The sequence below is a fragment of the Lepus europaeus genome, chromosome X, assembly GCF_033115175.1.
Source record: "Lepus europaeus isolate LE1 chromosome X, mLepTim1.pri, whole genome shotgun sequence".
Classification (NCBI taxonomy): Eukaryota; Metazoa; Chordata; class Mammalia; order Lagomorpha; family Leporidae; genus Lepus; species Lepus europaeus.
In genome coordinates, this window is record NC_084850.1 from 19799926 (window position 1) to 19944104 (window position 144179).

A 144179-nucleotide genomic window follows, 5' to 3' on the forward strand; every position below is an offset into this window, starting at 1 on the left:
AAGGATGACTCCACCTTGAACGGGCAAGTGCTTCAGGCCAAGTGAGATTTTCCTTGTGTATGGGTAAAAAAAAAAAAAAAAAACAATCTGCAACCTTGAAGGGCTCCCCTGCACCCGCCGCACCCAGCCCTTAGTGTGGAGAGATGAATGCCAATAAGACCTAACAGTGTCATGATTGGTTCTGCAACTCTTTAAGAAAGTCTGTTCACAATGGGGGCCCTGGCTCCTTGTAGCAACCTGTTCCCCTTCCAGTGTACCCCTGGGCCTACTGGGGCTTTCTTTGTGTAGTGTCCGAAAGACTAGAAAACTCGTGATGTAAGCGCACACGAGGAGGTATCGCTTGCACGCTCCTTGAACCGCTAAAGCTGGAACTTTATTGCGCTGCCAGGTAGATGTCATAAAAGGACAGAAATTTCACACGGCCACACAGGTCGCTGATTGGCTGGCGCCCAGGATGCTGCAACAGAAAGGACCGAACGTAGGAGAGGGCTTCTTCAGAACCGGGAGTGGGCGCCCAGTGGATGCGACGAAGCGGTGCCTGAACAGCCGCGCCGCCAATACTGATGGTCCGAAGTGGGCGGGGCGGCCCCTCCGGGCCTGGCCCGCCGCTCCACCCCTCTCCACCGCCCCGCCCCATCCCACCCCGCCGCCTCTCCCTACCGCTCCGCCCCGTCCCGCCCCGCCTCTCCGCCCCGCCGCCCCGTCGCGTCCCGCCCAACCTCCCCTACCTATTGCTCCGCCGCCGCTACCCACCGCCCCGCCCCGCCCCACCTCCCAGCCCAGACTCCCCGCTGCCCCGGCCACTGCCCCCGCCGCTGTCCCTGCGGAGGCCGCGCCAGCGCCTGCGCAGTTCGGTCAGAGGGGCACCAGCAGTTCCAGCCCGGGTCCGGGTGATGGCGGCCCGCCCCAGCGCCAGTGGCGGCGCCTGCGGTGGCACATCTTTAAGGGGGCTCCGAGAACAAATGGGTGAGCGGGCTGGCGGCTCGGACCCGTGCGGGGGGCGGAGTTCCCGTGGCCGACTCATTGGAGCTGGGCGACAGGCGCCAGAAAACTTTCCTCCTGCGTCCCCTCGCGCTGTCCGGTCCTACCCTCAGCCCCACTGGAGCCTCCTGGTATCGGACTGGAATGGGGAGTCCTGGGCCGGGCGCGGCGGGGGGAAACGGTCACCCAGCGCCACCAACGACCGAAGTCCCGCTGCTCGTGGCAAAAGCCATGCGGGCGATGCGCGAGGGAACTAACGGGCGCTATGGGCGCAGGGACGGGACAGGGAGCTTCGAACCCCGGACCCCGCGAACGGACTGCCTGTCGTTCGGAGCAGCGAAAGCCCATGCAACAGTCGCATGGGCCTCTCCGCTGCAGGCACCCGCCGGGAGGGACCCCGCGCGCCGGCGCCGCCTTCGCGGCCAGGGCAGTCGTTCGAGGCACGGAAAGTTTGAGTTTTTCCCAACCCTGGGCGTTCTCAGCCTCTCGGTCAAGGTCCAAGGAGGAAGTCGCTGGGGAAGGGGTGGGGGGGGGAGGTTGAAAGTTGCATTGAAAGTTGGGATGAAACTTGGCTCTCTGCATCTCCTGATTTGCATGCTGTAGCCCGTGATTTCAACAAGATGTCACTTTTCATGGGACATTTTGCAGTCCCTAGGCTGAATGGAAAGTGTCAGCCATTCAGAGTGCTTGCTCCTCAACGGGTCCCATCTGCAATAAGCTTTTTACAGCCCCCAAACCTCTAATCTTCCAAAGAAAATTGGGCACCATAGTGCTTAAAACGGGAGCCTGCTCTGCTACCTGAGCAAGACAGTATTTCTTGCTTGTGGGTGGTTGGTTGCTTGTAGCTGCCTTTCAGGTTAGTTCCCCCACTATGACCGAGAATCAAACGGTTTTATTGATATTTGTTGAAATCCTTAGGGCCTTTATGCACTTACGATTAAAATGTTTAGATTGATTGAGATTGAAAAGCGATGTGTTACTGAAGAACACTTTAAATCTTCTCTCCGCAGAACGTCAGAAGCAAATACACTTTCTTCATTCCATAAGGAGAAAGCAATGTTGCTTCTAGCTCTAGCTCACAAGTCGCCAGGAGATTTTGCAGTGAATTGTATTGCTTATTGATGCCTGAAGTTCTCTGACATTGCTTTATTTCAGTAATTTAAATTAAGCATTTATCTGTTGAATGTTGGAAAGGATTTTTAAATCATACAGGGAGCAGTTGCTTGAATTCACAGCATTTCTAGCCAGAAACTTAATAACCAGACCCAAAAAAGCTTACACCCTTGCTGCCTATTTCATATTAGAAATGAAAAACATTGCATGGTCTCACCATATTCCCCAAGGGTCAAGGAGACCATGCAATGTTTTTGCTCAAAGGTCAATTTTGTCTCCTGCTGGGAGCCTGGCTGCAAGAGTTAAAATGGTATCCTGAACAAATAACTTACCTAGCTGATTAGTACAGCCGCCATAAATTTATATATGTATAAATGAATTATTACATATAACTATATGTATGCATTCATTGAATTATGGTCAATGTGCATAGCACTATGCTAAGGCTAAAATATACTTATTTTGACAAAACACATGTTCATATGAAATGTTTTTAGACAGAAGTGTTTTCCAATTAACTTTATTTGACTAATTCAACCCATTAGCATATGAAACTCAGCCACTGATTTGTGACTTTTCCTTTCTTGTTTGTCTAAATTCACAAGTAACTTCTTAGTTTAGAGTAAATTATTCAAATACTATTTTCTACAAATGCAAAGAAAGCTACTAAGATTGCAAATCAAATTATCATAGAATTTTAGAGCTGGAGAAACAGTAAGGTTTCTTAGTCCAGTGGCCAGAGGCGCACCTAGAAAACTCTGGGCAGCTTCTATCATTTGAATGTGTACTTGAATGGCAAACTCTGTTTTTCCAAATAGCCATTCTGTTGTAGATCGCTTTAATTGTGAGAAATTTGTGCCAAATTTTTATCCTCTCCAAGACATGCTGTCTTCATTTGGTCTTGAGGATCTGCTATTTTTCTCAGCACTGAGACTTTGTCTCTGTTTTAGGCAAAAAATCTGTGAATCTGCTTTACTTTGTGGTTCCCAGATTGCAGATTTCTTTCTTTTCCTATTTTTTTTTACTTAATTAATGCTACTTTCAGTAGGCTTTCTAAACAGGAAAACGGTCTGTGCATAAGCAGTGCTACAAGGGACTTCATTTTCTTGTGCTTACATAAGAAATATTGCAAGTGGGAAGTCCAAGGAACATTTTAACTTACAGAGTGTATTGAAGAATTTTTAATACACTCATGCTCAAATTCAGAAGATAATTGTGGTCTACAAAATCACCAGTATATGAGTAGATTATTACAAAAGCTGAGAATAGTCTTTAAATTTAGCTATGTCCTAGGTTATCAGAGCTGTTAGGGCCTTGGGATTAAAAAACTCATTTTTTCATCTTTTAAAATGGTGATCCCTATCATAGCAACTGTGATGTCACTTTCAAGGTTACCACTAAGATAACTCCCAGACAGCTTTCCTCATTGGCAGCTAGCGTGTCAAAGTCCATTCATTTCATTTGTGCAAGGACAACAGCTCTATTCCCTTGCTTATTTTATCTACCCATCTTCAACTGTTATGTTTTTTCTATAGAAACCAGATTTGCATGCAGTATCATAGGAACATATTTCCTGTGCTTTTAGACTAGGGTAAGACAGAGGTATTATTCAGGTTTTCCATACTCTTCCCTGAATTTGGGGACCTTTCAGATACAGCCATACATGGCATTAAAGGTTCAGGGGTCTCCTATAATGACTCATGTGTGTATCATGCTGGAGTTTTCATTTTTCTTACTTTCCTTCCAATCATACCCCCCTAATCTTATACTTGACTGTTAGTGAACTTGATCACTTTTCCATCTGCTCACAGAAAACTTATGTTAGTACCTTGTCTGATTTCTATTTGTTTGCCTGACATACTTGTGTCTAGAATGTTATTATTTCTTAGAAATTCCTTCTTCTAGACATGGATTCTCGCTTCACTTTAACTGTGGATCAGAATAGAACTTTTAACAACTACAGATGCCTGGGCATCAAACCAAAAACTGAGGGAGAGGGAGCATTGCTGTTTCTTTTTGAGTGACTCCAGTGTACAACTAGGGATGTAAGCCCCAATCTAGACTATTTATAAATGTTCTCCTTAATATTGGGCTCAATCTCTGAGGATCTCTTTACTAACACATTGCCTCCAGATTCAGATCAATACATTCTTCACCTTTGATTTTCTAAATTCCCAATTTATGGTGAAACTGATTTTTTCCAATTCCTTGCCAGCTCAGCTTTACTAATGTAGTATAATGTGCAGTATCTTAGACATTTTTGAAAGCTGTTCATCATGGGCTCTTGCTCATCCCCAAGCTTGGGCTAGCACTGCCACTATCAACTCTGGTTATCTTTGAATCCACAAATACCCAGCACCTGCATGGGAATCATTTTTATCTCTTTATGAAAGTACCGTTGAACATCATAAATATCAAATACATCTTTGTGGTGGACCCAGATTACTCAGTCAAGATTTTACCATATTGAGGCCATCCCCATGTTTGTCATCAGAGATGTAAATAGCTGTAGCTTGCCAGCTCCTTTGTTAGCTATTTGTCTTCTTAATATCTAATCCCTTTCCCTTGTCACCCTGTATTTCAGTTGCTGTAGCACAAGCAATTGCTGACGAAAGACGAAATCAAAATCGATTTACTCCTGTTGCATCCCAACATTCAAATCTAAGGTCATCATTTAAACCAGGTATAATTTCTACAATGATTTGATAGATGTCAGAGTGTCCTATCTTTAAAATTCGATAACTTATTGATGTTTAACTATATTCATTTTCTTTTAGTAATAGACGGTTCTGTACTCAAAAATGACACGAAACAAAAATTGGTAAAAGAACGCAGAGAAGAAAAGAGAAGACAAGAAGATGGTATATTTAGACATTTTTAAAATCAAATGGGATGGATTTTATGTTCATGTTATATATTTCCAAAGTGGTTTTACTTACTTTTTCTAATATGTTCGTATGGTAGATTATACTTTTTATACTAGTATTAGATTAGATTAAACCTATGTCTTAGACCCCATTTAATCCACTTGCCAAGCCAGGCAAAGGAGGCTCATGAGAAACCTTCAACTCATTGGTTTCATTTGAGAAAGAATAATTTCTTAGAGCTTTAATTTTCTGAAAACTCATTTATGAAAATTTCTTTAGCATTTGTGAAAATAGGTAGAAAATGATTCCAAAAATGAAAATAAACTGCTAATAATCTGAACATGGATAAGGTGTCATGTCACTGATTATTATGATTCTAAAGTATGACCTTGTATAAATTAGGCTGGAAATAATCTTTCTTCAAGTTGAGAGTACACTTTTCAACTAATGTATCTTTCTTCTTTTATCTCCTAAGTCCCCTTACAAAATGAGCACTCTATTCAAATGCAATACAAGTTATCCGTTTGAAGCAGGAGAGGTGGAGAGAGCTTACTTTCTCTGGGAGAGTGTTTTATGACTGCATGCACTCTCTCTATATTGGAAAATGTTATGGTATTCTGGAACATACAGGCCATTAATGTGCAACCAGCGTGTTTAATGTGATCTGTATAGATGAGCACTTTGGAAGAAGTTTCTGAGTAGAAGGAAACAAAACATTTTGGCTGTGTGTTTTATAAGCTCATATCTTAATGCACAACATATTTATCAGATAGGGCTTGGCTTCAGCTCAAGCCAACAAAAGTATCACATAACAGAAAATATTTTTTTTTCTGAATTTGGAATGCTGGTTTGGACAGGACGAGGATCATCTGGCTTAGGTAATCCAGTTCTCTAAATGAACACACAGTGAAAAATGGTTCTCTAGTGGCCACCTCTACTCACTTCTATAATAAATCTTTCATTACTAGCACAGGTTATGTAGTGTGAAGAGAGAGAATAAGGTCTGTTGACTTTTTTCCTTCTATCTATGTGTAATGTGGAAAACTTAAATATTCACCCTGAGAATGTGTGTGAAATATTTCAGCCAACAAGGAAACACAACTACTCGAAAAAGAAAGGAAGGCCAGGCTTCAGTATGAAAAGCAGATAGAAGAGAGACAACGTAAACTGAAAGAACAGAAAGACCGAGATGAGAGAAGGAGGATATCTGCGGAAGAAAAAAGGAAGCAGAAACTGGCAGAAGAACAGGTATGCAGTTTCATGGCCTATCCAGCAGGTGTCACAGTGTATTGCCTGGCTTGGAAATATGTTTTTTCCTAGCCCTTCTCTGCCTTGACTAGTGCTGTGGGAAGGGAACCCATCCTAGCTCTATTTCTCCTTTTCTTCATCTTCCTGTCAGCATTAGAGGCTCTGGCCCCACCCTGTTAAGAGAGCAAGAACTGAGACCCCCACACAAGCATCAGGAAGGAGGAGCCCTGCAGGTCAGGGGCAGAGTACAGTGCACCTCCAGGACCTGGTATCTGTGGCTTGGAGTTTGCTCCAAGGGCTGTCTCTACTACCAAAAAGCCATTACTGCTAAGGCACAGCCTACAGAATAAAAGCAGATCCCACCATGCCACCATCTGACCCTCCCTGATACACCTCCATGTGACCCACTGCTCACGGAGCCACTCAGTTGTCTCTGCACACTTGCTCTCCGGGCCATGCTCCCTGGCTCCCTCTGGTGGACACTGCCACTCTGCCTTGCCTGACCCTGCCCTTCTGTTCCTCATGTTTCCCTCTCCAGATTGGGCCATCCTCACCAAGGTGTATCCTGCTTTTTTTTTTTAAGATTTTATTTATTTATTTGAGAGGTAGCGTTACAGACAGAGACAAGACAGAGAGGTCTTCCATCTGCTGGTTCACTCCCCAAATGGCCGTAATGGCCGGAGCTGCACCCATCCGAATCCAGGAGCCAGGAGCTTCTTCCGGGTCTCCCACGTGAGTGCAGGGACCCAAGCACTTGGGCCATCCTCTACTGCTTTCCCAGGCCATAGCAGAGAGCTGGATCAGAAGTGGAGCAGCCAGGACTTGAACCGGCGCCCATATGGGATGCCAGCGCCACAGGCAGAGAATTAACCTAGTGTGCCATGGAGCCGGCCCCATGTCTCCTGCTTTGTGACGCTTCTGCTCTCCTCTCTTTCTGGGATGTTCTTTGATGTTGGTCAGGGGCTTTGTCTTGCCCTCTTTTCCCCCCATCGCTCTGTGTGCCACATTTTTCTCTCATAGGTCACTCTCTTTCCTGCTGGTATTTTCTGTCTCTTCATTCCTGTGACTGTCAAGTGTCCCTACATGAGGCTTAGTCTGTCTGTGCTTCTCTGACATTGGCCTGTCTCCACCACAGGCAGCCCACTTTTCTTTCTGCTTTCTTTGTCTCAACTACTCTCTGGTTTTTCCCCATTTCGCACTATCTGCCTGTCATTCTCTCAGCAAGTATGTATTTTTGTCTGCCTCTCTTGTTGTCTATTGCTCTAATTTTTCTATTTCTTTTCTTCTCCTTTCTTCTTTGGTCCCACAGCTCCCCGTGAAGGCTCTTCTCTTTGTGTTGTCTGCACTGCACACTTGTCCCCCTTCCTCACATGCCCACTTGCCATGGCCCTGGCCCTGCATCCCATCTGGAGAGTATCCTTATTCTAGCACCCATGGCATGTTCGTTCCCCATGCATGCTTTGCCACCTCTCTCTTTCTCTTTCTGAACCTCTTCCTGCACCTGTATGTCCTTGGTGTGTTTCATGTGCCAGTATTTGGTAAACTCTCATTCAGAATTGCAGTCACTTTCCATCGTCCTCTGTGAAACACCCGATTTACTTCTCTGTGGTGGAGTCTATGGCAGAGAAGAAGATGAGACAGAGCATAAACTCAGTAAAGGCAGTTCAAGAACCAAAGAACACAAAGTAGAATACTGCGTGCAGAGGAGTAAAGTGAGAGAGGGTTCCTGGAGGAGAGTCCCAGGAACTGAGAGAGAGAGGAGAGAGAGAGAACACCATCTTGGAGAAAGAGGAAGCTGAGTGGGCAAACAGGAGAGAATGCATATGAATGACCCTGAAGACAGACACAGAAGTCAGAGGCATGGTGGGAGAAGGGGCAGAAAGACAAGGAGAAAGGGCCAAGGAGAACCAACTCCATGGGTATAATGTGGGTGTAAAAATGTATATTTCCAGCAAGCAGAAAAGATCCCCCAACCTAGTGGCGCTGAGGAGTGGCAAGTGTGGAAATAGCAGGAAAGAACCCGTATGAATCAGAAATATTTTAGTAAGACAAGTTAATCTTTGGCTTTAGTCTATTGTAGTTTTAAGTCATTTAGAAAAGCCTTCAATTAGAAAATTTAATTTTCAACCATTTCTATTAGATATGTTTTCTTACATTTATCCTACCATGTTTACCTTTGCCCTCGGAGAAATGGTGAACACATTATAAGGATGATGTTGCTATGAAACGGTTGTTGTCAGGGAAGAATAGAAAACCTCTGGTCTTGCAGTTGATTTGCCTGCCAAGTATAGTCCGTGGTATGTGGCAGTGCAGGCAGGAGAAATAAGAAAATAACTCATTTCTAGAAGTGGAGTTGTTTTGCCACAGTGTGGCTTTTAATTTGTAGAGTTGTTCTTCTGACCAGCTTAAACTGAAGTTGAGATCAAGTCAGAGATACTGGTTACCATTTTTGATATTTTATTTGTTAACACCAGAATTTAATCTCTTTATACATGCGGGTATAGTAGATGACACTGGTGTAGATTTCTCTTACACTTGTGTTGATTTTTTCCCCTGCCTCATTTTATAAAAAAAAAAGTGACCTTAAAAATACATTCCACACCAGATGCTAAAAATGATTGAGGGAATCAAGCAGAGGAAGAGTAATGTAGGCAACTAATGAAGCATCAGGTGTGATTAGCATACCCCAAAGTATATTACTCTGTACAGTTGCTAGAAACAGACTACAAGTTTGTCTCTAAATTTCCCAATCATAAAAGCAAAGAGGAAAGCCCGATCAGTTCTGCAGAGCAGAGTCCATAAAATAAAGAGTGAATCAAGAGAAGCACTGATACTGCTTGATACCTAAGCCGTGTCTCCAATTATTTTAAACTTTTACCTGATATGAGAAATGTTTACCTGATATTCACATTTGATAGTAAGATTGTTTTATAAACTACAGATCTAAATTGTATTAACTGTTATGATGGATATAGAAAAATGTGTTGGCATTTATTTTAAATAGGCCAAGTTTAAAGCTGTTGTTCATCGCACTTTGGAACGGAGTAGTCGTGTTGGCCGTCAACAAAAGAGGTGGTCATGGGAAAGCTCTTTCCCCCTGGACTGTGACAGCAAATGCGGTAATTAATTCCTTTGTCAATTTTAAGCTCATTAATGTGCATGTTTCAATATTGGCTATCAGTAGAAGGCTGCATTTACAACAAAGTTTTAATCTTTTTAAACAAAAATGCTATGTAAACACCAACTTTCTATCTACATTTTCCATATGCCAGTGCAAAAGAGACAAGTAAAACTTTATATTTTATTTAACTTAGTAATATGCCCAGAACCTTATTTCAATTTAGTATCAGCATAAAGTGAAGTTACTAAGCTTTACACAGTTTACCCCATACATAAAAAAGAAATTAAGTCTGTCTCTTTTGCTGATTCACTATAAATTTTCCTCTATGTGGACAAAATTCTACACCATTTTCATAAAACATAAGTTAGATTTATGGGTTTAGAAGGAATGACAGACAATGAACCTCATTCACCTAATGAATGCATATGCCTGCTGGGTATTGCTACATCATGAACATTTGTCTTAGCCAATAAGGATGTCTTCTTGAAATATGATTGCAATAAATACTATAAATTTCTCAGTCAATAAATGGTCTATATCTACTGAAACCCTAGAATATAACTGTTCTGTTTTCAGTAGACAAATCCCCATGTCATTTACAGGTCTTCAGAACTCTATTGGCCTGAGCAAATAGCTATTTCATATATTCTAGTGAATTGCAATGTAATGAAACCAGTTCTTTCTACATGTTTTTACACTACCACTACTTTAGATTGTGGAACAATAACACAGTTCTTCACATTTTTAATTTTTTATAATAAATTTTAATATAATCACAGATCATTAAAACTATGTCAGATAAGCAACATATTATTTTACAGAGATGATGACTATTATTTTGCATTTTTGTCAATATAAATTGTTATTTTGTATTTTTTTATTGTTCACGTTAGGTGAGATTGTTGGGCTCAGGTAACTCACACTGAAGCATATTTTGGCCAAAAGACATTGTCTTTTTAAGTGGCCTAATAATTTATTTTATGTTAAAATAAATTCATATTCTAGGTAACTTATTAATGAGATTGTGTTTTCTAGGGACTGGTTAGACTACTCCTGCCATTCAATGTCCATTAAATATCATGATTATTACCTCATTTAAGAAAAATAATAGGTATTTCCATAAGTTTGTGGGAAATGGAATCAAATGACAAATATATTTTGGTACAAAAATTTGAAATTGATAATACACATTTTCCATGAACTCTTTGAAATCCCTTTGTATGCCTAGATTTCAAATTTATTTTATGCCAAACAAACTCACTTTTTAATTCCATTTTTCTATGAACTTTTTGAAGTACCCCCATATATTGGACTATGCAGGGTTATCTGCTTTACCTGTTTGTTTTAAATGAAATGAAGTTATGTACTATGGATGTTTCAAAGCCCTGTTTGTTCCTAGTGTTTCCCCTTCTAATTAGTATCCCTTACTTTAAAAAAAATCTATACCCAAGTGTCTGGCAATGAACATTACTGGTTTCTAGCACATGCTGTATCTCACTCATAATTGCAAGAGAAAAAAATAGGAATAACCTTGGCAGGACACAGAACAAACAAATTCCACGTAATTCCCTCAAACTTAGCTATTAAAAAAGACAAAGACATATTACTTTTGTGACTTGTGAATTGAAAAAGGCATAATTATAGTTTGAATTAAATTTTTAGCGTAAATAGATACCATGACATTTTTTGAGCAATGCTGATTTCTATTAAGTTCCAGTACAGCAAAGAATCTGGATACTGTTTAAAGTATACGTAATTGTCACAAGGGTTAACCTAGTGGAGAAGTTTGCATTTTTATATGAGACTGTATTATACTTTCAAATATGTTGAAAAGGACTGTGGAGGAAAAAAGGAATTTTATTTTGTTCAAATTCACATTATGTTGTTTGAATTTTTAGAACTCTTATAATATCAATGGTGAGCTTGAAAGGTCTTCTATTTTGTTGTCCATCTAGGTGCATCATGTTTTTCTTGGAATGGTCTAAGAAAAGTTGATCCACTCACCCCCACCCTCAATATGCTTTTCCAAAGCACTTTCATGTACAGCCTGGGTTGATTCATAGATTAATATAGTGAGATTTTCTCTAGCACCTTGCTTGTCATATGATAAAGTTAATTCATTATTTACCAACTAAATCCTTTAGAAAAATTAGATCATATCAACTGCAACCTCATGTTTATTTACTTTCATTTTAATGTAGCTTATTGTTCCACAAGCAGTGCTATGTTTTACTATCTCCTTGCTTTGATAAATTACCAAAGGTTTGTTCCATGGGCATTTTCTACATATTTAATACAAGAAGCAACACTAGTATACTTTCACTAATATATACACTTGCCATATTAAAGAAACCTGTAAAAAAAAGGGACAGGTGATGACTTTCAACATATTAATTGGTTGAAATTGTACCAAAGGAGCAGTTTCAAGTAACGTTTTAAATGATTTCTTTACTAGTTTTTATTGCAAGAAGGTATGTGTGGAAGATACTTTGTGAAATAACTTGCTTAAAGGTACAGTATGGTGCACACTCTGAAGTGGTAAATATTGTAATTAATGATTTCAGAAAATCTCTTTAAATTGAACTGAAACCTGTTAAATCCAGAGAGATCACTATTTCAAATTCAAATGAAGTTCAAAATCTTGCCTGTAATACTTCAAATAAGTGTTTTAAATCTTGGTTGATTTTAAAAGTCTATTTTTCTTCCACTTATTGCTGATACAATAACTGTTCGTGCTATTTTGTCATTTCTTGCAGTATGTCAGTGAAGAATATGTAACCTAATCAATCACATGGTTGAATCAATTACATCTCTATGGTTCCTGCTGCTCAACCACTTTACCAATCCAAGAAAGTTTCAATGACACTATATTGTCCATATGTGCTTCAATTTACAAGTCCCCAAAAGAGAAATTCTTTGTTTTTAAAAATTTATTCATTTATTGTTTGAAAGGCAGTTACAGAGAAAGAGAGAGAGAGAGAGAGAGAATCTTCCACTCGCTGGTTTGCTCCTCAAATGGACACAATGGCCAGCGCTGGGTCATGCTGAAGCCTGGAACCAGGAGCTTCATCTGGGATTCTCTCATGGATGCAGGGACCCAAGCACTTGGGCCATCTTCTACTGCTTTCCCATGTGCTTTGGGGAGCTGGATTGGAAGTGGAGCAGCCAGGGCTTGAACTAGCGCCCATATAGAATGCTGGTGTCACAGGCAGTGGCTTAAGCTGCTATGCCACAACTCCTGCCCCTGAGAAATTATTTTAAAGCATACATCCCCCAGTCTTCTGAGCTAGAATATTTCCAGTAAAATGGAAAAGTGTCCACATAAAGCAGGTTATTTTCTTTTATGAATAACTTGGTTGCTTAAATTGTGACATCTGTACCAAATGTTATACTAACTTTTGTCTAAAAAATACTAGTTAACAAATAAAAGATAAATTACTGTTAATACTATGCATCATGAGATGTGTGTCTAAAATTAAAAGTGATGTATTTGTAATCTGAGATCTTTCATGTTTTCAGATAGCATGAGACATTTTTCCTCTTAATTGTTACCACTTTATAAATAACTTTAAAGTTTATCTCAGATAATTTAAAGAACAAACTAGTTTTATGTTTGGGGATGTAGAATCTCTGCATAATATTAAAAATTAAATGAACTTGTAAGCAAGGGTAGAGAAGATCAAAAAATTGCAAACAAGAATGATTCACTCTTGAAGTAATATATTGAAGTAGTTTTGGAAAGATAATGTTTCTTTGCACTTGATCTCTAGGTATAACAAAAAATAAGAGAAGCTCATCTCTAAGTAGAAAAGATAAACTGCATTCATTTGGTGACAGAAGACAATCAGAGAATGAGCCAGGTGGGTAGCTGTTTCTAAGTAAAAAACTCAAGCAGTGTTTAAATGCAGGTATGTGTGTGTCAATATTGAGTTGCTTGAAAAGTTATTTCTCTTTTTTGAAAGATGTATTTATTCATTTGAAAGGCAGACTTTTGGGGGTCGGGAGGGGAAAGAGAGAGAGATCTTCCATCTACTGGTTCATCCCCTAAATGGCCACAACAGCTGGGGCTGGGCCAAATCAAAGCTGGCCCAGTCTCCCACCCATTGGCAGGGGCTCAGCCGTCTGGGCCATCTTCTGCTGCTTCCCCAGGCACACTAGCAGGGAGCTGGATCAAAAGTGGAGTAGCTGCTGGGGCCAGTGCTGTGGCGCAGCAGGTTAACGCCCTGGCCTGAAGCGCCGGCATCCCATATGGGTGCCGGTTCAAGACCCGGCTGCTTCACTTTCAATCCCGCTCTCTTCTGTAGCCTTGGAAAGCAGTAGAAGATGGTCCAAGTCCTTGGGCCCCTGCACCCATGTGGGAGACCCGGAGGAGGTTCCTGGCTTCTGGTTTCAGATCAGTGCAGCTCTGACCATTGAGGCCAGCTGGGGAGTGGACCAGCAGATGGAAGACCTCTCTCTCTCTTTCTCTCAGCCTCTCCTCTCTCTGTGTAACTCTGACTTTCAAATAAATAAATAAATCTTTAAAAAAAAAAGAAGAAGTGGAGTAGCTGGGACTCAAACCTGTGGTCACATGGGATACTGGTGTCGCAGGCAGCAGCTAAACCTGTTGTGCCACAACTCTGTCTCTAAAAAGTCATTTCTTAAATTGGAAGCCAAAATCTCCATTCTACAACACAGTGATGTGTGCTGGTGCCATGCTTATTTGGCTGAAACCAGAAAAGTCCATCTTTAAGTGAGGTACATTGATTCCTGCAGTAGTAGATCACAAAGTGTTAGTCTTGGTAGGTTCCGACTGGAAGACTCGATTCCCTTCAAGCATTTCAGCAGTTTTGCACTTAGAAGTTATAAATTTCTATCCATGCTTTGGGTTTCAGAGCTTTGCTCTCTTGCCTGATAGCACTAACCCATATAAATCCTTTGTGCATGTTTTCACTACTGGATTGTTGCTCATAAAATTTTGTGATTACTAGTAAAGAGCTGATTTTTAAAATGAGTTTCTTTTTAACACCTTTTCCCCTACCTTCAACATTACCCTTCCACAATCATGCTCTTACAGACTGTAAGCCTCTCCACTTCATTGATTGTGGCACTATCCTAATAGAGGAGCGTGTGCTATTGTCACAGGAATCTATATGAACATAAAGATTTATTAGAGCCAGGTATTTACAACAGAATCCAGTTTTAACACAAGTTCAGCCAGTGCTTTGGAGCTTTAGGCAATGAAGCAGACCATTATGATTGTCAGCGGCATGCATCTACAGGAATCCTGTAAAAGTTATTTGGTCCTGTACAACTTTTTTCTCTGAGGTTCTCCAGAGAGATGCCATCCAGAGGGGAATGGTTCTCATAAATATGCTACCTGGAGTGCTTTCTTGGAGTTATTGTGCTGTGCTGTGGCCTCTCCTTCTTGATTCAGCTCATCTCTTCCTCTCTATTCAGATCAGATGGCAGTGTTCAATCCCTTTGTGTTGTTGCATATTTCATAGCTTCTAACATCGTAATCTGGGCAATGGGTTATTTATAGAATGAGATAGATAACTTTTGTGTTGGTTGTTAAAATTAAAACTCTGTGGATTTTTAAAGTATAGAAAAATTTCACTAATATCGAGAGAAAGTTTCCTACTCCACTTACCATTTTTTTCCCTAAATTATAGAAGAATGCCATTGTACCACTATTCAGCTTTTATTTAGGGCCTCGAAGATGATTAGTAAAAGAAAAGAAGCCTTCAGGATTGGGACTTGTTCGTTTAGAATTCACATCCAGCCTCAGACATGCATGTGCATCACAAGATGTCCCTGATAAGGGGAAGCTCTCTTTTGCAGGATATATTTCACCCCATGTGATTTCTTTTTCTGTCAATATTTGTATGATTAGAAAAAATGAAGCAAAATATTATCACCAACTTTCTTTTAGCACAGCTTTCTTTCTTCTGCTTCTGATTCCTGACTGTGTTTATGCCCAGTTCCATGTGTATCACAGTGTTTCCTGTGAGTCTCCCTCACCTTCATTGTATTAGAAGACATTTCTACTCACTTTCATTTTAGTTTTATACATCACTACCATCAAAACTCATTGTCTTACATTTCTATAGCTAATAATTACTATAGTTCCCAAAGCACAACCTGTTGGCATTACAGCTATGTAGGTAAAATGCTTTCTCCACCAAAATCAGGGACTAAGAACAGTTCAGTCAAAATGTTATTCACAAGAGGTCAATTTTTGGTCACTTGTGCTATTTTAATTATTTGATAAGATCGTATGAAAAGTTGCCACCCATACTTTAAGATGAAGTGGCAAATAAAGTTACCAAATCTTAAGAAAGCCACAACCAAATACCTTTCTTAAAATGTTTATTTTGTAAGCAATAAATAGTGTTGAAAAATTTTACATGTAGCCCCCTGTTATCCCAATGCCCATGAATAACTTAATGTTTCTCATTGCCTTTATGTATTTTTTCACAGAATGAAATAATCTGCTTTTATTCAATGTGTACTATTTTCTGGTCCAAAAAATGGCGTGTTTTTTCTCTTAACAACTACCTTAGAGTAGTCCAGATTTTCTGTCGAATATTTGGAGTATATTTTCAATTGTTTTAGCATTATAAGCAATGTTATAATTAACAATCTTATACATATATTTTAATGTATTAACCTGACTTTCCCCTCTAAGGACAGACCTAGAAGTGGACTGACTAGAAGAAAGAGTGTGTACTTTTAATTTTTTTATTTATCCCAGAAACCTTTTACTTCAGGTATACAAACTTCATGCATTTCATAAATACAATTTTAGGAACATAGTGTTAGTAATTCTTTCCACCATACCCACCTCTACTCCCACCCTTCTTCCTTCTCTCTCTCCTATTCCCATTTTTATTTTTTACTAAAATCTATTTTCAATTAACTATATACAGAAGATTAACTCTATACTAAGTAAAGAGTTCAACAAATAGTATGAAAAAAAACCTGTTTCTCAACAGTTTTTTTATTTCTGTTTTGATTTCTTCTATGACCTGCTGTTCATTCAGGAGCATGTTGTTCAGCCTCCATGTGTTTGCATGTGCTCTAGAGATTCCGGAGTTGCTGATTTCCAGCTTTATCCCGTTGTGGTCTGAGAAGATGCATGGCATGATTTCTATTGTTTTGAATTTGCTGAGGTTTGCTTTATGGCCTGGCCTGTGGTCTATCCTAGAGAAAGTTCCATGCTCTGGTGCGAAGAATGTGTATTCTGGGGCTGGCACTGTGGCTCACTTGGCTAATCCTCTACCTGTGGCTCCGGCATCCCATATGGGCATTAGGTTCTAGTCCCAGTTGCTCCTCTTCCAGGCCAGCTCTCTGCTGAGGCCCGGGAAGGCAGTGGAGGATGGCCCAAGTGCTTGGGCCCCTGCACCCACATGGGAGACCAGGAGGAAGCACCTGGCTCCTGGCTCCTGGCTCCTGGCTTCGGATTGACGTAGCACGCCGGCTGTAGCGGCCATCTTGGGGGTGAACCAATGGAAAAGGAAGACCTTTCTCTCTGTCTCTCTCTCTCTCTCACTGTCTAACTCTATCTGTCAAATAAATTTAAAAAAAAGAATGTGTATTCTGCAACTGTAGGATGAAAAGTTCTGTAGATATCTGTTAGGTGCATTTGGTCTATAGTGTCAATTAACTCTGCTGTTTCCTTGTTGATTTTCTGTCTGGTTGATCAGTCCATTGCTGAAAATGGGGTATTGAAGTCCCCCTTTGCTATTGTATTGGAGTCTAAGTCTCCCTTTAGATCCCTTAACATATCTTTTAAATGGCCAGGTGCCCTGTAATTAGGTGCATATACATTTACAATAGTTATATCTTCCTGTTGAATTAATCCCTTAATCATTACATATTGTCCTTGTTTGTCTCTTTTGACAGTTTTTGTGTTAAAGTCTATTTTATCTGATATTAAGATGGCTACACCAGGTCTTTTTTGTTTCTTTAGCACGTAATATCTTTTTCCATCCTTTCACTTTCAGTCTGTGTGTATCTTTGTTGGTGAGATGTGTTTCTTTGTAGGCAGCAAATAGATGTTTTGGTTTTTTTTTCCATTCAGCCAGTCTGGAGTTGAGGCCATTTACATTCAAGGTGACTATTGATAAGTAAGGACTTGGCTGTGCCATTTTTCCATAAATATTCCTGTTGTTTACTTTGGATTTCCTTTGTATTTTTACTGCAAGATTTTCTGCCTTCACCTTCTTTCATAGTGATGACCATGTTTCAGTGTTTCTGTGTGTGGCACATCCCTAAGCACCTTCTGTAAGGCTGGACAGGTGGTAACAAATTTTTTCAATTTCTGTTTGTTATGGAAGGTCTTTATTTCACCTTCATTCATAAGTGAGAGCTTTGCAGGGCACAGTATTCTGGATTGACAGGTATTTTTTCTCTTTTGACTTGGATTATGTCTCTCCATTCTGTCCTAGCCTTTAGGGTTTCTGATAAGTCAGCTGTGGGTCTAATTGGAGATCTTCTGAAAGTAATCTGGTGTTTCTCTCATGCACATTTTAGAATCTTTTCTTTATGTTTTACTGTGAAAAGTTTGACTACTATGTGTTGTGGTGAAGATCTTTTCAGGTCACATGTATTAGGAGTTCTGTGTCCCTACTGTACTTAGACATCCTTTTCTTTCTCAAAACTAGGGAAATTTTCTGTAATCATTTCACTAAAAAGACCTTCTAATCCATTCTTGCTTTCCATGCCTTCAGGAACTCCTAAGACCCATATGTTGAGTCATTTGATAGTATCCTGTTGATCTCCAATACTGTTTTTAGTTTTCTAATTTATTTTTCTTTTTGATATGACTATAAAATATCCAGAGATTTGTCTTCTAATTTGGATATTCTTTCTTCTGCCTCATAGATTCTGTTGTAAAGGCTTTCCACCACATTTTTTATTCTATTGAATTCTTCGTTTCCTGTACTTCATTTTGACTTCTGTTTAAAATCTCCATTTCATGAGAAAAATTTTCTTTCATGTCATGTATGGATTTCTTTAGATTATGGATTTTTTTCTGACTACTTCTAAGTAATCCTATGATCAATTTTTTGAATTCTGTTTCTGGCATTTCTTCAATTTCTTCATTTTCACATTCTAGTATTGGCATGTTGTTGTGTTCTTTGGGAGCATCATGTTGTCTTCATTATTTTTGTTTCTTGAATTACTGCAATTATTCTTAGGCATTTGTGGAGATACTTGTTGGTTTATTTTTTCTCCTGTGATTGCTTTTATCTTTGGACTATGGCTCTGTGGATTAGTAAAGTGTCTGCTCTTTCAGTGAATACCCTGAGGTGTGTGCTGGGGGTGGCCAGGGAGCTCTGTTCAGGTCTCCAGGGTGAGGGGACTATTCAAGGTGACACCCAAATTGGGTGTGGTAAATATCCTCTTTATTTATTTATTTATTTATTTGAAAGTCAAAGTTACAGAGAGAAAGAGAGAGGGAGAGAAAGAGAGAGAGAAAGGTGTTTTCCATCCACCTGTTCATTCCCCAATTGGCTGCAACGGCCAGAGCTGCGCCAATCCAAAGCCAAGAGCCAGGAGCTTCTTCTGGGTCTCTCATGGGGGTGCAGGGGCCCAAACACTTGGGCTATCTTCTGCTTTCCCAGGTCATACCAGAGAGCTGAATCGGAAATGGAAAGCTGGGATTCGAACCGGTGCCCATATGAGATGTCGGCTCTGCAGGCGGTGGCTTTACCTGCTACGCCACAGTGCTAGCCCCTAAATATCCTCTTTTTATTTTTTTTTAATTTATTTTTTAAGGAATACAAATTTTATAAGTACAACTTTAGGAATATAGTCATTCTTCCAACCATACCTGCCCTCATATCCACACTCCCACCTCTCCTCCCTCTCCCCTTCCCAGTCCCATTCTCCATTAAGATTCATTTTAAATTAAATTTTTACACAGAAGACCAACTCTACACTAAGTAAATATTTCAACAATTTGCACAAACACCAAAAAAAAAAAAACTGAGAACAAGTTTTACAGTTAACTCTCATAATACAATGAATTGAGGACAGAGGTCCTGTATGGGGAGTTAGTGCACAGTGACTCCTGTTGTTGATTTAACAATTAATACTTTTATGCATGACATCAGTGACCTCCCAAGGTTCCTGAAATGAGCTGCCTAGGCGATGGAAGCCTTTTGAATCCACAAATTCCATCAGTATTTGGATAAGGCCATAAGCAAAGTGGAAGTTCTCTCCTCCCTTTAGAGAAAAGTTTTTGTTCAGTTCTGTTGGTATAGTTTCATGCTCACCTGCTCTCCTCCAAGGAGACTAATGCCTGGGTGCTAGCCCCAGTGGGTATACCATTCATCTGTGTTGCCACAAGAACCACACAAAGGATCTGTGCAGTCCTCAGTGTGAGCACAAATCCCTCAGCAATGACCCTCGCCAGGGAATCAGGGAGTCCCAAGCATGTGGAGCCGTCCACAGTGAATGCCCAAAGACCCAGCCACATCCCATGTTCTCCCATGCAGCCACAGTGTTTTCACAGTCCCAGCACAAAAGGCTCCCAAAGTTATGAGCACTCAGCCCCCTGACAGTTCTCCCAGCCAGACTCAGGCTGATTTTTGGGTACACAGACACAAGCAGGCACAGCTATTGTATATTCCCTAAATGATGACCACCCACTCTCAGCTAGTTACAGGACACAAGTGCCGGGGCTGGTGCCGGGGCTCACTTGATTAATCCTCCGCCTGTGGCGCTGGCATCCCATATGGGCGCCGGATTCTAGTCCCGGCTGCTCCTCTTTCAGTCCAGCTCTCTGCTGTGGCCCGGGAAGGCCATGGAGGATGGCCCAAGTGCTTGGGCCCTGCACCCGCATGGGAGACCAGGAAGAAACACCTGGCTCCTGGCTTCAGATCAGCGCAGTGCCGGCTGTAGCAGCCATTTGGGGAGTGAACCAACGGAAGGAAGACCTTTCTCTCTGTCTTTCACTGTCTATAACTCTACCTGTAAAAAAAAAAAAGAAAGAAAGAAACATGCCCCCTTTTTTCCTTCTAGGTTGGCAGGTACACTGTCCCCCACAGGGCTCCAAGCCTGACTCATGCCAGGCTCTTCCCACAGCTTTATCACCAGTGGCTTGGGCTGTTGCAGTCTGGTCTCACTTCACTCTCCAAAGCTGGTGCTGAGGCTCTTGGCTGCTGGGGGGCTGAGCTGTGTCTGTGTTCATGCTGTGTATCCACAACCTCCACATATATCCATAGTGTCCCTCTAATTTGCATGGAGTTTCCTCTGTTGTTTTTTTCTCTAACTCTTCCCTGAGATTGTATTTTCTCCACGTTTTTTAACTATCTTCTAGACTAGAGCAGTAACTCCCTCCCTATTCTTCCATCTTGGTGCCTCTCCAAGTGTGTACTCTTTAAGTGGCTTTTGATACATATTACCAAGATGCCACCCAGGGGACATATGCAAATCTGCACATCTACCACAGTGTATGAAACTGTTTGACTCCAAAGATTAGAATTATAATTTCCTCCATCTTAGCTGAAACACCCAGTATTATCATTCTTGCCCATTTCCCAGACATAAAATAGATAAACTTAGATTGTCAAATCTTTGAGGAATCTTGGAGAACCAACCTAGTCTGATTACTGACATTTCAGTTTTTAATATGTGTGAGAAAATGTTATTTCTTCCATTCTATTCTGAAAAAATCTAATATGGAGGGTATGGAGGGTCTTATGTTATCACTGCAATGGTAAGATCTCTATTTCTGGCAGAGGTATTCAGATTTTTACTTTTTTTTTAACCTACAATCATTTATTGATAATCTCTCTTGATTGTGACCCAAGTTAGTGGATAATACAAGAGGTTTACCCATGACTCAGATGTTTGTACGTCTGACATTAGAAGTCCATCCATTCATCCTAACACATATAGATTTCCCTTCAGGCCCAGAACCCTTCTGGACTCCATCCCATCCCTTCCCTCTAAGACACAGCAGATGAATCACTTATTGCTTCGCCTCTGTTGATTATTTACTCCCCTCATATTTGTTTCCCTGATTAAAACATCTTTGACTGGGGCCGGTGTTGTGGCATCTGACACTGGCATCCCATATGGGCACTGGTTCAAGACCCGGCTGCTCCACTTCTGATACAGCTTTCTGCTAATGTGCCAAGGAAAACAGCAAAAGATGGTCCAAGTGCTTGGGCTCCTGCACCCACATGGGAGACTTGCAAGAAGTTCCAGACTGCTGGCTTTGACTGGCACAGCCCTAGCCATTGTGGCTATTTGGAGAAACAGCGGACGGAAGACCTCTTTCTCTCTGTATCTCTCTCTCTCTCTCTCTCTCTCTCTCTCTCTCTCTCTCTAACTCTGCATTTCAAATCAATAAAAAAAAAATCTTAAAATATCTTTGCCCTGGTGGGTTCCAGTTGCCAAAGCATCTGGGACTGGTATGTCAGCTGCCTCAACTTTTGTTTTTTTTAAAGATTTATTTATTTATCTGAAAGAGTTACACAGAGAGAGAAAGAGATGCAGAGAGACAGAGAGAGAGAGAGAGGTCTTCCATCTGCTGGTTCACTGCCCAGGTGGCTGCAATGGCTGGGGCTGTGCCAATCCAAAGCCAGGAGCCAGGAGCTTCCTCCACATGGGTGCAGGGGTGCAAGGACTTGGGCCATCTTCTACTGCTTTCCCAGGCCATAGCAAGGAGCTGGATAGGAAGTGGAGCAGCCAGGTCTCGAAGCAGTGCCTATATGGGATGCTGGCACTGCAGGCAGTGGCTTTACCCACTGTACCACAGCGCCAGCCCCAAGCGCCTCAACCTTAACCGAGGCCTCAGTTCAACTTGATCCAATCCCAGCTATGATCGTTTTGTTTCAGTGTTGAAGATTATTTTTCATAAAAATAACCCTGACATATAGAGTGATTAAAATAGAAATAGCTTATTACCAACATCAGCTTCAGAGAAACAGCTTGCTTTCATCTGAAGTAGACTATCGCTTTCACATCTACTCTGTTGTTGGCGTAACTTCTGAAGTGCTAGATTTCTCCTGGGTCTGTGATCTGTGTCACTAAGTACTTGCTATGTGTGTAATGCCTGTGCTTTCCTAACAAACAGCCTCTCTTTTCTCTGGTTCTCTTCTTACGTTGTGTACCTGGCATGTTTCTGCCTTGTCAGATTACTCACTTTATGGAATTTCCCTCCCTGTCCTTACTCATTTACAGGCACCAGCACTACTGTATTCCGATATGTACACGTGCCCTTGCGTAGATACAGCAGTGATGAACTGAAGCCGGTTTTCCTGCCTCCTAAGACGGTAGTGAAGACACCATCTCAGACTGTACTGGAAGTAACAGCTCAGGAGAAAGTAGAAACATCTGCCCAGGTGAGCGTGGACGCACCCCCTGAGGCCAGCGCAGAAGCACCTGCCCAGGCAAATACAGAAGCGCCCCCTAAGGCGAGTGCAGAGGAGCCCCCCAAGGCACACACGGAAGCCCCGCCCAAGGTGATCATGAAAGTGCTCTCCAGGGCAAGAGAGGAAGCGCCTCCCGAGGTGAGCGTGGATGCCTCTCCCATGGTAAGCGTGCAAACAACCCCCCTGCTGAGCATGGACGTATCCCCCATGGTGAGCGGGGATACCTCTGCTGAGGTGAGCGTGGAATCATCCCCTGAGGTGAGCGTGGAAACCCCCCCTGAGGCGAGTGTGGAAGTGTCACCAGAGGAGAGCGGGGAAGCAGCCCCTGAGGCGAGTGTGGAAGTGCCCCCCAAGGCAGCCCCTGAGGTGAGTGTGGAAGCATCTTGTAAGCGAAAGTGAGAGCTCCGGAGGTTTGTCAAGTGCCTTTTATTGACATATTTTCCTGTAAAATTTGCATATCACCATTGTATCGATTTCACAGCATAACTGACTTACTACTAGTATTTTGCTATAATAAATTATAAATATTATACTAAATACTAAAATTAATCAAATGAGACAACTAACTTAAACTAACTATTCATAATTCTCTCACATTTGTTTCCCCTGAAAGCTAGAATATTAATTTTTAGTAGAAGGGAGAAGATACAACAGTTTATATATCAATAAACAGTATCCATAAGTTCTGTTCCTATAAACAAAACATTTTTGAGATGTTCCAAACCCTTAGGATTTAGATGCAGAATTAAGTTGTGAAGTAAAAGAGTTCTTTTAGATTAATTATTTCTGTGCCCTACTTGAATTGTGTAATATAACTTGTTAGTCTAGAAGCAAATTCCAAATTCTCAGTTTAAGAAGCCATAGTTGGCCTTTATACAGAGTAATTTTTGTTCTTCAAAAGCCAGCTGCAGTAAAGTTATTGCTGATAATTTCTTGTCTTATTGCATTGATCTGTTCAGAATCTAGTCAAGGACATACTGGCCTCATACCCTCTTGCCAAGAAGTTCCCATCATCACTCCCACCATGTCCTAGGTGGTCATCATCTGTACTGGGCTACCGACTCCCATTTTCTCAACATGCTAAGTAAGTAGCTGATTTGTAGCTGTTCCTGATAGGTGTCTACCAGGACAAATTTTATGTCAGGTTTCCATAACTAAAGTATGCAAGATAACTTAAAGGAAAAACCCTTTAAAGTGGATTTACTTTTGTCTCTAATGTCTAATTCCAAGATTATGATATTATCTCATAGTATCAAGACCTGACATTTCACGAAATGTACACTAAAAATTAATTAGCACACATTTGTTACTTTTTCTTGGCAGGCAAAGCCATAAGACCAGCCCCCTGTCACCTTCACCGTTCATGTCAAAACAGTCAGCACAGAGTTCTCTGTTCTATAAAATGACACCGGACCAACGTGCCCTATTTTCACAAAGTGCATTAGGTTCTTTCCCAAAGAAAAGAGAAACTGCTTCCAAAACAATAAGAAAATGTGAGGCTGTGAGCCAAAGGCATATGATGTCTGAAGGTAAGCTCTTTCACTAAGGGGTTTGCTTTAGCAACGCAGAGTATCTTGAGGTAAGTTTGGGAATGCTCATGTTCATTGTATTCTCCCATTGATTAGGGGATGATTTTCTTTGGAAGGAAATGTAGCCAGTTCCTGGCTCAGGGGAACACATCTCTGGCTGCTTGTCCTTGTTGCCCTACCCCTTTGTTTTAAAAAATCCATGTTTACAGCTGCTGTTAAATATTGGGGGGCCAGTGTTGTGGTGTAGCTGCTAAAGGCACCACCTGCAATGCTGTCATCCCATATGGGTGCCTGTTTGAGGCTTGACTGCTCCACTTTCAATCCAGCTTCCTGCTAATGCACTTGGGAAAGCAGTGGAAGATGGCCCAAGTGTTTGGGCCCCTGCACCCATGTGGGAGACCTGAATGAAGCTCCAGGCTCCTGGCGTCAGTCTGGCCCAGCCCTGGCCATTGTAGCCATTGTAGCCATTTGGGGAGTGAACCAATGGATGGAAGAACAATTCTCTCTCTCTCTCTCTCTTGCCCTCTGTCTCTGTAACTCTGCCTTTCAAATAAATAAATAACTCTTTTTTTAAAATATATATATATATATTGGATGGAAGGGTTGCTCCAAATGATCCCTAGGGGCCTGCCCAACTCCAATAATGGGTCATTTAGGGAGAGAGCACATCCCAGCCATGTGTGGATGAGCAAGTTTTCCTCCGAAGATGTAGGTCAATTTCCAGACATGGACCATAACATGTGGTACACCTTGCTTTGTGTGGTTGTAGGTTCCTGAAAGTGCCTTGTTGCTATTCCACCTGGCACAGGCAAGCTCCATGCCCATAGACATTACTTAATTCCAAACACACTAGGGAGCTGTTTCTTTTTAAGGCATCCCACAGTGAATTCTTTGTGACAGAAAGAATCTCTTATTATAAATTATTAATTCTTGAGCTATCTTAGAATTCTCACTTCCTGTATAGTTTGTTTGCAATAAAGTTCACTAAATAGACTAAAATATTATAATCTCTCTCCATGTAGTCACCTTGTTTTACTAATAGACTTGTTTTCCTTTGTTATCTACTGTTAGCCACTTTATGATCAACTAAGTGTATATACTGCTCTCAGAGTTCAGCTGAAGAGTAATTATATAGTAGAAATGATGCATAAATCTCAAAATGTATGGCAGATATATTTTTGTTTAGTCAAATATTTAAAAATTTTGCCCTTCATTTGGACCAGGCCTAAGCTTGTCTTCCCCAGTGTTCAGGATATCTTAATCTTGTACCATACAGTCAGTTGAGTCAGTTATCTCCTAACAACTAAAGCTAAAGCAGAATTGCATTCTTTTGTTTTTAAACAAATAGTTTTTTTTAAAAAAAATGCTAATTCTGGTGCTGGGAGATGTGTCACTGGGGTGGGTTTTGAACAAATCACCCAGAGTTTGCTTTCAGTTTATAAATTTAGGTCTGTGCACATGCTGCTGCCCACTTCGTTAAATGTTTTGGGTTGCATTGTATTTCTTTATTAGGCTGAAGGGCAGTTAGTTGCCTACGCTAATGGCTTGGCACATTTATTTTAACCAGAGTCTGGTATTAAAAGCACACCAGGGACTATGAGTGCTGAGGAGGCTACAAAAATATTGACAGAAAGACGCCGTCTTGCTCGTGAACAAAAACTCAAAGATGAAGAAAGACTACAAAAAGATACAGAACCAAGGTGAGCACAAAATCATCTTTCCCATGCTGTACACTTTGGAGCCTAGATTTGGAAAGTCAAAACTCTTACTCTCTCATTACAACTTGTCAAGGAGCAACTGTCTTTTTCTTCAGTGAGGATCAGAAATGCCTCACTGCCTTCTAAGCAAGTAAAGAGTGGGTAGGAAGCATTTCTGACCCCTATAACCGGAAGAGCACAGAGGACCCTGGTGTGTGCATCAATGGTGCAATCCTTGTTAGTCCCATACATTGCATGTCATTAAGACGTGGTAGAAGAAGGCATAAAGAGACCAGCCTCATGTTCAGGGGCTTTTCATTCATGGATGGCAACCCTCTTCTTTATTTTTAAAAGCTTGTAACTTCAGGATTCACAAACCTGGTGATTAAACTTCCTCATGTGTAACTTTGGGTGCTTTCCAATGACCTTTGTGACACCTGAATCTCATCAGGCCAGTGAGTCATTGCTAAAGGATTTCCTATGGTATTTGTTAAGATATCATTGCAAATTTGCTGTGGGCAGCAAATTGCATGCACAGTTGCATGCATTTGGACCTGAGTGAAATTTTTCTTGCTCCTGCATCTTGAGGTTAATTTGATATTGGGTCCTTTAATGTAAGCCTTCTCTGTCCATGGCCTTCAAGGAATAACTACAGTACTGACTTTGTGTGCAAGTATTAAGCGTTCTTTGAAATAGTCACATAGTTTCCATATAGATGGGCTGAGGGAAGGGAGGAAAGGGGAAATTGTGACTGGCAAGAAACTATATATAACCTGAAGAAGTCTGTTCATCACTTCCTGTAAACAGAGCTGGCTTAGTGTTTGAGAGCACTGAATACTTGAGCACCACCAGACCCTCCTCTAAATGACACTGGGTATGAGTTTGTGTCAGTAAGGCCTGTTAAAGGGTCTCCTGTCTCTAAAACAGTGAAGGAGTGATTATATCTATCGTGTATGCGTGCATGTGTATGTGTGATTTTTGTTAAATGCAAAGTAGTCCACTACTTGATTCAAATATTATTCTACTCCCTTTCCCCATTTAAAAAGGTTAAACTGTTTAAATATTGTATAGTAAAAACGTAAAAAAATCAGTTATTCTGATGTGAATGTCAGTTGTATTACAATACACAGGCTGTTTCACTATAAAAGCTCAGGTACTATACTACCAACTCTGTATGGTGTCAACCAAGACATTTACTAACAGTTATTTAAATACTCTCAGTACCGTTAGAAAAGCAAAAGACATAACAAAGAAAATAGTTGAAGACCAAGCACAAGAAGTCTCAAAGACTGATGATGAGAATCTGCAACAGGAGCTTGAAAAGAAAAAAGCATCTGCACACCAAAAATATCAGGAGACTCTGCCACAGGTTTGCTGGTTTGCTGCTTAATCAGGGGATAAGAACCAGGTTATAAAATTTAGTTGGAACCCAAATCAGAAAATCTGTGTTTTGAGGAAAAAAGTAAACAGATGCACTGTTCTCTGGCCACATTTTTACATCACAGTCTCACCATTGCCCACCATCACTGCTGGTCACTTCAGCCACCAAGGGCAAAATCCCAAAATATTCTCCAAGGGAAAGCAAAAAGCAGAACACAGCAAATTAGATTAACAGTCACTTAGTTTGGAATCCAACTTGCTTGCACAGATCAAAGGTCCCAGGTCAGCTTTCCCCATCTTGCATCCCATGGTGCCCCACACACAACACTCACACCTGCTCTTCACAACCCCCATGAACAGATGAGGACATAAACCCTTATGAATACCTCTAAAAGCTTAAAATCCTCGAATTCAACAATAAAATGCCTCCCCCATCTAAATCCCGATCAATGGGGAAGTAAATCTCCTAAGTGAGCTCTGCCTATACTCACTGTGAGTTATGACCATAGCACAATTTATGTTCCCTTCGCAAAATCAGTTGCATGTTCCATTAATGTAGGCACCTGCATTCCTCAGGAGAGTGCCTTTAAGAATCTTTTCACGGATCTGGCACCATGGCATACTGGGTAAAGCTGCTACCTGCAGCGCCAACATCCCATATGGGTACCCAGCTGCTCTACTGCCAATCCAGCTCCCTGCTGATGCACCTGGGAAAGCAGTGGAAAATGGCCCAAGGGCTTGGGCTCCTGCATGCATGTGGGAGACCTGAAAGAAGCTCCTGGCTCCTGGCTTCGGCCTGCCCCAGCCCTAGCCATTGCGGCCATTTGGGAAGTGAACCAGAAGTTGGAAGATCTCTCCTGTCTCTGCCTCTTTCTATGCCTTTCCCTCTCTGTAACTCTGCCTTTCAAATATTAAAAAAAATCCTCTCAGTGTTTTTGAGATGTAGGATTTTATCTCCTTTTGCTATGTTAGTTAGTGCCATAGTCACTTAAAGACTTTTTTTAAAAAAAATTTTATTTATTTTATTTATTTGAGAGCTAGAGTTACAGACAGTGAGAGGGAGAAACAGAGATAGAGGTCTCCATCTGCTGGTTCACTCCCCAAATGGCCGCAACAGCTGGAGCTGTGCCAATCCAAAGCCAGGAACCAGGAGCTTCCTCCAGTCTCCCACGCAGGTGCAGGGGTCCAAGCACTTGGACCATCTTCCACAGCTTTCCCAGACCATAGCAGAGAGCTGGATCGGAAGAGGAGCAGCCAGGACCAGAACCGGTGTCCATATGGGATGCCAGCACTTCAGGCAGAGGCTTAACCTACTGTGCCATGGTGCTGGCCCCTCACTTAAAGACTTTTAAAGTAAGGTGGTCCTGATATTCATAATGATAACCTTGAAATCCTAAGCCTTCCAGATATCATCTAGCCTAGTTTTGTGCATTCCAAGTAATGAAAACTGCTAATCAGTGAATTGGTCATATACATAGGGACCCTTAATAAAAGGTTACATTGTTTTGTTGTTCTAGATAACATAATACTGTGTCACTTTTTCAACTAGTGTTCTCTGATGTCACTCAGCTATACTGAGATTAAACTATTTTCATGCAAATTTTCTAGAATGGGGCAATCAGAATAAAAGCTCAAGAAGAAGATGACAGTCGTAAAAAGGAACATGAAAGAATTATGTTGCAAAACTTACAAGAAAGACTAGAGAGAAAAAAGGTACTCGCTCTCTGTTTTATGAGGTTTGACTTTTGTTTAAAACAATGTTGGGCACGTTATATTCCAGTATGCTTGGGGAAATCACAAATTCAGTAGATGCCAGCCCCTAGTGGTTTCCCCACTGCACTCTCTTCTTCCTTGGCCAAGGAGCTGACCTCTCCTGCGTACAGGGGCTTTTTTCTTCCTGACCATACTCTTCCCGAACGGACCCTTAGTGGGCATCACAGCAAATGTCTCCATACATCAGACCCCTAGAAGCAAAGCTCCTTTTGTGGGCAGAAGTATTCCGGTCCTGGGAGGGGTTGCTGGGAGGTAGAGTGTTTTCTAAACTGAGCTGAAAATGGCAGCAGCTTCTTGGGAAGAAGCAGAAAGTGCAGGCGTCTCTGAGAAACCAAGTTGCTTTGCAAAGTGGGGCCACACACATTGCACAGCTCACCTGGCTCATCTGGGGGCCTGAGTGCAGACTGAGGCAGCAGGAGGCTCTTCTATCAGTAGGGCCGTTACTGTGAGCAGGCCAGAGAGTGCTGCCCTCCTCACCTCTGGAAAAAGCAGCATGTGCAATTGGGGACAGTTCTTACCCCTTGCCAGGACACAGCCCTCCTCTGCCTCCTGTCTTTTCATTTTAGGCAGTATGGCTTCCCTGAGGTGCATCATTTTCACTAACATCGGCTTCAGGGATGGTCTATTGGACTAGAACTGTGTTTGGCCTCTAATTGGTTTGCAGTAATTTGTGCTTAGTCTAAGTAATGGATTTCCACATCTGTGAAATTAGGATTAAGACGATGTTGTTTCCATATTTTTGTTATCATAAGAAAAACGGCTGTCATCGTCCCAAGCATTTTCTAGCAGAAAGGGGGAACTGAATAGGGACCCCACCCACCCAAGGCTTTTTGCTGGTAAAATCTGTGGTTTTGGGAGCAACTGCTGACATTGTCTACCTGTGTGAAATGGAGGGAATGAACTCTGCAGGATTGCTGTTTGGTTTTTAACTCGTTTTCATGCTTGCATTTTTGTTTGTCCTTTAAATAGAGAATTGAGGAAATAATGAAGCGGACACGAAAGACAGATGCGAGTACCTCAAAGGTAATGTGTGTACTCTTGCCAGCAGTCTTGCACAATTCCTGTCGCTTCACAGTCTTGCCAGCTGTTGCATTTTGACCGATCTGTTCTCGAAAAGGTTGAGCAGGTTTTCCTATCTTTCTTCTTAAGCTTGCTTGTTTTCTCTTGGGCAAAATACTTCTTTCAGTCTTTGACCCAAAATTTTGGTCAGCTTGCCTTTTTCTTACTTGAAGTTCTTTCACTGTTCTAGCTATCACTTCGTTTTTGATTCTGTGTCATAGACATCTGCTCCGAGCCTATGACTTGTGTTTTTGTATCTTCTGCTGGATTGGAGCACCTGACTTCACTGATGTTGAAGTTAGCAATATTTTCTGATGACTAAGGAGGTCAGGCGCCTTCGCACTTGCTTACTGGCCATTTGGCCAGCTGCTCTGGTGAAGTGCCTTTTCCTAGTTTACCACCTGCCTTTTTCTCACTGATGTGTAGGGGTTTTTCCCCTCTCTGCTTAGGAGGCCTATGGATGTATGTACTGAAGGTATCTTCGCTCACACTGTAGTATGCCTCACTCTCTTAATGTCTTTTGTTGAGCCAGAGTTCTCCATTTTGACAAGCTCAAATTCACCAGCCCCCCTTTGTTTTGTCCCTATGACAAGTGCCTTTTGTGCCTGTTTCATGACCCTTTGCTTGCCCCAGTGCTGGGTCTTCTGACAGAGCATGTGCATTCAAGGCCTTTGTCCTCCGAATTCTGTGTGCTCTTGACATGCTCTGCTCCCCAGCTACCCTGTGCTGCCTAGCTAGTGTCCCAGGTGTGCTCATTCCTATCATTAAGCAGCATGAGAATTTAGAAGTGTCCGTTTTGAAAAGTGCTGGGGGTCACTCTGCTACAGTTCCTAGGGCCAGTTAAAGGGGTGAACTTTTCTTTAACTTTCAGTTGAAATGAGAAAAGTTAGCTGCCAATCCAGCTTGAAGTTACACTTCTTTGAAATTCCAGACCAGAATGATAGAGATATGATTACGGTTTTCTTTTTTGCTCACAGGCTGCAGAAGCATCTGGCAATGATACATATGAGGAGGACGAAGCTGACGATGAGGACACAACGGCAAGTGAAAGTGAAAAGGATTCCTTGGATTCGCTGTTTCCACCAGGTTTGCTTGCTCCCAGTGGTTCTGTTAGTCACCATGCAGGAGCCATGCTGTCTCCATTCATGTAGAGAAGTTCCTCTGCTTCTGTGCTGTGTGGCTTTGGTCTGGTCACCAAACCCCTCTGTGCTGCTTTCCCATATGACACAGTGGAAGCTAATGTCTTCTTCCTAGGGAAGGCATGAGATTTCAGTGAGATCAATGTGTGCATTGCTAAGAATCATGCTAGCTGCAGTTGCTAAGAGACTATAAGTGGCAGCTCTTTCTCAGTTGACTATAAGGATTGCTGGCATTTCACAACGCAGGGCCTCTTAAGTCATCAATGATTGACCACAGGTGGAAATCTTTCTACTTCATTAAGAAAAACTGAAATGATGTCACAATGTGGGTGCCCTCTGAAACATATCACTGACTCCCTTATGAGTGGGAACCACTTAAGCACAGCAGTGGTTGGCATTTGAGAAAACACCATGTTTATCCTGCAAATGGATACTGAACAGCTCAATCAGGTGCTCTAGCAGGTACTGGGGAAGCCAGGGTGGAAAGCCATGGCCCTCAGCTTCTAGGAGCCACAACTGCAGGGAGGCAGATGTAGGAGCAAACACTGCCACAGGATAACTTGGTTCAAAGAAGTTTGGTCCAAATGCAATGAGAACAGCAACAGGAGCCCCTGGGTCAACCTCAGGGCACAGAGAAAAGCTGAAGTTAGCAGGCAGGAGCAGCTCGATGAGTAATTGGGGAGAGGGTGACAAGCATGGAACAGTCCTGCCCTCTGACCCATCAGGCTTTTCAGGCAATGGTAACACCGTCATGCTTAGAGTGTGTTTGCAGGACAGTGGCCCAGGCCATGGCTTGGGAACATGAAGCCACAGGGGGCGCTGAGTCGGCTGCCCCACAGTGCTGCTGCCAGACCAGCCTTTACCCTCCCCCAACTTGTCAGGCTCACAGCCTCTGCTTTTCCATGTATTTCTGGTTGAAAGTCCAACTTGAATTCTGTTCCTTTTCCCCCTTTCGCCATTCTAAATGGCCAAGGTACATCTAACAAGCTCAGAATGGCTTTCAGAAAGCCGAAGAAAATGCCTCAACAGCTGGTGTTTTTGAAAGACAGTCCTGAACCAATCTATAAAGAAACAAACATATCTATTAATGGTGATATCGGCAGTGTCATACCAAAAAGCAAGAAAGACCACTTAACTCAAGGAAAAAGCTATAGGTGAGTCACTCAGCATGCTGACCCAACTACACTTGCTGGGATTATGATTGGCCTTTGTAGAGTGCTGAATGATATTACCCATTGAGCTCTTGGTTTGTCTGTACCAAGCACTGTGTCAAGCGCTTGATCTAACAGAAACAAATGAATCCTCACAGCAGCCTTGCTAGGTAAGAAGCATCATGTCCATTTTTACAGAGAAACTGTAGTACAGAGGCCAAGGGCCTTGTTTGCCCAGTATCCTGCTCTTCAGTGGCAGAGCCCAAATTCAAACCCAGATGCATCTGACTCCAAACTGTGCTTTTGTTCAGACTGGTTAATATCTCATAAACCAGGGGAGGGGATGCTTATTGAGTGAGTACGGTATCCCAGGCATTTTACATTGCCTGTTTTAATTCTCCTGGAAACACTGAACTTGACAGTAATGTGCTCATCTTACATAAGTGCAAGCAGGGCCCAAGGTTACCTTGGGAGAGCAGGAAGAGAGTCTTGGAAGTCACTCTCCTCCCGCCCCCCGGAGGGCTGCCTGAAAAGACATCAACCTGCAAGGCCCATGGGAAAAACAGGTCTGCTGAGCGGCTCAGTGGTGGTGTGGAAAGAACATGAGAGCTGCAAAATTTGCTCCGCTTCTCTAACTGCACCCTACTCAGTGTCTTTGAGCAGCTTGAAGGAGGGAGACAGACCCCCCAGAGCCCTGCATGTTAGCGCTTCCTAGTCCCTGGTGCTCTCATGGCACCCTTAGGCCTTCTAGAATATAATTTGAAACCCAGTGTGTCCTGTGATCTCTAAGGTTCCTTCCAGCCTTCCCCTTCTCTCATACAAATGTTCATTTGCTTCCACGGCATTTCTTAGAAGTGAATTCAAAGATAAAGCTTCTTTTATGACTGAACCTTGGTCTTGGAATAATCAGAACTCTAACCAAAATGTCTTTTGTTTTTCCAGACCATCCAAAAAAAGAGCATCCACACATAGAGCAAAAACTGGGAAAGCACATGAAACCAACACCACCTCCAGATCCACTCCATGCCTGAAACCCAACCAAGAACCGGTCTGCAGCACTGTTGTTGACCTAAGTCACAACACCAAATCACCTGTCACAAATATCCCTCCTAAGAGCCACCAACAAAATGCAATGGGTTCCACAACACCTGCCCAAAGTCACGAAGCACCTTCTGACGAGAAGAAAGGAAGCAAACCTGATTCTTCAGGTCATTCTGGTAAGGCTTCCTCCCACCTTCACTTTGATTGAAGGGCAATTGACCTTGAACCCTCCCTTCCTGCAGTCTGTTCCGTGGACAGCCTTTGCACCATGTAACTTTGGAGCAGAGGGGGAAAGCAGTGGCAGATGTATAGGGGTGATGTAAGAGTCTCATTAAGTTAGTTTTGCTCATGTTTATGGCCTGCATTTCCTGTCAGACATAAAAAGTTCTTTTCAAGACCCAGATTCCCTGAGCTCCTGCTCTGCAGGCTGCTTGCCCAGCACACAGATATTCTTGTAGAGCACAGAGATTAGAGTGGTGTTTGGAATTGCTCTTTCAACTTGGGTTTCCAAAAACCAAAAGGCTTTCGTTTTTCTTTCCTTGAGAACTTCTCTTTGAAACTAAGAGAGGTACCTAACACCCATTTCAGAGTTGAGAAAGAGGGAGACATTTGTGAGGAAGGTGGCCTAGGGTCTCGGGCCCACCCTGAAGGGAGGCCAGGGTCATGAGACTACGGGTATGTTCTCTACTAATCTTTCTTTTCTTTTCCTTTCTCATCAGATGTGTAAGCTTCGTTGGACCTGGGAAGTGAATCTTCCACCTCTCTTAGCTCAACTCCCAAGCCTGTTTCCCCAAATTTCTGCTCAGGAGTTAAATCTGGCAAAGCAAATGAACATTAAAAAAAAATCCAAAGGTTGCCTTGATATATAACTCCAAAGATATTCCTATCATCTCTTGTGTACAAGCAAGAGTCTTAAGGAAAGTGTTGTTTTTATTTTCATTGAGAAATCACCAGTGCCTTTCATTCTTGTATTTGCTTACCAGCACATGTGCTGTCATGAATGTATCTCAAAGCTGCTTGCATAAAATGGTAACTGCCAACTTTCTACAGAATCTTCCTTAGGGAAGGATTCTCTTTGAGTATATATTGGATATCATAACATAATATTTCTTCTGTGTAACAGTGACATTAATTTTAACAACTAAAAGCTCAATCTGATCTGGTAGAAAACATAAAGGATTATGTGGATTGCTCCCAAGAGCCATGCCAGATTTCTAATATACAAATATCAAAGATTACAAAATAGCACCAAGCATATTTTACCATGATATATGTATGTTTCTAACTCTGTCATTGTTGGTGCCAGGCATTGATGCCCCCAGAGGCCAGGAGCGCTAGAAAGCAGAGTCTTGGAACAGTCAACATCTCTCCTGTTCTTGTCAGTATTTCTTTTCGCAGTACCTAATGGGGTATCTCTGCCAAAATGGGTGTTACTTAGATAGCAGACAGCTTTGCTGTTGTCCCGTGGAGCATGTTTAACTCTTCTAAATGTTCAGTTTTGTAATCTTCTGTGTGTAGTCACCAGTTGTGTCCTTCATTATCTACTCAGGCTTATCTGTAACCAAAATAGACTTGCCTTTCTCTAGGCACTGGCTGAAGGTGAGTACAGGAGTGGTGCTATTCCCCAGTACCTGTGACACACATAGGTACCCACATGTAGACACACACGCACACACACACACACGATATATATAATTCCATAAAAAAGTGGATGCAAATTAATTGTCCTAATGCATTTTTGATGTTGAATTTTGAAGAGTTTGGATCAGGCCAGTGTTCCTTTTGGCCACCAGTTTTAAATTAGTAAAGGAGAGAATTGTTCTTGGTGATTCCCTTCTTTCTGACTCAGAGACTTGTATCTTTGTTACAGGTAGAGCAAGGTGTCTTAGCTCTAAAAACTGTTTTATGTACTAGCTCTTGTTCAAATGGAGGGCAGAAACAATCATACTAACAAATGAGTTTCTGATATTTTTCTACACAAATCTTACATATTGGAATACTCGGTTACAGCTCCCTATTAAGTTGTGCTATATGAAATAAACTTTGCAGATAAAAGCAAGTTTTCATGATTACTAGCAAAGAAAATGTACTGGTGATATCAAGGTAACACCTATGGTTAAGCAAGCTCTGAACACAAGCAACCAGCAGGCTCAGTAAATAATCATCAGATGCTCTGAGTCCCCTCTTTCTCAAGCTGGTGAGTTGGCAGTTCTACTCCTGGCACACTAGATGTGAGTTTTCTGTTAATCCTGGTTCCTCTTACTTGTGATGTTTCTGACTGATTGTTAAAGGCTGTCATTAAAGTATCTTTGTTGTGGAAAGTGTCAGCTAGTCTAAAAGGCACCATTTTGGCCATTTTAAAGTACAGTTCAGAAGATTGAGTAGCCATCCCCATTGTCTGGTTCCATAGCATTATCATCACATTGAAAAGAAACCCAGTTCCCCAGCCCCTAACCTTTTAAAAATGTATTTATTATTTTTTACTATTTGAGAGACAGAGACAGGGATAGCCCCTATCCATGCACTGGTTCATTCAAGACAGATCTCCCATCTACTGGGTTATTCCCCAAATGCCCGCAACAGCTTGGACTGAACCAGGCCAAAACCAGGACTCAGGAACTCAGCCTAGCAGGCATCCACTCACTTTGAGCCATCGTTGTTGCCTCCCAGAGTCTGCATTGGTGAGAAGCTGGAGTCAGGAGGCAGAGCTGGGAATCAAACCCAGGCGCTCCAACGTGGAACTTGCGGAGTGGGTGCTACCGTTCTCATAAGCATGAGACCCCAAAGATTCAAGTGAAACTAAGACCTGGCTGTGTCAAAAACCATGCTTCTATGATTGGAAACTAGGAGCTGGCATTGTGGTTCAGTGGGTTAAGTCTCAGCCTATGATGCCAGCATCCCATATGGGTGCTGCTTTGAGTCCTGACAGCTCCAGTTCCCATTCAGCTCCTTAATGCACCTGGGGAAGTCAGAAGATTGCCCAAGTTCTTTGGGGCCCTGCCAGCCACGTGGGAGACCCAGACAAGATTTCCAGGCCCCTGGCTTCAGCCTGGCCTTGCCCATGCCATTGCGGCCTTTTAGGGAGTGAACCAGCAGATAGAAGACCTCTCTTTCTGTAATTCTGCCTTTCAAATAAATGCATAAACTTCTTTAAAAAAAAAAAAGATTGGAAACTAAACATTTATAGGCCGATGACTGTGTTTTTTTTTTTTTCATGAAGAGATGTGCATATAAAAGAACACACTAATTGCCTGAACACACAAAGACTTTAAAAGCAAGTACCAGGGCAAGTGTTGTGGCACAGTGGGTTAAACCGCTGATGGCATCCTCTATGAGTGCTGTTTGAGTCCTAGCTGTGCCATTTATTTTTTTCTTCTTCTTCTTTCAAAATATCTCTTTTTAAAAAAAAAGATTTATTTATTTATTTGAAAGAGTTACACAGAGAGAAAAGGAGAGAGAGAGAGAGAGAGAGGTCTTCCATCCGCTGGTTCAGTTCCCAATTGGCCACAATGGCCGGAGCTGTGCCTATCCAAAGCCGGGAGCCAGGAGCTTCTTCCGGGTCTCCCACATGGGTGCAGGGACCCAAGTACTTGAGCCGTCTTCTGCTTTCCCAGGCCACAGCAGAGAGCTAGTTCGGAAATGGAGCAGCTGGGTCTTGAACCGGCACCCATATGGGATGCCAGCACTGCAGGTGGCAGCTTTACCCACTACACCACAGTGCCAGCCCCAAAATATCTCTTTTAAAAAAAGATCTATTTATTCTAAAGGCTGAGTACAGAGAGAGAGAGAAGGAGAGACACAGAGAGGGAAATCTCCCATCCACTGGTTCACTCCCCAAATGGCCACAACGGCATGGGCTGGGCCAGGCCAAAGCCAGGAGACAGCAGATTCATCCAGGTCTCCCATGTGGGTTCAGGGGCCCAAGCACATGAGTCATCTTCTTCCACTTTCCCTGGTGCATTAGCAGTGAGCAGTTTCGGAAGTGGAGCAGTCAGGACTCGATCCAGTGCTCACATGGGATGCCACCATTGCAGGCAGTGGCTTAACCCATTTGCACCACAGTGTCAGCCCCAGCTGCTCTGTTTCTGATTCAGCATCCTACTAATGTGCCTTAGAAAGCAGCAGAGGCTCCCCTGCCACCCATATGGGAGATCTAGATGGAGTTCCTGCCTCCTGGGTACAGCCTGACCCAGCCGTGTCCTTTACAGCCATTTGGGTGGTGAACCAGCAGATGGAAGATCAATCTCTCTTCCACCCTCTTCTTCTCCATCTGTCACTCTTTCAAATAAATTTTTTTTCAGAAGCAACACAAGGTTTCAAAGGGCTAGGGGAGGAGCAGGCATTTAGCCTAGCAGTTAACCCACATCAGATGACTGAGTTCAATTCCCACCTCCAGTATCTGACTCTAGCTTCCCACCAGGAGGTAACAGTGATGGTTCAAGTGATTAGATTCCTGCCACCCATTGAGCATTCCAAAGTATTCTATATACTCTGGACATACTCTGCTCATGTTAGTCATACCACCTCCGTATGCCTCATCTCCAGAAAGTCTTCACTACCAAGGCTAGCACCACATGCTGTGGTTCCATCTACTGGAGCTGTTACAGCAGGAGGTTCCTGTTTACAACTCAAGGTGACAGACACTGACCTAGCCTTCCCCTTCTTCCGGGACATGCTTGTCCCCTCATGTCTCCCTTCCTCTTTGGATAGCCTTTCAGTGTTCTCTCCCCTGAGGCACAGACCCTTGGCCACTACCAGTAGCTACTGCAGATTATCATGTTTCCTATGACTGTCATCAGGGACACTGAGTTAACAGTGCTAGGAAGCTGTTAACAGCTTCAATCACTAGAAACCACAATGCAGTGGGAAGTGCCATGAAAATGCTAGACAGGATCCTGAAGATTTGAATCCTAAACAAGAGGGCTGCTAGCTTGCTATGCATGACTTTGCAAGTCTCCCCTCTCTGAGCCCTGTTCCTATCTGGCAAGTGTGGGGCTGTACTACAGCCTCCACCGGCCCTATCAGTTCCACAATGGCACTGCAGTCTGCACTCACATTGTGGCTGCAGCCAGAAGATTAAGAGGCATGAAACAGCAGGCAGTGCTGTGGTCAATTCCCTATGTCACTGCCCAGCAGCCTCATTACCTTCTGTCTCCCTCCCCAGGCAGTCTAGTTAGTTTTCCAAGTGGGCCCTAGCCACTCATCTAATTCCAGCTCATGCAAGTTGTTCAAATCGTAGTTAGGTTCCCACCTGTGATAGACCAGGCACTTTAGAGGCATCATTCTATGGGTGTTGGTTTCTCCCTAGAACACTGTGATTTATGAAGACTGGTATCAGCTCCAGGCCACACAACTGGAAAGAGTCAGAGCTGGAATTCAGACCCAAGCCTGGCCCTTCAACCTGATGCCCGACTCTGCTTGGGGAGTGGAAATAGTGTCCAGTGGCTGGTCGAGTAGGCCTGAGACACTGGAGCAGTGTCATTGGTGCTGGGGCTAAAACCACTGTTGAGCACTTGTATTGTGTGCCAGCTACCCCACTAAGCACTTATATGATCATGTCATCTGTGTGTGGGTCTACAAGGCAGGAACTTCAAGTCTCATTTTATAGGTGAGGAACCAAGCTCAAAGAGGCTACAGTAACTTGCCCACCCTCTCTTACTAGCATAGAAGAGCATAGGCTTGAGGCCAAAGCACTCAAGTCAGGGCAGCCAGGATTTGAGCCCCAGGCAGTCTTGTTCCAGAACCCCCTCTGTTGAGCCAAAGTCATTATGTTCTTGAGATGCTGGTCTCTATCCTTACGAGGGAGAAAATGTCTGCTGACAATTTGCTAACTGGAAATGCCCCTGCATTCCCCCTGAGCCTTATGGCTGGCCCTCTTAAAACCATGTATTCAATCAACACAAGTGCTTCCTAAACATGGAACTCTTATGTGGTATTTTCCTCAGTGATGCACCCTTTCTATGACAACACAGTGTCACAAGGGGTGGGCTGGAGGTGTGCCAGGGTGTGATGTCAAGCAAGCTCTCTCAACTCTCATTCTCTCATCTGAAATACAGGGACAGCAGTGCCAGCGTTGGCTGTGAAGATGAGAACTAGTGTGTGTGAGACGCAAAGGCAGGCATCAGGATGCGAGTATGGAGCCAGAGGGGGGCCAGGGACTTGGAGGCAGGTAGTGCAGCTTTTCCTCAGCACAGCTCTGGCCAGCAGCTCGCGTTAGCAGGCCAAATGGGATAAAAGGGCCAAGGGGTAACGGGCATGATGTGTGAATAGAACGGTTGAAGTGCTAGAGCACAGGACCTAGGGAGATGAGGAGGGATGCGAGGGTGGGAAGCGGCTGAGACGGAATTCCAGCACTCAGCAGCTGGAGGTCACAGAAGTCTTGCTGTGGCAGGGAGGAGTCCGAGCTCTGGGAAGGGAAGACCTGTCTGTAAGCTGACAAGGCCCAGGGCTTGGCCAAAGTGCTGTGAGCAGAGATGGAGGGCCCAGGGAGCGGCTGGGCCAGGTGCTGAGGGCCTCCTCATCCCAGGCCTGAGCCCTCTTGGCGCCTCTCCTTGCTGTGGTCTCAGGAACACAGAGGGAAGCTGCTCTCAACTCCCTAATTCACCTCTGTGGTCCCTGGGCCTCAGATAGCTAGATCCACTCTCTTCGTTGGTTTAAGGCTTTTCGGGCTAATTCCTCCAGGGAAACACACAAGAGGATGATCCACAATCTGAAACACCCCCGATCCCATTTCTTGCCAAGAAGCTGTGACTTAATTCTTAGCTGGCTAATGTTAGCTCCAAAGGGGTCCTGCGCTTTGCTCTCATTACCCTGTGCATGGGGCCCATCAAAGCCAACATCCCCTCCTCCCTCCCATGCCTTTAGCTGAAAGGCATCGGTGGAAGCCTTACAGGGCCTCCAGTGGAAGGAGAGTTTGCCAGTCTCCTATCACACTGGGCTTCCTGTGCCATCCAGAAATGACCACATGGGTGTGACTGAGGTGGGTGACCCCCGCTCATGAGCCTCAGAGGTTAAACATTGCTGCTGGTGTAAGGCCTTGAGCTAGAAGCAGTGGCAGTTGGGGAGCCGCGATGCCAGACCAGCCTCCCCCTCCACCCGTGCCACCCCAGCCCTCAGCCCTAATTGAAGGGCAAGGGCACAAATGGGTAGTCTCCCCACAAGTTCCCCCACAAGGAGGAACACGGGCCTGCTCAAGGCCATGCGATGGCAGTTGAGGGGGTGGCCATGTTCAGCGTGGATCCTGCACACTCTAGAGGGCATGAGGGGAAGGAAAACGGCCCAAGCAGATAGGCACCAGAACGACTTCTCTTCTGAGGAGAGGAGATTCCCTCCCTGCTCTCCGGCAGCCCGGCCAGGAAAGTTCATGTTTTTGTAAGGGGGCGTGAAAATCTGGGAGATGCAGGTGGGTTCAGAGTACTTTCAGGGTCTTGTTTTTTCCCATTGGATCACAGAAATGTTCTAGTTGTGTTCAGTTGATTAGCCCTATGTTGCATGCAATGGCACTGAGGTGAGAAGATCCTCGTGAACTATGGAGAAGTGGCATTGTGGTGTGTGGGTCAAAAACCTCACCTTCTAGCCATTGCCCTGGACGGGACTAAAGGACAGGAGGCGAGTTAATCATATGCTGCTTTATTTGTCAGGATACACGGAAAACATTAAATGATAACAGCCAATGACAGAATGGCGCGATGAGGCATCAGCTTCTCTACACACTCCTACGAGAATGTGAATACGCATTGTCGTTACATGTTTATTTCTGATATTGTCTCATTACACTATGTAAGATAGAATGTGGAATACAGTAAGGAGGCGATCCTGCATTCAGGGAAGCGGTAGGTGGAAATCCGGTTCCGCCCGTGAGGACGCTGGCCTCTCCACTCCCCCAGAGATCCAGCTAAGCTCTTGAGGAAAAGTCCTAGGAATCACAAAAGCAGGGACTTTGCAGTCCTCTTTAACACACGGACAAAGAGCAGACAACTAGTATGTTACAAGGGAATCAAACGCATCACATCCATATTACACCCATGTTGACATCAGTTGTGGCGCCTGCTCAGCTACCCCGCCTGCACCACCTTGGCGCTTACTTTTGTAGGGTGAATGTCAAAGCTGCAGGAGCGCATGAAGGGGCTAAGATATTTTTCATGCAACTTTTCAAACCCATACTCTAGTTTGCTATCCATTAAAATGAAAAAAAAATTAGTTAAAAAAACTGAAAAGGGCAGCAGGGTTAGTATTGTTAAGCTTCCAGACGTATTCAGCGTCACGGCGCTGCTCTGAAACAGGCTCGTTTTCTCAGATCTACCTGCACCTCCCAAATCACCTGCACATCCCAGGCTTTAAAGTAGGAACGCTCAGCAAGCATTGCCCCCGTGGGCCAAAGGTTAGTGTAGGGGGAAACGGTCAGTTGGGAATTACAGCTAAGTTCAATTGTTAAATGTTCTGGAAATTCATATTTGTCATCTGAAAGCACAAAAGAACAGAAAGGGAGGTGAGAGTTTTGCTGAGGAAGTGAAACCATGCATTTCAGCTAGTTCTCTTTCTGCTCCCGTCAGAGGGTGAGCAGTGAGTTGGAGCAGCTGCTGCAACTCTGCCATGTCAGGTCGCGTGACTCCCGGGGGGTGCCCGGCTGAGCCCGGACAGGCATCTCCACAGGGGCTTTAGCGCGTATGCTTCTTGCTTACATCACTAAGCGGCTAAATGGTTATTAGCACTGTTCTGCTCTATGATAAACATGCAGAAGAGTCAATCTAGCTAACGTGTTTTCTAATGGCAGCTGGCGCGAAATGAACTTTGCTGCACCGTTTGCTTCTTGCTAAATCCTAGTGTGATCACGATGTGCCTTTATTGGAGAAACACTACTGTAAAATGGCAGAAAAGACAGAAGGAGCAACTTCAAACAGGTAGAAGGCCACTCTTCCCCTATTGATGGTGTAGGGCAGAGTGCAAGGACAGAAAGAACATGATTCAACTTCCATTTTACAGCACAGGAGCCCCTGGCAAGTTACAGCTTTTTGGCACAGTCGGGGCAGTACACTTGCTCCTGGTGAAAGACAAAGCGCTTGTTGGCCAGATTCACGGAGCATTTTTTGCAGTGGAAGCAGTAGTCGTGCCAGGATTGTCCTTCATAGGCCACCACACTGGCGCCTTTACCAAACCCTGTGGAAAAACAAAAGAGAACAAGAGAGACAGCTGCATGAATCAAGGTGAGGAAGCCGCGACTGTGAGAGATAAAAGGACGACTTGCCCCCGTCGCAGAGCCGCAAGCACACAGAGCCAGTGTCTGCCCAGCTCCCAGCAACCGCCCCCCCAACTCCACCGCGCGCCGTCCCCCATGCCGCCACACCGCCACTGTCCCCCGCGCCGCCACTGTCCCCCATGCCGCCGCCGCAACCCTGCTACGGCTCCCCAGGACCTGAGAAGATGCCGGAGCTCAGCCAAAGGCTTCCCTGATTTAAAAAACCCACGTTCCCACGCCACCACTATCGCCCTAAGTCGCGCACGGACCTCCCAGCATAACCAGTTTCTTTGATTTAGGTCAGGGCCATGGCATCAAAGTGGCCACCAGGAGGCAAACTTGGGCTGTTTGTAGGGTGTGCACTTACCGGGCCTCGAGGAGCTGCTAAGCTTCGATTTTTTCTATAAAGAACCACCACCCACGAGGGACAAGTCCTCTCTCCACCCGGATGCCTGCCCCGGAGGTTGGCGCTGGGAAACAGGGTGAGAGGCAAGCGTTTCCCGTGGCACACTGGGGGCTTCCTAGCTTTAGAGACTGGGTGGCTCACTCTTGACACAGTCCTTTTCCCTGAGGATGGCAAAAGTCTTCTCAAATGTACATTTCAAGGCTCCCCGGGGGAGATGGGAACATTGGAGGCAGGGGAAAGGGCCCAGGGCACGTGGATCGCGGCCGCGAGATGAGGAATGAAGTGATTAGCTTTGTTTCTGATCGCACAAACAAAAAAAATAAAAAAAAAAAAAACCCTGCCAACAGGCACCCCTGAGCTAGCCCTTCAGCTATGGGGTGTTAGAATCCCAGGTTATGGCTCCCCAGCCTGGCCCTCCCCCTCCCCCCTCCTCCAACCCTTACTCCTCCCCTTCTCTCCCCCCACTCCCTCTCCTCAAAAGTCTCCTCCCCCTGAACCCACCCTTCCGAATCCTCCACTCCCAACCAGCAATCCTCCCCATCCCACCTCCAATCTTCCCCCACCCCCACCCCCACCCCCACACAGTGCACTGCCTGCCTGTGGCCCAATGGGTCTCAGGCTTGTGAATTCGCGGCCTTGTTAGTTAGTCAGCAGTAGTTGGGAAGTGTTCTGTATTGCGAAGGCTAACTTGGCTTGATGGGAGATCCAAACTATTTGGGGGCCTTTGGGACCACAATGACAGGGGGAGAAGGGCATTCTGTGGGGCCTTTGTGGATGAAACCGACGACATAGGAAAATGAGAGATGGTTACCATGCGCAAAACCTAGCCTGGCAGACTTAGCAAGGACTCTTTAAGCCTACCAGTGATGGGGTTCTTGCATCCAGCACACTTCTTGGCCACAAAGTTCTTGTAGCAATCCACGCAGTAATACTGGTCCTCCACAGCGGTGAAACGCTGCCCAGCCAGCTTCTTAGAGCAGGTAACACACACAAAGCAATCGGCATGCCAGGGCTGATCCTGGTAAGTGATTCCTCCAGATGTGATGGCCTAGACCAGGGAGTGTAGCACCGGATTCAGATTCAACAACCTTTCTGTTGAATGCCTACTATGTGCCAGGCACTGTGCTGGGCGCTTTGGTAGACAGTATCTCATTTAATCGCCACAACAGCCATGGGAGGCGGGGGCTATTATTATCCCCGAGTTACAGATGAAGACACTGAGGCCTGCAGGAGAGCCCCTTTGCGAGGTCACACAGCAACTGAGCGGTAGAGGCAAGCCTCTGGAGCCAGGTTGTGTGGCTCAGAGTTCTGTGCAAACCGCCAGCGCCAGCTCAGTGAGGGTGCACCCTCACGGCCCGACTGGGCCATGACACTTTGTAATCCCCACAGTCTCCTCATCTGTGAAACGAGACTAATAATAATTCCTACGTCACAGGGCTGTCGTGAAGATGGAATGGGATAGTGTGTGTGCAAGTGCTCTGCAAACTGTCAGACACTTCTCGAAACAAGTCAGCAAAGAACTCCCTGGAAAACGTACCTTGTTGCACTTCACGCAATGCTTCGCAAACTTGGTCTCGTGGCAAGTCACGCAGTAGAAGTCCTCCCCTTTAGGGAAGAAACTTCCAGTCCCGATGACTTGCTTGCAGTTGCTGCAGGTGAAGCAGTCCTTGTGCCAGATGGTCCCCTTGTACTCCACGTTTTGATCTCCTGCAGGGGGAAACAACCAGATAGCCCCACTGACAGGCTCTGCAGGGGGCTGCATCCACTCAGCTCCCCCTCCCCCAGCCCTCCAGAGGTGAGGGGATGCAGGCCCTGCAATCAGTGGCCTCCTGCCCCCCAAGTCACCTACCCAGGTGCTACTTGCGCTACTGCCAACCCAGGATTCTGTCGCGGGCGGGGCCCCTCAGTGTTTTAGGACAAGATGGCTGACTCCCAGTTCCCCCACCTCTACAACCCTGTGTGGACGCAGAGATTCCATGGGGAGCTGCCTGACCCACAATCACGTCCTGACCAAGCCGCATGCTCTGATCCCTTGCTACACCCAAATGAGAAAGTGCTACCTACTTTTCACTTCCTTCTCTTGCCACAGGCTGTTCTCGCCAGTGTTCCTTAGTCTCCGAGTGTGTGCGTGTGTGCGAGCATATATGTGTACGCATACATATGGGCATGTATATGTGTACATATATATGCTAGAACCTCAAAGCAGCTCACAGCAAACGTTAGCCCCACTGTGACAAGTCATCCCGCAACACGTCTGCCCACAGGGCCTCCTCCCTGGCAGCCCGGAGTGGAACGGGAACAGTACCTGCCACGATGGCCTTGAAACAGCCCTTGCACTTGGGGGAGTCCTCACGAGTGGCGCACTTGTTGCAGTAAATCTTGTTGTCCTTGGCCACAAAGGTCTCACTGGCCAAGGAGTGAAGGCACTTGGCACAGCGGAAGCAGGTGTCATGCCAGTATCGGTTCTTATAGTGCACCTCCTGGAAACCAAGAGGAACAAGGCAGACCACTGTGAGCATGGCCGGGGTCCCTGGCAGTGGCTGACTGCCTCGGGGCTGACTCTTGAGATCACATAGTCCTTTATAACTGGGAGTAGCCCGAGGTGGCTGTGCTACGTTCTTCTAGTCCCAGCACCCCGCACCCCCACCCTGCAGAACAGCACACAAAGGCTTGAGCAATGGAAAGGGCTGCCACAAGGCCTCAAGATGGCTGCAGTGACAAGAACTAATGACAGGCAGCTGCTGTCCCACTTGCACGGAAAGCCCAGCCTGTCCTGACTGCATGTGAGGACAACCGTTACCTTGGAGTCCGCACCGATGGGCTTGCGGCATTCTGCACAGGTGTTGGCACAGAACTTGTCAAAGCACTTCAGGCAGCAGTGGTGGCCATCCTTCTGCACGTACTTCTTCCCCTGCAAAGGGTCCCTGCAGTAGTGGCAGTCAAACTTCTCGGCCATGGTGCCTACCTTGTAGCTCGAGGGACCTGTGGGAGCAAGTGAGCAGAACAAATGACCTCCAGAAATGCTGGGGCACTCTGCCGCCTGGATTCCCAGAGGCGGCTGGGCAATGCTGTGTGTGAGGCTAACAAGTCCATGGAGTATGGGGACCAGGGCCCACTTTCCCCTAGAGCCCAGCTGGCCACCAGGTGCTAAGGCAACAGTCACTTCCTTATGACTTGTGAGAAGGACAGTGCCTCCAAAGTCCAGTTCCCCAAGGCCCAGAGGCCAATGGCTAGTGACTCCCTGGGGAGAGAGCAGAAATCCCTGCTTGGATCCACCACTGTGCTATTTCACAAGGGGGCACAGAGGGCGACAAAGAGATTATCTCTTGGTGTTGGCTGGACCACGGAAACACCAGACACAGATTCTGGGAGGTGCAGTCACCGTGAGCAGCGACATGAACGAGTGGAGTGTGATGGAGCAGGCCAGAAAGGAACAATTCAGTTTCCACAGAGGAAAGGCACTGGGCAGAGGTCAAAATGGCAGTGGGAAAGCGAGCCAGGCATGCCATCTGCACCAAGCAGCTCCCCAGCAGACATACTCCAGTGCTGGCAGCCTGGAAGAGGAGGCAGACACTGTGAGGGCTGCCCACCATGATCCCGCGCGCGCGTGTGTGTGTGTGTGTGTAATGTTGGGGGAGGGTTGTTAACTTCTAATGGCTTCCCTTTTCTCCTATCTACAAAAGTCTAGTCATCCAAACAAAAACTTACAGCTGAGTGTACTGTGCCAGGCACACAGGCAATCCTAATTTGTAAAGATGTTTGAATTCACTTAAAATCTGGCAGAAAAGTCTTTAATTCCAGAATGGTCTCTAAAGAGTTCTGTCCAGGAGAGTTTACTGACTTTATAAACATGGCATTCTGGGCTGACACTGGCAAGTTCCACAATTGCAAGATAGTTGCCACCGTGATAGGAGCTTTTGTGACATACTAAAATCAAATCCGTCTTGGATCCACTAGATGAGTATCCATCTATTTTATTCACCGAAGTGTTACCCTATGAGATATTTCCTGTTTTTTTTTTTTTAAAAAAAAACTGCAATTTTAAGGTATCTTTTGGGGAAAAATGACTTTTTGAAAAAGAGTTAAGCTGACTATTCCATGAATCCCTTCCAACTGCTTCCAACTCCCACTCCCCAGCCCGCCCGCCCCACACTGTGACGCCAGACACTGGGTCTGCGCAGCCCTGCCTAGGCCGTCAAGTCACTTCCTACAGAATCCTGCCAGCACCAAGGTACCAAGCCTGAGTTTCTGTGAGCTCTTAACTTCTTTAAACATATGCTATTTTGTTCCTTTTCTGCTGAAAAAGAAATTCACACGGGTAAACACACACCAGTTATTTCATTTGTACAGGACAAGAACTGAGACTAGTTCCTCCGACTATCCACAAACAGGGTTCCCGTGCCAGCAAACATCGAGAGTATAATTTAGAGAGAAAGGGAAAAGAAGGGAGCAGTTGCCGGGTACTCACCGCAGCTCAGAGCCTTCCACCAGCTGAACAGCCCCAAACTCCTGCTGTGGGTTCCATTCCCAGGTTTTTTTATACAAACACATGTTCAAGTTGTTTGGATCCTGTTGCCATAGGCAACCAAATAGCAGAGAGTGAGCTAAGGAAACCACACCCTGTGTCTCCAAACCCGCCTGGGCGCAGGCTGTTGAACTCTCACTCAGACCCTGGTCAGTCTCGGCAGCCAGCCACCAAGCAAAGGAAATCAGGCCACGGAACAAGGGCAGCACTGCTCCAAGCCCTGGCGCCTTCTGCCCCATGCTGACACACGCACCGACCCCTTCATCCCCACGGAGCAGGCAAGGGCACCAAGTGAGTGGCACTCTTTGGCAAAGACCACTGCTGAGGACAGTTGGCTCAGAGCCGAGACTCAGCAAGAGCACAGGCTGGTTCACGCTTGTACTTTTCCCCTAAAAAGAACACAGGGATGTTCTCTTAGGCAACAAAAAGGGGACAAATGTGACCCCAGGGCCTCTCGCATTGAGCTACTTTCGGAAGACAGCCTTTCAATTGCCTTTAGCTTCCACGTCTACAGACAAAAACACCCGTCACGGTGACAGCATGTGGAAAATCACTCTCCTTACTTCATTCCTGCTGGTCTTTCCTGTGTCACATAGAGTTCTTGGTTTCTCTGTGCCATAGTGAAGCCGTACTGTCAACAAAGATATGCTTTCTTGTTAAGAGCTGAGAAACCAATAATATCGAGTCAGAGTAAATGCCAGGAAATTATGAGTGGCTCCTAAATGCCATCTGGCAGGAAAACAGAATTGTAAGATTAGATAGTACTGGCTTCCTGCTTGGCCAGTAGCCATTGGTGGGTTTAGCCTTACAGAGACTATATACTCTTGAACCATATTTGGAAGTCCCACACTCTCCCATACTGAGGTCTAACCTGCCAAATCTTTCTCACGTCAGAAACACATACTCTGAGAACTGCATGTTATAGTACCAATGCCAAGTCCTTCACTGCTTACCTTTACAGTTCTAGAGCATGAGTCACTCTCATCTAGATAATGGAATAACCCGTGGCTCACCAATGAACATGGAAGTAGCAAAGTGTGTTAAAGTGCTAGTCAATGAAGCTGCTCACCACTGTATCGTTCCTCTAGCACAAAGTCTTAAAACAAGCATAAGTAAAATTAAATCAATCAACAAACCCAAAGTTACTGCTAATAAGAATCCTGGGGCAGGTATTTAGCCTAGCATGTTGAGACACATATCAGAGTGCCTGGGTTTGAGTCTCAGCTCTGCTCCTGACTCCAGCATTGTGTCAATGCAGATCCTGAGTGGCTGTGGTGATATTCAAGTGACTAGGTTCCTGCCATGCGCACTGGAGACTTAGATTGGGTCCTTGGCTCTAGGCCTCCACCTGGTCCAGCCACCCAGTCTTTGTAGGCATTTGGGGAGTGAATCAGTACATGAGAGACACTCCCCACCCCCATCTTTCAAATATATAAAAACTTAAAATAAAAAAGAATACTGTTTATGAAGACTTCAAAATGTTCATGGAAATAGCACTAAAATATGTTTATTTTGGTGCCAAATAGTTTTGGAATCTATGCACATTTCTTTCATAATACACATTTTCCATGAAGTTTATGAAGATCCCTTATATGAACAGATTTCAAAAACGGTTTGCACCAAAACAAAGTCCTTTTTAAATTCCATTTTCCACTAACATCTTGAAGTACCCGCATAGATACGCAAACAGATGCCAAAGGCCATATTCTGTTAGAATTGATTTTGACAGTTGACATAAGTCATTTTTATGTGTGTGGAAACACTCATTAATCAAGATAAAATAGGCATTTCTAGGAATGTTGGCCTTATTGCCTAACAAGTCAAAAGGCGAGAAATTCTCAAAGTGTGTTAACGATGCATATGTCAAATTCATGAACTTTAGTACTTTTTTGCAATAAATCGAATTAAGTGGAACTTTGGGCAACCCGAATTAGCTCAACTCGTGTTCTTCTAACCTTGTGATTATTTGGTACAGAACTATTTCAAATCTTTATATCACATGTTTAGGAAGAAGTTGTAGTGATATATCCTTACTGAGATAGTTATCATACCAAAACTTGACAGAAAACATGGATGATGTGTACAAGATAAAATTATTTTGCTATTACTTATCTTCAAATAAGCTAATGACTAAGAAGCCAGCTTGTACACGGCAATGGTGAGAGAGAGGTTCCTAAAAGATTGCAAATGTCCCAAGTGTTGGGCTCCACCAGACTGAGCCACAGTTCAACTTGGACTTCAGAAGGAGAGAAAAGCTTGCACTTACTCTTTTCCTTTGTTAGAAATGAGCTGACAATAGAGAAAACTGAAGATGGCATTTTATCTCTTCTTTGGAGGTCTCTTTAATCTTACTGAATTACATGTGTTTACATGTTTATCTCAAGGGATAATTTATTCATCCCTTGTAGTTTCTGAGTACATGAAATGTGAAACCTTTTAACCTTCCAAAAATTCCAGATATGTCTGTCTTGACCTATTGTTATCTGGGCAAGAGTGTGTTGCTTATAATCAAATGAAACATTTGCTAAATATAATTACAATGACATGTTTGTCATAAGCTTTCTGGCTAATTTTACCATCTCAATATGGCCCTTATATGTATACAGTTTCTCAGTCAGAGAAAATTCTGTCACTACACTAGAATCCCTTGGTAAAGAATCCACAGTCTTGTGTACAGGAGTCACACAGTACAAGCACCTGCTGCTTGGCAGATGGAGATAAGTCTCCACCACTAAGCTCCCACATCTTCGGGATGTGGATAATCACTTACAATGTATCCTGAGTCTTGATTTTGTCCATGTGAAGCTTCTTTCAGGGCAACCCTGATTCTCTTTCTGTGAGGACTTCTCTCTTTCATGGACCTATTCTTTTCTGCCTTCATGGAGCTAACACAGTACAAATGCTATTTCCTGATTTTTATTTATTATTTTAGCTTATATTAAATTTATGAGAGAGAGAGGGAGACAGAGAGAGAGAGAGACAGAGAGAGAGATTCCATTTTTCCATCTGCTGGTTCATTTACCAAATGGCCACAACAGCTGGGCCTCTGAAGCCCGAAGAAATAGAGCACCCAGCAGTCAAAAAAGCGCCCATATGGGACATCAGCATTGCAGGCAGTGGCTTAACCTACTGTGCCACAACCCAAGCCCCTATTTCTTGATTTTTTAAAATTGTCCCCCATGACCCTAAGATGCTGAAGTCTAATTTACACCTTAGGGTCACATAAGCTGTCCCTTGGTTTTAAAAGAAAATTTCATGATAAAATAAATTTAATTTAAGAAGTTTTAGAAGCTTAGTTAGAATGCAGTTAGAGATGTGGCTGAGTGATCACATTTTAGAGATTATTAATAGATAGTAGGCCTGATTTTCTATGTCTGCTTCAAAAGACACATCATTCTTCACTTAATAAACAAGCTTCCTCTTTCAGAAAAATTCCTGAACTACATCCAACAGGCTAAGAGGTACCTAAACAAACCTCAATATCTCAATAAAAAGTTCAGGCTTGCAATTGAATTATGTGCATATACAAGTGATATAACATTTTACAACTTTTGTTTGCTTTTTATTTTCTACTATAAACCTCTCATTAGAGAAGATTTAATTTGTACTTAATAAGTCTTGTGTTTTATACGTATTTTCTCATGTACTTCTTGCTAATATTCATTCTTTCCTCATGCCTAAGTAGCTCAAAAATGAGAATGTTTAAGGAGAAAGCAAATATTTTGATGAGGTAGCATGTTTGTAAGGACGTGTTTTTGCCAAGTGGTCTCATGTAGTGTAAACAATGAACACCAACCCAAATGGAAAACAGTTTCAGTTATTTCTGGCCTGCTAATTGCAAAGTCCGACATACCAGTACAGCAGTGACTCCACATACAAATGTTGGCTTCTAACGAAAGCGTATATTGCTTTCCTGAGAATATTCAACACATGGAGTGAAGCCTTTAGCTGATGAATAGGCCACTTGTGCAGCAAACATGCCAATGCACCTGGAGGTGTCGTCAGACATTTGGGAATAAATACCTAAATAGCTGCAATGTGATGGAGCTCATGAGTCATGGCTAAGAAGTAGTTGTTCACAGAATCCCATAGAAAAAGCATAAAGTGTTTTTTCCCTTCAAAACAGAACATGCCCAGAATGATTCAATGTTATTAGCAACTTTGCTGGTATGCAGCATTTAGGAAAAAAAATCAGTTCCTTTTGGGTCACTGATGTATAGATAACACTGTTTTTAGATTATATTTAGTATCAGGAAGGTTGGGTATAGATTATTAAATGAAATATTATATGTCACAATTTCTATTAGGGCAGATTCTCTGACACCATTTTGCCCATATACAAACCTTTTCTTAATGTTGCTCAAAATTGTGCAGCATGTCCTGTCTTTCCTATAGGAAAAGGTGCTTCCGACCTGACAGCAACAGAATATATGTTTTTAATTTCTCCAGTTGTGGTGAAGCAGTAGGAATTTGTTGGTCATTAGAAGTGCAAAACATTCAGTTTCATCCTCAACTCAACCTCCTGACTCCTGAAGTCAATCCAGTTTGATCATTCTCCTCTCATCCCATCCTCTCTCAGTTTCCATCCCTGCACTGAGAAAAGACTGAAGGGTATATGGAACCTCCTGTGGCAGGGCTGCTGAAGAGGTTAATGGCCCTATAAGACGGCAAATGAGCTTATTTCCCTCCACACTCCCATCCTGGCCCGTGACTTGAAAGGCCAAAGGATAAAGAAATTGAAGCTACACCAGTCTGCAGACTGAAAGTGTTCAATGTCAAAGGTATAATGTTCGCCCTTGAAATGTCCTCTTAGTAGGTAGGTGGTCGTTAAAAATAGATTCCTATCCAATGATCCTAGCCTCTTTTTGTGCATGTGAAGTCCATTTCAGGGCAACACTGATTTTCTGCTGATGAAAACTTCTCTTTTATTGATCTAGGAAGCTAATACAATACAAAATGCTGTTTCTTGATTTTAAAAATCATCTAAAAGGTATAAATAATTGGTCTAACCTAACTGTAGCTGTAGCATCCAGATTCATATAAACAAAAATAACAGGATTTTGTGCAACTTAAAATTCAAGGTTGGGCATGCTATAAAATATATCTCCTTTTAAATGTATCTTCCCATTCTGTCACTTAGTAAAGAAAATGTGGAGTCACTCTACCAGTGAACAAGCATTCAAGGTCCATTAGGACAACTGGTACAGCTGACTAGTCTGCCCACGTCCAGAAAATGTGTATGCTGGCCGATAAACCATAATTCCAGGCATGCAGTAACATGTCGGAAAAATGGCTGCTCTGGGTTGGGAGAAAATAAGCAGACAGCTTTTGAACAGTTGCATATGGGAAGACGCTGCACATGGATTCATTAAAGTAAGGCATTCCATTGTAGCACATTTGCTTTGTAACACCAAAAGAGAAATTTCCAATGTTGGAATATCGACAGGCAATTACAAGTGTTCAAAAATAATTTTCCCCAAAAAACCACCACCAATAAATGCTTTGTCCCTTAATCTAAAAGCTGGGAGATACAACAAAGTGTCTGTTTTCCTCCCAACTGTTACTTCACCGGCTCCAAGAAACGGAGCCGTTACTTAGGCAGTGTCCAACAGAGCAACAGCCACATTCCTGGCTTCGGGAGAGGCAAGCAGTAGGCTGACTTCAAAGAACTGGGCTTCTGTCCTCCCTAATCCATGGGTTTCTTGTCTATGGCCAAAATGATTCCTTTAAGTCAGCTTACAAAACAGAGCAAGACTTAAGATCACGACTGTAGGGGGTCCAAAATTCAGATCCATTTCGGATGAGAACAATTAATAACATAATTGTTCTATCAAAAAGATCCTATGTGTTTCTTCGTGAAGTTTAAAAACACTGTTCAGAGATATGGAAGATGTGGCAAGTCACTACAGACTTTCTTAGTTACAAATATTTCTTTCCCGCTCCATATTCGATTTACCTTTTCTAAACACCTTAAAATAGATTTAAAACACTATCAGGAAGAAGAAATGTATTTTATAAAAATAACCAAAAAATTCTAAGCAAAAAAAAAAAAAAAACCTCTTTCCTCACATAACCTCTTTTCATTTCATAGGATGTCCTGAAAAATGTAAAGCACAGTAACATTTGTGTGTGTATACACACACACACATACATACAAACACACATATAAGAAGTAAATCAAACTGCTCATTTTACTGGAGTGAGAATTATCTTTCATCTTGGAAATAGCATAAGAGGACAAGGATAAAAACAGACAACCATGACATATTTACTATTTAGCCATGACTAAAATAATTTAATTAAAAATTTGTATTTTAGCCTAGTGACAGATTCATCGCCCTAACAAAATTGTGCTCAATATGAGATAACAGAACATGAAGCTTTTTACCTGAGTGTCGATGGGAAGCCATGGCTTAGAGACCAAGTTCAGGAGCAGCACCTAGACAAGTCTTCCCTCAACCCCAGCTGATAAGGCTGTGGCTCATTTGTGAACATACATTTAAGGGGAAGCGGCTAACACAAAAATAACCGAGAGCAGATGTCCCACCCCTCCCCAGAGATCACAACCTTAATCCCACTAGAAAATTCTTAACCATTTTAGGTGATCCAAGGGAGAAGAATAGGACCCAGTAAAAATACCAAGCGCTACATATAAATACCTGCAGGGCTACTCAGCATCCAAATTAGCTCCAGAGCTAGAGAGGCCACATAGAAAGTCATCCTTGTACCGGAATAAAATTTGGACTCAGTGCTGGAATAGCTTAACGCTGAGCCAACCTTATTAATCCACTTTATATGCTTCAAGAGTTTGCATTTGGCCCTATAAATAATACATTTTTGTGCTGTTAATGATAAAAGTAACTGTCAGAGATACAATTACATTACCAGTGTAATCAAATGGAATTAGTAGTGATTAAGGCATTATAGATGCTTAACTCTATGTCCTCCTTGGCATGTACCACAGATGAGCAGACTACTGAAAAGGGGAGCAATTCTAGCCATCCCATCTCCCTAGCATCACACAGACCAGAACAGGATGCAGAGACACAGATGCATATCCACACTACATATGCACAAGTGCTTTGCCCCACAAACTAAATCTCTTGCTTTCCGCCCCTCAAGAATGATAAAAGTAAAAACATGAAGGCATCAACTAAACATGCTGTAACAGCTCTCTGTTATAGGACTGGAGACTGGCAATCAGAAATGAGCTTGAGAAAAAGCATGCAAGTCCCTCCAGGACCCCCTGCCCTTCTCTGGCCTTACCCCTCACCTCTCTCCCACCTGGCTGTGCCCTGTCCCCTCCTCAGCACAAAACCTCTCACAGTTGCTTCTCAACCCCTTCAACTCTTTTCTCTAAGACAGTTGATCAGTGAAGTCTCCTTTGACTACCCTACTTCAAACTGCAATCATGCCATCCCCAAAACAGACTCCTACTCTTCTTCCAAATTTGTTGCTTCCCATAGTACACAGACCCTTCTACCATGGCAGGCATCACTTGAATTTCTCTCACTAGTCTGTTTCTCCTTTGTGCTTCATGAGGGCAGGGATTTGGGAGTTCTAGCACCTTGAATTCTGCCCAGGCCCCAGGAGGCCTTCACAAACTATTTGTCAAAAGGATGAATTAAAAGAAATTAAAAATGTCAGTCAAGCCCCCCAAAATAAGATTGCACCTAGAATCCTGAAAGTGACTTTGACCACTGAACTTCAAAAAGGCAGCTGACTCTCACTCTGGGACAGGTCTTGGGCTTAGTATCTTTATAGTCACTTGTTTTGTCAAAAGTGCATATTACCACCCCAGGCTCTATACACCCATCTCCCCTACCAGGCTAAGAGCTGGAGCAGGGCTTTGCCTGTCGTCATATTCCTACAGCACACAGTAGGTAAACAGATAAATGAATGAACAAGGTTTCCAATTCTGTGTTCTTCCAAGCTTTAAGGAAAAGTTTCTCTGAAAGATCACCGAAAATTGCCAGTAACTCATGGTTAGCTAGAGAATGGAGTAAAATAAAAGCCAGGACGTTACAGCAAATGCATTAGCTGGGGTGAGGCATCTGGCATAGCAATTCAAAGGCTACTAAAGATGCTCACAACCTAGGGCCAGCATTGTGGTGTAGCAGGTAAAGTTGTGCCTTGAAATGCCAGTATCTCCACTTCTGATCCCGCTGCCTGTTAATGGCCTGGAAAAAGCAGTGGAAAAATAGTGGAAAATGGTCCACATGCTTGGACCCTGGCTACCCACATGGGAGACCTGGAAGAAGCTACTGGCTCCTCTCTCCTGGCTTCAGCATGGCCCAGTCCCAGCTGTTGTGGCTATCTGGGGAGTGAACAACTGATTGGAAGCTACCATTCTCTCTCTCTCCCTCTCTCTTTCACTCACTCTCACTCTCTCTAACTCTTTCAAATAAATGAATAAATCTTTTTAAAAAATCATACCCACATCCCACATATCAGAGGGGTTCAATACTCAGATCCAGCTCCTGACTCTAGATTCCATTAATGTGGACTCTCTCTGCCTCTTAAAATATTTTTTTTAAAAAACTAATATTTCTTTTAAGCAAATAAGCCTGGGAAAACAAGGGCTGTGGCAATGGTCTCCCATCACACCTTTCTAGTCTCTTTCCTATCCTAGTGCAATAAATGACAGATTGATCAGTTTTAATGATACTGCATCCTTAAAATATAATTAAACTTTTCACCTGGGAAAATACTCTTATTTCATTAGATGCTTAAACTTCAAAAACCATAGAAAGTTTTATATTTTAGTGTGGTATATTTTCATGTAGAGTCCATATGTTCTAAGTGTCTGAATAAAAAGCTTACTCTGCCAAATGCTTTCCTTTGTGACGTCAGTTCCGGTTTCAAGCTGTACAATGAGAGGTGTATCTTTTAGCAAGCTTAGACATACTTTTCTGTGTTTTATCCTTTTGAAAAGCAACAACTAGGGACTGGTGTTGTGGTGCAGTGTGTTAAGCTGTTGCCTGCAATGTCGGCATCCCATATGGGGCAGCAGTTCAGGTCCTGGCTGCTACACTTCCCAATTCAGATCCCTGCTAATGCACCTGGGAAAGCGGAGGAAAATGGCCCAAGTGCTTGGACTCCTGCCACCCACATGGGAGACCCGGTTGCAGTTCCAGGTGCCTGGCTTCAGCCTAGCCTAGCCCTGGTCATTGCAGCCATTTGGAGAGTGAACCAGTGGGTGTGTACTCTCTCTGTAATTCTACTTTTCAAATAAATAAATAAATAAATAAATCTGAAAAAAGGCAACAACCCAATACAGATTCACAAAGTTAACAAATAAACATAAATCTATTTTGCCTGAAATACTAGAAAAATACAAAGACGAGAAAATTACTTTCTGACCATTAATGAATCAGTCAACTATGACAAGCCAGTCTGAATTGGGATATGGGTCCAACAACTGCACTTACCCCAGCTGCAACTTACATCAACCAAGCAACTCTGCCTTCCTACAAACTCCATGCATGATCACTGCTCTGACACCTGTCCCCACTACTGATGTCCTCCAGTCACAATACCCAGCCATTTCACAAGCACAGAAGAGAAAAGGCTCTTTCCAATGTGAAAAACAATTTCTCAGAACAGTCAGTAACTTCTTCCTGTCTTTTATCCATGGCTCAGAAAGCTTGATGGGTGTTTAGCAGATCCCAAACACTCACTAGGTTAATTGGGGTCTGAGCCAGTCTTGTTACACATCAACGGTATGATGTTTAATAAAATCCTGAATGATCACTATACTGTTTACAAAGTGCCTTAAAATACGATCAGTGGAGTTGGCTGGCATTTGGTCAACAACTCTCTCTAGTGTCGGAAGGCCACGTTTCAGAACTTCTAGTCTCTCAGGCACTAGCAAAATCAGGATGATTTTTCAGTGAGTGCTAGGCATCAAAACCTCTAAGCTCCCTCTTGCATGTAATCCTCTGAGAACCATTTACTTCAGAGTTTATCTAAACATCCTTGTCTTCCAACATTGTGCAGATGTACTACAGCCTACCTGTAGATTAATGCCACCCTATGCATTCATTTATTTTTGTATGACAAACACTAACTGAACAGGTGTTCTACTATGTGGTGCAAGATATATTGTGGGTTACAAAGAATAAAATGGAGTCCCAGTTTACTACCAAGTATGCAAAAATAAATATATAAATGATTGCCATGCATAGCAGAGCATGAGGAAAGTAGTAGAAGACAGATATAGCAGGCCGGCGCTGCGGCTCAACAGGCTAATCCTCCGCCTTGCAGCGCCGGCACACCGGGTTCTAGTCCCGGTCGGGGCACCGATTCTGTCCCGGTTGCCCCTCTTCCAGGCCAGCTCTCTGCTGTGGCCAGGGAGTGCAGTGGAGGATGGCCCAAGTGCTTGGGCCCTGCACCCCATGGGAGACCAGGAGAAGCACCTGGCTCCTGCCATCGGATCAGCGCAGTGCACCGGCCGCAGCGCGCCTACCGCGGCGGCCATTGGAGGGTGAACCAACGGCAAAAGGAAGACTTTTCTCTCTGTCTCTCTCTCACTGCCACTCTGCCTGTCCAAAAAAAAAATGGAGAGGACAGATATAGTATTATCAAGATGTTTTTAAAGATTTATTTATTTGAAAGGCAGAGGTGCAGAGAGAAAAGTATCATGGAGGGAGGGAGGGGGAGAGGGAGGGAGAGAGAGAGAGAGAGAGAGAGAGAGAGAGAGAGAGAGAGAGATCTTACATCTGTTGGTTTAGTCTCCAAACAACCACAACAGCCAGGGCTAGGCCAGGCTGAAGCCAAGAGCCTGGAATTCCATCTGGGAGTCCCATGTGGGAAGCAAGGCCCCAAGTACTTGAGCCATCTTTTGCTGCTTTCCCTGGCACATTGGAAAGCATTAGAAGTGGAACAGCCAGGACTCAAACCTGCACCCACATGGGATGCCAGCATCACAGCTGCACCACAATGTCAGCCCTAGTGTTATCAAGATTTTTCACAGGAAGAGATCACATCAGGTTTGGGGATCAGGAAAGACTTGATGGATGGCATGGCATTTGACTTGTTGCTGAGGAATGGTTAAGACTGTAACATGCAGGCTGGCGCCACGGCTCACTAGGCTAATCCTCCGCCTGTGGCGCCAGTACCCTGGGTTCTAGTCCCGGTTGGGGCGCTGGATTCTGTCCCGGTTGCCCCTCTTCCAGTCCAGCTCTCCTCTGTGGCCCAGGTAGGGCAGTAGAGGATGGCCCAAGTGATTGGACCCTGCACCCGCATGGGAGACCAGGAAGAAGCACCTGGCTCCTGGCTTTGGATCCGTGCAGCGCTCTGGCCATAGCGGCCATTTGGGGGGTGAACCAACGGAAGGACCTTTCTTTCTGTCTCTCTCCCTGTCTAGCTCTGCCTGTCATAAAAGGAAAAAAGAAACAGGTGCCACGGCTCACTTGCCTAATCCTCCGCCTGCAGTGCCAGCACCCTGGGTTCTAGTCCCAATTGGGGCGCCGGATTCTGTCCCAGTTGCTCCTCTTCCAGTCCAGCTCTCTGCTGTGGCCCGGGAAGGCAGTGGAGGATGTCCCAATTGCTTGGGCTCTGCACCCGCATGGGAGACCAGGAGGAAGCACCTGGCTCCTGGCTTTGGATCGGCGCAGCACGCCAGCCTTAGCGGCCATTTGGGGGGGGTGAACCAACGGAAAAGGAAGACCTTTCTCTCTGTCTCTGTCTAACTCTGCCTGTCAAAAAAAAAAAAAAAAAAACAGACTGTAACATGCAGGGAAAGAGGAACATTCCAAGGAAAAAGCATACTGTGATCAAATGTATAAGAAAAATTCAAGGCTTGCTCCAGAAGCAGGATGGAGATGGGGGTGGGCTGGGAGGTGACAAAACCATAGGATAAGAAAGTGATGGGAGGCAAAGCTAGAGACAGGAAATTCAGAGCACAGAAGGGTGCAAGGGAAGAGTGATGATATCAGATTGATGCAAGCACTGATGAGGTTAGATCTCAGAGGAAGGGAGTCTGGAGGCAGGGCGGTAGCCTACACGGGCACTACAGATGAGATGTTAGGAAGGACTGAAGGAACAAGAGGTGGTGGCAATGGGCCTCTAGGAAAGATGAAATGGAAAGGGCACTGTGAGGCAGGATTGAAAGGGTTGGTTAGCTGTAAATGAGTGGAAGGAGTAAAGGATCCCTCTGAAATTCAGATTGTGGTTGAAAGGGAAAATAATGGGAAATTGGGAAGGTAGAGCTGGTATGCGGGAAGGGGGTTCCTTCATTTTGGACTTTCCAATGAGATTCTTCAGCAATGTCAATAATGAACTCCTTTTAATACAGGGGTAGGGAATCTTGCTTCTGCCAAGGGCCATTTCAATATCTGCAACACCATTCATGGGCTATACAACATTATCAACCTAAAAATTGGCCTGCTACAGAGTTACTGAATTTCGAGTTCCGCCTCAGCAGGGCTAGACCAAATGATTTAGTGGGTCTTATAAGTGGTCAGATGTTCCCACCTCAGCGTTAATGGGATGCAAGTTATTAATAGAAAGACCAGTAAGATGACAATAGAATACTGTTGGAGGGAATTCTTGCACTGCAATCTAATCCTAGGTGTTTCAACTCAGAAACACCACTGGCAGGATCACACTTTTAAAGCTCAAAGTGGTAGGGCTGGCACTGTGGTGTACCTGGTAAAGTCGTTGTTTGCAATGCCAGCATCCCATATTGGATGCCGGTTCATGACCTCGCTGCTCTATTTCTGATCCAAATCCCAGCTAATGGCCTGGGAAAAGCAGCGGAAGGTGGCCCAAGTGTCTGGGCCCCTGCCACCCATGTGAGAGACCCAGATGAAGCTCCTGGCTTTGGCTTGGTCCAGCGCTTTCTGTTGCAGTCTTTTGGGTAGTGAACCAGCAGATGGAAGCGCTCTCTCTCTCTCTCTCTCTCTCTGTCTCTCTCTGTAACTCTGATTTTCAAAATAAACCAATCTTTCAAAAAAAGGCTCAAAGTGGGCCAACTAAAGAGTCAAACATAGCATCTGCTTCATCTTAATTTTTTGACATTCTTTTTTTCATGCTTACTACTACTAAATTAATACACTGCAAGCATTTTCCTCAATAAAGTCTTATCAGGCTACTAGTTCCTCTGCCAACAATTTCTCCTGAGTGACTCCAACTGCAAGATTAAGGCATCTAGTCATGCCCTATGATATGATGTGATTCAACGTTGAGCTCTTCGAAGTATTTCTTGTCCTATGTACTCCTGCCAGAAAAACCCCAGTACAGACAGCTTCAGTCATCTCATGTTCCTGTCAATCTTTAAGGTGGGAGAGTACTTTTTCCTACTGACAAGTCCAATTGTGCAAAGTCACTGCTTAAATGTCATAATTCATGTCATACCCACCAAAGACTAAAATGAAGGAGCACCCTCAGAATCACATGAGGGGTGAGTTCATTAGGCAAGGTGCAAATGAAAGCAAATCCTGAATTGTGCCTGCCTAAAAGAATCTCTGAATCTCAAAGAAAAGGAAAGTGTGGCTATGAAAAGAGGAAGAGCTATTACAAGTGCGATACAATGCATGCAGTGAGACATTCTGCAAACAGCAAAGCACCTTGAAAATGCTCGTTAAGTCCACTGAAGGCCTGTTCATTTCACAACTGACCAGGGCTTAGGAGGTTTCCCTCAAGGACTGAGACATTTAAACATGTGCCATGGCCTCTGTCGTTTGATTTTTGGAAAACACCACCCCATGATTGGTAATCTTTTTTTTAAGGTCTATTTATTTATTTGAAAGTCAGAGTTACACAGAGAGAGGCAGAGAGGCAGAGAGGCAGAGAGAGAGAGAGAGAGAGAGAGAGAGAGAGAGAGAGAGAGGTCTTCCATCCACCAGTTCACTACTCAAATGGCCACAGTGGCCGGAGCTGAGCCTATCTAAAGCCAGGTGTCAGGAGCTTCCTCTGGGTCTCCCATGCAGGTACAGCGGCCCAAGGACTTGGGTCATCCCCCACTGCTTTCCCAGGCCATATCAGAGAGCCGGATCAGAAGTGGAGCAGCCAGGACTCAAACCAGTGCCCATATGGAATGCCGGCACTGCAGGCAGCAGCTTTACCCGCTACACCACAGTGCCGGGCCCCGTAACCTTTTTAAATCTCCCCTGTCCTCAAAGTCTGCCCTTTCCTGTGTTTTTTAATACACTCTCATAAAGAGGTAGGTACTATCCCAATCACATCCTAAAGACATTTTTCGGGGCCTCTAATAAGAAATCACTATCAGGATGACTCTGAACAAATAGGACTTTCAAAACAATGTATTATGATGATCTCAGATTTAAAAAATGGAGGTGACATTTGAAAGAGAAGTTAAGAGAAAAGCAAAAGAAGAAAATAAATAGAAACCAGAATTAATTAAATATATAATATGAATACAAATACAGAATCTCAAATGAAGGGAAGATGAATGCTTCGTGAAACCAAGAAGCTGGTAGGGACAAATCTTTGTCATACTTTAGGTGTTAAAATTCTCTTCCAGTCTATTTCTACCACCCACTTGTGATATATCTGTTTTATTTCCATGTTGCCATGTGCCATGACTCAAAACACCCTTTCAACTCTGCTAAGTCCTGGCATTCACCAAGCCCACCTGTTAGGGACATTTCAAGCTTCCATTAGATGCTTGAAGGCTAAACATTCCACGAGCCTACTCTGTAATTTACTCAGCTGATTAATATCCATAATAGGAAAGAAGAACGAATCAAATGCACTTCAGTCCATATCTTTATTCCTACTGCTGATGACTAAGACCACTTGCCTTGCCCAGAGACGTTACCATAATTTTTCCTAATTCTTAGCATGAAATATCAAGAATGTAACATATAATCTGTTTTCATGTACCAAAGGGCTCTAATTGATGCATTACTTTATTACTCAGTGGTGTTTTCAAACCCGAAACAGGGTAATGCTAGAATTCAAGGCAAAGGTTGGAAAAACTTATGAGTGGTTGTGTGGGTTTGGTCAGTAGAACATCTGAAACTAACATGGAGCACACAAGTGGGAGTATGAGCATGGCAGGTGAAAGACACCAAGCAGTGACCTGGGTGTCACTAAAGAAGTCCACATTTTGTTAGACAATAGAGTTTTGATGGCAGGAGCAATCTGGATTTCTGGAGAACTGAAAAAGCAAATAGAGTTAAGAGCTTGGTTAGCTCTCATCTGCCAAGCTCTCCTAAGGACTGCTATTTGTCTGCTTGAGCAGTGTCTCAATCTGGATTCCAAGTAAGAGTAACCAGAGAGGGACCAAGGAGGGTGGTAGCCCACAGTGATTAGTGTCTGGCAAAGCAAACATAAGTAAATTTCTGTGGCAAGAACTCAGCTACTGTACCATGTCTTCTGTGAACAGTCATTGCTAGGACCAGAGTGATCCTTGGCTGTTGGTGTGTGATCTGTTAGATTACTAGCCCAACAGTAGTTTGTCTTCCCTGTTAGTCAATCTGCACTGAGTGAGGACAAAGTATAGCTTCCTCTAAAAGCTCTATGTCCACCTTCATACAAATTGCCTAATGACAGAGTTGGAAATGATCTTCAATACCATCTACATCAACCAACTCATTTGAACATGGGAAAACTGAAGCCCAGAGATGGGGAGATGACTTGATTCCCTGAGTTAACAGCAGCTCCAGATCTAGAATGTGGTTGTCTGCACTTGCATTATGAAGGCATCATCCCTGGCATCCTATCAAGCTGTTTCCAGCAAGGAGTCCTTACTCATTATAAAGCAAAACCTGGGGATATGGTTTGTAGTAAATGGGGTTCACAGTCCCTTGACTTTGGCAGTTACCAGCAGAGGCAAATTTGTGTCACAGACCCTGAGACTAAGGGATAGCTAGGTGACTTGTAGATGAAAACACTTTGTAGTTTCTCCTATGCTATTGCAAAGAGTATAGTCAAAGAGACCAACCATACACTTGGGCCAAGATCACTGGGAAGCAGTAGTTAATGTAAAGCTAAGAGACGAGGTCAAGGTTGAATGGAGGAGCAGATCTACCTAAAACAGCTGACTCTCAAGGAACAAAATGAGTGATTTCAATGTTCTTGAAGTCAAGCAGTATGTCCACCATGCAAAGCAGCAAGCACATGACAGAGAATGACAGGAACATGAAGTCCAGCAAACAAAATGCAATGGGAGTCTGAGACAAGAACAGCAGAAACCACTGCAGGACAGGCACTTGGAAAGATTATACTACATTTGCCTCAAATCCCAACCCTTCTTATGAATTTTCAAGCAGTGTGATAATCAAAGAGAACAACTATGTCAAGTATGTGCCCAGTGGAAGTAAAACCAGATTGCACAAGATAGAGAAAACAAAGAGTGATGGTAATTATTTTATTTCTGTCAATGAAATATAGAGAAAATGGATCAGAATGGATCATATACGTTTTTGACGGCTTCCATGAAAGAAAGTCAAGGTTTAATTTTCTGATTGGTTGACCATTAATACTGTTAGTTCCAACACAAATAATATGGAATTTTGTCCTGACTTTAAATGAGTGTGTCTATTTTAAAGTTGCATGAGAACATAGTGTAGTGGCTAAGAACAAGAGTGTCAATTTGTTGGGTCAACAACAGGAGTCACTGTGCACATGCCCCTCATGTGGGATCTCTGTCCTTAATGTGCTGTACATTGTGATTTAATGCTATAACTAGTACTCAAACAGTATGTTTCACTTTGTGTTTCTATGTGGGTGCAAACTGTTGAAATCTTTACTTAATATATACTAAATTGATCTTCTGTATATAAAGAGAATTGAAAATGAATCTTGATGTGAATGGAAGGGGAGAGGGAGTGGGAGAGGGGAGGGTTGCGGGTGGGAGGGAAGTTATGGGAGGGGGAAGCAATTGTAATCCATAAGCTGTACATTGGAAATTTATATTCATTAAATAAAAGTTTAAAAAAAAGGAAGTAGGATGTTGAAAAAGAGACGCAGCCTCCACCACTTTCTGGAAGTATGGCATTGAAGACTTTTCCTAAACTTCCCTGTGATTCAATTTGCTCATGTGCAAAATGAGGATAATAATGGTGCCTATATAATAGGGTCACTGTGAGAAATAGAGCAGTAAATATTGTAACACTTTGAACAGTGGCTGACACACAGTAAGTACTATATATTATTAGTTATTCAACTACTCTCTAAAAATAAGCTTCCCCAAGCAGCACATTCCTGCAAGCAGACGTTATCCTCCAGTTTATCAATCCACAGGGGAAAAGAGATAAGAACTTAAGATCTTGACCAAGAGCCTAGCTGTAAGGACCATGGGCCTGAGAACCGTTAGAGTGCCAGAGACAAAAATCTCAAAGCCCTAGGGACTCTCTGAGCTTAAGTTGGTCTGAAAGAGCAACAGTGGAAGGAGGCTCCCTGTATCCATCAAGCAGCTCCAGTTAGAATGCAGATTAGTTTTGTATTAGGTGAGTTAATACTGAATGAATGCCACAGCCACGGACCTGAAAGATCTATTTTGCTAGGCCACTCACAGGATGGACTTAGCAGCTGCTTGTGCTGAGACATAGCTTGGGAAAGTATAGCAACCCCTTGAGGGTTCAGATACAGCAGAACCAAAGTAGGCACTGTCCATCCCAGTCTTCAAAGATACACTGTGGTCAACCCCCCAGGTTAAAACAAGTAGAGTTGGGAAGACTGTCAGAAAACTGTCATCTGACCAAACTGTGAACAGGCCAGCTGCTATAATGTCAGTTGTCCTGCTGGATCTAGAACCTCTGAGCACTTAGTGATTATCAGAGAAGTTGTATTGCCAGATGCACAACTTTCACCCCAGAGCCCCATAGTTAATCCCCTCCCATCAGGAAGGACTCCTCAGACCATGAGAGTCAGCTCACCCCAACCTCTTCTCCTAGTGGAAAAACCTGGGGAAGGCCTGCAGCCACAATTCTATCAAAATTCGTAATTTAGTTATTTTCCTCTACAAAGTGAAAAGAGTACTGAAGTTCTTTGGCATTATCAGTGACAACATGTAACACAACTTGGAATGGAGATAGTTCCTAGGTGGAAACGTGTAAGAAAGTTTTTCTTGGTTTTATGTTTAGTGACTCAAACTTTTTGTGTTCATGAGTTCATCAAGTTTTTAAATTTTATTTATTGATATAATCTACACACCACAAAATTCACCCTTTCTAAGTCGACAATTCATTATTTTTTTAGCATATTCAAAAGGTTAGGCAACCATCACCACCATCTAATTCTAGAACACCACCCACAAAAGCCTGGACAGACCTCTTAGCACTCTTGCCCCCTCTCCCAACCTCAGGAACCCACTACTCCAGTTTGTGTCTCTAAGGATTTTTTTTCTTCTGGACATTCCATATCAATGGAAGAATATAATATATGACCTTCTGTGGCTGGTTTCTTTCACTTTCCAGACTGTTTGCAACGGTCATCTGAGTTGCAGCATGTATTCAGTACTTGACTCCTCCTTATTATGACTGAATAACATATCATAGTATAGACACACTGCATATTGTTCATCCAGTCATCAGCTGACAAGACATTTGGGTTTCTACTTTTTTAGCTACTATGAATAATGTTGCTGTGAACATTCCTTTTTGCACAGATTTACTTTGGTTTTGAATATATATTTTTTAAAAAGTACATAGGAGGGGGCCGGCACTGTGGTGTAGTGGGTAAAGCCACTGCCAGAAGCACCAGAATCTCATATGGGAGACCCGGATGTTACACTTCCTATCCAGCTCTCTGCTATGACCTGGGAACACAGCAGAAAATGAGCCAAGTCCTTGGGCCCCTGCACCCATGTGGGAGACCTGGGAGAAGCTCCTGGCTCATGGCTTCAGCTTGGCCCAGCCCTGGTCATTGTAGCCATTTGGGGAGTGAACCAGCAGATGGAAGACCTCCCCTTCCCCTCCCCCCCTCCTCTCCTCTCGTCTCCTCTCCTCTCTTCTTTCCTCGTCTCTCCTTCTCCTCTCTTTCCCTCCCCTCCCCTCTCCTCTTGTATTCTCTCCTCCTCTCTTTTCTCTTCCCTTCTCTCTTTCTCTTCTCCTCTCCTCTCCTCTTCTCCTCTCCTTTTCTCTCTCGCTCTCTCTCTCTCTCTCTCTCTCTCGCTAGCTCTGCCTTTCAAATAAAAAATAAATCTCTTTAAAACAGTATATAAGGCCGGTGCTGTGGCTCACTTGGCTAATTCTCTGCCTGCGGTGCCAGCACCCCAGGTTCTAGTCCTGGTCGGGGCGCCGGATTCTGTCCAGGTTGCTCCTCTTCCAGTCCAGCTCTCTGCTGTGGCCCGGGAGGCCAGTGGAGGATGGCCCAAGTGCTTGGGCCCCTGCACCTGCATGGGAGACTGGGAGGAAGCACCTGGCTCCTGGCTTCAGATCAGCACAGCGCCGGCTGTGGTGGCCACTGGGGTAGTGAACCAATGGAAGGAAGACCTTTCCCCCTGTTTCTCTCTCACTGTCTGTAACTCTCTCTCTGTCTCTCTCTGTCTAACTCTGCCTTACCAAAAGCAAAATAAAACATACAGTACATAAGCATCTATAGTGAAGATTTCTCTGTCCCTGCTTCTCCCGACATCTAGTCCCCATCTTCACTGATAACTGATAATATCAGTGTTATCTTTGTGTTTCCAGAGATACTGGGCATATAAAAAGTATGTAGCTATATAAATTTTTTATTTTTAAAAACATAAATGATGTACACTAATGATGTGCACTATAATACTCTTCTGCAGCTTGCTTTTCCTATTTATTCAATATTCTTAGAGAACCATCCACATCAGCACTTAAAAAGCTTTCTTTTTTTAACACATACACAGCATTCAACTGTGTCAACATAACACAATTTACTTAATCCATTGCTTATTGAAAGACACTTGTTTCCAGTCTAGTTACTTGAAACAGGGTTAAAACATGTAAGCATTTAAAAGATGAAATGAAGCAACTATAAAAAGTACTAAGTTTAATCAGTTTGCCTTCCTCTGATACACTATAGGAAACAACAGTTTTGATTTACAAAGAAATGGAAAAAATAAAAAAGATCCCAAGTGGACCAAGCAGCATCCACCAAAGCTTACTGAAATGGCAGGTTATTTGTGTTCATACAGAGAAAATGCCATCTGGAAATCCCATGCCAACTAGGCTTCAGTTGCGCTCAGCTAATAAGCCACCCAGAGAAGTGGATTTTGAAAATAATTTTTAATATTTTTAACTGACACAGAAAAACTGTGCATAGTTATGGGGTATCATGTGATGTTTCAATACATGTATACATTGCATAATCTCCAATCAAAGTAAACATATCTATCTTCTGAAACACTTAAGAGTTATTTGTGGTGAAAACATTCAAAAGTCCTTCTAGTATATTTTTAGAGAAATATACAGTGCATTATCACAATCTATAGGCACCCTACAAGTTGGGCAAGAAATTCTAGGTTGATATGAGTAAAAAGTTCTGGAAGTGGATTTTCTGATTCCAGGTCTAGTACTCTTTGCACTAAACCACAATGCCTTGCCAATAAATTTTTAAAAACGAAAAAACATAAGCTTATTACAAAATGTTTACAATGACAACATCCACAACATATATGCTCACATAATCACCATGACAGACTCATGGCAATGCAGGATCTAACCCTCCAAATTAAGGAAACACCTTAATGTTCCATCAACAAGTCTTTAGGCTGAAAAGCTATCAAGTACATATGGTATTTGACTTTCAAATGTTCATGTTGTCTTCTCTATCTATTTTAAAAAACGAAAGGTGGCTTCTCAGCTGGGGATTATAATGGAGCAACCTGAGCTGGGCACAAGCCCTTCTGGACTATTAGACTGGCACCATGTCATCAATGCATACCACCAGGGAAGTGCACAGCTCTGAGTCACAGATCTGACCTTAAAACTGCATGCTGGGAGAGCAAAACACCATCCTCCTGTGTTATATAAATCTGTCACAGATTTTTCAACTATATCTGTCTCCGAGTTTTAAATTAAACCTGTAATTGTCTCTTCTTTAAAGCAGAAGAGTAGCTCAATGTCTATAGCCTCAAAGATTATTCTTTTCTAAAACGGACACTTATTCTTCAAAGGTCACATAACTAACTGAAGCCAGAAGAACAGTGTTCTATGGCTGTTTGTCACTAAGTTACCAACTTAGATTGTACTTCTCTGTTTCTATAGACAAAGGAGAGAAAGAAATGTCACCAGCACATGATTCCAATTTCACAGGGCACTTTAAACAAATTCACTCTGGATTTCAGAGAAGGGGTTGATGTTTATAAATCAGCTATGATCATACATACAAACCACTTTAAAAGTGTGTATACTAGCTATTTTTGTTAGGTATTAAAACGGAGATCTCCAGTCACAGTGCTATAGCCAATCGGGAGTACATTAAGACTACAAAACCTTATTAACCTTTAAACTGTCTACTCATTTAATATCACAAGTAAGTGTTAAATGCGTATATAAATTAACATATCTGACCAGGAAATTAACAGAGAAGAGATTAATTTAGGAGCTGTAACACAGGATATTTAATTTTTTTAAATTTATTTGACAGGTAGAGTTATAGACAGTGAGAGAGAGAGACAGAGAGAAAGGTCTTCCTTCCGTTGGTTCACTCCCCTAATGGCTGCTACAACTGGCGCTGCACCTATCTGAAGCCAGGAGCCAGGTGCTTCTTCCTGGTCTCCCATGCGGGTGCAGGGGCCCAAGCACTTGGGCCATCCTCCACGGCCTTCCCGGGCCACAGCAGAGAGCTGGACTGGAAGAGGAGCAACCGGGACTAGAACCCGACGCCCATATGGGATGCAGGCGCTGCAGGTGGAGGATTAACCAAGTGAGCCATGGCGCCGGCCCCATGATATTTAATTCTGAAATACTTTCAGAAGGTTCAAAGTTCATTAAAACTTAATAAAATTTAGATAACAGTTAAAAATTAGATAACAGTTTAAAAGTCACATTAATTTTAAGCTCTCATTTAATGAAAAGAACAGTCAATTTTTTGGTTGACTTTATTGTGTTACAACTCAAGCCATTACACTCAGAATAAAAGAATCCCAGATATAATCTCTGCCTCTATTGAGTTACTAGTCACTCTTCTTTTTCTTCCTCATGTATGAAATGGGAATGCTAATACCTGCCCTGCTTTTCTCACAGAATTGTTTTAAGAACAAAGTTGAATAATATGTTTACAAGCACTGTTATCTATCAAAAATAATATAAAATTATATAGTTATAAAAGAAAATTACATCTACGTAAATCTTCCTTTGTACCTAAGTAGGTGATGTGTTCTGATTTTCACGTGCACCTAATTTTTCACATGACTCATACAATTTTCACAATAAGCACACACACAATTATCAGACATTATAAAGTCTAGTGACATATCATTGGAAAAAAACTGGCAGACTTCATGATACAGCTTCTATTTAGCCCAAACTTCTAAGGATATAGGATTTAGAAAACAGTAATGTGGATATTTTAGCTTTTATTAAGAGTCTAGCAATTTAATTTTCTTATATTTCGTTAATATTTAATTCTTTGCAAAGATACAAGGAGCTCTGGGCGCAAATGTACACCAAGCAAGCGCCACATAATCGTGCTTCTTTGCTTTGATCTAAAAATCAAAAGCATACTCCTCTGCATAGTTCTACAGGGTATTTTTAGTTGATATAAGTAACTGACATGGTTGATCATTCTTTACAGAGAAAATAATTTGGAAAACCTTCTGCAAAATAAAAAATTAAGGTTACCACTTTTATCCAGAAAAAAATTAAATATGAAACATTTTTTATATCTGTTGTTGAAAGGGCTGGAGCTTTAGTAACAACTTGAAGGAGTGAGTTAATCCTTTTGTCACACAGCCAGGACAGGGTTTATTTTCCTACTGTTATGATGGTAACTTAGAACACACAGGACAACAATATCAAATATCAATTCCCTCCAGAGTTGTAACTTTCTAAATGTAGTAATTAGTAATTTGTCAAGATTATCATTCGGCATACAAATACGCTCTATGTAGTAATTTGAACTTCTGTGCCGCCTTCTATATCAAGTCCTCAATACTATCAAATATAAACCAGGTACTATTTTCATGAACTAAGACTACAGGTGTTACAGATGGATAAACTGATACATTTAAAAGATTAACTGTCTTGTCTTAAGGGGGGGGGGGGGCGAGGTCAGACTAAGAATAGAAGTTCAAGTAGTGTCACCTGTCCTAAGCATAAATCTAGAAACTGTTTCACCTTCCAACTAGCCATAAGAACATCATGTAATCGATTTTATGTATTTTAAATATGCTTTACAGTATGATAATTAACCTTCCAGATTTGTGAAAACATCATTTGTTTGAGAGTAGTACCGTGATATGAACTATAAAATATGAAGTATCCATACACAACTCTTTTCAAATACAATTAACTTCTTTTTTTTTTTTTTTTTTTTTTTTTTTTGGACAGGCAGAGTGGATAGTGAGAGAGAGAGACAGAGAGAAAGGTCTTCCTTTGCCGTTGGTTCACCCTCCAATGGCCGCCGCGGCCGGCGCACTGCGGCTGGCGCACCGCGCTGATTCGAAGGCAGAAGCCAGGTGCTTCTCCTGGTCTCCCATGGGGTGCAGGGCCCAAGCACTTGGGACATCCTACACTGCACTCCCCGGGCCATAGCAGAGAGCTGGCCTGGAAGAGGGGCAACCGGGACAGAATCCGGTGCCCCGACCAGGACTAGAACCCAGGGTGCTGGTGCAGCAGGCGGAGGATTAGCCAAGTGAGCCACGGCACCAGCCACAATTAAATTCTATGTGAAAGCTTAATGTTCATGTCCAAGTATACAATAAAGCAATTAATATAAAAAAGAATTCATAAACCTGAGCTATAGCAGAATCCAGAGTTTGAAACTTAACTCTTACACTGTATACAGTAAATCAGTTTTATTCTTGGTGATTAGAAAACAATCACAGGACAAGTCAGTCACATTCTGAGATCAAAGAGGCAAGTCAGTGGTGAAGGAATCAGAAACTTTGCAACCTAATAGTCTCTTCCAAGACCAAAGTCCATGTTATTCCATCAACCCACCAAGTTTTTATGGGTTCTAAAATCCCATCTAGTGGGACTGGTAAATTATTTCACAGTTCTCTATAAATATATTTTAAAACTCACACTCTGATACATTTAAAATAAGAATGGTTTTCAAAAAGTGCATGGAATTGCATACTATGATAAAACTATGTGAGAGTTTCCCTTTTATTGCACCAAAATAAACCTATATTTTAACATCATTTTTCCATGAACTTTTTAAGATTTATTGATTTGAAAGTCAGCATTACTGAGAGAGAGGAGAGGGAGGGAGAGAGGGAGGGAGGGAGGGAGGGAGAGAGAGAGAGAGAGAGAGTTCCATCCACTGGTTTACTTCCCAAATGACCACAATGGCTAGGGGCTGGGCCAGGCTGAAATCAGGAGTCAGGAGCCTTATCCAGGTCTCCCACTAGGGTGAAAGGAATCCAAGTACTTGGGTCATCTTCCACTGCTTTCCAAGGCCATTAGCAGGGAGCTGAATCAGAAGCGGCAGCTGGAACTCAAACCGGTACCCATATGGGATGCCAGCTTCCCAGCTGGCAGTTTTACCCGCTATGCCACAATGTCATCCCCTTTCCATGAAGTTCTGATGTCCTCTCATATATCTAATCTCCAAGTTCCACATCCACATCCCTCACCTAATCCCTGCCCTAAATATTTTTCTGTTCTTTTTGTTCCTATACATTCCATTTTCTTGGACTTTCCAGAGATTGGGAACATTGCAAAGATCTGTTTCTACCCAAGTAACAGCAGCTGGAACTGACATGGAAAGAACATGCTCCGCTCCTAATGAGTGGGAAAAACTGCTTTTAAGGGATCCCCTGCCAGCTAAACCAAAGGTGCTAGTGAAGACTTCCAGAAGGAAATATACCCAGCCAACCCCCTGGGCCAAAGGACAGTGTTTGGACACAATTCTGGGGATTGAGAATGAAAGGAACAACACAGCTTTGCAGAAATGTAGGGAATGTTTCCACATAAATAGGGTCAAAGGTCATTCACTAGAACCTTTCATCTTCATCCCATTCTCCCTGAATTGTAACAAAAGTGGGATTTTTTTTAATAATTTGCACTTATCACATTGACACGGATGTTTGACATTAGAGCCAGCATATATCAATTCAATTCACTGCTCCTCTGTCTTCCAAATGCAATAGATTTTGTGGGAATAATCAATACTTGATGTTTATAACAATTTTTTTGCAGCATGGTAAGGTTTATTTAGAAAGTGAGAATAACACATAAGTACATGAGGACTTCATTTAGGGAGAGTGGACCAGGAAATGTAAAAAGGGGAATTTCATACCCTGCTCTGCTCATCCTGGGTCCATGAGGTAAGGAGAGGGAAAAGAGAGAATGCCTCTCCCCTCCCCCAGGCTTCTTATGAGCTTCGAAAAGGGGAACGGCTACATAGTACTGCCTCCTGGTCCCAGGTAAGAGGAGGTATAACACTTTAAAAAAAAAGACTTATTTTTTATTCATTTGATCCTCTTGCATCTCTCCATAAGAAGTGTTAGGTTAGCCAGCTTCTGTCTCTGATTAAAGTAAAATTTACAAGTGTACCCCATCCTTATTTGGGGATCAGTAATGTCTGGGTTACATAAAAGTTCATATTTTAAAATACACCAGTATTTTTTTTCCAGTTCCATGCCAGAATTCCAGAAAACCTGTTATTTTTAAAATAACTCTTAAATTTTTTCCCAGTAAAACTGGGCTGTTTGTTTTACATCTTCTTTCACAGTATTCTATGCCAATTTAGACATATTTGTGCAATGTTCAAAAAGCCAGACATCAAGTTTCTGAAACCCTGTAGGTCTTCAAAAAGTTCTTGAAAATGCATATTATGAAAAAACTAGGAGCCGGTGTTGTGGCATAGCTGGTTAAGCTGCCTCCTGCAATGTCAACATCCTATGTCAGCACCGGTTAGTGTCCTGGCTGCCCCACTTCTGATCCAGTTTCCTACAAACGAGAATGGGAAAGCAGCAGAGCATGGCCCAAGTGCTTGGGCCCATGTACACACATAGGAGACCCAGATGAAACTCTTGGCTCCTGGCTTCAGCCTGGCTCAGTTTCGGCCATTGTGGCCACTTGAGGTGTGAACCAGCAGACGGAAGATCGATCTCCGTCGTGTGCTGTCTCTTCTTCTCCCTCTCTAACTATGACTTTCAAATAAGATAAATAAATCCTTAGAAAAAAAAACTAGGCATAGATTTCAAATTTTTTGCACCAAAAAACCTTTTAATTCTTTCCGTGAACTTGTTAAAATACCCTTTTATGAAGTTAACTAGTAAGGAAATCCAAAAATAAGATTAAATGATAGAGAGCAGAGTGGAGAGATGTGATAAAACAAGGAGAGTAAGATATTAATGGTAGACTCTACATGAGCGTTATACAGGTGGCTGCTGCGAACTTATTTCCACTTTGAAAATCGTCTTAGTAAAATGTTAGAGAAAAACTAAATTATAGATATGTTAAAATCATTAAAAATCAACTGTAGCTACACAGAAGCAGGTACTAGTGGTACTGGTTTTCAAAAGGTATTTCAGATGATGAGCACAGAGTGTGGTACAATCTGAAAGGAATGAATGCAAGTGAGTACAACAGCCTGAAATGAAAGAAACCTGCCACACCCACATTAAGGTTTTCTAGGCACAAAGAAATCCTGAAAATCTCAAACTGAATTCCAATACATACACTTCCAGAGTTATGTTGAGCAGTTTGGACCATGGGCACAGAGCAACCCTTTTGAAGGTTCCCTAATGCATTCACACAACCCCATCTGAGGGATGACACTGTAGCCAGCCTCTAGCTTCTCACCCATCTCTCTCCTTCTATGGTAGTTTCAAGTTTAAAGCATATACTCATCTGTCTTCAGATTCCTAAAGGTACTAGAAAAAAAAAGTCTAAATATAACAGATGGATAAGAGCTCATGGTAACTGGAGACCAAACTGTAACTTCAGCTCTCCCAGACCAGCGCCTTAACACCCATGGCTTTAGTGTAGCCCTTTTGTCTTTATTCCCTCAATAGAAATATTACTCTGACTTTGATGAATGACAGATAAGTGTTATTCAAAATTTTATTTTAGGTTGACATTAACAACCTTTACTTCCTTTAAAGTCAATCAGTAAGTATTCTCCAGGATGTTAAACTTTACTGTAAAACCGTTGAGTGTGTCTGTTGTTTTTTTCCTTTTTGAAAATTGTTCAATGTATTTTTTAAAAATCTAATTAAACATATTGATGAAACCTCTAAAACATTTTTATGAATTTCTAGGATGTCAAGGGAAGGAAAATAAGGTGAAAACCATTAGACTAGAAGGAGTCTATTTGTATTCTCAATGTTTATTAAATCAATGACATTTAGATATTATAAACTGCTACAAAACCCTCTCTAGACTTCATATCACATTGGTAACTTACTAATTCTGAATATACCCTCCCTCTCCCACACACACATACACTAACTCACTCCACGCATATCTCACTATTATAGGACCTAACTCCAATTTTTTGCCCCACTATTCACAACATCAATTCTCCAGTTTCATTCCTATAAACAAACTGATTTCTAGGTCAACCTTATAAGTTTCAACAACATGATCATGTACTATAGCATGGAAACAGTCAGCAATATCAACAAAGGTGCATCAAAATGTTTGTGGAAAAATAAAATTAAAACATACATTTATTTTGGTGCAAAAAACTGGAAATTTGTGCACTTTTTTCCATAATATGTATTTCCAAGAACTTTCTGAAGTACCTTCATATGTGTTTGTATACTTGCTGGTAGTTAGAAACAAACCTGGACTCCCCAGAGTCTGAAAACTGACCATATTTCCCATTCAAGTTAATTGCTTCTTCTTAGCAACCACCTAAATAAATGTTAGGATGTCAACAAATCTGATAGCAACTCTAAGAATGTCAAAATTGAAGCTACATAATGATATGCATGCTGAAGTGTTTGGAGGTGATATGTATGTATAGATGCCTGCAGCTTACTTCAAAATGCACCAAAAAAATTAAGACACTAGATGGATGGATGGATATGTGATAAGGAAAGTACAGTTAACTGTTCAATTGTAGAATCTAGGTGGTAGAATGAATATTCATTGTGTAATTTCACCTCATAATACAATTTTGTGAAGGAAAACAATGTCATACGATAATGAAGGAGAAGGGACTATTCTATTCAAGCATATACAAACCAATGGTATCAGGAATATAAGTATTAGAGGAACATGGAACCAAGGGAAGATCTCAAGGAAGTGGGGGCACAGAAGAGGAAATATCCAGATTCTTGATCCCTAGGAAACTGGAAATTCCTTGAGAGGAGATACAATTTCAGACAGTAATCCCAATCAAACCGTTTACTCTTTGTGCCTTAACTGTGCTATAAGAAAAATGGAAAATGCCCTTCAGAGGACCAAAAGAGGCAGGCCAAGATTCTGTCTACAAAGACTGACAGTAGAGAGGGCAGAGCTGGGAACCTAACGGATAGGCTATAAATATTACAGCACACTGTTTTCAAGTTTAGACCTGTCAAATGAGCCCCATCCAACTCAGCGTCTGAATCACTTGAGGGAGCAAAACACACTATGGATCATGAATCTTCTGGCCCACAAGTGTATGCTGACAACTACGTATCTAACTTCTCATCATCATCCACAGGAAGAGCTCTACTGATTCTGGGAAGTAAATACATGGAAATCCTGAAATAAATTATAAATTTGGAGCTCTGAAGAATGTATAGAAATGGTCATATCACATACACACATCACATGGTGGAAGAGATGTCTGCAGATTCACAAAGATCACTAATTGTCACCAAATTGTCTATGGACCATTGTTTTTATATGCAGATGAAGAATGGCTAAAGCAACTAATTGTCCACTAATTGGATATCCTTCAGTGAGAAATATTCTACAAAGGGTGAAGCCTATCTGGTCTATAGGAAAGGAGAATGAGGCTACCACATTTTTTATGTATTTCATCTCTTTATTTCAACTGATTTGCCTCTCAGTACTATTTAACCAAAATTGAAATATTAACAATGAAAGAAATAATGAAATACATAAATTGTAACTATTATTAGCACAGTTCTCAACATTGAGCTTTCAACATGTGATGTAAGGTTGACTTGATAATAATCATGATGACAATAATGATAATGATGATTAAAAATGTTATACATTCTCAAGTGCCATTAGGAGCTTCAGGCCTTAACACTGAGGTTTCTGTAAAAGCTCTGACCTTGGATAAGCTTATCATACTAACCATAATAAAATTCATGTGATTTAGCTATGACCTTAATCTAATAAATTTTCTAAGTTCATGGTCATAAAGACATGTAGGTCAAGCTACATGAAATTAAGAGCAAATTAAGAAGAAATTAAGAGAAATTAAGGAACATCCAATATTCCTTTCACCAATACAGATCTCTTACAAATGGGCATCTGTTGTTGGCTTAAGTCTTTGTTCTATTAACAGAAGAGCTGACCATGGACAAATCTATTCTGAGAGAAGATGAAAAGACTTTCAAATAGATAAATTATCCATGAGTAAAGTAACACAGTGTATGTTAGCTTTAAATAATGTGTTCTGACTTGATTTTGAATAAATAATTAAATTTCCTAAAACTAGGAGGGAAGTGTTTGGTGCAGTTAAGATGCTGCTTGGGACATTCACTTCCCATACTAGAGTGCTTGAGTTTGAATCCCTGCGCGCTCTCTCTCTCTCTCTCTCTCTCTCTCTCTCTCTCTCTCTGTAACTCTGCCTTTCAAATGAATAAAATAAATCTTTTTTTAAAAGGAGTCATTTGAGCCAACTGAAGTTCAAAATGGTTTGACCCTAGCTACCTTAAAGATCAGATATCTATGTCTTCATTTACCATCCATAGATTTGGTGGAACACCAGGTTTCAATTTCAGTGTCCAAAACTGATTTCTGCCATGGGAATCCTGGTCAAACCCAACCTTTATTGCACACTTCTGTGACGCAGTTTAATGCACTTGAACTCTGAAATACATCTGAACATTTACATGCATGCAAATTTAAAAGACTATAATGGATAGTGGAGACATTCTTAAAAATAAAAAAGTCCCATTGGTTTAATATCCTTACAAAAGGTTCTCTTACATAAAGCTCTCACACACAGTTCATTCACATGAACTCAACAATACTTCATTTCACTGAAAAAATTATTTCCTTGGGTTATCAGGGACATTATGTGTGTATGTATCAAATGACTTCCTAGCTTCATTAACAATTGTCATGTGTATTCTGATCAAGGACTGCATAAGAAGCAAAGACTGTTGAGATTTCACTTTTGAGGGTCCAGTTAGGAGCACTTTTCTAAGTGAGGCAGTTTGTCTCATGAAGTGAAAATAAATTCCTTCTAAATCAGAGGCTGGGAAAAGTTAGGGGATGTTACAAGAGGTCAGAATTAAGTCCATTAAATCCCAAACCCAGATTTAGTCGCCATAGAGACAAGGGAGATAAATAAACCAGTAACCTTAACAAATGGGCTGCACCTTTGCCAGACATATCTCTGACTTACCATTATTTTTACTTAAGTATCTTTCAGTCCAAACACAACTGACTCTGAAGACTACAAAACCAAACAGAACTGGGCCCAAAAGAAATATGAACGCTCATTCAAGCAAAGGGCAAGCGAAAGAAGTCAAGAGCTACCCCCCTTAGCAATGTGCTCTCAGTTCCCCTTGAAAAACGATTGCAACATGAGGCGCAGAGGCAATGACATATGGGGAAAATATGTGGTGCCAAAGCCAGAGGAAACCATGTCAAAAAAGAAAAACAGACATGAAGCAACTGACCTAATTAAATGGAAAAAAAGTACTTAGAGCAGGGAGACAAGTATATCTGAAACAGGGAGTACAGCAGAAGAGGAGGGGGCCACTGGAAGAAGGCTCACAACTGTAATGGGAGTTTTTGTGGCTTGTCTAGATGAGATGGCCATCACTCCTGAATTACAGCTCTACTGAGAGTTTCCTTAAGTGTACAATATATCTTTAGACACGAAGATTCATTCCCTGACTGGCACTACCACATATCAGCTAAAAGCTCTAAAACAAATAGTTGTACTTTCTTCATGTGGGACACCAAGATGCCTCTCTACCAACCACGAAACAACTGAAGAGATATGGGAGCTCAGGATGATGGAACAAAACAAACAAGATGGAATTATATCATGAGGACTCCATGTTTTGGTGCCAGGAAGAAGACCTCATATTTCATAGTGATTTATTAAGCACCTACTGTATGAGAAATGGGCATATGCTGCTTGCAATATGGAGTTAATTGAAGTCAGTAGAGTGGAAGAGTCTCAGCCTCTAAGTGAGCATGGGGAAATAAACCTACAAACCACAATACCATAACATGAACAAAACCTCAAATAACGTGATACTTAGATTTGTCCAAACATCTTCCTGTTCTTCTGTACATGTACAGCTCTCTTTGCATGGTTATGATCAGTATCCATACAATTTTGCATCCTGTATTTTCTAGTAAGGCTATACTACACAAATTCTTTCATATTGCTGTGCCAGTGTCAATGCTGTAGTTGTTAACGTTTATGAAATTCCACTTCATAGATGTACCACAATCTACTTAATAAAAAAGTATGTCGAATAAATGAACTATTTCACTAATGTCACACAACTTAAATTCTTTCTAATTCTTGCATCCCTCCAAGAAACATTGTGGTATCTATTAACATATGACTTTTTTTCTTAGAATAATTTGCTCCTTAGACCACAGAATATCAAAAATAGTATCACTGGATCAAAAGTTAGCAACCTTTGTGACTTTCCCCATTATTGACAAATAGCATTCTGAAAGATTCTGTACCAATTTACAAGGCTACTTACAAGTACATATCCCTTTCAAGGTAATCATAGAAGTATTGAGTTTTCTTTATGTTTTTGTTGACAGAATAAGTGAAAAGCATACTTTACTGATGTATGCATATGCTTGTCTTTGTATACCAATAAGGCCGAACATTATTACATGCATTTATTTACTTTGTGATAGAACTCAGACATCTTTTAACCCATCTATCTATTGGAAGATTCATTCAGCCAAGAGTTGTGAAGCACCTACCATGTGCCAGGCCTATGCTTTGTGTATAAAACAAATTAATCATCTTGTCATATATGCTACAAATTTTTCCTGGTGGGTTCTCTTTTTCATTTTACTTATACTTTTTCTTGCTATATGTTGTAAATACTTGAATCTGTCTATCTCTTCCTTTCTCTTTCTATAATTTCATAGTTTAAAAGTTATCATATATCCAGATTTAATAATTGTTTTATTTTCTTTGGTCTTATTCCAAAATTTTCTAAGAGCCCCATAAATATATTTTCTATAAGTATAAAATGAAAAGCTCTATTTCCTACTTCATGATTTTTGAGCTTTAATATATCATGTTTTTTACTAGAAACAATTTAATACAAAACTTTAAATAGAAGTTCAATTTCTCTTTTATGTGTGCTATGTTGTATTAAAAAAATGTTTTTTACTTACCTTGGTGCAACTAAAATTAAACCCAGGTTTGTAAGGAAAGATTCAACCCAAATAGCCTGGTCAAGATCTTCTATTTCTCAGGCCACAGAAAGACAGAGGGTTCTAGAACAATCTGGAGGATTCCATACCTGTTGATGCTCCTCTTGACTAGGTACCATCTGTAGGGAACTCGCCTCCTCTGAAATGTTAATCTTTAATTCTTTTAATGCACCCTGCCAAAATGAACTTCACCCAAAACCATGCACCTGGAAGCTAGCAAGCTGGTATTTTGAGAGAAAGGATGACCTTAAGTTTGCAACCTCAACTTTACCTAGATCTGGAGTGGAAAACTCATATTCTTGTAAGAATAAAACATTTTGATCACAGCAACTGATCTTTTACCCTAGTGTCACAGAGACAGCAGCATGCTCCACCTAATGAAACAGTGGCTATTTGGCTTCTAGTGTAGCCAAACAGGAATTCAGGCTCAACAGTGTTGGATCTTCTGATATTTCAAGAGAAGCTTAAAAATTTGGATTCTTTAAAATGTGAAATCTCCCCATTTTGAAATGCTGGCAATTCACATAAAATTTGAAAGAACACTTTTGTGTTCCAGATAGCAGCCCACCAGTTTGAGACAATGGCTGCAGACTGACGATATCCAAACTCTTTAAGCCTGTGTAACCCATCTGTGTTGATTTTCCTCTCACTCCTCATTTACCAGGAAAGGGCACATCAACATAAATGGCATAAATCGAATCACTATGACTACTGTCTATTAAAATATTGTGTTCTTTGAATATTAAAAACCTGCAAAATCAATAATAAGAATGACCATATGTCACTGATAAAAATATTTGCTAGATGTGAAACATGTGTTTAATTAATTAACAATATTGTCACTAATATGTTATAAACACAGAGTATTCACATTTTGCTCAGGTCATACACGTGACCAGAATTATGCTGTGTTCAAGTTTGTGTTCCAAATAATTCATAAACTAAAAGGTAGCCAGATGGAATAACTTTAAATTTTTTAATTATAAAGTTAACCTATTATAAATGCTATTTTAAACTTGAAACAGGATCATTATCATGTTTAAAAAATCCTCCTATGGAAACTCAAAGTCCATTTTCCCAAACTGCTCAATTACTCCAAACAAACTTCTAAAAAAGTAGAGTGTGAAACACACAGCTGACATTTGTTTTCATTTGGGGACATTTGGGTCCTAGGCACAGCTGCATCCCCAGCAATTATCACATACTTTATTATTGGCACATGTTTATTTGGAGGTGGCCAAAGTCATAGGCTAAAAGAGCACAATACAGATGAGAAGTTTATGTTGTAACCCTGGATCTGTACTGTACTGTGCTCTTTTAGCCTATGACTTAGGGCAATGCCAAAACAAAAACTAAAATAATTTTCAGTTTCCCCATCTGCGAAAGAGAAAACAATTCAGGGACACCCTACACTGGAGGAATGAAGAGCAGACCCAAAAGATTTCATTTTCACTTCGCTCACCATGAAATTCTTGGCCTGGCACACATACGGCTGGGTGAATGAAGGAATAAAAAACCAGAAGAGAGAACACAAGATGCTACTGCATAATCACATATATTTCCATCACGGTGAAACAACAGATTCTATTTAATTGACTCACCTGAGAAACTCATTGTTTTAAAAGAAAACCCAAGGACACCAAGTTTGGGTCACAATAATGATGTCATTGTAGTATTCTTGATATTGCAAAATCACTTCAAAAATGTGGGTTTTTTTTTAATCAATTAAAATATTCCATTTAGGGACAGGCACTGTGGTGCAGCAGGTTAATCTGCCACTTGTAACACCAGCATCCCATACCACAGTGCTAGTTCATGTTCTGACTGCTCCACTTCTGACCCAGCTCCCTGCTAATGTGCTTCAGAAAGCAGCAGAAGGTTGCTCAAGTAATTGGGTCCTTGCCACCTATGTGAGACAAAACTCAGATGGAGTTCTGGCTTCTGGATTCAGAATGGCCCAACCTGGGCTGACTGTTGTGGCCATTTAGAGAGTGAACCAGCAGCAAATGGAGGCAGGCTCTCTCTCTCTCTCTCTCTCTCTCTCTCTCTCTCTCTCTGTGTGTGTATGTGTGTGTCATTGTGCCTTTCAAATAGGAAAGTGAATAACTATTTAACAAAAATTACATGTTAAGAACACAGAATTGTACACACAGTTTCTACTGAGGTTTCCTACTGATGGAGTTTGTCAAAGTTGCAGGTTGCTATGGGATTACTAAGGGCAAAAAACACATGTGAATTGCCGAGTTTCACCTAGCTGGCATTCCCAACTAATTTGATGGAAGCGACATTTTTCCCTTTCTCCTAACTTCTGAAACTATCTAGTCTTTATCTCTGTAGAAAAACTTTAAAAAAGGAACTGTAGGAGGGCACAGCACTAAAATCTCTGCTCTTGACATAGAGCACAGTGCTTTCAAATTGCCCTAGGATTACTCAGAGATGGGTAACAGAGTCACAGTCTCCTACTTGAGCAAAAACAGTTCTGCTTTGGTTTTCTCTATTGGGGTTAGAGCTAAGATTTTTTTGTTTTAGAAGATATGTTTGTATCACTTTTTCTAAGTTTGAAAACAGCCATCTTATGGATGAGGCTATGAAGGACAGGTATAGCAGGGTACAGACCTGAAGACGAAGATTCCATCTCTGGCAGCTGAGGGGAACTGCTGGTCATTTTATCCTCAGACAAGTTTAAAATCTTGGAAGGACTTCCGACTACAGCCATATTGGTGAAATGGGTAAAATTCAGAAATTCAGATTAAACATTTCTAAACTTTGTCCTTTTTTAGTCTTTAATGTACTTAGGTATTTGAATGAAAATATATATTTAGTATATATATATGGTTGAACATATATATTAACATATTAACATATATATATGGTTGAGTATCCCTAATCCAAAAATATGAAGGTCAAAATGCTCCCAAATCCAAAACTGTTTGGTGCTACCATGATGCCATAAGTGAAGAATTGCAAACCCACCCTCATGTGATGGATCACAGTCAAAACATAGACACAGCAATGGCATTTAAGCTAAGATCCACGTTAAGATGCCTGTGACCCACAGAGAAACACCTGGGTTCAACACCCAGCTCCAATTCCTGACTCAATATTCCTAGTAATATGGACCCTGGCAGGAAGCAGTGATGGCTCAAGTAATTGGATTCTTTTACCTATTTGGAAGACTTCGATTGAGTTCCTAGCTCCCACTTTTGTACACAGCCCAGCTCTGGTCATTGAGGGAATTTGGGGAGTGAACTAGAGGATTATTGGATGAGATCTCTGTACATGTCTCCCTGTCTTGCTCCTTTCTCTCTCAAAAATATTTTTTAAAAACTGAGGGACACTACAAATATTATATAAAAGTACCTTCAGGGTATGTATATAAGGTATATATGAAACATAAATGAGTTCCATATTTACACTTGGGTTCCATCCTTAAGATATATCATTATATATATGCAAAGATTCCAAAATAAAAAAATTCTGAAATCCAAAACACTTCTGGTCTTGAGCATTTCTGGCTAGGGAGAGTCAACTGATATTCTGCAAACTATGGATTTTGAGTAGGTAGATGTAACAAAGGCAACTTGAACCACTCAGTGAGTAACTACCCTGAGATATACTTAGCTACACTGAATGTGTTACTGTAGATAAGGGTGTAACTGTATGTAATGTGTTACTGTAGGTAACATGGAATTGTAGGCAAGGGGGGACAGGGGAGTAGAGAAGACAAAATGCAAAAACCTTCTGATGAAGGAAACTGGAAATCTTGACTGGCATAGTGCTGGCAAATACCACATCTTCTTTTGTAAATTCACACACTGGGGCATAAAAGAAGAGTGACCATTCGTGCACTATGCCTGGATGAGTGGATGAGCCACCTTTTAGATGCTCTCCTTTCATTATTTTCAAACGTGACAGTCCCTTCTCTCAAAGAGAGAAATGAGGAAGCCTAGGCCATCACAGAGTATAAATAAGGCACTCTGGGTAAACAAAGAGGGCCATATGCCTATCCGATATATGGTACATGAAAGGTCTCATCACACCACTCTGGACTTGAGGGCAAATGAGAAAAATCTTTGCTGGCACATATTAATGTAACCCAACAGAAACAGTCTTTGGTGTTTCTAGCAGCAAATTTTTAGTGGCAGTCTTGCGCCTTGGCTCCTTCCACCCCGAGCACAAAGACTCCTGATGGCTCATGCAGTCAGCCCATCCTTCTGCCAGTTGTCTGCAAAAGTCTCCTCTCTCCCATCCCACCGTTTGTTCCATGTAGCTTTCCTGCTCCCTACTGTTCATGCTGATACATGAGCAGATCTTTATTTTCCAAGCGTACCTTCTAGCAGTTGTTATGCCTGGCACACTCACCTTTCATGTCCCCAAGTTCAAAGCAAATGAGATTTTTTTTTCCCCTTGAGAAGGCATTCCCCAGAGAGCTAATATTTAGGGTAAGCAGTAGTCAATTACAATGAACTCCCTTAAACCTCCTGTACAAATAAAGCTCTTTGTGTAATGCCACCTCTAACACCACAAATTGGAAGATTGGAGTTCAGTGTAAGAATTTCTTGCAATCAATAAAGTTCACCTCACACTGGATGTGTGAAAAATACGATGTCTTCAGCAGGGCTAGATGCAGTTGACAATAACGTCCAATGTGCCTAATTAGGGAAAAAATGAGAATCAAGAAGGAAAGTTAGAAAGAAAAAAAAAGTTAACTGCATTTGAAATGGCTCATGGTAACACATCCTACTTAGTATTTACAACCCTTAGAGTTAAAGGAAAACTGCCAAGATGTTCTGCATATTTCTCCAAACGTCTGTTTATCATATAACATTAGCACTGGCAGTGAATCTGGCTCCCTCATTATCAAGCTGTATTAGCTCAAACACTCAGCATTGTTACGGGAGTGAGCTCATGGCCTATTTCAGTTTTAAATTAACATTTGGCAATCACCCGGGTAATCAAAACAAATGACTCAGTCGTTTAGAATAGATTTATTAGTTGAGCCTTTTTTCCCCCTTTAACATCTTTAGAATATTTTGCCACAGGAGGGCTCTGATCCAGCCAGAATGTAGAGCACAAGTCACCAGAGGAATATTTAGTGTTGTTGCCATGGAAACGAGGTGCCAGTGTGACTGCTGAAGTTATCGTCAACCAACAACAGGATTATGATGCAGGCTGGTGGGCAGGCTCATCCCAGTGTGGATGGTCTGCAGCACTGGCAAACAGGTGTGCCCAGTGCTGTTCTCCCATCCCTGACACAAACACAGTCTGCCACCACTTGCCACATCCCACAGGCCTGTTCACAGAACCACAAAACCCCTCCATCTCCCCCTTCTCATATTCAGGAAGGACTGGCTGGGGCAAAGGATAACTGTGATTATTGTACCTATTCCAAAAGTGTGAAATCCTGAAACTCACCAAACATGCTTTTAGATCAACTGTGAAATGTACATGAGCAAACGAAATCTGAGGAAAAGACTTCTCCCTGAGAGGCAGACCCCCAACTGTTTTGTCACTGCTCTGTCCTCACACCTTAAAGCTCTCAAGAAGTATTGATGGAAATAAGGCAAATATAAACCAAATATAACAACCAGGCTTGTAACTACCTTCTCCCCCTGTCAACAACCTTCTCCAGACTAGCAATCGAACAAGTAGTGGTTAGATTTTTAAACGTACTTGGAAATATACAGAAATCTAGTTAGTTCAATAGGCTAATGGGTTCCTCTGTTTAGAGATCTTAGTGACAAGTGTCACAGTTGAAGACAACTCTTCCAAACTTAAAACAGACAAATGTGTTGGCTATCTGAACAGGGTTCTTGTTTGCAAGGTCATAAGCTCAGGAGAAGGCAAAGTTGTGCCAGCGGTGAAGAGCAAGTATCCCAAAGTGGATATTTGAAAGAGACTCACTTCAAAGAACACCTTGTAGTCTTCTTCCCACCTATATTTAAGTGCAGACAATATTTTCATATTCTACCATATAAATATAGTACAGACAATATTTTCATATTCTACCATATCACAATTTGTTTCATATTAGGACCTGGTTTGTCCTACGGGACTTTAGGTTTCTTGGTGGCAGAGACAAAAATCTCATTTCTTTTCAATCTCCCAATGCTTAGTACAGTATGTATACACAAAGGATTTACTTACTCTCACCACCCGCACTCCACTCTTATGGAACTTACTGTTTCTAGAAGGTGTCACACACTTTCATGAAGCTGCAGCTGGAACGCAGCACTGCACAGATGTTCACAGCAGGGGAGTCAGAGTCAGACTGCCTGCCTTCAACCGCTGGCTCTGCCTCTTATTACCTGCACAAACCTTCTGAGCATCATAATGCTACCTATCTCACAGAGGTAAAGAGGTACAGACGTGTCAAGCACTTGGCAGTGCCTTGCCATGAAATGTACTTACTCAGTGAATATCAGATATATAATTATTACTACTATAACAGGCAAAGAATCAAAACGTTATCAAACTCAGAAAATGACGTCATAGGCTGCCCAAAATGCTTAGCACCAAATATGTCCGCCCCTCTTTTGACTCAACCCCAATTTGAACTTCAAACTACTCCATTTTACTCATTCTTCTGAAATTGATTTTTCCTAGAGATGGATACCATTTGTACTGGGCTCTACTTTTCGCTCTAGCTGCTCCTCAGCTTCAGAAGTTCTGCCTGCTGGGGAAGGGGCAGTGAAACTGTCTTCTGGCGGCCAGTCCAGAACCTTGGCCATCCCTTTCAGAAGCGCTTGTACTCATGTTCCCTGATGCCCTCCAGAGGGCAGAAGAGGGAAAGGCCCAAAGCACTCACAATGGGCTCCAACTCAGGCCTGCTAGAGCACTCTTCCCTTCATAATTCTCGCTTTCACTGGCCCAAAAAAAGTCACAGTGAAACATGAACTCCACTTGTACCTCTGTTTCACATTATTGTCTATGCTACGGTGTGTGCCCCACTGAACTGTGGTTGGGTTTGTGAGGATGAAGACACTCAACGGCAGTTGTGTCTGACTATGTACTTTTTAATCGGCAGCATATATCCGTCGCCCTGACCAGACATAATAGGCAATATTGTGCAAATCAAAGGATAAGAACAGCATCTAGCCACACTGGGCAACATGTGATGACAGCAAAATACTCCAAAATAAAACCCCAGTACTTGAGGGTTGATCATGCTTTAAAATAAATCATATTAATATTACACACCCTGACAGAATAAATAAGTGAAATTAGACAAACCATTTGTATTATTCCAGAAGAATCCAGTAGCTACTTTTTAATGATATTTAATATACACAATCACTCTCCTCGGGTTTAACAATGCTGACCCTATCCCTACTGGCAGCCAAGTTTTAAATGATCCTCAGACCACCAATCGATTGGGTGAATTCTGTGGAAAAATAAAATCCAGAGACACTGGCTGCTTGAATGAACTTAAAAGACAAGTTGAATCAATCAAAATGGATGATCTCCACAGATCCATTGTCTCCTGTAAATTCTCTGACTCTTATCACCATGGTAACTGTCCCTTAATGACATCCTTCACAATATTCTCTCCCACCTAAGTTATCAAGGAGTGATGAACCCCAAACATTGTAATTAGATGCACATATGGCAGACCTCTCACTTGTCCTACTTTTATTCAAATACTTGCATTACTATGGGAGTTAGAAATATTGGTATATACATAATCTAAAGCACATTTTAAATATTACCATAACATTTATTAATAAACACAACTGAGATGGCCACTGGCTCATTTCCCTTAACAGGCTGTTAATCAGGAAAATTATTTATTGACACAAAGAGTTGAGATGGGGCCAGCATTGTGGAGTACTAGGCTAAGCCTCCACCAAACGCCAGCATCCAAAATGGGTGCTGATTTGAGTCCAGGCTACTCTACTTCTGATCTAGCTCTCTGTTATGGCCTGGGAAAGCAGTAGAAGATGGCCCAAGTCCTTGGGCCCCTGCACACACATGGGAGACCTGGAAGAAGCTCCTGGCTCCTGGCTTCGGATCCGCCCAGCTCTGACCATTTCAGCCATTTGCGGAGTGAACCAGTAGACGGAGGACCTCTCTCTCTGTCTCTCCCTCTTTCTGTTTGTAACTCTCAAATAAATTAATTAATTAAAAAAAGAGTTGAGATGAAACATGCCTCATTTTGAATATTTACAACATAAGCAAGATGTGCAACATAATCAGATATATAACAGCATTAATTTAACAAATAAAAACTGAAAGAATATTACTAGTTATAGAAATATAATAAAGTCACTAAGATAATTAAGATTTAATATGGGGGCCAGCATTGTGGTGTAGTGCATTAAGCTGCCATCTGCAATGCCAGCATCCCAGATGGGTGTCAGTTCGAGTCCTGGCTGCTCCACTTCTGATCTAACTCTCTGCTAATGCTCCTGGGAGAGGAACAGAAGATGGCCCAAATGGTTGGGCCCATGCAACCCACATGGGAGACCCAAATGAAGCTGTTAGCTCTTGGCTTCAGGCTTGGCCCAGCCCTGGCCATTGCAGCCATTTGGGGAGGGAATCAGCGAATGGGAGATCTCTCTCTCTCTCTTTCTCTCTCTCTCCCTCTGTCTCTCTGCGAATCCTGCATTTCAAATAAAATAAAATAAAACTTTTTTTTTTCAAAAAGATTTAGTCTGGGAGATCATTTCTTCAACAAAAGTTTCCACATTTATTTTATATGATAAAATTACAATATTCTTCACAATTTGGAAAAACATAGGATTTATTCTTATCTGGGAAAATATAGGTAAGATATTTTGAAAGGCACCTTGTAGATCTACTACACATTAAGGCTGTGATTAGTCTAGATTTTCCCACAGGCTTTTGCAGCTCCTTGAGAAAACTAGAAAGTACACAGATTTGCCAAAAGTGTTAGGATAGTGAGCCATTTTTAACTCTGCGTTGGAGTATGTGTAACTCCTTAAAATATTGAATCTGCTTTTATAGTTTTTTTAAAAAAAGATTTATTTTACTTTATTTTAAAGGCACAGAGTTATGGGGGCATAGGGGAGAGGGAGAGAGAGAGAGAGAGAGAGAGAGACTCTTCCATATGCTGATCATTCCCCAAGTAGCTGCAATGGCCAGGGCTGGGCCATGCTGAAGTCAGGAGACAGGAGCTTCCTCCAAGTCTCCCACGTGGGTAGCAGGGGGCCAAGCACATGGGCCATCTTCGGCTGCTTTCCCAGGAGCATTAGCAGGGAGCTGAGAAGTAGAGCATCCAGGACTCAAACCAGCATCCATATGGGATGTCCGCATTGCAGGTGGTGGCTTAACTAGCAACACCATAACGCCAGATTCGGATTTTCAAACTGATAAATTAAAAGGAGTCTTTGCTTTTGGACGTGCCACAACCAATAAACTAACAAAAGGTGGAAGGATTAGCAGTGTAGTCTAACATGCCCCAAATAAATACCAAGGATCTGTTTCCATGGGTAATTTCTGAATGCACGCTTAAATAATTTTTTGGTCATAAAAGGGGAATAAGAAAAATATATTTGTTATTTGGTTAATAAGTTAACCAGTTAAGATACAGGTTAAGACTCCCAAATCCTATGTCAGAATGCGTAGACTCAATACTCAGCTCCACTGCTGAGTCAAGTTTTCTACCAACACATACCGTAGGAGGCAGCAGTGATGGCTCCAGTGATTGGGTTCCTGCCACCCACATTAGAGAACTGGATTGAGCTCCTGGTTCCTACACTTGATCTTAGCCAAAAGGCCAAGAAGCAATGAGTTCCTGGTTCCTGACTTCTGACATTGGCTTTGTCCTCAGCCATAGCCATTACAGGCATCTGGGGAGTGAACCATTGAAGGAAAAGCTCGCTCTCTCTCTCTCTCTCTCTCTATCTCTCTCTGACTTTCCAATTAAAAAACATTATAGAGGAAATGAAAATTATCAGGCATTAGGAACAAAAGGAAACAAAGCAAGAACACAAACCAAATGGCAAAATCCAGAGAGAAAAATAGGGCGGCAGATATTTGCCAAAGTCAAAAGGTAAAATCTTGAAATTCTTGTCCTTTGCTCTAATGTTCAATGATATTTTTGTTTTGTTTTAAATATGGAGATTAATGTCCTTTCAATGACTATCACAACAGCAATCAAACAAAACAAAAAATAAAATGAAAATTCACTTAATTGATTGATGGGCTTGAATTAGTCACTGCCAAGTTTAAAACTTTCCCAGGTCTCCAAGCATTCTTTTGTTAACAAAAACAGCATTTTCCCCCGAAGTAAGGGCCATGGGTAGCTTTTAGGTGAGTATAAATCTGTACTTTTATATAAGTTGTTGTGTACCCACAAATTAGAACTCCTAAAGCATAGCAATGAGGGACAAAGGAAGGTACAGATTCATAAATGACATTTCTGATACACACATCTAGAGAACACTGGCTTTCCCAGGAGTCTGAGAGGGATTCCTGAACCAAAGACATTCTACGACTGCTGTTCTCCCACAGCCATCACAAATCCCTGCCCATTCTTCCTGCAAAAGAGCTTTCACACTTTTCAATCTTATAATCTCATATCTCCAGGGCTAACTTGGCCCAATATCATCTCATACCTAGGCTACTTCATGAGATTTTTTGATTATGGATATGCCCCCTACTTCAAACAGCTGTCAGAATAATCTCTGAAATGCATCACCTCAAATGGGTCACTTCCTTTCCCCCAATACTTAGGTCATTGTTCTCTTTTTTAAAAAAGGATTTATGCATTTGAAAGACAGAGTGACACAGAGAGAGAGACACAGACATACCACTCATCCAATGGTTCACTCCCCAAATGCCAGCAACAGCCTGGGCTGGGCTAGGCCACAACCAAGAGCCAAGAACACTACTCAGGTCTCACACATGGGTGGAAGGGGCCCAAGTACTTCAGCCATCATTTGCTGCCTGCAAAGTGCATTAGCAGAGAACTGGATCAGAAGCAGAGGTGGCACTTATTCCCAGGCACTCTGAAATGTGCTATGGGTGTCCCAAGCAGCAGCAGCTTAACCCACTACATCACAATGCCTACCCCAGCTCATTGTAATCTAAAAGACACATCTTTTAGCATGAAATTCAAAGTCTTCCAATGGGATTCCATCCCACTTTTCATCTTCCTTTATATATACACTCAGCTCTGGCTTTGGCTGACTCTGAAATTCATCACCACTAGAGAATTATAGGTGATTTGGCTCATGCCACTTTTCCCTAAAAAAGGATTTTCAAAACTGGCTGCACCTGGGGAGTCAGAGCAACTAGTGATGGCTGGATGCCTACTTTGGTTTGAATGGGTCCCTTCAAAATTCAGGTGTTGAAACGTAATGACCAATGACAATATTAACAGGTGGAGCCTTTAAGAGACAATTTGAGGGGCCCTTCTCTGTGAATGGGATTAAGGTCCTTATAAACAAGGCTCCCCATGTTGTGGCCATCTTGCCCTCTGCCTTCTGCCATGTAAGAACACAGTGATCCTCATTTCCAGAGGATACAATAGTGTGGTGCCATATTGGAAGTAGAGAGTAGCCTTCCCAAGACAACTCAACATACCCACACCTTGATCTTGAACTTCTCAAACTCCAGAATGATGAAAAATAAATTTCTACTCTTTATAAATAGCTCAGTCTCAGATATTCTGCTATGGCAGCACAAACAGACCAAGATAGTACCCCCACGGGGCTAGCCTTGTGGTGCAGGGGATTAAGCTTGCCATGCCAGCATCTCATATCTAAGTGCCAGTTCAAGTACTGGCTGTTTGGTTTCTGACCCACTTTTCTGCTAATGTGCCTGGGAAAGCAGATCGCCTAACTACTTGGGCGCCTACCATTCATGTGTGAGACCCAGATGGAGTTCCTGACTCTTGGCTTTGGACTGTCCCAGCCCTGGCCATTGCACCCATTTGGGGAGTGAATCAATAGATGGAATCAATATCAGTATCTATCATTCTCTCTCTCTCCTTCTCTCCCTCCCTCCCTGTCACTCTGCCTTTCAAATAAAATCAACCTTTCTAAAAAAAAGATGGGGCTGGGGGATGGTGGCGCTGTGTCATAGCAGGTAAGGCCACCGCCTACAGTGCCAGCATCACAAATGGGTGCCAGTTCGAGACCCGGATGCTCTGCTTCCAATCTAGCTCTCAGCTATGGCCTGGGAAATCAGTAGAAGATGGCCCAAGCCCTTGGGTCCTTGCACCTGCGTGGGAGACCTGGAGGAAGCTCCTGGCTCCTGGCTTCAGATAGACTCAGCTCTGGCCATTGTGGCCATTTGGGTAGTGAACCAGCAGATGGAAGACCTCTCTCTCTCTCTCTAGACCTCTCTCTCTCTGTCTCTCTGCCTCTGCCTCTGCCTCTCTGTAATTCTGCCTTTCACATAAATAAATCTTTTTTAAGAAATGAGGGCAGGCATTGTGACACAGCAGGTTTAGCTGCCCCCTGTGACACCAGCATCCCATATGAACACCAGTTCAAGTCCTGACTGCTCCACTTCGGATCCAGCTCCCTGCTAATGCTGAGAAAGCAGCAGAACATGTCTCAAGCCTTGGGCCCCTGCATCTATGTGGGAGACACTGATGGAGGTCATGGCTCCTGGCTTCAGCCGGGGACCAGCCATTGTGACCATTTGGGGAGTGAACCAGTGGACGGAAGAGCTCACTCTCTCACTTTCTCTCTCTCTCTCTCCCTCTCCCTCTCTCCCTCTTTCTGTAATTCTGCCTTTCAAATAAACAATTTTTTTTCCTAAAAAAGAAAACCCCACTCTCAAATAGTTGCCCCAAAGTAGTCTAATGTACAGACAAGGCTGAGAACCACATCCTCAAATTCCTATAGCCTGTAGTTGCCAAACTTTAATGGACATCAGAATCTCTGGGGATGTGTGCTTGTTAAAACACCATCTGGGCCCCATCCCCAGTATTTCTGATTCAGTAGGTTTGGAGTGGGGCCCACGAACTCATATTTCTAGCAGGCTGTCAGGTGATCCTGCTGTCCCTTCTCACTTTGAGAAACACCAGTTTATACTCATAATTAGCATGATTATACTTTATAGTACAAAAATATATGTTCCATAAGTATATTATGCTAATTATTACATGGGCAATTCATTTGGCAGGTCTTATGGTTTGAACAGGACTTAGCTCCCCAAACTGATGCAAACATTTAATCCCCAAAGTCTTATGTTAATGGTTAATGGACTAATGTTAATGATGGGTGGAAAGTGGAGGTTTGATCCAAGTATGGCGTCTGAAGGTGGGGTCTACGGGAAGGGACTGGATTGGACTACATCGCTGAGGTAGAGCCCCATGATGAAATCATGATGGATTTATAAAGAGACGCATGTAATACTTTATCCATTTTGGTATTTTTTTGTTCCAGTACTAGTGGTTGAACTCTGTAATTAACACACAATTATTCTTAGGCGTTTAAATTTTAACTGAAAAGTGATCCCTGTTAGGAATTTGGAAAACATTATGCTGAGTGAAATAAGCCAGTGCCAAAGGGACAAATATCATATGTTCTCCCTGATCAGTGACAACTAACCAAGCACCAAAAAGGAAACCTGTTAAAGTGAAATGAACACTATGAGAAACGGTGACTTTATCAGCCCTTGCCCTGACTGTTGATGAACAACTCAATATGTTATCCCTCTTAGTATTTTTTTTGTTTGTTCTACTTAATACTTTTGGTTGAATACTGTAATCAATACACAGTTATTATTAAGTGTTGAAACTTAACTGAAAAGTGATCCCTGTTAAATATAAGAGTGGGAATAAGAGAGGGAAGAGATGTGCAATTTGGGACATGCTCAAGCTGACTTGCCCCAAACGGTAGAGTTAGAAACATACCAGGGGATTCCAATTCAATCCCATCAAGGTGGCATGTACCAATGCCATCTCACTAGTCCAAGTGATCAATTTCTGTTCACAATTGATCATAATGATAGGACTAAGAGTCAAAGGGATCACATAAACTAGACTAGTGGCTGCAAATACTAACGGATAGAATGAAAAAGGGAGAGAACGATCCAACATGGGAAGCTGGATACACAGCATACTCATAGAATGGCAGATGTCTTAAACAGCACTCTGGCCTCAGAATCAGCCCTTAAGGCATGCAGATCCGGCTGAAAAGCCCATGAGAGCATTTCAGGCATGGAAAGCCAAGACACTCTGGAAAAAAAAAAACAACAACAACAACAACAAACCTAAATGAAAGATCTCCGCGAGTGAGATCCCAGTGGAAAGAACAGGTCATCAAAGAAGGAGGTACCTTTCTCTGAAGGGACGAGAGAACTTCCACTTTGACTATGACCTTGTCTAAATATGATCAGAGTTGGTGAACTCAAAAGGCTTCCATAGCCTTGGCAACTCGTGATAAGAGCCTAGGGGGATTACTGATGCCATAAACAAGAGTGTCAATTTGTTAAGTCAACAACAGGAGTCACTGTGCACTTACTCCTCATGTAGGATCTCTGTCCTTAATGCGCTGTACATCGTGATTTAATGCTATAACTAGTACTCAAACAGTATTTTTTCACTTTGTGTTTCTATGTGGGTGCAAACTGTTGAGATCTTTACTTAATATATGCTAAACTGATCCTCTGTATATAAAGAGAATTGAAAATGAATCTTGATGTGAATGGAAGGGGAGAGGGAGCGGGAGAGGGGAGGGTTGCGGGTGGGAGGGAAGTTATGGGGGGAAGCCATTGTAGTCCGTAAGCTGTACTTTGGAAATTTATATTCATTAAATAAAAGTTTTTTAAAAAAAAGAGACGCATGGACATGGAGGAAGAGAGTGCCCCCTGTGTCCTCTTGTCTCTCTCCTTCCTGGATCCCCATGTGATTTTCCCTCTGCCATTCTCCCGCCTCACCAGCAGCCTGAACCAATGGGGACAACTCAATCTTGGGCTGTGAACTTCCAAACTGTTACCTGAAATAAATCTCCTTCCCTCCTAAGTAGTTCCTCCTAGGTTTCTTAGTTAAAATACAAAAAGCTGACTAATACAGCAAGAGAATGTGCCATCTTCTGGAATCTGTTCCACATCTGTCTATGAGTCAAACTGCAGAATGTCTTAGACATGATGCAGTCTTATTCCCTTTTGATAGACTGAGACCCACAGTGATTTGCCCAGAGGATCAGCTAGTTAAGAGCAGCAGTAAAGCTAAGATGCAAAACTCCTGATTCCTCCACCCCCGGATCAATACTCCCCACTACATCCTTGTTGTCTCTAACAGCTTCTCCAATTAGAATGGACAGTCATTGCTTGATGAAATTACTCTGGTTTTAATATTTCCCACTGCATCTAATATGCCTAGCCAAGTGCTTTGCACATCAGAGTAAGCACTCAATAAACATTTGTTGATTTCATTTTATGAAGTACTCAGCCCCATACTTTTCATAAGCTGGGTTTGGCACTCTGTGAACTGTTTCCCTACAGTTTGGCAACTGGGCAGCTTTGCTCAAATGAATTTAAATCCTTCACATCAGCGTGCATGCTGTCATCATCTGCTATAAGGACAATAATAAACATAAAGAAAAATCATGGGAGTGGCAGGAATGACAAGTAAGCTTATAAGGTGACAGAATGCTACTTTTAAGTTGTATGTCAGAAAACATTTATGAAGTACCCTGAGTTCCACCTGATACCTAACGAAACAACACAACATAGCAGTAAAATTCAGACAAAGAAATGAAGAAGTACACTGTTTTGGGAGTCTGAATTCTTAGGCCAATTTTTTTTTGTGTGTGTTAAGGCCCTCAGTGTTCTTTTTTTCTCAATGTTCTTTAATAGAAAACTCTAAAGTAACTGGATTAAGGAAACAGAAGAAAGGGAACTAAGAGGAGCCAAAGGGTGCCAATAAGCAGGTGGGTGAGCAGCAAGGGGGCAAAAGGATGCTGTCACATTCATGCCTCAAGCCACAGCAACTGTACCTTCTTGGTCCTTTCACACCAGGGGGTTCCACATCTGTGGATTCTACCCACAGTGAATGGAAAATATTTGGAAAAAAATTAATCTGCACTGAGCATGTACAGATTTTTCTTATCATTAGTCTCTAAACAATACAGTGTAACAGCTATTTACATAGCATTTATATTGTATTAAGTATTATAAGTAACCTAGAGATGATTTGAAGTGTGCAGGAGAATGTGTGTATATAAATTCTATGCCATGGTGAATAAGAGACTTGAGCATCCACAGATTTTGGTAATGGTACGAGTCCTAGAACCAATCCCTTTCAGATCCAGAGGGATGGCTGGAACTGCAGCACCTATCAAGCACAACTAGTTTAGCCTGTCTATAGCTGTGGGACAATGGCATTCAGAGTTGAGCAGACTGTTGCTCTGGCCATCTTTCAAATCAGCAGGAACTGCTGTGAAGTGGAGTAAGCTGCAGAGGTTGTGCGACCTTATGGCTTACTTCCGGAACACAGTAACCAGTTATCTCCACCAATGAACCAGAACCTCCAGCCTCCACTACAGGTCGTGACTTAAGGGAGACATTATTTGTTCCTTCTCTTCCCTCTTCCCTCTCTGAAATTTTTAAAAATAAATTATAAAATCCACTGCTTCCAGCGGAGGCAACACCACATGTATAGTCAAGCAGGCTAACAGCAAAATTAAGGGGAAAAAAGTAAGTAAAGCATCAAATAACAGGTATAATAAGGAGTATACATAACAGATTCATACATGAAGAATTACTTTCTGATATGCAAAACAAAGTTTAATAAGTTAAACTGAGTTGAATTCTATAACTAACTCTTCCCTTTGTTAGTATTTTTCCAGGTAACTTTTTGTACTATGAAGCTTTTCACATTGGGTCTTATCCCAATTGCATGGAGACCCACACCCTCTAGATATCCATAGCATGAGTGGATGTCCCCTGTAACAACCATTTTGTGTTCTAATCCTCAATGTTTTGTCAGATGTTTTTCTCTTCCAGTGATTTTAGCATCGCCACAGCATCTGCTTGATTGTTTCTCAATCCCAGCAACTCTCTTAGAGCCAATCCTGCTGTCGCTACTACCTACCAGACAAAGTTCAGTTCTCACAGCCAACTCCGGAAAGAAACACATATTTGTAGCTGCTCATCATAGTTACCCAGTTCCAATATAAGAAATCATTTACATGAATCCCTATAACAACTTAATCTTTTCACACACATTTACCATAGAGTAGGCCACACTGAGCACTTGCCAAGGGCTGCTGGTGTTAGGTCTATGCTTCGACAAGCCACAGAGTAAATGCCCTTGGGCCCAAACCAATGTCTGACCTGTATACTGGCTCAGAGTGTTTTCTTGAGCTCACCAACTGTCATTGTCACTAGGCTCACAGGGTTGTAGTGCAGGAAATTAGTCAAATCTGGGAGTCCGTATCATGACAACGATGGCATAATGTCCCAGTGGGTGGCAGACAAAGGAAGTTTCAGGCCATGGACACTCTGGTCTGCCCACTGACTATTGTGTAAGCAGGCAGTGTTCAATAGTACTGGCCAGCTCTCCTGGGAGCTCATACTTTCCTTTTCAGGGGCCATGCCCCCACTTACATCACTCAAGGAGAAGCATTCCTTTTCATTTCTTCTCACTGAAAAACAAACCCTGACTTTTAACCTACAAGGTAATAAGAAAAAGAGACTGAGATATTATTTGTATTTCTGAAACTAAAACATATGAAGAGTTTTTTCCAAAATTCATAAGCTTCATGTTTTTCCAAATTCATAAGCTTTTATGTTTGCAGAAAAATTGCATGGCAAGTAATCAGTTCCCACATATCTCCTCACCACCTCCCTCCCACTTTTCCCTATATTAGTGGGGTACATTTGTCAAAATTGATGGACCCATCTAAATCGTTAAGTCCCAAGTTTTCAATTCTGTGCATATTACAACACCATAATATTTATCAAAGTTACCATAAGTGGTATATTTGGTGCTAAATTTAAGTTCTTTATAGGGGTCCTATATATAGGATGATGGGACATCAAGAGTTAATATTATTATGAACTAAAATTCATAGCTTATATTATGTTCATTCTCTGTGCTGTGCATTTTATGGGTCCTGACACATGTTAAAGGGTTTTTTTAATGTCTTTACAGAACATTCTGAGGAATAATAAATCGCCTTATCTCAAGACAATTTTAATTGCTTTTGCTTTGTCATAGAGAATATTATGATGTAAATCATCCATTTGTTTAATGAGTCATGGATTCAAAGACCTTCATAACATAGCCCAGCAAATATATTCAACTTTAATTATCTGAAAACCAAGCTTTCACAACTCTCCAACCTCTAGTATGGCTCCGAACTTGCATGGAGTCTGAAAAAATTATTGGATCACAAACCAAAAGTAAAAAAAAAAGAGAAGAAAAAATAGCCTCCAAGATGCCATGTGACATGTTGGGATAAGTCACTCTGCTGCCCACTCAGTCTGGAGATGTTTGTAAAAATGACTTTGGCCTGAGAAAGCAGAGTGGTGCAAGAGAAACAGCAGCAGCAGGACAGGAAAATTGCAGGGAAAGAAAACCAGGGAAAGGAAAACAGAGAGTTCAGAAACAGCAGCAACCAGCAATAGCAGGACACCAGGTACAGGCCAGAGCGACAGTGATGGGACAGACAGTCAGCTAGATACGTTTTGTACATTTGAAGTTTTTTGAGGGGGTGGGAGAGGAAAGGGCAAACTGCATCTCAATATAGTAGCCCTCTGCACAATAATTATTCAGGTAACTGAATAAAACCATGAGAAAGTCATATTTAGCATACTAAAAGCTGGTTTTCCATGCAATTGTGTTAAAGCTGGCATAATGTCTACATACAGAAATTCCGCACTAAAACCTGCTTCAAATCTTTCATAAGGCTCAAAGGATAAGGTTAATCATATATATATATATATATATATATAATCATAAGGTTAATTATATATATGCAAATACATATACACACTGGCTGCAGGTTTGGGGATATAGATATAAAACTTTCATCCCTACTCTCTCATTCTTTACAAATAAGTGTGAAGCTAAATTCAAATTATTTTATTTTTCCTGTTCCTGGGGAACTTGACATCTCAGTGTAACTACCTGAGAAGAATATATACTGCTTTTACATTTATTGGGATTGTTTCTTTCTTGGATATAATTTCCCTCTGGTCCAAGTATGTAATTAGACTATTTACTAAGTAATTCGTTTTCAGACTATCAGTATAATAATCTAGGAAATAAACACCTAGAATTTCTTTGTAATAATATTTCATCTTAAACATGTAGAAGAAAGTTGCATTTTGGACACAGATCTGGTCTTCATTATAGAGAAGAAGACACAAATTTTCAAACTGAAGTTTGGAAAGAAGTTCCCAGACAAGAGTCAATCAGTGAGCGTTAGAAGACAGTGGCAGAACTTTGACTATTGTCTAAATAAGATCAGAGTTGGCAAACTCAAAAGGCTTCCATAGCCTTGGCAACTTGTGACAAGAACCTCGGGTGATTACTGACGCCATAAACAGAGTGTCAATTGTTAAATCAACAACAGGAGTCACTGTGCACTTACTCCCCATGTAGGACCTCTTTCCTTAATGTGCTGTACTATGTGAATTAACAGCATAACTAGTACTCAAACAGTACTTTATACTTCATGTGTCTGCGTGGGTGCAAACTGTTGAAATCTTTACTTAGTATATACTAAGTTGATCTTCTGTATATAAAGATAATTGAAAATGAATCTTGATGAAGAATGGGATGGGAGAGGGAGTGGGAGATGGGATGGTTGCCGGTGGGAGGGTGGTTATGGAGGGAAAAAGCCACTATAATCCAAAAGTTGTACTTTGGAAATTTATATTTATTAAATAAAAATTTAAAAAAAAGAAGACAGTGACAGAAGGAAGACAGTACTGCAAACAAGGCACAAGGGCACTTTTGGGGATGCTATAAACATTCCACATCTTGACTTGTGGCAGTGGTATCATGGGCATATACATCTACCAAAACTCATCAGTTAGAAGTTTGTTGCAGCCAGCGCTGTGGCTCAATAGGCTAATCCTCCGCCTACGGCACCGGCACACCAGGTTCTAGTCCCGGTCAGGGTGCCGGATTCTGTGCCGGTTGCCCCTCTTCCAGTTCAGCTCTCTGCTGTGGCCCGGGAGTGCAGTGGAGGATGGCCCAAGTCATTGGGCCCTGCACCCGCATGGGAGACCAGGAGAAGCGCCTGGCTCCTGGCTTCGGATCAGTGTGGTGCGCCAGCCGCAGCGCGCTGGCCACAGCAGCCATTGGAAGGTGAACCAATGGTAAAAGGAAGACCTTTCTCTCTGTCTCTCTCTCTCACTGTCCACTCTGCCTGTCAAAAAAAATTAAAAACAAAGAAGTTTGTTGCACATAAATAATGCTCAACTAAATAGGTATTTATAGTGGCTGAAGCAAAGACTGACTACTTTATAGTTGCAAGTATAAACTTTTGCCTCCTCCTATTATACTGGCTGCTTGATTTGTTTCCTTAGTGTGAATGGGTTGTGATTGGGTTATTACTACATTGGAAATTCCTGCCTTTTAACAGGTAGAACTTCTTGTGGCCTAGAAAGGAATGGATCTAGGGTATGAACTCTTACATCGACGCTGACATCTAGAAGAGCAGAATCTTTCACAAGGAACTTCAAGTGCCTCTTTAGCATCTAGGATCTACCTGACTGAGAACTTTGATTCAAAACCATCATCATATCATTCACAGGCACATTTTAGAAAGTGCTGAAAAAACTATGGCTTAGTGATATAAAAATTTTTGGACTTTATCACTTTCATATCTGCCTGTGTGTGTGTGTGTGCATGCGTGCACACACTCTAGTCTCTGAGAAACTCAGGAGAAACCTATTTCTTCAGCTCACCCAACCACATGAAAGTACAGATGGCTGAGCACATCTATAAGGAGATGCCAGCAATTGGCTTCAAAAACAAGAATGACGCATAAAACCAGGGCACACAAAGGTCACTGCAAAACCAGTCCTGATCGTCCCCCTAATAAATCAAACATTTCAAATTGGACAGCACTCAAGCAGCCTTATCATCACCCAAAAATTGAAACCGAGTGACAAGATTTGTTCATTAATCAAGTGTAGAACTTTAACTGTATCATCCTCAACAAAACACCTTTACCAACAAAACCTCTGTACTCCCAGCTATCATTTCTGAAGTACTGAAAAGTAAATTTGCAACCCTGTAGATACTACAAAGTCTTGTGATTAAAAAATCAATGGTTGGGGAAAAGTTGAGTAATGGGTACTCAGTTCTATGTGGATAGGAGTTCTGATGTTCTATTGCACAGCAAGGGTGACTACAAAGAATAATAGTGTATTGTATATTTTTCTTTAAAAATCTGATAGAATTCTGAACATGTTCACCATAAAGAAAAGCTAAATGTTTGAGGACATAGACTTGTTTACCATAATTGCACATGGCACAATGTATACATGTATTAAGATATCACATCATAGCCCGTAACTATGTATATTTAATTCTTTTGTGTCAGAAATTTAAAAATAAAGACTGTCTATGGAAAATTTTATGTCTTAGAATATGTATAATATCCAGAGAGTTCTTAAGCTGGTAAATAAAATACAAATTATACAAATAGTAAAACACTGACAATGAAGACTGAGTTTTTTTATTATTCTTTTTTCTATATGTTTCACTGCATTTTAAAAATTACATGTTTCTTCTATGTGTGCATTTAATAGCTATTGTATTTCAAAACTGAGGTGCAAGTCAATCTAGTGGTTTGAATCAACAGGAAAACCCATTTCAGAAGAGAAACACAGTGTACTAGAGGAAGCTGGAAAGAGCTGGCCACTCATTGATAACGCACATATTCATTAGCAGGCAATAATGAGGAACAGGAGCAAAAACTACTTAAAGCCACACCCTCAGGCAAGGGTACAATTTTCTCATCTGTTCAAATAGTAAGCTCTCGATGATGAGAACCCGTATTTATTATCTCATGTAGCTTAGCATTTGTGAGGGCCCTGACTGAAAATGAAGGTGCAGTTTTGTGTTCATAGGCAGCAGAAGGTGGCCCAAGTATTTGGATCCCTGCCACCCATAGAGACCCAGATGTAGTTCTGGGCTTTTGGCTTTGGCTTGCCCCAGCCATGGCCATTCCAGCCATTTGGAGAATGAACCAGCAGATGAAATCTATCTATATATCTTTCTTTCTTTCTTTCTTTTTCTTTCTTTCTTTCTTCCTTCCTTTCTTTCTTTCTCTCTCTCTCTCTCTCTCTCTCTCTCTCTCTCTCATTCTTTCAAATAAATAATAAAAAAATGTAGACACACATATGCAGTTTCTGTCCTTATCCTGTCCTTAGGAAAAAAAAAATAAGGGACAATGTGTTGTTAGCTGACTGCAGGAACATCATACACTGTACTTACACAAATGTAGATGGTATAGCTTACTACACACATAGGTCATATGGTATAGTCTATGGTTCTCAGGCTATAACCCTGTACTGTGCTGTACTGAATACTGCAAGTAACTGTAACACAATTGTAATTATTTGGCTATCAATAGAAAAAGTACAGTAAAAATACTAGGTGAGGGGTGTTTTTTAGCTCCATTACAATCTTATCGGACCACCACTGTATATGTAGTCTACTATTGATTGAAACAGTTATGTGGTAAGTGACTACATAAGCAGCCACACATATTGTGTTTAATTCTATTCTGTCAATGACATTTCTGTATAGAGTGACACCAGCTCTCCTCACTCCACATCTGTCCTGAGAAGCATCTGCTCTGGCCCAGCCCAAATTAGGATTACAGCAACAGTGCCCAAAGTGAATCTGGGGAAAACAGCAGCAGACTAATGAGCTGAAAAGATGTAGCGCACACGGTGAGCCTGGGACAAAGAAAGTGGGCTCAGCCAGATGAACTGAAAAAAGTCACCCTGAGAGTGAGACAGACACACGCAGCGGAGACCCAAAGACAGAGTGACCCACACAGCTACAGAAAGAAATTAAGAGGGACAGAGGAAAAAGGGAAGAAAAGCTAAAGAACCAAATTTTTGAGTGAGTGCCAGATTAAACAACAATTATGTTTGTCTGCTTCAGTGACATCACACTGCCAGCATTCACTACAATTTAGCTTCCTACTTAAGTTTTGAAAACAGATGCAATCTTTAAAAATGCTTTCCTACAATTTAAACATAAATCTAATTTTATAGTTTAAAGCATGGTTTTCGTGGAGCAGCAGCCCTAATTCTGGTCTTCCAGGCTACCATGTCTAAAGACTCACAGAGCTGCCTTTCATTTTTGCACCTCTACAGGTATACTACATAAGCCTTGGTACTTGACACTTGCCCTGTTGGCCAGGGGACATCCAATTCAGGGCTACATGCAACAAGAGGTTCCCCTCCTCTGATGTTCAATTTCAGTACAGCAAAAAAAATGAGAAAAATGACTGTACTGTTTACAATTGTTCTGATCATATTTTCTTTTCATTTTTTGACAGGCAGAGTGGACAGTGAGAGAGAGAGACAAAGAGAAAGGTCTTCCTTTGCCGTTGGTTCACCCTCCAATGGCCACCGCGGCTGGCGCGCTGCAGCCGGCGTACCACGCTGATCCGAAGCCAGGAGCCAGGCGCTTCTCCTGGTCTCCCATGCGGGTGCAGGGCCCAAGCACTTGGGCCATCCTCCACTGCACTCCTGGGCCACAGCAGAGAGCTGGCCTGGAAGAGGGGCAACCAGGACAGAATCCGGCGCCCCGACCGGGACTAGAACCCGGTGTGCCGGCACCGCAAGGCGGAGGATTAGCCTGTTGAGCCACGGCGCCGGCCTGATCATATTTTAAAATTAAGAAAGAGTTGGCTTTTTGGTATCCTTTAGTATAGCTAACATACTTCCATCACAAAAGCTTGTTCTTCTGAGGCACAGGACATCATAAAGTTCACAGCTGAAAGAATGTTTAATCAGGAAATACAAATTTATTTGTGTATGGAGAAGACCTAAAAATTCAAACTAACTCTGGCCTTCGCTCTGGACCTAGATATGTTATGCTCATTCAACTGCAGAATCTTCAGATAGAATCACCGTCCTTTCCCAGAGCACAGAAAACATACCTGGAATCCTGAGGTCTCTGCTAGCCATAAGGATGGCGTCTCCTCCATCACAGAAAGTAAGTGCCGTTTTTACTCGGAGGGTTAAGAAGAACAACACCTATCCTTCCTAAAGTTGGAAATCCTTCTTCTCTCTCTCCAGTGTCTGGAATTAGGCTAGATGATTATAAATTTTGTTTTAGTTTAATAATGAAAAAATATAACCTTGAATCAGGTATAAAAATGAAGGTGACAAGGGTATTTACAGCAATGAATTTTTTTACTCAACTTGGAGGAAGAGAAAATTGAGGGAGCCATCATAAAGCTTCTCTAGACAGTGCGACGAACTTGAGTCCACCATTTTAAAATTACTTCACTTTGGAGCTGGCACTGTGGTCTGGTGGGTTAAGTAGCTGCTTGTGATGCCTGCATCCCTTATGGGAGTGCTGGCTCAAGTCTCAGCTTCTGTGCCCCTGATCCAGCTCCTTGCTAATGGACTGGGAAAGCAGAAGTAGATGGCCCAAGTATTTGGGTCCCTACCACCCACTTGGGAGACCCAGATGAAGTTCTTGACTCCCAATTTTGGCCTGGCTCAACCCTGGCTTTTGCAACCACTTGGGGAGTGAACTAGCCTGTTCACTGTGTGTGTGTGTGTGTGTGTGTCCCCTTCTCTCCCTGTCATTCTCCTTTTCTAACAGATAAATCTTTCCAAAACATTACTGCCTATTTAAGGGAATAAAATAATGTCACTAATTTCTAGGTGGCAGATTATGATTGATTTTTATTTTCTTCTTGGGGCTTTTCTGCATTTTCTCTTTTTTTACTATAATGGAAAAGTAGCACTTACGTCACTGAAAAAATTCGATCTTAGAAAGGATTATGCATTCTTTCAAATGTTATCAGATCTCTCGAGCATGCTCTCCTATCAATAGAGGAAGGCCAAATCAAGCAGTATCACCATGCATGTCTACACACAGTGGTTGATTACCCAAGTGGCTGACTGATGTAGTCCAAATCAGGATATTATTATTATAATCAGAATCTAGGGCTCACAATCCTATGTGGAAATCAAAACATGTATTTTATCTAAATAACAGCTCTTTTTTTTCCAGAATCCTGGCCCTTGAGAATCATGGTTAAAATTCCTTTCCAATTTAAAGTAAATGAAATGAAACACAAGGTTCTTTTTCTGCCCACACACACAAAAACTGCTTTCCAGACAAAATATGATTGTTATTGGACTTTTTAAAATTTTTCCTCTTTTTATGCTCTAAAAGAGAACACATCAAAAGTTAAAATAATATTTAGAAGTCGAAATAAAACTCCCACATATGAAAAAATGAATTTGTTTATGATGCAAACAACTTCTATAGTAATCACAATGTTTAAACTATGTAAAAAGAAAAAAGAACCAAATGCTGTCTTTACTGAGTTCTACAGGGCACTCCTAAGAAAGGTCAAAGGTAAACTGCTGAAAGGATATAAACACAATTAGTGGGCCCGGCGCCGTGGCCTAGCGGCTTAAGCCACCATCTGCAGCACCGACATCCGATATGGGTGCCGGTTAGAGTCCTGGCTGTTCTACTTCTGAACCAGCTCCCTGCTGGAGATCCTGGGAAAGCACCAGAAGATGGCCCAATTCTTTGGGCTCCTTCACCCATGTGGATGAACTGTATAAAGCTCCTGGCTCCTGGCTTTGGCTTGGCCCAGCCCTAGCTGGTGAGGCCATTTGGGGAGTGAATCATCAGATGAAAGACTTTTCTCTCTGCCTCTGCTTCTGCCTTTCCCTCTCTAACTCTGCCTTTCAAATAAATAAATCTTTTTAAACACACACACACACACACACACTTAGCTGACTTCCAGGGCCATGGTTATCAAAGCACTGACTCAAAATTTTAGGTATGATGGAAAATGGATATTCTCCAAAATGACAATCATAGTCTCAATTGGAATAGATTTGCAGAAAAATTCCATGTCGAAGTAAATTCTCATCAGCTAAGGAAGGTATAGCAATTCACCACTCAATTCTCTAACTAAATACAGTATAACCTGTCATCTACATGTTATTTAAGATGTATTTATTTGAAAGACAGAGTGACACACACACTGAGAGAGAGAGAGAGAATCTTTCAACCATTGGTTCACTCCCCAAATGGCTGCAATGGCCAGGGATGGCCCAGGTCGAAGTCAGGAGCCAGGCACTCCATCTGGGTCTCCCACATGGGTGGCAGGGAGTCAAGCACTTGGGCCATCTTCTGCTGCTTTCCCACAAACATTAGCAGGAAGCTGGATCAGAGGTGGAGCAGCTGAGACTCAATTGTACTCTGATATGGGATGCCAGAGTCGTAAGCTGCAGCTTAATACTCTGAGCTCTTACAACGCTATTTCTGAAATATACCTTTTACCCGAAACTAGTTATTCTCCTCTCTCTAGCAGATTCCACAACTCACCTCCAACCTTTGGAGCAAGCAGCAAGGACAGTGGCTTATTCACGGGATATCAATTCAAATCCCAACTCTATCACCTATTAACTGTACAATCTTAAGTACGTTACTTAACTAACCTTTCTCACTCCTATCTGTAAAATGTGCATCATAACTACTCTGTAGAGTTGCTGTGAAGATCAAATTAGATAATGGGTATAATTTCAATCCGCATAATTCTTGGAATTATAAGAATTATTCAGTTAATGTTGGTTCCCCCTTATCCCCTACTCCTCATGGCTTAATACAAGTATAGTCAAATTTAACACTCATGGTATTAATTGCTCTCAAGCAAACTCAACAACATATGGGACATACAGTAATTTTTGAATGATGCATGTCATGTGACAATATGAAGTTAACATGCTCCATGAGGCGAAAGATGAACTTAATTTTGAATTCTACTTCCAAGCCTGACCAGCTGTGGGACTTAGGGCAAGTTACTTTACCTCTCTGAGCCTGGTGCCCAATTTATTAAAAGAGAATATATAATTATCCTTTTAATTATTCGGGTTGTGAGCCCAATTGATGACTCAGTCACATCAAAGACATTGCCAGGTACTGGAGTTGTGGCGTGGCAGCTTAAGTTGCTGTTTATGATGCCAGCATCCTATATGGGTGCCTGTTCGAATCCTGGCTGCTCCACTTCTGCTCCAGCTCCCTGTTAATGTGCCTGGGAAAGCAGCAGAGGATGGCTCAAGTCCCTGGACTCCTGCACCCATGCAGGATACTGGGAAGAAGCTGCTGGTTCCTGGCTTCAGATCAGTCTAGTTCCGCCATTGCAGCCATTTGGGGAGTGAACAAGCAAATGGAAGATTCTCTCTCTCTCTCTCTCTCTCTCTCTCTCTCTCTCTTTCCCTCACTCTCGCTCTCTGTGTAAACTCTTTCAAATAAATAAGTGAATCTTTAAAAGAAGAAAGACTTCCAGACTTATGTTATGAAGTCATTATTACCCTGATATCCAAATCAGAAAAATAACACCAAAAACTAAAACCATGAACTAATAGTTCTGAACATAGATATAAAAAAAAGACACTGTCATTGTTCTCTACTCTCCTGGAATTATGTTTTATTGCATTATGTTGAAGAAATTTCATCAGCATTGTCATTGACATTTCAGGATAATTCTTTATGGTAGAATATTTCCCTGTGTGTTGGAGGATGTTTGAACAGCATTCCTGGCCTGAACATTATGAAAGACTGCTGTGGGGAAAAACCACCCTGGTTGAAAACCACTAGTCTAGCACTACTCAAAAGCAGGGGAATTCTCCAAGACCTCAGGAGATAGCCCTGCAGGAGAGGAAAGGCTTACTTGAGCTACTGTGTAATATTACTCACTCTTCTGGGCTTGCTTCTTCATCCATTAGTATCCGTAATTCAAATCTGACCAGAGACAGATGCTTTAAACCATCGGAATGTCCTTTAAATCTCAGGAAGAAACGCTGGCCATCTATTTACACAGTGATACAATGCTGAATTCAAACACAAAGAAACATGCTATATTCAATGTACCTTTATAGAACTGTTGATGTTTTATATATTGTGTATATGTATGGAATTATCACACTGTATCCCAGAAATATGCACTGTGGGAAATATCCTCACCTGTGCACTCAAGAAATGGACTCAGACTCAGAAAGTGCAGTAAAAATGAGACTTACTATCAGTCTTGAAAGATTAGGTGTCTGAAGAGCAGGCACACCCACAGCAGCTACAGCAAACAATTTATATCCTATCATGCAGGTCCCTCCTCTGATTCCTCATTGGCTGAGTAATATGGGATGTACCATCTTCCCCCACATCACTTAAGTTAGAAAGTTACCTTCCTCCTTCCTTCTCTGTACTTTAATTTCCTCTTATGAATTGGCTACTCCATAGTATCCTGTTTGCTAGTGAAGTTTTGCTCTATCTGCAAGTCAGCTAACAGTGATTTTCCATTTTGTGCTGAAAATGGACCACTGGACATTTTCTTACGTGCAAAATTATGTCAACTAAAAATTTAAAAATGGATGGGTGTCAGGACACAGCAAGTTAAGCCACTGTTTGAGATGCCCGCTTCCCATATTAGAGCACTAGTTCAAGTCCCAGCTACTCTGCATGTCTGATCCAGCTCCCTACTAATTTGCCTGAGAAAGAGCAGATGATGGTCCAAGTACCTGAGTTCCTGTTCTCCACATGGGAGACCTGGTGGCAGTTGCTGGCTCCAGGCTTTGTCCTGGTCCAGCCCTGGCTGCCACAGTCATTTAGGGAGTGAATCAGTGAATGAAAAATCTCTATCTCTTTCAAATAAGTAAATCTTAAAAAATAAAAAACCAAGGAAAAGGCCAAAAACCCTAAGATGACTAATAAATCATATTATAGTCCTTCCTCAGTATCCCCAGGGATTAGTTAGGATGCCCTGCAAATGCCAAAATATGTGGATACTCAAATGCCTTACTAAAATGGCATAGTATTTGCACATAACCTATGTACATCTTCTCATGTACATTAAATTATTTGCATATCATTTGTAATACTTAATACATGTATTAAATTTTATGGAAGAAGCTGTTATACTAACAAGGAAAGTTGCTAAAGACAAAGAAAAAATATTACCTGTCCAGTGCAAAAGCAATTCTTCTCTGAGTATTTTCAATGAGAGGTTGGTTGAATATGGAACATACAGATATGGAAATCCACTGTACTGCTCAAAATGAAAATATGTCTTAGTTGGCAAAGTATAGAATTTATACAGTGAACAAATAAATCACTGGAAAGAAATGACTCCACTTGGGGGACAGTGTTGTGACACAACAGATTAAGTTGCCACTTCAATGCCAGCATCCCATATTGAAGCACTGGTTTGAGTTTCAGCTGCAGTATTTCCAATCCAGCTCCCTGCTAATACACCTGGGAAAGCAACAGAAGATGGCCTAAATGCTTAGTTACCTGCCATCCACGTGGGAGACCTGGATGGAGTTCCTGGCTCCTGACTTCAACTTGGCCCAGCCCCAGCCCCTGTGGCAATTTGGACAGCAACCCAGTGGATGGAAGATCTCTTTCTCTTTCTGTCTCTCCCTCTGTGTGTCACTCTGCCTTTCAAATAAATACTAAAAAATCATTTCACTCTGAGTGGTTGAACCATATTTAATGTACATAAAGTCATTATGTTACTGTCCAAAAGACTACAGACAACTTCTGATTATTCACAACCCTCAGTTTTTCTTTTTTTAAAAAAACTATTGTATTATTTATCCAAAAGGCAGAGTAAGGGAGACAGAAGGGGAGAAACAGAGATCTTCCATCCTCTGGTTCACTCCCCTAAATGGCCACAAGAGCTAGGGCTGGGTCACACCACAGCCAGGAGTCCAGAATGCCATCCAAGTCTACCACATGGGAGCCAGGGACCCCAAGTATTTGGACCATCTTCAGCTGCTTTTCCTGGCACATTAGCAGGGAACTGGATCTGTACAGAGGAGGTCACTCAGAACAAACCAATGGTCACATAGTCTACTCTGCTACCAAAAAAAAACAGCTTTCTTTGCCCTCATCCAAGAGGAGCTGAAAGAAAAGATCTTTTAAGAGAAAGTCACTACAGTCTACTCCCTTTTACCCCAAATCTAAGCAACTGGTAGTTCAACGAACAACAACAAAAATGTTGGCAAAAGTGAGGGAAAGCAGCCAAGTAGATAAGGCCTAAAGTTCAAGCAAGCACGAACATTTGTTCAACTCCCACAAGGTTATAAAAGCCAATGCTGCTGGCATCAGAGGGGAAACTGGGGAGGGGTGTGTGGAACAAGGGAAGGGAGAGGTGGAGAATAGGAAACAGGGATCAATCTCGGAGATTAGTTGGCATTACTTCAACAAACTGCTATTTTTTAAGAGTCCAAATTTAAAAGTAAAGTTCAATTTCTTGCACAGATAACTGATTTACAAATTACTTTCAAATGGATGTATAACTTGATCATACTTTTTGTTAATTTCTGAAATCTCTTCATCTTTTTTTCCCTCCAGGCTCACATGAGGAACAGGTTCTTAGAAAGTCAGGTAAAAGCCACTTCGTTTACTCCTTTTGTCTAGAGAGAAACAGGCCCACGTCCCACAAACACGCTTCTCTCTGAAAATGATTTTACTATTTTACTTTTACCCTTCTATTCCTGAGACACAGAAAAGAAAAACGGGCTTAAGCTATACTGTAAAAATGTTATTTTTTGGACTGTTGTCTGTGCACAGAATGCCTATCATATGAATATTTGAAATGGTGTATAGGTTATCTTGGTCAGTAAATATGAACCATCTGTCTTATTAAAGTGGTCAATTAGTTTAATAAATATTAACTCCAGTGTTCTGGTATAATACAAACGGAATTTACCAACTTAAATGTTACACTTTTTTTAAGTTTTACTTAAAAATCTAGACTTGGCTGAAAAAAAATTTCCTCCACTGGAAATTAAACACTGGAATGGTAGCCTAGAATTTCAGTCTCCATGGTAGTCTTGGACTTCATATTAAGTGTGAGGCGCTTTGCACACACTATAGTCCAACAGAACAAATTTCTGTTGCCCAAAGATTATATTTTCTCTTAAAAATGTGCAGTAAGAATTTTTCAAAACTACAAGTAAAGACTAGATTTTAACCTTATGGAACTAAAATAGGAAAACATTATAGCTTCACCATATTAAAGGCCAGCGCCTATTTAATACATGGTCATCTTAAACAAATATGAGCATGAGCTTCCAAAGTCAAAGCTTGCAGCCCAGAAGCCTTGCTTCTTCAGTCTAAAGAATAGGGAGGGCTAGTTCCTGGAGATTAACTGGGAAGGAAGAGGCTTTACAAAATTTCATGAGACCCTTAATTTCGACTTGTGCTGTTCTGCAAATGTTCAACCTATTTCCAAGGAAAAACATAACATTGATATTAAAACTGCCTTAATCAAGGTAACAAAATTCCTGATGTTCTGTAAGCTTGCCACAGATTTGATAACCCAGGGAAGAATTACAAGCAATTACAAAATGATAGCTCCAATTAGGAAAACTGGATCTATTCCAAAGTCAAATCTAAGGACGCTCAGAAAATCCCAATGGAACAATTTCAATGAATAGTACAAGGGACCACGTTTATTCTAGTGGCAAAGACACAGGTAAATGCTACTACTCCCATTCTTCTGGAGGCTATGCAACCTGCTACAACAATGTTTATCTCTTGCCCTTTAGGAAATTAAAATACCAAACCTCGTTAATAAGCCTGAAAAACTCACGCACTCTGAAATGCAGACACTAATACAGCACCCAGCACGCACCACACAGTCTTTGCCTTGTCCTAGGCTGATTTTGAAACCTCTGCCTAGACCTAAACGGCCAAGTGGTCGAGAGGAAGCAAAGAGAAAGAGAAACTTCGAAAGCAGAAACCTCTCTCCCAGAGCCTAGAACAGAATGTACCTTGTAGAGATTTTACAGTTTGGGTGCTGGAAAGGTCACACCCTGCAATTTTGAAAACCCACCTTCTAAGGCTCACCCCCACGATACAATCTTCCTCTGGCTTCTCCAGGTCCTTCTGCCCTGGTGCTGAAATCCCCCTCTCTCCCCACCCTGATTCTCCAAACCCCCTCCACCCTCTCCAAGAAGAGACCCACAGCAGGCCCTCCCCCAGCCTCTGCATTCTCTCCGCACCCCACCCCTAGTCCTCCAACCACACCCCCCAGCATCCCCGACCAGCAAACCCAGTCCAGTCCTCTCACCTCCACTCTCTTGCATCCCTCACTCCTGCCACTCTCTTTGAAAGCACCAGGGCAGAGCCCTTCTTTCCCCTTTGCCAATCCCCTCCATCCTTTAAAGGAGAAAACCAAGGGGGAACCCCCCTTCCGTCTTCCCCGATTCCCTCCAAACCCACTAGCTATTGCTTTTCGAAAAACCAAAGAGGTGCCCCCACCTCGCCCCACCCCCACGGCCCGCCATGGTTAATGAGAAGACCAAGGGACCCCCTCCTCTTCCTTCCCACTCCCCACCATCCCCGCAGAAGACAGTGAGAGCGCCCCTTTTACTCCCACCGCCCTCCACAATCTGCCTCCCCAGGCTCGCCCAGGGTGAGAGCCCAAGGGAAGCCAGACACCCACCCTAGGGTACCTATCAATCCCGGTTCGACACCCGGCAGCCCGTGACGTCCCCAGCCCCCTCCCCAGCGAGGCCGCTGAAGCCCGAGGCCGCAGGTAGCCAGCCCGGGAAGGCCGGGCAGCCGGGTCGGCAGGGCTGGAGGGCAACGGCTCCCTCGGGACGCGGGCTGCCGGGCTGGCGGGCGGGCGGCACACACGCACGCACTTGGGGAGAGGCGCGGGCTGACTACCTGGGGATGCTCCTCCGTGCAGCTGTCGCGGCGTTGGCGGCCGCTGCCTGCACCGAAGCCGAGGCGCGGCGGCGGCGCGGCTGCGGACTGAGCCCCCTCGGCCGGGCGTTGGATGTAGGGCGCGGGAGGGGCGCGAGGGGAGGGGCGCGCGCGGGGTAGAAGGGGAGGGAGGGAACGCGCGCGCGGGGGCGGGCGCGGCCTGGGCGGGGCTGGGCTGGGCGCGCGCCAGCCGGGGTTCTGCCCGTGGCGCGGGGGGCTGTGTTGCGGGGAGCGCGCGCGCAGGAGCCAGGCTGCTGGGCACAGGGTGGGGGCGGCTCACCACGCAGCCGGCGCGTCCACGTGCCCCCGCCTCAGAAGAAGCCTGGCTGCCTGCAAGGCGCGGGCTCGCGGGGAAGGTGGCTGAGGAGAGGAGGTGACAGGACCGGCTGGGCTCTGAAGGCGGGGAGGAGGGCGGCTGGGGGTGCCTAGGCACCCCCCTTCCCTACCCCGGGCTGCAGGCTGCCGAGGCCGTCGGGGAGTCACGAGTCACTGCGGGCAACCGCGGCCAGGGCAGGGGAGGTGGGAGCAACAAAGAGAGTGGAGCTAAGGATGGCGTGTCGCCTCACGGAAAGGCTCGCTAACCTGCGCACTCCCTGAGAAGCAGCGTTCAGTCGGAGCGCCCTTCGTCTAGGCCGGCAACTGCAAAACCCCGTGGTTTTGAAGACCCCTCCCCTTAGTAACAAGCCTCAGGAAGCTGAAAGAGCGCGGTCCAGAAGCTCCTGAAGGCTTTACATCACTGGAAAGAGCTGATGGCAGAGCGGCGGGTGGCGATTCATTCATTCAGTTTACTGAGCTCTCGCCATGTGCCAAGCCCTGTGCCAGGCGCTGGATGTACAGCAAAGTCGCGTCGATATCCCTCTGCCTTGGGAGCTTCCAACCTGGGGCGGGGGTGGGGGGGAGACGCTAAAGAAGTGAGAAAAAGCTAATTTAGTCTGCGCAGCAAAAAAGGGGCTGCAGATACTGTGGTTAAGAAAGGCGGGATATAGTATTTAAGGTGAGCCCCAAGACATATGAAAGAAGCATCCATATAAAGAGCCGAGGAGAAGCTTTCCAGAAAGAGGAAGAAGACTATAAGAAAGCCACAAGGAGGGGGCACATCTTGATGTCTTGAAATTAAACAGTAATTATTGTGTTTGGTGTCAGGAGAGCTAGGCAGAGCTGCAGTATAAGGCTGGGCAGGTGGGCAGAGACCAGATCGTGGACTGTGTCCTAATGCATTGATTTCCCCAGTTTTATTTGTACACTTGGCCTGCCATATCCATGGACTCAACCATCCTCACATGGAAAAAAAAACTGCATCTGTTCTGAATTTATCATTATTCCCCGAACAATATGATATAACAACTATTTTCAATACAGCACTACCCTCATGTTATATAAGGCACTTAAGCAACCAAGTATTCGGGGATCTTCAGAAGTCAGGTCCCTGCCTAGGCAACTGGAATGAGAGCTGGATTGGCCCTCAGTATGAAAAAAGACATTCTCTGATGTGAGGAGGACCGTGGAGGTAGATGATGATGGGGAGCAGTGATGGGCAAAAGCAATTAGAATCTGATGACTCCTGTTTTCCCATGGTGCACAAACTGAGCCACGGCCATAAGCCCTTGCAAAGGAGCTCTGACCTTCTCTTTTCACATTCGGAGCCATCAGAAGCACAGAAGTTAGGTCTCCCTAGAAGGCAGTAGAGGTCCCCACTATGCACTGCCTAGGAAAAGAGGAAGCCAGTCTGCCCTCAACTGCAAATGTCAGAATCTGCTCAACAACCAACTCTACTGCAAGCATCTCCTTGAGTACCAGCCCTGTGTATCGTCCCAAAGAAATAGTCAACAGGCACCCAAGATGGAAGACTCAGGAAAGGTCCTTCTTTCAGGGAACCTTCTGGCACTCAGTGAGTATTGCTTGTTGTTCACTCTTTCCTAGACCCCTTCCTTCCTCCCCATTCCTTTGTTCTTCCTTGTTCTTCTGTACCCCCACCCTCCATTCCACTCTACTCCTTCCCGTCTGCCAGCCTCCCCTACTTCCTTCCTCCCTTCCGCACACATTCCTAAGGCTCCTAATGTGTACAAGACATGCTGCCCCATTTGTCACATTGCCCTGGCTTGGTCTGCACCCAAGACCAGCCCTGTCTGCCCCTTAACACTTCATGTCCTTCGATTTTGACTCAACTTTTGTGAGTCAAGGGTACACTTCCAGTTAAAGTATGCAAAATATTGTGGGTTTGTGTTGCTGGATAAGCAAAGCAGATAAAAGGGAGTGCCTAAATTATGAAGTTTTCTACATTTTGACTATGTTTTCAGCATTGAAAAGCAAAAAGAAATTAAAAAGACTAAAATTATGTTGTACACTCAGATCTGATCTTCCTTTCTGTTTAGATAACTAAGCATGAGAAAAGTCTTCAACAGAATTTAAAGCATCTTTAGGACAAAATATGGAGCACTTATCAGTACATAAAGTAATCTAGTCCTTTGCCTTCTCTTCAAAAGGTACCTTTAGGACTAATGAGTCTGTTATTGAAAATAACTGTGATACGTGTCACTCACTCTCACATTAAAAACTCTTGTGCCCTACTTTACAGATGAGGAAATGGAGGCTCAAAGAGGTTAAGCAACTTTGGAGCCAGGATGGAAAATCAAGCAGTGTTAACTGCAGAGCCCACAATACAAACCTGTACTTGTATTTCCAAAATAGCAAGAAAGTATGTTCGTCATTTTTGCTACAGTCATCCAAAATAGCTACTTCTTTCAGGGAAGTGATTTTTTTTAAAGTAGTCCTGAGTCCTCCATATGACTTTTCCTGTCCATGCAACGCACAGGAAAGCTGTTCCCTAAGTGTGCTCCCTTCTGCAAGGGACTTTGATTCTACATATGCTTGGTCTACTTCATGATCATCATGAGTCATGGCATTGATGGAGTTCTATCCAATTCCCAGCAAGCACATCTACCTCGCAGGCCAGCCTTACCTCTTACTTCTTCCCACTCAGACCCTATGGGCTGTCAGTCTGGGATCTAGAAGAATCTTAAGGCATGTCCTGTACATTCTTCCCATGAAACCTTTGTCGCTGGGATTCCTTCTGCCTAGCACACAGTTTCAAGGGCTCTCTGGACATTTCTACATTTCACAGGAAGCTCAACCTCAGTAGATCCAAAGCCAAACACTCCCATCCCAACCTATATATCTGCTTGTATTCTCTGTCTCCATTAATGGTATATCACCCTCCCAGGTACCAAAGCCAAAACTTCTATTACTTTTGAAGTTTTCCTTGTGTCCAATAAGTCACTGTGTCCTGTAAATTCTACTTCTGAAACAACAAAACCTCTCCTCCTCTTCTAAGTTGGCCCTGACCAATTCAGGCAGAATTGTTACTCCCATGGCATTTAGTCCATACTGCTAGCACAGCAGGTTATCTTGATATACTTGGTGATTTCACGTATTTATTTCCCCTACCAGGTCACAGGCTCCTTGACAGCAGGCAATGTATCCTTCCTGTTTACATTTCCAGTTTCTGGGAATGTGGTAGGCGTTAAATTAATAGTTGTTCACAAATATGTTCCATTTTGGGAAAACATAAACATATACATAATGAAAAAACAGTGTAGCTAATTTCCATATACCCAACACTCAGCTTCAACAATTAGCCATGCTAGATTATGTTTCATTTATAGTCTCCCAACTTATTCCATCCAATGCACACATACACAGTACTATTTTAAATCAAATGCAAGATGGTGTATCATTCCATCAAGAAGTATTTTGGTATATCAAGTTTTTTTTTTAACATAAGGACAATATCATTATCACACCTAATAGTAGTTAACTAAAATTCCTTAATCCCAACAAACATCCAGTCAGGTTTTTAAATTCCCCAGATGTCTCCCACAAGTTATTCTACAGTTCATTTATTCCAGCCAGAATACTTTTAAAGGCTTACTTATTAGAGTTGTTTAATAAGTGTAATTAATGGTTCTTGGATGAATGAATAGATGGATGAATGAATTCTTCCTATTTTACAGAAAAGGAGACAGGGATCAATAAAAGAGCTGGAGGAAATATATCCCCACACCCTTACCCCGGAGTTGCTGCTAAAACTCCACCTCTGGCTGGCAACCCTAAATCACTATTGTAGCCAAGCTGCCTCCCAGAACCAATGCTGCTGAAAATATCCAACATGGCTGCTGACCATATCCCCTTGATGACCTATTGCTTATTATAACATTATTATAATAAAATTACCATGGCTGACACCCATTCCTATCATACACCTGACACCAAGATACTTCTGAGACTTCCGAAAAAGACCACAACATGGGCAGTCACCAAATTCCTGGAAATCTCCACCCTTTTCTGGAAAATTCCACCCAAAACACTACCCCTATGCTTCTAGATCATATAAAGGGATAACCCCAAACTTCATAAGTTTTTGCTCACTCTAGAGCAACCCCACACTATCTCTTTTAGAAGAAAGGTTTTTTTTTTTTTAATTTATTTTAAAGTCAGAGTTACAGAGAGAAGGGGAGAGACAGAAAGAGAGATCTTCCATCTGCAATGTTTCACTCCCCAGATGGGCCAGGCCAAAGCCAAGAGTCAGGAAATTCTTCCAGGTCTCCCACGTGGATGGCAGGGACCCAAGTACTTGGGTCATCTTCCACGGCTTTTCCCAGACAATTAGCAGGGAGATGGACTGAAAGTGGAGCAGTTGGGACACAAACCAGCGTGGCACATTTATCCACTATGACACAAAGCCAGTCCCCACAGTGTCTCCTGAGTGTGTACTTTCACTTTGCTAATAAATTTTATTCCTCTGCAAACCTTTTTGTATAGCTTATCCTTGGATTCTTTTGTGTATCAGAGACAAGAACCAGGACCTTTGACCCTCCAACACCTGCTTTCTCTCACCCACTTCTTCCATAGTCCAAATTCCACCCATTTCACAAAGACTCATCTATCTGATGCCGGAACTCATTCAAGCTCTTCTCTGATAGCCTAGCTGTTGAAAGTGGCTCTCCATTTTTACATAGCATTTTTCATAAATGCTTCTTACCCTAATTACATTTAATATTCTAGTAAAGATTCTGCGAGGACAGTCTCTCTCTCCTATAAGGTTTTCAGCTCCTTAAAGAAAGTAAAATATCCTACTATTGTGTACCTATTGGCACCAAGCACAGGGCCTTGCTCATATTAGACAACCAAATACATTATTTCTAAACTGAATGGAGTTAATAATTAAGAGCAACATTCACAGAATCCTTGAGATGGAGGAAGCAGTTGAGGAGCCTGGAGATAAAAGTTCCTGTTATCTCCAGAGTTACAGGGTATGTTTGGTTCCCCTCACTCTGAAGATAAAGAGACCCCCTGCCTGGACCAGGACCATGCTAATTTAGGGAGCCAAAACTGACCTAGAACTCATTTCATGCTTGTTATAATACACTAGCATACTCAATAACACACACCATGAGAGGAAACGTATAAGGAGCAAAAGAGAGCAGTAGCTAGATTCTGGGTCTACTTCTGAAAAAACACGAATATTCCTCCCACTTATTAGGATGTACCACTCCTTTCATTAAATTTCCATATAGTGTTAACCACAGTTTAAAGACTGGGCCACTCCCTTTGGAGTAGGCCCCATTCTGTCTGTAGCTTGTTTGCTTTTTCAATAAAATGCTTGCTTGCAGCTCACTATTTGCTATTCTCTGATTCACTCCTGAATTCTTCCTTGAAGCAAGTGAAGGATCTGAGTACTTGGTAGCCCTCACTGACCAGTGCCACTTTGTCTCTCTCAGGTATAGCTGAAGGATCGACAGATTTAGAATTTTAAGTTAGAGTTTAGCTTCCTGTTGGTTATGTGACCCAGAGTAAATTATAAACCCAGATGCCTTCAAATATTTTTGTTCGTATAATCTCTAAAATGATTTTGAAAACCTGTGTACTCCCTTCCAAATTATGAAGTCTGATCTTTTTCATTGAAAAGGAACATAATTTTCATATATAGTAAATATTTACATTCTAAAGGAAAATTACTGTATCCCTTTCTTACTCCATCCAGTAAAATCTAAATGCAATAGCCACTTACTCCCCACCATTATATATTTAAATATACATGATTAACTTCCTTAACAGTTGGAAATTTCACATTGTTCCTTTTTTCTCCTTAAATTCATATCCCCAGCATTTCTCCCACAGAATTTTGTCCTAATATAATACATTTTTTGTATGAGTCTGCTTTTGATCACTCATATGTTTTTCCGCAACAAAAAATACCTTCATAAAATACATTCTTAAAACAATTTCCTCTTGCCATAGGGCTCTGCATGCTAAGAACTGTCTTTCGGATAGAGTTATATTTAGCACACAATTGATCAAAAGAACTTAAATATTTTATAAAGTTTGAAAAATTGTTTAAATGTACAAGGTGAAATTATTTTGAAAAAGTATTTCTTAGAGATAGGTGAAGTTTTTTTCAATTAGTTCACACATATGGATAAATATTGCTTGTTTTTAGAATAAGAGTTCTCTATCAATTTTATTTTAGTTCTTTTTTACACTTACTTTTAAAAACTGTAAGTGCTAAAAAATAGTTTACAAAAATACCTAGAAGGAAATGAAAAGAGTTTTTCTCACACCATTTTTACACAATCCTTTGAAATTTTTCTGAATTGTAAACTCAAAATCCCATTGTGCTCTATAATCAAACATTAATTTTAATGTTTTATTAGCTGACAATTCCATTAGATCCTTCAGCAATTTTGTTGAAGGCAAAGAATTGGAAACCACCTGTGTTGCAAAAGTTCTTGTTATACAGTGGTTAGGGTCATTCATTTTTCCACACCAACACCCTGATTTTGGCTTGCTCTTTTGTTTGGAGCTCAGAGGTTTCTTTTCCCCACAGCAATGCTTCAAAGTCAGATTAGTGTTGAGGGAAGAGGATTGTCTTTCTTTTGTAAAATGGGAGAAGAGCTTTTGAGAAAGAGGAGGTGGGAAAAGAGAATCCACCAGCTGGAGACACAGGGTTCTCAGGACGATCAATTTTACTAAGTTGAGAATCTAGAAGCTGATTTCTTTCTTTAAAAAGATTCGTTTATTTTTATTTGAAAGGCAGAGAGAGAGAGAGAGAGAGAGAGAGAGAGAGAACCGCTGCTGGTTCATTCTTCATTTCTTCAGCTGCATGCAAAGGTCTGGGTCGGACCTGACTGGGCAAAGCAGGGCAGAAACCAGGAGCTGAAACTCAATCCAGGTCTTCCATATGGATGGCAGGAGCCCAAGTCTTAGAACCATCACTGCTACCTCACATGGTGCACACTAGGAGGAAGCTGGAGTCCAGACACATGGTGCACACTAGGAGGAAGCTGGAGTCCAGAGAAAAGTTGGAACTCAAACCTAGTACTCTAACATGGAATGTGGGCATATTAACCACTAGGCTAAATGTCCACTTGTATTTTTCAATCTTGACATTCCTATTTTCTCACGAGCACAATAGATTATTGTACAGCTTAAAAAGCACGTTAAAAATGTTATGTGGCTCAGCTAAGATAACACATGAAATCAATAAAAGTCAAATCAATATGTTTCCCCATGTATCTTTGTTTAACTTTCAGACAATTTTTTAAGAACAGAGGATAAATGTAAAAAACATTCTGGGTGCTCCCACCACCCAGAATTAACTGTTAACACATTATATTTATATTTATATTTATATTTACTGTTAACAGCTTATATTTAACTATTTCTTTTGTAAAATAAAAGAGTTGAATGTTACAGATAAATATTTAATACTGGCCACTGCCTCCCTTTCTCTCTGCTTGAGTCAATCACTATTCTAAGTTGGTTCTGTTTTATGATTTTATGGTACTAATAGTTTATACCATTCTGCAACTTATTTTTGCCTGTTGTGCTCAACATTGTGGCTCTATTCATCATTCTTCTCTTTCAGTCGATTTGGAAATTGTGCATTTCTATTTCTATCATTCAATCCAAATGTAATCAGCACCTGCATCCTTCTCCAAAACAAGGCAATTTCTCCCACTCCACTCCCAACTCCATTGTTTTTGTTCATTACCATTTTGCTTAAGTTTGTTTGTTTGCTTGTTTTTCAAAGATGTATTTATTTATTTAAAAGGCAGAGTTACAGGGGAGAGGGAGAGACCGATAAAGATCTTGCATCCACTGGTTCATTCCTTAAATGGCTACAATGGCTGGAGATGGACCAAGCCAAAGTCAGGACCCTGGAACTCCATCAAGGTGTCCCACATGGGTGCAGGAGAAAAAGTATTTGGGTCATCTTCGCTGCTTGCCCAGGCACATTAACAGGGAACTGGATTAGAAGTGGAGCAGCTGGGATTTGAACCAGTGCCCATATGGGTGGCAGGCAGTGCAAGCAGTAACTTAACCTGCTGTGCCACAATGCCAGCCTCATTGACTATGTTTTTAAAATATTTATTTTATTTATTTGAAAGGCAGAGTGACAGAGAGAGACAGAGACAGAGAGAGATCTTCCATCCTCTGATTCACTCCCCAGATAACTGGGACTGGCCCAGCTTGAAGCCAGGAGCCTCAAACTCAATTTGAGTCTTGCACATGAGTGGAAGACTCCTCTGCCTTCCCAAGCACATTAGCAGGGAGCTAGATTGCAAGTATAGCAGCCCTAGGAATCCAATCAGCACTCTGATATGGATTCCAGCTTCATAAGCAGCGGCTTAGCACTGGCCCCAAATTTGAACTACTTTTAAATTTAACTACCTTTTCTTTTGTTGTTTGTACCTTTGGTATCATATCCAAGAAGACCTTGCCTAACCCAAGATCATCAAAATATACTCCTATATTTTCATCTAAAAGTTTTATAGTTTCAGCTCTTACATATAGGTCTTTGATCCATTTATAGATAATTTATGCATGGGCTCTGAGCTAGGAGTCCATTTTATTCTCTTATATGTTAATATCCAAGTATTCTAGCATGATTTGTTGAAAAATCTCTTCTTTCCCAGTTGACTTGTCTTGACACACTTGTGGAAAATCAATTTACTGTAAATGTAAAGGTTAACATCTGTGCTATTTTATTCCATTGATCTATGTCTATTCTCATAACAGCAACACATTCTCTTGTTTACTGCAGTATTATATCAAAGTTTAAAATTAGGGAGTGTGAATCTTCCAACTTTATTCTATTTTAAGATTACATTGGCAATTTTGGGTCCCTTGAATCCGCATATGAATTTGAAGAACAGCTTATCTATTTTGGTAAAAAAAAATCATCTAGAATTTTTATATGGATTGCACTGAATCTATAGATCAACTTGGGAAATGTAATTATATTTACAGTATTGAATCTTCTAATCCATGAACATGGAATGCTTTTTGACTTGTTTAGGTCTTTGATTTCTTTAAACAATATTTTTAGTTTTCAGAATAAAAGTTTTTGCTGAATTTATCAAGTATTTTATTTGTTTGATGCTTGTATACATGAAATTGCTTTCTTAATTCGATTATTAGATTGTTCACTGCTAATGTGTAGAATTACAGTTGATTTTTACATATTGATCCTGTACCCTGTATCATGTCAAATTCCATTATTTTTTTTAACTTTTATTTAATGAATATAAATTTCCAGTGTACAGCTTATGGATTACAATGGCTTCCCCCTCCCATAACTTCCCTCCCACCCGCAACCCTCCCCTCTCCCGCTCCCTCTCCCCTTCCATTCACATCAAGATTCATTTTCAATTCTCTTTATATACAGAAGATCAATTTAGTATAAAGATTTCAACAGTTTGCACCCACATAGAAATACAAAGTGAAACATACTGTTTGAGTACTAGTTATAACATTAACTCACAATGTACAGCACATTAAGGACAGAGATCCCACATGAGCAGCAAGTGCACAGTGGCTCCTGTTGTTGACCCAACAAATTGACACTCTAGTTTATGGCGCCAGTAACCACCCTAGGCTGTCGTCATGAGTTGCCAAGGCTATGGAAGCCTTCCAAGTCCGCCGACTCTGATCATATTTAGACAAGGTAATAAAAGACAGGGTGAGGATAGTAACCAATGATCCTAAGAGTGGCATTTACCAGGTTTGAACAATTATACAGCATTAAGTGGGGAAGAGGACCATCAGTACACACAGGTTGGGAGTAGAGCCAGTGGAGGTAGAGTAGAGGTTATGATTACGAAGGAATGAGGCCCAAGTGCGCTAGACAGGGTCTAGAACAAAGGACATAGTCATTATTAGAGGAGCTAAGAAAGGTGCTGTCTAAGCTACAATTAAGTTTTCTGATTTAGAGGCAAATAGACCCGATAGAAGGGGCTTGATAATAATCTGGTGGGCTTTAGGCATTGTAAGTTAAGAGGCCCAGACCTACCTATCTCTTCACATGGGGTATATCCTAAGGGAGGTGTGAACCTCCTAGGGGAAGGCACTCTGTTGACTTTCATTACTTGGCTGGGCTGGGAGGAGAGCTGGCCAGGTAAAGGCAGGGGGCATTTCTGACAAGAAATTTACAGTTCTGCCTGCAATGTTGCTGACCCTACTTGGCCGTCCCCTCAGCTGCAGTGGTCACTTTGGAAGTTGGGCTGAGTGAAGGGCTTTTCAGCTTAGAGCCAATAAGATCTGTGGCTCTGACCTGGGCATCCTTCGACTCCAGGGCAGGTCCATTTCCAGTGATCCAACTCTTGGCAGAGCTGCCAGGGCTCTTCACAAGCTGACTTCTGCTGAAGCCCAGGCTTACCACATTGAAAGCCACTGCAGTGGACTGGCCTGTTGGGTCTCCTTGAGGGCAGATCACTGTACAGATCAGCCATTAATAGGCCTGCCACCCATTGCTTCTGATGTCTAGCTTTCTTTTCTTCCTGGTTTGTGCTAAAGCAGACCAGAGGATGCAAGTCAAGGAAGTGCCCAAGTCCCATCTCTAATCTTCGGTGGCCTGAACTACAAGTCTATAGTCACAGGCATGTTCTGTAGTAGTTTTTCTAAGGTAGACAATGCCCATGAGGAAAATTATATTCTCACTTTAAAACTTTCTTTCCCTTTGGTCTGAAAGGGAGGTTTTTTCTACTTACTGTATACTTCGCTGATGGCGAAGTGAATCTAGCTATGAGATTATTATTTAAGTTCTTATTTTGGCTATGCTATTACAGAAAAATGTTAGCCATCTCTTTTATAAGGTCTAAAGATTAAATTGTGCATCCTACAGATTCCTTCATAATAGAATTAGTTTCCTACCTTGAAGAGAATAGAGAAATGAAAGAACATGTTGAGCTTAGAATAGAGAAATGAGGGAGCAAGTCCTAGATCGCTTGCTGACAATAGCAATATTACATGAATACTTAGCAAACTGTTTCAACCATTAGATAACAACTTAAGAAAACATTTACCAGAAGGTCCAATGCCTTCTATAAATTTTAAGAATCATGTATTTGAAAACACCTCTTAAATATCTAACATGGTGTAGTTTGTTTAACCAGTAAACTTAAGCACAACCATCTAAAATGTTTTTAGTTTCTTTCTATCAACCAGTTTAAAACATATGATACACAGATTCAGGTCACACAAATTAAAATGTATCTTTGATTGATTTTAGCAGCTTAAATTTATGGACAATCTTATCTATAAGCCATTTAAAATAAAACTCTTAATAAAATTTCCCCATGTGGACACACAATATGTACACACATATAACATAGCATAATAGGCCAATATAGCAATTTTAATAATAGCTTTTAAAATCTTTAACTCTTTTTGTAGATTGCCAATTGATTTGAATTGCTTTTTGTTTTTAGTAACCTCAGGTAACCATACTTTCTCTCAGTTGGTACTGTTAATACATTATTGGCTTCATCTGTTTACAGAGCCATCCCAAAGTACTGAATACAATAGAAGTGGCTGGGAAAAGTCCATAAGAACCTATAGGAGGACAGCTAAACACAGAACCAACAACACTTCAGTTTTATGAGCAGCAAATCATATACAACTGTGGATGACAAAAGACTTTAAGTCGCCATGTTTAAAATTATAAACTCATCAACCAACAAGAGGCACTTGCTTACTTCACAGTAGTTTTGAAAGCACCTGTAGGATTTTACAAGTATTTAACCCTTTAGGACTCTGGGGCTTTCTCATTAAGATAACTATCATGTCTAGTAACACAAAATCATTAGACTTTTTAATTCTCAAACATTTGTATTAATAGCATTTTCCATTATAGAAACTTAAAGTTTGGTACCACATCACATCTTGACAGTATTTCTAATATAACCAAATAGCCTGATTAGTTGGTGTCTCTATAAGATAAGAGACATAGGTCCTTCGATTTTTTTCAGTTGGGCCCAAACTGGAAAAACCAAAGTCCAAGATTTACTGGAAATTTTAGAGTCCAGATTGTTTGAAACTTTGATTTTTTGAATGCCTGTCAAGAATGCCAAGAAGGCTCAAAATCCAAAATATCTGGTTGAAATAAGATTCCTTAAAATCATGCCATAACATAGACCAAATTTGATCATTGTTACAAGGTGATTATTCAAATCTTTGAAAATAAGCACATATTTAAATAACCCATAGCTCTGAATAAAAATTCAGCTGTTTTTGAACAATTGGAATTTAACAGACATCAAGAGAACATAATAGATTACTTTAACACATTGCTTTAACAGAGCATCAGAGTTTAATTCAAAGAGAAATTGAGCTTCCTGTGATCTTTTGCTGTGAGGTTTCCTTCCTTTACCTTCTTTCATATTGGTGACCATGTTTCTGTGTTTCTGTGTGTAACACATCTTTAAGCATCTTTTGCAGGGCAGGATGAGTGGCAACAAATTCTTTCAGTTTCTGTTTGCTATGAAAAGTCTTAATTTCACCTTCATTCACAAATGAGAGCTTTGCAGGATATAGTATTCTGGGCTGGCAGTTTTTCTCTCTTAGTATCTGGGCTATGTCTCGCCATTCCCTTCTAGCTTGTAGGGTTTCTGATGAGAAGTCTGCTGTGAGTCTAATTGGAGATCCTCTGAGAGTAATCTGACATTTCTCTCTTGCACATTTTAGAATCTTTTCTTTATGTTTCACTGTGGTGAATTTGATTACAACATGTCGTGGTGAGGATATCTTTTGGTCATGTGTATTAGGGGTTCTATAAGATTCCTGTACTAAGATGCCTCTGTCCTTCTCCAAACCTGGGAAATTTTCTGCTAGTATCTCACTGAAAATGCCTTCTAATCCTTTCTCCCTCTCCATGCCTTCAGGAACTCCTAGAACCCGAATGTTAGGTTTTTTAATAGTATCCTGCAGATTCCTGACAATATTTTTTAGATTTCTAATTTCCTCTTCTTTTCTTTGGTTTGCCTGTTTCCTTTCCTGTGCTCTGTCTTCTAAGTCTGATATTCTCTCTTCTGCTTCACCCATTCTGTTTTTAAGGCTCTCCAATGTGTTTGTCATTTGATCTATTGAATTCTTCATTTCATTATGATTTCTTGTCACTAGCACAGTTTTTTGTTCTACTAGTTGTTTCATTTCATTTTGATTCCTCCTTAATATTTCATTTTCATGTGAGAGATTTTCTATCTTGTCCATTAAGGATTTCTGTAGTTCAAGAATTTGTTTTTGAGAATTTCTTAATGTTCTTATCAATTTTTTGAGATCCGCTTCTTGCATTTCTTCTATCTCATCATCTTCATAATCTTGAATTGGGGTGTCTTTTTCATTTGGGGGCGTCATAGTGTCTTCCTTGTTCTTGTTACCTCGGGTTTTGCGTTTGTTGTATGCCATGTTGGAGATATTTGGTTTCTTCACTGTGGTGTTTTTTCTTGTTACACTATGGCTCTATATTAAGTGGACTGTCTGCTTTCGGTGGAGCCTTAGAGGCTTGAGATGAGTGTGGCCTAGAGCTGTATTTGGTTCCTCAGGGTTGAGGGTGTGTCAAAGATGACACTCCCAGGTAAGGTGTGGTAAATCTTTCTTTCTTTCTTTCTTTTTTTTTTTTATTCAAAAGGGAAGTAATTCCTCACAGCTGAACGTAATGATATACCCACAGGAGCCAGAGATCGGAAGCTCTTTCCCAAGGACCACACAGGGAATCTCTGTTGCCCTCGGTGTGGGCTCCAATTCTCCTGCAGTCTCCCACTGGGTTGCCAAGTTAGATCCTAATCTCCTGTTATTTCACCCCTCCAGAGTCAGGTTTTTCTGCTAGGCTCAGGGCCGGTGCAGACCTGAGGTCGCCCTGCTTATGACGTATGTCCAAAATGGCGCCTGCTCTTTGTCTTGCTAGCCTTTGAGGGGTGAGCAGAGAGAGAGAAACTCGTGTCCGTATCGGTCACTTTTTTTTTTTCCTCTCTCTCTTCTAGTTAGCCTGGTGAACTTTTCCCCACAGAGTTTCAAGCCTCGTTCCCTCTAGTCTCCTCTTTCCACTTGCCCCCTGGTGTCTCGGGCTATTGAGGTTCGGCTCACCTCGCGTTCCAGTGCTGGTGTGTTGCTTCTGCTGCTGGTGTCCCGAACTTGGGCTCCCACGCTCTCCACGCAGGTCCACTGTGAATCACTAGTTCCAGAAGAGTTTCCTCTGCTGTTTCTTCCCCTACTCTTCCTTGACCCTGCAGTATCTCCACTTTTATTAACCTGTGTCTTGCCGAACTATCAATGTGCTCCCTTCCTATTCCGCCATCTTGCTGCTCTCCCCATTATTAGTTCTAAGAGATGTGTGTGTGTTCTGAAAGATCTTTCATGTCTAAGGTCATGTTATCTGCAAATATAGAACATTTTACTTCTTTATGTCCAATACAATTTTATTTTATTTAGTTTCAGTTTTAGTTCATTACATTGACTAAAACCTGCAATACCATGTTGAGTAGAAATGGCAAGAATGGGCATCCCTGTCTTGGAGGGAAAACTTCCAAGTTTTAGCTATTTAATAAAATCTATTAACTATGGATTTTTTTAAAAAGATTTATTTATATGAGAGACAGAGCAACAGAGACAAGAGTATAGCAGAAGTGACATTGTGTTCTTAGTGAATCACATCAGAAGGCACTTGATGTTAGTTTGTCCCATTACTGTTAATACCGGTTCTGATCCCTCCGTTCAGGCAATTTCCAACAGATTTCTTCATTATAAAATGTTCCTTTACCCCTTATAATTACTCATTATTACTTATAATTAATAAGTAGTCTCTAAAGTGATATTTTGAGACTGAACTATTTCTTAACATGATTTCACCTGATAGTTTCAGTATTCAGATGATTTTTTTACTGTACCAGTTATTACTATCAGTGGTTACAAAATGATGATTTTCTATTTTTGACACTTCTCATACATTTATTAGTTGAAAATCTCCTTTAAAGAAGAGATTTCCTTTCTTCTTCCTTCTTTTTTGAATTTTTATTTAGTATATAGATTAATAAATCACTTAATTATTATTCTTCAATATGTTAGACTCCATTCCTGTCCTTATTCATTTTGATGCTCAGATTGTCCCAAATGTGTCAAGTGGGGGCCACTTTTGCTTGGCTCCTGTTGTTTCTTTACATCCATCCACCCATCCCTTGCTTCCTCACCTTGTAAGATATTCCAGCTCATGTTCTTTATTGTTCATGGACACACAGATTGTTTCCATTTCTTGGCTTTTGTTAATAGCGCTGCAGCAAGCATGGCAGTCTTTTCAAGACTGATTTCATTTCCTTTGAATATATATAACCAGTAGTGGGATTGCTAAGTCCTAAAATATTTCTATTTTTAATTTCTTAAAATATATATAGTTGAAAGGCAGAGCAAGACAGACAGAGAAAGAGAGAGAGAGAGGTTTTCTATCCACTGGTTCACTCCCCAAAATGATTGCAACAGCCAGAGCTGGGCCAGGTCAAAGGCAGGAGCCAGGAACTCCATCCAGGTTTTTCACAGGGGTGGGAGAGACACAAATACTTGGCTCATTATCCACTACCTTTCCAGGTGCATTAGCAGGAAGCTAGAATGGAAGCAAAGCATCCAGAGCTTGAACCATATGGGATGCCAGCTTCCCAAGTGGTGGCTTAACCAGAGGCACCACAATGCTGGTCTCCTATTCTTTTGGTGGTGGTGGGGGACCATTTTACTATTTTCTGCAATTGCTGTCATAACAGGCCAAAGGAACAAAATAGAGACTGTAGAAGTAAACCCACACATCTAGAGCAAACGGCTCTTCAACAAAGGTGCTACAAACATGCGTTGGAGAAAGGACAGTCTTTTCAGTAAACAATGCTGAGAAAATTGGATATATAAATAAGCAGAAGAATGAAAATAGACTCTCTCACACCCCATATATAAAAATCAACTCAAAAATGGATTGAAAACCTAAATGTTAAGACCTGAAACTATGAAACCAATAGAAAAAAATGTAGGAGAAGTGTTTCAGGACATTGCAAAGGGCAAGGATTTCTTTTATAAATCAGGAAAGAAAGCAAAAATCAGCAATGGAATTTAATCAAGCTAAAAACTTCTGTACCATAAAGAAACATTAAACTAAGTAAAAAGACAATTTATGGAATAGGAGAAAATATTTGTAAACCACACATCTGTCAAGGGGTTACTAACCAGAATATATTAGAAACTCAAACATCACAATAGCAAAAACAATCCAGTTTAGAAATGAGCAAACCATTATATTTAATGAAATAAACCTGTCCCAAGAGCAGGTGCCATGGCTCACTTGGATAATCCTCCACCTGCGGCACCGACATCCCATATGGGCGTCAGGTTCTAGTTCCGGTTGCTCCTCTTCCAGTCCAGCTCTTGGCTGTGGCCCGGGAAGGCAGTGGAGGATGGTCCAGGTGCTTGGGTCCTTGCACCCACAAGGGAGACCAGGAGGAAGCACCTGACTCCTGGCTTTGGATCGGTGCAGCACTGGCCGTAGCGGCCATTTGGGGGGTAAACCAATGGAAAGAAGACCTTTCTCTCTGTCCCTCTCTCTCACTAACTCTATCTGTAAAATAATATAAAAAAAACTTAAAAAAAAAGAAAAAGAAATAAACCTGTCCCAAAGAGACAAATATCATATCTTTTCCCTAATCTGTAGTGACTAGTAGACTATAAAAATATAATGCATATGAGTAAATTGACAGTTTTTTATTTGAAAGAGTTGCAGAGAGAGAGGGAGAGACAGAGACAGAGATCTCCCATCTTCTGGCTCACACCCCAGGTGGCCACAATGGCCAGGACTGGACCAGGCTGAAGCCAGGAGTCAGGGGTTTCCTCCAGGTCTCTCACATAATTGGCAGGGGCTCAAACACTTGAGCCATCCTCTGCTGCTCTTCTCAGCCCACTAGCAGAGAGCTAGACCAGAGGTGGAGCAACCAGGACTAGAAGCAACCCCCACATGGGATGCATGCACTGCAGCAGTGGCTTCACCTGCAACCCAACAACGCCAGCTCCCGAAATTGACATTTTGCGATTCAATGATTGTTTAGAGCCCTTGTCTCTACTGTTGAGGAACAGTCTTTTTTTTTTTTCTTCTATTTGTTGAATTCTTTACTTAGTGTAGGGTTAGTCTTATGTGTATAAAGTAAACTGAAAGTACATCTTTGTAAAAATTAAGAAAGGGGATAAGAGAGGAAGGAGGAGGAAGGGTGGCAGCAAGGGCAGGAGGGAGGGTATGGTGGGAAATATCACCACGTTCCTAAATATGTATACATGAAATACATGAAACTTGTTCAGCTTATATAAATAAAAAATGAAAAAAATGGCAAGATGGTACATTTAAGAAATTTAAAAAATAGACATTTCTCAAATGAAGACATACAGATGGCACAGAGATACATGAAGAAATGCTAAACATCGCTAACCATCAGGAAGATGCAAGTCAAACCCACAATGAGCTATCACTTCCCTCTGGTTAGAATGGGCATTATCAGAAAGGCAAAGGAGAACAAGTGCTGCTAAGGAAGTAGAGAAAAAGGAACCCCTGCACACTGTTAGTGGAAACGTAAATTAGTATAGCTGCCTGGGAAAGTACCCGTTAGATCATTCTTTCTCTTGTTTTCCACAGAAATTAGGTCTATTTGTATCTCTTCAGTGCCCAATTTCCCCCATGAATTTTCTAGTTTTGTTGAGAACTAATTTTCTTTTCTTTTTTTTTTAAGATTTATTTTATTTATTTGAAAGATAGAGTTACAGAGAGAAAGAGAGAGGTCTTCCATCTGCAGATTCACTCCCCAAATGGCCACAATGGCCGGAGCTGCGCCAATCCAAAGTCAGGAACCAGGAGCTTCTTCCAGGTCTGCCACGTGGGTGCAGGGGCCCAAGGACTTGGGCCATTTTCTACTGCTTTCCCAGGCCACAGCAGAGAGCTGGATTAGAAGAGGAGCAGCCAGGACTAGAACCAGCGACCATATGGGATGCCGGCACTTCATGTCAGGGCTTTAACCCACTGTGCCACAGCGCCAGCCCCAAGAACTAATATTCTTAGAGTATTTTCTTCTGCATGACCATCCCCATGGAGATAATTCCCAAAAATGTCTCACTCTTGGTCCCTGAAGATATCAAAACCTCAGATCAGGGCTTCTTCCTGCAAGGTTTCTAGTGTCTATATCTAGTGTCTGTACTCATATGGCACAAAACTAGTTAAGACCTCGTGCTAGCTAGAGACTTCTGCCTCAGCTGTTGCCTCAGACAAGCAGGAGATCATGGCTCAACCCTGGGATCCTGGTTCCAGTCCCTGACATATACTGGCCAAGTTGGATCCATTTTTCCCACATCTGATAGTTATGTATTTTTTTTAATATTTTTTATTCATTTGAAAGGCAGAGTCACCAAGAGACAGGGAAAGTCAGAGAGGGAGGGAGAGAGAGAGAGAGATAGAGAGATTGTCTTCATCTGCTGGCTTATTCCCCAGATAGCAACAACAGCCAGGGTTGAGCCAGGTCTAAGTCAGGAGCCAAGAGCTTCATCCCACTTGCCCACATGGGGGTCCAAGGACTTGGGCCGTCTTCCACTGCTTTCCCAGGCCACTAGCAGGGATCTGGATCAGAAGTGGAGCAGTTGGAACTCGAACCAGCTCCCACATGAGATGCTGACTTCACAGGCAGTGATTTTACTTGCTATGCCACAACACCGCCCTTTTTTGGATTTTTAAATGTATTTTTTAAAACCTTACAGGGGGCTGATGTTGTGATGCAGTGGGTTAGGCCATGGCCTGCAGTACTAGCATCCCATACGGTTCGAGTCTCATTACTTGCAGGTTTCTGGGGTACCAAAATAAGTTAAGGGAATTATCACAGCTGACCACAGCTCAAGCTTCCTTCTTTTGTACTTTGGTAAGGATATGCAATTCAGGGCAGGCATTTGGCCTGGTAGTAAAGAAGGTGATTGCGATTCCTGCATCCAGCATCAGAGTGACTAAGTTCAATGCCTGGCTGCAGCTCCTGACTCCAGCTTCCTGATAATGCACACCCTGGGAGGCAGAGGTGATGGCTCAAGTAGTTGGGTCCCTTCCACCCACGTGGGAGACCTAGATTGAATTTCTGGCTCAGCCCAGCCTGGTCCCATCTAGACTGTTGTAGGCACTTGAGGGAGTAGACCACTGGATGGGAGTTCATGCTCTCTATTCCTCCCCTTCTCCCTCTCTCTCTTTCTGTCTCTCTGCTTCTTAAATAAACACAAACTTTAAGAAAAGAAGGTACAACTCACCTTCATAACAGTTAGATTTTAAAAAATGGATTAGAATTGCTGGGGGATCTTGAAGGGGTTCCCACATTGCCTGCTTTCCCTTCCCATCTATACCTGGATGTATAATCGCAAAATAAAAGTTTTAGAAAACAAAAGTTCACCCCCAAAATGAAGCTTTTCTTTCATTGCTTTGATCCTTTCCTTCAATTGTACTGATGATATTCTGAAATGTTGAAGCAGACCACACAAAATCACTTCCAGAAAAAAACAAAAAACCCTGCCACCTACTCAATACTCTGTATTACTGCCTGTGACCTCTTCCTGCATGTATGGAAGAGCTGGGTTTTGAATGGTGAATTATTCTAAAGAATTCACTTGTGATGATTAATTCTGGCTTCCGGGCAGATCTCTTACTTATGCTGCCGCACTCCTGACATTTTTCCTCTGACGAATGTGTACTTAGGCTGTGCGTGACATTTTTCCTGATTCTTGTGTTTCACATCTTTTTAGCCTCCTCTGGAAATATTAAAATTAGAGGCATTTTCAGTGTCTGGTTCAATGCTGAGACAAAAGGCCTGCTCTGCTCTTTGATATTTAACAGGCTGGTGTGCTAATTCTGCCACAGCTTTCTCTATTCGTTCAGTTGCCAACTAGAGCAGTAGACATGGTGTTTGATAAAAGCAAGCCAATTAAACATTACTTTTCTGCCATTAATAGTTCAGTTCTTCCCTGTTTAAGCACAGACAATATCTCTGTAGAAAAAGCAACCAAAACAATAGTACATATACTCAGAATATTTAAATGTATTATTCAGTCATTTTCCTGTTACTTCAAGAATGAAAGCCACTGATAAGTATAAAACTTTGTGTTTCTGTGTGGGTGCAAACTGTTGAAAGCTTTACTTAATATATGCTAAATTGATCTTCTGTATATAAAGAGAATTGAAAATGAATCTTGATGTGAATGGAAGGGGAGAAGGAGCGGGAGAGGGGAGGGTTGCAGGTGGGAGGGAAGTTATTGGGGGGGGGAAGGCATTGTAATCCATAAGCTGTACTTTGGAAATTTATATTCATTAAATAAAAGTTTAAAAAAATTTCTTTTTCAAAATGAGGTCACAAATTTCCTAGGCTAATGTTTCCTTTTTTAGAATTATGGAAGTTGAGGGAGGCCAGAGAAACCCAGCAAGGACGAGTCAGCTTAGACTTTGGAGCTTTGTTCTGTTTGGGTTAAATCACATTAATGTCATTGTTTTCTTAGTCAGGATTGCCACATGCAGAGTTTTACCATATATGCTTATGCTACAAATGTGCACAGCTTCTCTCAGCCTGGGATTAAACAGCGCTTAGAGTTGGCTGAATATTAACAGCAGTTACATTCTGAAGAGTTAGATAATTTATTTGTCCATTGATTAATGGTTGTGGAAACACTGAACAAAAATGGAAGAAAATGAATTCTTCACTTGTTTTCTAGGCTGCAATGATTTAGGAGTGACGACCATTTTTGGTTGAGATTAGGCCTATATTTGGGAATCACTAAGAGGTGCTTTTCTGTAGAGCTTACTAAGAAAACAACCATGGAGTAGAAGACAGCACACCCTCCCTCCCCTATCTCAACTCCTCTACCAGTCTCCCACTCCGTCCCTTGCTCGGCCACTCCAGCCTGTTACTTCACTGAATGCCCCGAGCAGGTTTCCACTTCTGGGCCTTTGTTCTCCCTTTCCTCTCTACCTAGGTCGCTCTTTCCCAACACCCTCGTAGGGTCGCTTCCTTGCTTTCCAATCTTCTTTCAGCACCCTCTCTAAGTAGCACCCAACACCTTTTGGCTGTGACATTATCCTCTTTTGACAGCTTCATAATACTGCTCTTGTTTGTTTACTTATTATCTTTTATTTCCACTAGCATGGAGCTGCACAAGGGATTTTTGTCCCTTCTGTTTGCTGTGCCATCCCAACTTCCTAAAGCAGCACCTGGCATTTTGTGAGTACTCAAATAAGTATTGATTGAATGAATGGATAATTAAACCCTAACGCACTGTTACCCAGATATCCAGGTAAATTATAAGGGCCAGCAAAAAGAAAATAGCAATAAAAGAAAGAAAATTTTAAAGAGGAAGCCAGATGAAAATTGGCAAACAAATTAGAACAATGGTGATTCCTTACTTTAGATGTAATTGATTTTCAGTTGACTGTGGCTCCTTTAGATCCTCTGTCAGTGAATTCTATGTAAAAAGCTTAAATGAGGGCTGGTGTGTTTCTTTTAATTTATTTTTATTTTCGTTTGAAAGATAGAGTTACAGAGGGGGAGAGAGAGAGAGAGATCTTCCATCTGTTGGTTGGATAGAAGCTAGTACTAGAACCAGTGCCCATATGTGATGCCGAAATGCAGGTGGTGGCTTAACCCATTGTGCCACAGCACCGGCCACAAGGGCTAATGTTTTGGCTCAGCAGGTTAAGCTGCCACCTGCAATGCTGGAATTCCATATGAGTGCCAGTTCAAGTCCTGGACGCTCCACTTCCTATCTAACTCCCTACTAATGTGCCTTGGAAAGCAGTGGAAGATGGTCCAAGTGCTTAGTTCCCTGTCATCCAGGTGGGAGGCTTGGATGGGATTCCAGGTGCCTGGCTTTGGGCTAGCCCAGCCTCTGCCATTTTGGGCATTTGGGGAGTGAAAAAGGAGATGGAAGATCTCTGTCTCTTCCTCTCTCTCTGTCACTCTGCCTTTCAGATAGGTAAATATATTTTTAGAAAATAAAAAGAACAGCTCAGGGGAGGAGAAATTAAAGATGTGTATGGACTATTTAAAACAAAATAAGGTGGCATGGGAAGAATCACTGTGTCCCTAAAGTTGTATTTATGAAATGCATGAAGTTTGTATACATTAAATAAAAGGTTTCTTTGGGGAAAAGGTGGGTAGTTTTGATGTTGTAGCACAGAGGATTAAGCTGCCATCTGAGGTGCCAGCATCCCATGTGAGTGCAGTTTAAGTCCCCAATGCTCCATTTCCAATCCAGGTCCCTGATAATGTGCTTGGGAAAGCAGTGGAAGATGGTCCAAGTGTTTGGGCCCCTGCCACTCACATGAGAAACCTGGAAGAAGCTCCTGGCTCCTGGCTTTGGCTTGACTGAGCCCTGGTCATTGTGGCCACTTGGGGAGTGAGCCAGCAAATGGAAGATTTCTCTCTCTAACTCTGCCTTTCAACTAAAATAAATAAATAAATAAATAAATATCTTAAACATATTTTAAAAATTAAAAGTTTAAATATATCAATGGGTGGCCTTTGAAGCAAGAAAGTACTATGCAAATTTAGAATAATTACTCCTCCTCTAACTTCATCTGTTTTATAAATAACACTCTTGGCATCTGAGTCAAACCCATTATGGAGAAATAGATAAAATAATTCACTATTGACCAACTTAGGGCAGTAATGATTTCTACAAACCTCAATGTCAAAACCTCAAGAGGGACTTTGAATTACCTGAGGAGCCACAGACTCAAAGAAAGCCAGCTTTGGTCATGCAACAAAGGGAAGTGGCCCAGAGAAGGAGCATGACAAACTGAAGCCCATGTATCCCCAGTATGTGCTGTGCTGAATCGTGGGCTTCAGATGTTCACTCATTTTTTCAAGAAAAGGCAGAAATCCAGATTTTTATGAGAACTGCTTCATTTTTAAACATTGGCAACTAATTTAAATAGTTTTCAAATACCACAGAGGCCAAATAAAACATGTCTACAGACTGAACTTGGCTCACAGACCCCTGCCCTCTCTTTTTTCAACTTCTCAAATGCCTTCAGTCTATGAATTTTCTTTTTCAAAAGTTGGCACCAAATCCAAGTAAACATTTAAAACTTTGATTAGCATAGAAACTTTTTAAGATCAAGAGAAAACACTGTTTTAAGTAAAAGACTTTGATATACGCTGTATACTTAAATGTGAACCACTATGCTAGATGTTTTAATAAAATTTTTCACTGCTTAAGTAAACATAAAGCAAAAAAGCCAACAATTCAAAGAGGGGAGTATGCCAGATGTGATGTCTTAAGGTCAAGATGGATAAGAAATGGAAGGAGTGGCTTCTCTAGTGAGGGGTTGGTGTGAATTTATCTAGTGCACAAAATAAAACTCATCCATAACATTAACAACAGAGTCCCAATGTTGGTCCTTGAGAAAACTGTAATCTCATTGGATCTGATTTTCAGTTAATTAAAGAAAGAGGGAGATTAATACTAGAACCTAAGAATTTTCCGTGTCCTTTAGAAAAGAACTATAATTATAGAAATATCCATTCACCCAAGAAGCACATTAAATACTTTAACTATTAGCAGACAAGTGTCTGGAACAACCAAAACAAGCAGTTGCACATTAACTTTGCTCAGATAGGATGAGGTTGGCTTGGAATTTTAATGATAATGTTAAATTCATTAGAGAAGTCAATTGTTTCCACATTACAAAAACATACTAATGGGATAATTTTCTTAAGCTTTATTACTGTGCAAGCCATTGTAAAATATTGGAATCTCTGAAAACAGCAACCCAAAAATATTAACAACTTTTGATTTTAAACTTAAAGATTGATCACGTGAATTTTTTACCTTTTTTCAAAATGTTACAGTAATTATCTGAAAATAAAATTAAAAAAAAAACATGGGCCAGCACTGTGGCATATTGGGTTAAACCACCATCTGCAATACCAGCAGACGGTGCCAGTTCAAACCCTGGCTGCTACATTTCCAGTCCAGCTTTCTGATAAAGCGCCTGGGAAGGCAGCAGAAGATGGCCCAACTTCTTGGGCCCCTACATCCACGTGGGAGACCTAGATGAAGCTCTTGGCTCCTCGCTTTGGCCTGGCACAGCCCCAGCCATTGAGGCCTTTTGGGGAGTGAAACAGCACATGGAAAATCAATCTCTATCTCTATCTCTCTAACTCTGGCTTTAGAAAATAAATAAATGAATAAATATATACATATTTTTAAAATTAAGAAAATAATTCCATTCACAAAGCACCAAAAAGTATAAAATACTTGTTCTTTTAAATTATTCTTTGAAATAAATATATTTTTTAATTTATTTACTGGAGACGCAGAGAGATGGAGAAAGAGGGAGAATAGGGGAGAGAGAGAGAAAGAGAGAGAAGGGAAGAGATCTTCCATCTGCTGGTCTGCTGGTTCATTCCCCAAATGCCCTTGAGAGTCCCTGGTCAGGGTCAAAGCTGAAAGTCTGGAATTCTATCCAGGCCTTCCTGGATGGCAGAAACCCTATTACATGAGTCATCACCACTCTTCCCAGGGTCTGCATTAGCCAGAATCTTGAGTCAAGAGATGGAACCAGGAGTCGAACTCGGACACTCTAATGTGGGATCCAGAAGTCTTAACCACTAGGGTAAAACATCTGCTTTCTAAGGAAGAAATTTAACAAAAGAGGTGGAATATTATACTGTTAATAGTACAAAACATTGTTCAAAGAAATTAAAGAAGATCTGAATAAATGTAAGGACATTACATGTTCATGGAGCAGAATATTAATAATGTTAAGATGGCAAAACTTCCTGAATTGATCTATAATTCAATGTAACCCTGACCAACATTCCAATAACCGTTTTTCTGGAAATAGCAAACCAATCCTTAAATTCACATGGAATTACATGGGACCCTGTGTAGCCAAAATATATTGAAAAACAAAAAATGAAAATTTAGAGGACTCAGACTTACTACAAAGCTACAATAATCAAAACAGTACAGACATAAGGATAGACATATAAACCAATGGAACAGAAGTGAGAGTCAAGAAATGAACCCATACATCTATAATCAATATTCATTTTCAACATGGATACCCAATGCATTCAATGGGAGAAAGAATAGTGTCTTCAACAAATGGTGCTAGGATAACTGGATATCCATATGCAAAAATTATGAAGTTATACCCCATCTCACATCATATGAAAAAATTAACTCAAAATGAACTAAAGACCTAGGTATAAGAGCTAAAGTATAAAACTCTTAGAAGAAAATATAGGAGTGAATTTTAGTGATGTTGGGTAAGACAAAACATTCTTAACAGACACAAGAAAGAAAGGAAATAAACAAAATAGACTTTATCAACATTAACAACTTTTGTACTTCAACAGACATCTTCAAGAAAGTAAAAAAAAAACCATAGTATATGAGAAAACATTTGCAAATCACTTATGCTGTAAGCTACTTGTACACAGAGAAGACTTACAACTCAATAATAAAAAAAGAAAATAACCAATTAAAAATAAGCAAGACTTGAATAGGCATTTCTCTAAAGATATACAAATGTTCAATAAGTGTATGAAAAGATGGTCAACATCACTCATATTAAAGAAATAAATATCAAAATCTCAGTGAGATGCTACCTCATGTCCATTAAAATGGCTACTATAACATTTTTTTTAAATACACAAAATAACAAGTGTTGATGAAGAAGTAAAGAAATTGAAACCATTGTGTGTTGTTGGTTGGAATGTAAAACCATAGTTATTTGTGGTTACTCAAATAATTAAAAATAGAATTACATATTATCTAGCAATTCCACTTCTGGGAATATATCCAAAAAATTGAAAGCAGGGTCTCAGGGAAATATTTGTATACTCATATTTATAGCAGCATTATTCACAACAGGCAAGGGGAGAGCAACTCAAGTGTCATAGAAGGATGAAAGATTAGAAAAAACGTGTCACACACTCAAAGTGGAATATTATTTAGCCTTATGAAGGAAGAGGATCTTTACACAGGCTACAAAATGGGTGAAACATGAGTACATTGTGCTAAGTGCAGTAGAACAGTTAGAAAATGACCAATACCACATTATTCCACTTATATGAGATACGTAGGATAACCAAATTCTGAGGAACAGAAAGTAGACTGATGGTTGCCAGGAGCTGATAAAAGAAGATTTATTGTTTAATGAGAACAGAGGTTCAGTATTATGAGATGAAAAGAGTCCTGGAGCTATATGGTGATGATGGTTGCACAGTGAGGAAATGTACTTCATGTCATTGAATTGAATGCTTAAAATTGTTAATATGGTAATCTTTGTGTTAGGTGCATTTTACTATAATTAGAAATATTCTTTTTAATTCACAAAAGAGATGAAGAGATATTTCTCCAGAGAAGATGTAGAAGTGGCCAATAAGCACATGAAAAGATGATCATCATCATTAGTCATTAGAGAAGTATAAATAAAAACCATGAAATACTACTTTACACTACCAGGATGAGTGTAATACAAAAGACAGAGGACAACAAGTGTTGGCAAGAATGTAGGGAAATTGGAACTGCTGTACATTATTTGTGGAATTGTAAAATTGTATAAGTGCTTTGGAAAATAGTTTGATGTTTCCCCAAAAACGTTAACCGCGGAGTTACCATTTGTTCCAGCAATTCTATCTCTTGGTATATACCAAAGAAACAAAAATGTATGTCGAAAAATAATGTTCACAGTAACATTTAACCACCATTAAAAAGTAGAAAGAACCCAAATGCCAATCAATTGATAAATGGTTAAATAAAATGTGGCAAGTTTACACAATTAGGATATTATTTGGCAATAAAAAGGAATGAAGTACTGATACATGCTATGCTACAGATAAACTTTGAAAACATCATATAAGTGAAAGAAACCAGTCACAAAAGGTCTGCACATTTATGGTTCCAATGCAATGTCCAGAATAGATCTGTAGAGACAGAAAGTAGATGAGTACTTGTCAGGGACTGGGGGGAGGGGGAAATGGGTGTGTCTAGTCATGGCTACAGGGTGTCTTAAATTGGGTAAAGGAAGCTTCTAATTGATAGTGGTGGTGGTTGTACAACTCTATAGATTTGCTAAAAGCCATAGGTGAATTGTTTGGTATATTAATTACATCTCAATAAAGCTGTTAAATTGTGATAGTATTCTTTCACACTTACAGAAATTAAAATGGTGGGGCAAGCATTGTGGCACAGAGGGTTAAGAGGCTGCTTGAATTTCATGTTTCCTTTATAGGAGTGCCTGGGATTGAATCCCACCTTTGTTTCCAGCATAGCTTCCAGCTAATGTACCTGGAAGGCAGCAGATAATGGCTCAAGTCCTTGGGTTCCTGCTATGCACCTTGGAGACTCATATGAAGTTCCTAGCTCCTGGCTTTGGCCTGACCCAGGCCCAGTTGTTATGGACATTTGAGGACTAAAGCAATGAATGGAAGATTCTCTCTCTCTCTCTCTCTCTCTCTCTCTCTCTCTCTCTCTGTCTCTCTCTCTCTCTTTCTCTCTCTCTATCTCCCTCCCTCCTTTTCAAATAACTACATAAATAAACCTTAGAAAAACATAAACTGAAGAGCTGTTTCACAGATATTGATGAAGTACCTACTACATGGCATGCACTGTGCTAGGTGCTGCTGGAGGCAAAAATTTAAATTTTATATTACTACTGTCTCAGAGTTCATAGTTCAGTACTTGTGCATCAATGACTACAATGCATTGAAGAAAGTCTGTATCCAAAGAAGCACCCAACATTACGATGAGGATGAGAACATCCTCATGGATGTTCTTAATGGAGATGGTGCCATATGGGGCCTTGGAGGGTAGTTAGATTTTGGCAGGTATATTTCAGTGACAAAGGCCTTCTAGCTGTGTGGGGGAGGTGAAGGTAAGATGGGAGTAGCAATGCACAGAAAAGTGGAAGCAAGAAACATCTGTTGTGTAAAAAAAAAAATGCCCAGTACCCAGTTGGCCTAGGGGTAAGAACTGGGGTGTAGTGAATCCCTAAGGCAGCATAGGTGGGTTAGGCTATGTCCAGGAGAGCATTTAATGCCATGCTAAAGCATTACACTGGGCAAATGGGAAATATGAAAGCATTTGAGCAGGGAAGTTGCATGATTGGAGCTGTGCTGTAGAAGATAGCTTTACTCCCAACTCTAGCCCCACTGCCACACTCAGCCTGGATCACACAGTGCCACTACACATCTTCTCAAGAGAGATATCTGAGCAGCTGAACTCAAGAGGCAGAGGACTTGAAGAAACTAGAGAGAAGAGGCTGAAATGTCAGTACGACAAGGGTGAACAGAAGGCCCTAAAACTCCTGAAGTTAATTTAATGGAATATTAAGTTAAATCTGAGCAGCATCAGGTTTCTAAAGAGGAATACTAGAAGGTAAAAGTTAATTGAATGATGCCATTAAAAAATGAAGGAAAATAATATTTAACCCAGGATTCTATTCCCACCTACAGAACTAATCAAATGTGGGCTTAATCATCCTTTCAAAAATGCAAGAGTTGGAAGTAGATATTTGATACCACAGTTAAGATGCCACCAGCAAGGCCCACATCCCATATGAGTGCCTGAGTTTGAATGTTTAAATCCTGCTTCTGCTTTCCATTCCTGCTCCCTACTAATGTGCACTCCGGGATACAGCAGACTCAAGTACTTGGATCACTGCCACTCACATCGGCATTTTGAGAGTGAACCAGTGAACAAGCAAGCAATCTCTCTCTCTCTCTCTCTCTCTCTCTCTCTCTCTCCCCACACACACACCTTTAAATAAGTAAATAAATTTTTAAAATAAATGAAAGAAATAAACTTTCTCTTGCATCTTCCTTTTAAAAAAAAACTTACATATTTTCAATGGACCAACCTCCTAGTGTAGAGCACAAAAACAAAGAAAAATCATTTTCCCATTAAAACATGTCCAACTGTCCAGACAATGATGACATTTTTGGCTGATATGTTAAGATTATAATGACCTTGATACAAAATAAATATGTGTGCCATCTCATGTGCAACTCCTTGTAAACACAGCTTGGTTCTTCTCCAATGTCTCCTCTCAGAGTTGTGCTTGATTCCATTACCATTGATTGATTCCATATCCACTGGGAAATGGTATAGTTTCGCTTTGTTTCTTGGCCAGGACTCACTTGATCCTTAAAGTCTTGTGAGACACCATGGTGAGGAATGGAGTCAATCATACACACATCTTTGATAGAGAAAGGGAGACAGAGCACGTTTATCTTGAAAGATAGATCCTTACTGGAAGATATACTCTAGCACAATGAGGGAATAAGACATGGCTGGAAAAGAAATGAAATTCAGGAAGCTGGCTCCAACCTGGGAGAATGGCATGGGGAAGGCTCAGGATGAGAAGTATGCAATGGGCCTGCGGAGCAGGAAGGTAGGTCCTTGGAAGTTGATGCATGGGAAGGAAAAAGGAAGAGAATTTGACAGAATGAACAACATTGTGGAGAAGATATAAAAATATGAAATATGTGTATGATAGATAAGTTTAAAAAACTCAAGATAATTAGAAATTCCAGGAAAATATATTACAAGAAAAGAAAAATAATCATAGTATATTATTTGACTCCAAAATAAATGACATTAACATGTTTGTAATAGCATAAGCACTTGTTTTATTTAAAAATATAATTAAAATACAATACGACCATAAAGTAAAAGGTTGTTAAACATTCATCTCTCTAGTGCGCATCTAGCTTAACAAGAAGTCAATAGATGATTGAAACTGATGATCGAGAAATACCAATAAAATCATACGGTAAAGAAATGTGCTCATAATGAGCAGGAGAAACAGCTGGAAGAATTTAATGGCTGCTTCTGAGGAGCAGAGCTAGGGTTGGTAAAGGGGGGGTAAGTGGACTGTGGCTTTTCATTGTATGACAGTTGATTTGAAATTATTTGTTTTTTAATAAAAGTAATATGTCCCAGTAATATATTTTAAATTATGCAATTACATAAAAAGAAATCTAACACAGGATGAACTGTGAATGTTGACCTGTAGAGGGAAGAAACTTAATTAAAAAGATAATGTCGTAGTCTTGGGCAGAGATAATGGAGTCTGAATGAAGCTGGCTAGGCAAACAGATATTCAACCAGATTTATCCAATTCATACCCACGAAGACCTTTTGCTGTTAAGAATCTTATTAAATTGTAATCTTCATAACTGAGCCCTGGTCTATTTTGTTCACTGCCGTATCATCAACATCTAGCATAGTGTCTGGCACCTATAGAAGCTTAATAAGTATTTGTTGAGTGAATGGATAAATACATCCTGAAACATTTCTGCAAGACAAAATTGCATTCTTTCTGATGTCTAAAGAAATACTTGTTTTTAAACAGATGCTTTTTTGTGTGGCAACAAATAATAGCCATACCACCCTTGTCTCTGCTCACTTCCACTCCCCCCACCAAAAAAAAAGAAAAGCAGGGAGAGCCACCTAATCTTCTGGAAAGCAGAATGGTATTTGCTTCAGGAGCACAGATAAGCTCTGTAATGCTGAATATATATATATATATATATATATATATATATATATATATATATATTCCCAGGTAAATGGTTAAAGAAGATAGTGGATAAGGCTTGCATTATTCAGATCTATGAGTATATGGTCCTCAAGACTGGATTATCTTACTCTTTATCAA

General features: G+C 41.7%; 2 protein-coding genes across 11 annotated transcripts; one reads left to right on the forward strand and one right to left on the reverse strand.

The window, feature by feature from the left end:
* The first annotated feature begins 833 nt into the window (after window positions 1-833).
* MAP7D3 (MAP7 domain containing 3) lies at window positions 834-35527 on the forward strand. Of its 2 annotated transcripts, none has more exons than XM_062183877.1 (17): window positions 834-966; window positions 4679-4777; window positions 4872-4955; window positions 6046-6209; window positions 9214-9328; window positions 13101-13190; window positions 22513-23069; window positions 23663-23787; window positions 24027-24232; window positions 25800-25932; window positions 27151-27298; window positions 28918-29022; window positions 30052-30105; window positions 31119-31227; window positions 32254-32434; window positions 33374-33648; window positions 34192-35527. In XM_062183877.1, the coding sequence occupies exons 1-17, from the start codon at window positions 894-896 to the stop codon at window positions 34197-34199; spliced, it is 2526 nt and encodes an 841-aa protein (XP_062039861.1). In that variant the 5' UTR covers window positions 834-893; the 3' UTR covers window positions 34200-35527. The 2 variants fall into 2 exon arrangements, with proteins under 2 accessions (XP_062039861.1, XP_062039862.1); XM_062183878.1 differs by having other exon boundaries at window positions 835-966; window positions 22513-22841.
* A 5558-nt stretch (window positions 35528-41085) lies between these two features.
* FHL1 (four and a half LIM domains 1) lies at window positions 41086-113201 on the reverse strand. 9 transcript variants are annotated; one of them, XM_062183599.1, is made up of 8 exons: window positions 113108-113201; window positions 84842-84914; window positions 82879-82968; window positions 45914-46095; window positions 45419-45593; window positions 44651-44820; window positions 43975-44161; window positions 41086-42628 (listed from the first exon to the last, which is right to left on the reverse strand). In XM_062183599.1, exons 3-8 carry the CDS (start codon window positions 82925-82927, stop codon window positions 42474-42476), a joined length of 918 nt encoding a protein of 305 aa, XP_062039583.1. In that variant the 5' UTR covers window positions 82928-82968; window positions 84842-84914; window positions 113108-113201; the 3' UTR covers window positions 41086-42473. The 9 variants fall into 9 exon arrangements, with proteins under 9 accessions (XP_062039583.1, XP_062039587.1, XP_062039585.1 ...); XM_062183603.1 differs by lacking the exon at window positions 82879-82968; XM_062183601.1 differs by lacking the exons at window positions 82879-82968; window positions 84842-84914; window positions 113108-113201 and adding exons at window positions 108128-108261; window positions 109385-109472.
* Between the last annotated feature and the right edge of the window lie 30978 nt (window positions 113202-144179).

Bases quoted from the DNA above. Each gene is read 5' to 3' on its own strand.
- FHL1 (XM_062183608.1), bottom strand. From the start codon at position 54,048: ATGGCTTCCCATCGACACTCAG. The intron at 44,162-44,650 runs GTACGTTTTCCA...TCCCTGGTCTAG, and splicing joins ATTGCGTGAAGTGCAACAAG to GCCATCACATCTGGAGGAAT. The intron at 43,275-43,974 runs GTAGGCTTAAAG...TGCCATCCTCAG, and splicing joins ATGCAAGAACCCCATCACTG to GGAAAAGGACTGTGTCAAGA.
- MAP7D3 (XM_062183877.1), top strand. From the start codon at position 894: ATGGCGGCCCGCCCCAGCGCCAGTGGCGGCGCCTGCGGTGGCACATCT. The intron at 6,210-9,213 runs GTATGCAGTTTC...TATTTTAAATAG, and splicing joins AGAAACTGGCAGAAGAACAG to GCCAAGTTTAAAGCTGTTGT. The intron at 13,191-22,512 runs GTGGGTAGCTGT...ACTCATTTACAG, and splicing joins ACAATCAGAGAATGAGCCAG to GCACCAGCACTACTGTATTC.